The following is a 119,284-nucleotide window of genomic DNA, read 5'->3' as shown; positions in this document are numbered from 1 at the left end:
GATGAGATCTCCACCCATCTACTGAGAATGTGGATTTGGTACACCCTGACAACCGATTGACATGAGACTGTCACTCCATCACATACAAGCACAGTCAAATTTAAACCAAGACCCAATTACTTTAAATGCATTTTAGGGTTTTATTTCTTCCTTTAAAAAACCTTAGAGAGAAGCAAAACTGGGAGCCAGTTCTTTCGCAACTTTGAAGGTAAATTAAAAACATTTCAAAGCTACCACCTGGTAGAAAACATGCCACGTACAAGGGTGCTTTCGTGTTTGCTTTTATTTTATTTTTTAAAGGAGTATTTATGTTTTGTTTTCAACCCTTTGTTCTCATCACGGACAACTTTGCTACACAGAAATCACGCACACAAAGTAATGAAACCCCAAAACACAAAATATAATTCCTCACAAAGTCCACACTTTATTTTTTAAAAAAGTGATTATTTTGGGTTCATAAAAGGGTTAAAACTTAATATATATAATATGTGCAACTGTAAACAGAAGTATGGGACAAGGCGTCAAATGCGATTATACAGGCAGAGAACTTTAAAAAAGTTTTAGCTTCAAGACCGGGTTATAGTTTATATAAAAATTAAAAACTGTATAGTCTTTCTTCATCAGCTAAAATCTACAGGATTATCTTAAACTCTTAACCGTCATCCAAAAAAATCTTGACAATCTATTATATTCAGTCACTTTATCATTTTTTTAAAATCTCTCTCAAGCTTTTAAACCTTTGTAGCAATTTTTAAAATTTATTTTTTTTACATCTTTACAGCCTTCCAAATTAATGGAAATGACACACAAAACAAATCCGAAGAGACAAAAAAAAATGTATACTGGCTTTAACTCAAACCTTTATTTTCAAACAATGTCCAGTGGTTTTGTTACTGATAAAAACTCCCCCCCTTCTCTACACAAACGCCATCTTATATACAATTTTAATTACTACTTTTAATATTTGAAATTTCCCTACCCCACCCCCCACTGTTTTTAACCGTCATAGCTTTGAACGGTTAGCAGAAGCAGCTTTTTCACTCAAGAACATGGTTCTCACCTTGCCAACAAGTTCAAAAAAAGATATTCTTACACACAAACCCTGATTTTACATGCCCCACCTTGCCCCTGCTATGAAAGTCTTATTGCCACGTTCTCTCTCTGCCTTGTTTGTTGGATCAGGCGAGAGTATGAGATGTGGCCTCGGTTAATCACTCAATGCCGCTCTTACAGGCATTTGGAGAGAGAGAGAGAGAGTGTTATAGTGTTTTTTGGGGGGTGGGGGAGAGGGGAAATGGTGCAATTGTGCGTTAAAAGGCCTCAACTGTACAAAGCTAAGTCGAGAGAGCCTTATCAGTAAAGACCCTGCAACTCTCACCCCCTCCCCACAATACCAACTTAGCTTCAAGGGTACAGCTGTCTTGCAAAGTCATTTCAACAGCAGGGAGACCCTGTGTGGGGGTTTCTCTCTTTTCCCCCGGGTTTTGTGTGTGTGTGTGTGTGTGTGTATGTGTGTGTGTATATGTGTGTGTGTGTGTGTGTGTCTCCCCTGTATAATGCCCACATTTTGCCTTCTATTAATACAGAATCTCCCTACGCTGGGGGAGGGGGGAGATGGCGCTAGGCAGATGGCTCTCAAGATACTGGTTATAAATTGATTTCTTCTTTAAAAAGGAAAAGGAAAAATAGTCATCTATATACACACAGAGAAAGCATAAAAAACGGGCTCTTTACATGTTCCCCTTCCCACCCTACGTTTTGTCCATAAACACGTTCTCCCCTCTAGTTCCTTCCTGCCCAGTGGGGGGGGGGGAATGGGGTGGCCTGTGAAAACCCACCCAGCAGTCGAGGAAAACCCGGCAGCCAGAGCATTTCTCCCCATGCTAGTTCAAATATATACACAATATATATAAATAGATAAATAATCCCAAACTCTGCAATGTGCCAACATCTCTCTCTCTCTCTCACGCACACAAGCACACACACAAACATAAGAGAGTCTTCAGAGCAGCAAGTTGATCATGGGAAACAATTGGGAACTGGGGGTCTCTAGGGCAATGGGTTTGGCCAACTCTTCCCCCAACCCCAAATATCACAGCTGGGCCTGAGCCATCGGCTCTCTCGTCAAGCATTCCCCCCCCCTTTCCTCGTCGGCAAAATGGGTTGGGCTCTACAGGAGAGATGTGCTGAGATTGGCATCGCTGGACCAGGAGATCTTGGGTTCTCCATCACGTTGGCACATTCAAGCCTTGTGGGGTCCCCTGCCCCCTTCTTGGTTGCTGGGGCGGGAAAGCAGACAGCGCTCGGTTCAGCAATTCAGTCCGGAAGGTTGTCAGGCGACTGGGTACTGTTTTTGGTTTGAGGGTTTTGTGGGGGTTTTTGGTGGGGGGGGGGAAAGAGGAACGACCCCAGATAATAAAAAAGTTTCCCACCGCCTCCTGGAAATGCATTCCCATGTCTGCCAGGGGAGCTGTGGCTCTCCGTACTTAGGGAAGAGGGCTCAAAAAGCAGAAGGGTGGCACAGCGAGGGGCTCACATTAGAAAACAGAAAATAGCAAAGTCTAACACTTCAAATGAGGTAGGTTCAAGTGCCAATGCTCCTCGCGCAGGGAAGATGGGCAGGGTGGGGCAGAGGAAGGGCCTGTTTCCAGCTTCGGCAAGCCGACACCTGCTTTCCGCTGGGAAAAAAAGTACTTTTTTCTCTCTCTCTCTCTCTCTCTCTCTCTCAAAAAAAAAGCACGTTATTTACACACACTTTCTCTCCCCTCCCCCTTTCAAATCCGACATCTAAATGTATACAAAATCCAGAGCTGGGGGGCGGGGGCAGTGGGCTCTGGAAGGTGGATTGTCAAGCTAATGAGTCTCTTTGAAGCCTCTTGTTTACCTTGGTAGATTAGCAAGCAATAGATAGTAGACTTTTTAAAAAAGAAGAAGAAATCTCTCTCGCACACAAAAATTCCTTAAAGAAACACACACACACACACACACACAAGGGGGTGGGGGGGAGGGAATTACAAATTCTTCCCTGGGGATCCAATTGCCATGCTGCAGCCCTGCTTTCCCCCAGCTCTGCTAGAAAGAATGCCCCAGTCTCCTCCCGGTATAGTATTTCTGAAGCCCGTTATTTACAGGTGCACGGGGGCGGAAGGGCGCTCCCCATTTCGGCCTCGAAAGAATTTATTTTTATTTTTTAAAAAAGCAAAAGAAAAACTAAAAGAAAACCCTGAGTTGCCAGTTTGTCAGTTCCTGCCCCAGATGGGGCTGGTTAGTGGCTGCTCCTTTCTGCTGGGGAGAAGCCGGTCGCCTTGTCTGGAAGAGGAGGCCACTGAGCCTGACAGCCGAAAGCAGCCAGCTTGATGATAATACCATAGCCAAGACTGGCAAGCAGTGGCAGATATGCTGACATCACCCCTCTCTTGCCTTGGGCCCCAGCTGCCCCACCAGCATGTTGGTGGCTTCCAAACATGCCTCGTCCCCCCCCCCAGGTGATTTCCCTGCGCTGAAGGAGGGTTAGAAGAGCTGGTACAGCAGCGGCACCTCCTCTCTGTGCAGAGCCTCTTGTGCCGAGCAGTCGGGGTCTCCCCCTTTGCTTTGTCCGAAGAGCCTCCTTGGGGTTTAGTTCATCCATTTCCTGCAGTTCCAGGCTCCACAATGGCACGGGATTTTGTGCTGATCGTCTTCAAAATCAAACTGGTAGTCGTAGGTCAGCTGAGGGAGGAGGACATCGGAAGAGAACCGAGGATTAATCCTTGAGGCACTTTTAACGTAAAATACGTCACTGCCATCCATTGGGTTCATTCCCGCGATGGCCACGTTGGTTGCAACAAGTGACTAGAGTTGAACAAAATCTCTACACTGTTTTATCTTCTCATCAAGATGGCAGCAATAATGGGAGGAAGTGGAGTCTGGACTCGCCTTCCTTTTCATATGACTTCTATGCCTTGGTTAAGGTGGAACTTATTACTATTATTTTAAAATTTTATTTTCCGCCCTTCATCCCAGGGCAGTTCACGGAATAAAATACAAGATAAAAAATCAATAAACCAAAACAGGAAGTGAATAATTAAACCAAAACAACAAAACAATACCCCCCATGCATTTAAAAGGCTGTAGGATATTGATCAGTCCAAGGTCTGGTTGAAGAGGAAAGTTTTTGCCTGGCACCTAAAAATATATAATGAAGGCGCCAGGCAAACCTCCCTGGGGAGAGCATTCCACAAATGGGGAGCCACTACAGAAAAGGCCCGTTCTCATGTTGCCACCCTCCGGACCTCGTGGAGGTGGCAATGAAGGGCCTCAGATGATGAACAGAGAGTCTGGGATGGTTTATATGGAAAGAGGCAGTCCTTGAGGTATTGCTGTCCTTTATAGGTCAAAATCAGCTGAAGCTAATTGGCAGCCAGTGTAATCGGCCCAGGATCAGTGCGATATGCTCAAACCATCTTGTCCCAGTGAGCAATGTGGCCGCTGAATTCTGCACCGGCTGAAGCTTCCAAACGGTCTTCAGAGACAGCCCTATGTGTAACTTAGGAAGCTGGGCTGGCAGGCTGTGGCTCTCCAGCAAATTGTCTTTCCATCATGCTTTTATAACTGGAGACGCCAGGCATTGAACCTTCTCTATGCAAAGCATGGGGCCTATCACTGAGATGTAATCCCTTGCTCAACATTAAAGAACAAGGGGGGCGGATCTGCCCTACCCAATTGCTCAGGCTGCTTCTGTCAACCTAACAGGAACATTTCCAGCCACAAGCACTTTAGGATATCTCTCCATCCCTTCACCCAACCAGAACAGTTGGGGAGATGTACTCTTCCACACAAAAAGCACCGTGTGAACGAGGTATGCAATCCTCATCTTACAGATACGGCACCAACGCAAGGAACTGCCGGTAGAATAGAGGCTTGAATTCATAGTATAACACACTATTCACCGGACTACACTAATTTTCTCAGGTTTGTGCGTGCTCGCTAGCCTACAGCAGCAGGGTTTGGCCTTTTGTAGCTCACAATGCACACACTTGTCGAAGACAGTGAACCAGAGTCAGTCCGATGCTGGCACAGATTACAAAATGCAGGGATGTGCCTACACAATATGTTTCTATGGTGAGACCTACGGACTACTCTTTTAGCCTGAGAGAGGATAAACCAGGCTGGCTCTTGCCTAGTTGGTGCTGCTGTCGCGCAGTGTGCCACGACCACCACGGCAGGGAGATGTAACAGTTACATAAAGGTAAAGGTACCCCTGACCATTAGGTCCAGTCGTGGCCGACTCTGGGGTTGCGGTGCTCATCTTGCGTTACTGGCCAAGGGAGCCGGCGTACAGCTTCCAGGTCATGTGGCCAGCATGACTAAGCCGCTTCTGGCAAACCAGAGCAGCGCACAGAAACGCCGTTTACCTTCCCGCTGGAGCGGTACCTATTTATCTACTTGCACTTTGACGTGCTTTCAAACTGCTAGGTTGGCAGGAGCAGGGACCGAGCAACGGGAGCTCACCCCGTTGCGGGGATTCGAACCGCCGACCTTCCGATTGGCAAGTCCTAGGCTCTGTGGTTTAACTCACAGCGCCACCCGTGTCAGGCATGTAAAACGTAAAAGGAAGGCCATGCGGCACACACAGGCATTGAAGGACAGGCTATCCAAACTGCTTGCCGGTTCTTGCCCCCTCTTTTCCAGCTTAAGTAAGGTGTGCTAGTGTGCAAGGGCAATGCTTTCTATGCATTAACCCAGAAGGAGTTTAGGCAAGTTTCCCTGGTCTCCAAGGCTTGGTCTGAGGGCACATGGTGACATTAAGCAGTTTTGGGTCACTGCTTAGCTGAGAGATCCCTGGGCACGCCATGGCAAGTCCCATGATGGAAGCATCTCATAGCGAATGGACTCGAAGAACGCTCCAAGGACAAAAGCATGGGCGCAGCGTCGGGTTTCCCCACAGGTATTTTCTTCGCCTACACTGGGCCTTGCTCCACCACCACCCCTTCCCCCAACCCACCACAATTCAATTCTCACCTCCTCTCCCTTAGGTATCCGGCGGCTCGAGATGATTATGATCTTGTCCTCCTTGTCAAAAGTCACCACCTCAGCCACACAGTTGGGTGCGCAGGAGTGATTGATGTACCTGAGTGGGGGCAGCAGAAGAGGGGGAGATAGGCATCATGCACCTGGACCCTTAACCCCACAGCACCACAGAATTAGGCCCTTTAGGAACCCAACTTTTCATCTGGAATTTGGGGGAGCTGAACCGGCCAGGACGACGACAGCACAATTCTATTCTTAATCTTCGAGAGAACTAAGTATTCATTAGTGAAAGGAGGGCTGGGAAGATGTAGCCCTGGCTGAAAAATACCCTACAGTAGAGGTTCTCAACCTTTTTGAGTCCACGGCTCCCTTGATCAACTACATTCTTTCTGCAGCACCCCTGTGGGGCTCAGAAGCCCAGTTGTGTCAAGCCCTCCTCTTAACCCTTTTTCAAACACCCTCCCTTGTGGAGTGTTCCCTCAGCTTCCTCTCCTAGGGATTCCTCTGGTCAGCGGCCACCGCCGCCCCTAGTCTCTGAGCTGCTTCCCCGTCCCAAAGAGAGGTGCCTCCTCACACTGCCCCACAAGCCAACCAGGCAGAGGGCCTTCTCGGTAGTGGCACCCGCCCTGCAGAACGCCCTCCCACCAGATGTCAAAGAGAGAAAGAACTACCAAACTTTTAGAAGACATCTGAAGGCAGCCCTGTTTAGGGAAGCTTTTAATTTTTAATAGGTTATTGTATTTTAGTGTTTTGTTGAAAGCTGCCCAGAGTGGCTGGGGAAACCCAGCCAGATGGGCGAGGTATAAATAATAAATAATAGTAATAATAACGGCCAGTGACTTGTCTGTCCATTCCCAACAGCAAGGGCTGGTGGGCTGCCTGGCTGGGCTCCTATCCCTGCTTGATTGCTTGCTTACTCTCTGAAGCTGCCTCAGTTCCTGGCAACCCGCACCCCCGGGCCAGCCGCAGAGGCACCATTCGCCTGCAGAGCTTGTAGCTAGGGCTGCTGCAACAAACAGCTGTTGCAAGCCTTTGGGAGGCAGAGATATGAGAGGACATCAGAGGAAGGAGGGGAGGAAAGAGGGACAGAGGCCAGTGCTGCCCGTGGAACCCCTGACCATCATTCAAGGCTCCTCTCCTATACTGTAGCGGTTTGTATCGCCTCTTAGCCTGCCTGCTGTCTCCCATGTTCCCTAGCCAAGTTCCACAGTTTTTCAGCTTTGGGCAAGACATTCTTCTTTCTTCCAAACTAGCTTATCGATCTTCAGGTCCTGACAGATTGAGAACTCAATGATAACAAGCTGGTGGTGTGCTGTTTCTTTAAGATCTGCTGAGGGAATAATGTTCTGCTCAGCCCTGCGGGACTAAAGGATGCTATGGAGAAGGAAGTTGGCCCCAGAGGCCTCCCCAGAAAACTGTCCCACCAGCAGCAGCGTTGGGAAAGAGGCGTTTTGGAGGCTACAGATCTCCAGGATCATAAACCCCTTCCGTTTTCCTGAAATGCCCCTCAAATTGTGCCTGGAGCTATCCCACAGATTCATAGAATTGTAGAAGGGACCACAAGGGTCATCTAGTTCAACCCCCTGTAATGCAGGAATCCTCTTGCCACAACCCTGAGGTTAAGAGTCTCATGCTCTTATCGACTGAGCTGTCCCAGTTAAAAGTGCCTGGAGCTATTCCAGTGGAGCTAGTGTAGTAAATCCTGTGCCACTGAAGTTCATGGGAAAGGGTGGAGGGAAAATAGAAAGGCTAAAAGAAGCTACAATTGAGCTGTCCTTCTACCTTTCCCCCAGCCAGTAGAGTATTGGAATGCTTTGCCCACCCTTCCCTTTGAAATGATCTTGTTTTAAACAAAATCCAGTTGATGGCTGCAACTATTTGGCCCCTCTAAATGTTGCTGAACCACACCTGCCAGCACCCTCTACTGGATGAAGTCAATGGGAATTGGAGGGCCCAGGTTTCCCATCTGGGAAAAAGCCTCTGGTTAGTTGTCAATGAGTGTATTTTGCTTTGACAGCTAATAACTATGCGTGTTTATTCAGAAAACGCTATGAATTGCAGTATGACTTAAATCACTGCCAATTAAAAATCAACCCACCCTGAACATCAAATTCTGTGATGGGCTAACAAGAGCTTTGGCTTTGGATGCAATGAACTGCCATGGCACAGCTTCACTCACCTGGCAGGGCCACCTGTCAGTGTGGCATCAATGACATGCTCATTGTTGATACGGAACATGTAGATCCCTCGGTTCTGGACAAGAGGGGAAATGGAGAGAGAGAGATTGATTATATTGTGTGTTCAGAAACCAGTGCTTCATGCCTTTGCTCTCAGCTGGGTACAAGCTAACGGTTTATTTTAGCTTGCTGTTGTGCTCTGTATTTCAGCATGTCAAGCGTGTATGTGTGCCTCACATGCTAGGCCATGATAGTGCTCCTGTACATTTCAGAGTTGCACCGAAGAGACAAATTTGCCATGTGTTGTTTCACCTCGAACTGTAGCACTGTGATGTAGAAATCTTCAAAACAAAAAACAAAACAAAAAACCCCGATGGAAGAAGTGGCTAAATCAGCAACTTCTCTGCCTTGTGCACCTTCAGAATGATCCTGTAAGGTAAGCTGGTACTAGGGATGCTTGAGGAATTTGATAACTGCAAATTCCAGATACGAACTGGCCCTATCTGCACCTCCAAGGCTAAGGTGAAGAAGGTCTGAACTTCAGTTACCCACTGGTATTCAAAGTTCCTCAACATCACTGTTGTCTCAAAGAATGTACTTTGGGAGAAAATAAGTTAAGAAATAAGAAACTTATTTTGTCCTCATTTTTCAAAGATATATTTTTTTAAGCCAATGAACGTGGAAAGGGGACAGAAGTAAAACTGGTGAGTAAAACACATGCAAAAGCAATGAAGACCTGAAATAAGACTGAGCTGTTTATAATTGCTACCTTCCCCCATTGAACAAATGGAGAAACAATTCTAGAAGAGAACCACCACAAGGCGAGTCCACGGAAGATCTCTCAGACCTCAGTCCAGTATTCCCTAGTAGGTACCGTATTTTTCGCCCTACAGGACGCACTTTTCCCCCTCCAAAAATGAAGGGGAAATCTGGGTGCATCCTATGGGGCGAATGCAGGCTTTCGCTGAAGCTTGGAGAGCGAGAGGGGTCGGAGTGCACCGACCCTTCTCGCTCTCCAGGCTTCAGGAAGACATCCGCAGCCTAGGCAGCCCTGCGGGAGTTCCCGCAGGGCTGTCTAGGCTGCGGATAGCAGCCTGCCGCCCGGCGCGAGGTGCGCCCTGAAGCAGAGCGTCCCTCGCGCCGGGCAGACATCAGCCAGCCCCACAAGCTCGGGGGACAGCAGGGAGGCGCAGCGCCGCCACCCCGCTGTTCCTTGACCTGGTTCGGTTTCCCCGACCTGGTTTTGGGGGGGAAATGAAGGGGAAATTTTTTTCCTTTATTTCCCCCCCCAAAAACTAGGTGCGTCCTATGGGACGAAAAATATGGTAAAAGGTAAAGGACCCCTGGGTGATTAAGTCCAGCGACTATGGGGTTGCAGCGCTCATCTCGCTTTCAGGCCAAGGGAAACTGCGTTTGTCCACAGACAGCTTTCCGGGTCATGTGGCCAGCAACTGGCGCAACAGGACACCGTGACGAAAGCCAGAGCTCACAGAAACGGTGTTTACCTTCCTGCCACAGTGGTACCTATTTATCTACTTGCACTGGTGTGCTTTTGAACTGCTAGGTTGGCAGCAGGGGGGACAAAGCAACGGGAGCTCACCCTGTTGCGGGGATTCGAACCACCAACCTTCCGATCAGCAAGCCCAAGAGGTGGTTTTGACCACAGTGCCACCCATGGCTGCTATTCCCTGGATATACACAATCCATCCACATAAAGCCCTTCCCTAGATGACTAGATGAATTTTTGGGATCATTTCCAACTCTATACAGTGGTACCCCGGGTTAAGAACTTAATTCATTCCAGAGGTCCGTTCTTAACCTGAAACTGTTCTTAACCTGAGGTACCACTTTAGCTAATGGGGCTTCCCGCTGCTGCGCACGATTTCTGTTCTCATCCTGAGGTAAAGTTCTTAACCCGAGGTACTTTTTCTGGGTTAGCACTAGTCTGTAACCTGAAATATCTGTAACCTGAAGCGTCTGTACCCTAGGTACCACTGTACAGGTCTATGATTCCCAATTCCTTGCTACTGTCAAGGAGCACAGCTCTGGAACAAACCAGAAGGGCATTTAGGCCTCAGTCCCTCTTTCAGTCCCCCCAAGGCAAGAACCCCAGCCACTGGCTAGAGGTTGGGACGTTTCCACCCGCATCTCTCTCCACCCAAGGTCTCGCTTCTTCCCCCACCTGCTCCTCGTAGATCTTCTCTCGCCGGTTGGCCACCTCGTTGCGGATGATGGTGCCAATGTACTCAATGACCATCGTGTGCTTCTCTAGATCCTTGGCAGCGTAGAGTCCGAGCCCCTGGATGCGGGAGCGGGCCAGATAGACGTTGTTCTTCCATTCCGTCTTGAGGCGGCGGTACTGGGAGGACTTGGAGTGCACAAACTGCTTGCTGTACGGCGTGTTGGTTTCGCCCGTGAACGTGCTCTGGTAGGCCTTGGACATGCTGGTGCTGTTCAGAGTGTGGGGCCTTCAAAAGGCATGGGGCAGGGAAGGAGAAAAGAGGTCAACGTCAAACCCGCTGCAAAGGAAGCTAGCAGCTGTCCAAATTCTCAAATCCAAGGCCTTTCACATCACCCCATCCGTTTTTAACTGGATGTCAGGAACCCTTTGCTGTCGCTCGAGGCTCAGGTGGCCTCAGTGTTAGAGTTCAGAACTTAACTGGTTAAGTGTTCTGAGGTGTGCGTCACTTTCTGACGTCAGCTTTAGAAGCTAAGGAGGAGCTTGTTTCCTGTACTTTCTGTTCTCTCTGTGTGTTTGAGAGAGAGAGACATATTTGCTATGGCTGCAAGCAGCGATGGACAGTTTTTCTGAGAAATGTACCAATAAAGAGCTGTAAATAGACAGACCTGTCTTTGTATGATTGTCTGAAGAAACTGACAGCTTTACACCGCTGTATGCTACTCTGCTAAGGCGTGACTGGGCGAAGCAGAATTTATTGCGCAGCTAAGAAGGAAGTGTGCTGGACGCTGTAAACGGCTGATTGAGATCGTAAACTAATCAGCGGTCACGCCTAATCGATCAAGCTGGAAGATCGATATCTCACACTCAGTGGCCCGGAGTGCCTTCCATCAGCTTTGGATGGTGGCCCAGCTACGCCCCTATCTGGACAGGGATGGCCTAACTGCTGCTGTCTATGCTCTGGTAACCTCAAGGTTAGATTACTGCAATGCGTTATACGTAGCGCTGTCTCTGAAGACGGTTTGGAAACTTCAGCTGGTGCAGAATTCACCAGAGCAAGACGGTTTGAGTTTAGGGGCCCAATTCAAAGTGCTGGTTTTGACCTATAAAGCCTTAAATGGCTCAGGACCGCAATACCGCAAAGACTGCCTCTTACCATATGAACCTATCCGGACCTTGAGATCATCTTCTGAGGCCCTTCTATGTGTGCCTCCTCCTCAAGAGGTCCAGAGAGTGGCAACACGAGAACAGTCCTTCTCTGCAGTGGCCCCCTGTCTGTGGAATGCTCTCCCCAGGAAAGTTCGCCTGGTGCCTGCATTATACACCTTTAGGTGCCAGGCAAAAATGTTCCTTTTCAACCAGGCCTTTGGTTGATCTGATTGACATCCTATGCCCTTTTAAAATGTGGTTTTATTGTGGGAGGGGTGTTGTTGGGTTGTTTCTTTTATTTTGATTCTGTATTTTGTGGTTTTATATTTTGATTTTATGCCGTGAACCGCCCTAAGACCTCTGGGTATAGGTTGGTATATAAATTCAATAAATAATAAATTTATTTAGCTTTGTGCTGCTGTCTCAAGAGAGGCCTGTGTTGTCCACCCAGCAAGTGATGTCTGGGGTCTGTTACACTCACCGTTTGTAGTGCGTGAGGATTTTGGGCTCCGACCGGGCGCAGCCAGTGGGGTTGATCATGAGTGGAAGCTCCATGAGTGGGTGGCGCCCATAGCGGAACATGTAGTTCTGGCAGCTCTCAACACCAGGCAGCTGGGAAGAAAAGGGACCCATTTCTCACATCCTCATGTTACAGACACACCTTCACCACCCGGAACATGGTGCTGACATAGCCCATTCCACCCCGTCCCGAAAGAAAAACCAAACCCAAACACATTTAAGGGGAAACAAAATTTTTAAAAATTCCCTCCAGTAGCACCTTAGAGACCAACTAAGTTTGTTATTGGTATGAGCTTTCATGTGCATGCACACTTCTTCAGATACACTGAAACAGAAGTCACCAGATCCTTCTTATATATAGTGTGAGGGTGGGGAGGGGTATTACTCAGAAGGGTGGTGGGAATAGTTGGCCTCTAAGGCAGTGTTTCCCAACCGGTGTTCCGCGGCACACTAGTGTGCCGCGGGACGTCGGCTAGTGTGCCGTGGGAGGGAGGCGGGCGAGTCGGGCGGCGAGAGGCGGGGCGGCGGCGGCGAGCACACGCGGGGCGGGGAGCGAGCTCCCTCCCACATCCCATCGCCCCGTGCTCCGCGCTGGTGTCCGCAAGCCTTGCGCACCCGGGGGATCTCCCCCCGGGAGCGCAAGGCTTGCGGGCAGCAGCCTGCAGCGCGGAGCACGGGGCGCCCTCCAGAGGACGCCCCGTGCTCCGCGCTGGTGTCCGCAAGCCTTGCGCACCCGGGGGATCTCCCCCCGGGAGCGCAAGGCTTGCGGGCAGCAGCCTGCAGCGCGGAGCACGGGGCGCCCTCCAGAGGACGCCCCGTGCTCCGCGCTGGTGTCGGCCAGCCTTGCGCACCCGGGGGATCTCCCCCCGGGAGCGCAAGGCTTGCGGGCAGCAGCCTGCAGCGCGGAGCACGGGGCGCCCTCCAGAGGACGCCCCGTGCTCCGCGCTGGTGTCCGCAAGCCTTGCGCACCCGGGGGATCTCCCCCCGGGAGCGCAAGGCTTGCGGGCAGCAGCCTGCAGCGCGGAGCACGGGGCGCCCTCCAGAGGACGCCCCGTGCTCCGCGCTGGTGTCGGCCAGCCTTGCGCACCCGGGGGATCTCCCCCCGGGAGCGCAAGGCTTGCGGGCGGCAGCTGGCAGCGCGGAGCACGGGGCACCCTTCGGAGGACGCCCCGTGCTCCGCGCTGGTGTTGGCCAGCCTTGCGCACCCGGGGGATCTCCCCCCAGGAGCGCAAGGCTTGCGGGCGGCAGCTGGCAGCGCGGAGCACGGGGCGCCCTTCGGAGGACGCCCCGTGCTCCGCGCTCGTGTTGGCAAGCCTTGCGCACCCGGGGGGCGCATGGGGCAGCCTGAAACAGAGGGTTCCCCATGCTGCGGACTGTAGCTTGCCGCCGGATGCGCGGGGCGCCCTGAAGCAGAGCGCCCCTCGCGCCAGGCAGACATGGGCCAGCCCCACAAGCTCGGGGGACAGCGGGGAGGCGCAGCACCGCCATCCCACTGTTCCCCGACCTGGTTTTTTGGGGGGGAAATAAAGGAAAAAAAAATTTCCTTTATTTCCCCCCTCAAAAAAGTAGGTGCGTCCTATGGGACGGAGCGTCCTATGGGACGAAAAATACGGTACTTACTATTTCATAATAAAGTAATTATAAAATACTTTCTTTGTGTTTATTTGATTCCTATTAAAGAGAGTTACTTTATATATAGTCAATATAGGCACAGAGTTAATTTTTTAAACATTTTCTAATGGTGGTGTGCCTCGAGATTTTTTTCATGAAACAAGTGTGCCTTTGCCCAAAAAAGGTTGGGAAACACTGCTCTAAGGTGCTACTGGAAGGGATTTTTTTTGTTTTGTTTCGACTATGGCAGACCAACATGGCTACCTACCTGTAACTAGAACTAGACCCAAGTTTGGGAAACACTGCTGTACAGCAAGGTCGGCACATATAATACCAGAGCTGATCACAGCTTTAGGCTCAAGAGGTGCTGACCAGCAGTTCTGTGGACAGATGGCTTCAACCTCCCCCACCCCCCTGGAACCCAACTCATGGGAAGCCCCTTCCCCACCCATTACTACCGCCGCCACCACCAAAACACCAGGGTTCCGGTTCCTCGTGTTGGATACATACAGACTCCGCGATTCGCAGCACAGCGTGCACCGTCAAGCCAAAGAGCTCTTCTCCCTTGAGATATTCGGGGAAGAGCCGCAGCATGTCCGCTTCCTTGCGCATCAAGGCCACCGGTTCGATGATTCGGTTCCATACCGCTGTAACCAAAGAAGAGCAAAGAAGGATAATTTTAAAAACCTGCCCGAGAAGATGGGCAACCTATCTGGTTTGCGGGCAACCCGGGCTGCAAACTTATCAAAATGTCTTGCCTTGCTGCAGTCATCTAACCCTGCGACTTCCAAGTGACTTCAAGAAACTATGCAAAATGCAGAATACATGGCAACATCTGGTAACTGTTCCTTGTTTGCCGGCAGCCTAAGAGATAGTGCAGGAAAGTATGCACCCCGGAAATGATCTCTTTCAGCTTCTGCCTTCTGGAAGAAGGTACAGGGTTATAAAGACTAGGACTAGCCGCCTGAGAAAGTTTTTATCCAAATGCGATTTTGGTTTTAAACGTAGTGTAAGGTAGTCTGTGCGAGTATATTGTATTTAATTATGGGGTATCAGAGTTTTTAGGGGGTTAACCAGGCTGGGATAGCAGGCTTGTTGGTTTTTGAATGTCTGATGTAGATTTTTTCAATTTCGTTGTTCTGGACGGGACAATGACAAAGATTATCGTAAGTTCCTGGGCACTTGGCTAACAGTGGGCCTGCCGCAAGGTTTCTCTGTATTTTCCTCCACTGGCTCTACACCACTTTACGCTGCCCTGGTCCGTCCTCTTAATACTGAAAATGTAAGATCTTCTGTTGTAACGTAAGATAGGTCAGACAAAAAGCCAATCTGGTCCAACATCCCGCTCTCACAGCAGTCAACCCGATGGCCGTTGAGAAAGCCTACAAGCAGGAACAGAGTACAACAGCTCCACCTTCCATTCCTAGAAACTCATATGCCCATGGGAAGCTTCCTTATACTGAGCTCCATCTAGCTCAGCACTGTCTACCCTGAATTGCAGTGGCTCTCCGTGGTTTCAGGCAGGATCCGTTCCCCAGTTCTTCCTGGAGGTCCCAGTGAAGGAAGCCTGGACCTTTAAGCTTGTGCTCTGATACATGGCTCCAGTGAATATGAAAAATGAATCATCTTTTAATATGCCATTTTTAAAAAGTGGGCATGCTCGTTTATGTAACGTATTTCACTAATAATAATAATAATAATAATAATAATAATAATAATAATAATAATAGGACTGGCTGGGCATTGATCAGTGTGCATCGGAAGAAGGGTGGTTGGAGACTGATGGAAGAAGGAATCATTGATCTGGGGGAGAACCTCTCTGGCTCCACTGGCTCCCAGGACCAGAAGAGGACTGAAGAGGGAGGAGCAGATACAGGTTACACACAGGCATAGTCTCTGCCTGCTTGTGCACATCTCAGGTGGGGAAGATACATATGCTGAGGTTCGGGGCGGGGTCTCTCTGTTGCGGCAGCTGCCTCATTGGGTGCACACTTAGAATACCTGAGAGACATGTCTTTTCCTAACTTGGTGCTTTTGACAATAAAGATCTAATGCCTAACAGCGCCGTGACAATAAGTTACAGTGCTGCAGGACAGTGGCGTTTGGAGTGAGGAGGGGCAATTCCCACCTCGCTACATTTCAGGCTGTGTGAGTCTATAGCTGCGTAACACCGCCCTCTCTGGCCAATGGATCTACCTGTAAAATGTTGGTATTATAAAAGTCTGTTGTGTTTTAGGTTTGACTGCCTGATTTTGCAGTTTGGGTGAAAAATATCTAAGACGCAGCCTGTGCGTCACGTGCTATGCATTTTTGAGACACAGGATGCAGATTGGGGGGGGAGAAAAGGCTTATTTCTAAACATACTTTTTCACCTTGAATTTAACAAGAGAGAGGGCATTTGGACCTCGCTGGATCCTGCGTGTCCTCAAAAATTAAAATTTGGAGATGGCAGGTTTTGCAGACGGGGTATGCTGCTCTGCTTCCTTTTGCCCACTATCCTACCTGTAGTTATTTACACAATGAACTGCTCTCTAATTTCTAAACCCCAAAGCTTGACAAAGCAGGAAAGATGCATTGCGAGGAGGCTGACGGACGCAAAGCCAACACTGTTTGTGCAACGCATTTCTGGGCAGAGGAATGGCATCCCCGGCGCGCCAGAAGCTCACTTCAGCCCGGCATCCAGAATTCTAGCTATCTTTCCGGAGAAACGGACCTGGCGGTTGCTCTCGACAGCGAGAGGACTGAGCGGACCCCTACCCTGCGGCGAGGAGTCCGTGAAGACCAAGTCCTCCAAGCCCTGCTCCATGACTTGCACCACAAACTCCGGCCGGCCGTTGTTCTCGCAGATGGTGCAGCGGTAGCAGCAGCGCTGGTTGTTGGTGCGCAGGCTCCAGTAGATGCGGGTGGCCTCGTAGCCCACGGGGTAGAGCGCCGTGACGCTGTGGAAGTCGGCCATCTGGTGGGGCAGCAGCTGCCCGATGGCGTGGAAGACGAGACCCCCCACCCGGAACATGTGGAGACGCTCGCCTCGCTGGATGATGCTGGCGATCTGCTTGACCTCGTCGCGCTCGATGTAGACGCGCCGGAAGACGGTGAAGGTGCTCAGCTCCTGGTCGCAGGGGCCCTTGAGCTTGTGCATGGGGCAGAGCATGGTCTTGTCCTTGAAGAACATGCACTTGGCCCGGATGGCGCAGGCGAAGTGGTAGACGTTGGGGCAGCGGATGCGGTTGCAGCTGTTGGTGGCACCCGTCTTCTGGCAGAGGGTGCACTTGGTGAGCAGGCCCCGGTGCAGCGCCACCTCCACGTTGATGAGCGCCCCGCCCTGGGTCTCGTACACCTCTGTGGACCACAGGGCGCAGTTGAGGTGCACCCAAAGGTCCAGGTCCAGGTTGAGCAGGCGCGCCGGCCCGTCGGTGGCGCCATCGCCCTCCTCGTGGCAGAAGCAGCACTTCCGCAAGTCCCGCGGCACTTTGTCGGGGCGCAGGGTGGCAGCCAGGCGCTCGACAAAGTCCGCAATTTCCCGGTCCCCGTCCCGCTTGGCGCCGCCCTTCTGGATGGTGATGAGGAAGCGCAGCCGTTTCCAGCGCACCCCCTTCCACTTCTTCAGGCGCGGCTTGTTCTCCTCGCCGTCTTCCAGGGGCCGCGAGCGGGGCTTGGCTTTGGGCGGAGACTGGGGGGCTTCCTCCTTGGGGGAGGAGGGCGGGGGCGGGGGCGGCGGAGGGGACGGAGCGGGCAAGGGCGGCGCTTCGGGCTCGGGGACCGGCTCTGGGACCCTGGGGGGGCTGGGCGGGGAGGGCGCAAACGGGGAGAGGGGCGGAGAGGGTTCCTCGGGAAGGGTCAGCAGCTGCCGCACATCCAAGTTGGCAACGTTGTTGATGTAGCAGTGCTGGGTGGCCTTTTCCGGGGTGGGACTCTCCTGGAAGAGAGAAAGGAAAAGGCATTTTGAGAGGCGGTGGTCTCAGGCTGCAAACCAGTAGGCCTGTGTCGTGCCAAATGCAAGGTGGTTCTTTTAAAATGAGATTCAGAAGTACAGTTGTACCTTGGAAGTCAAACTGACTTCCAAAGTGTTCGAAAACCAAAGCGCGGCTTCCGATTGGCTGCAGGAAGCTCCCGCAGCCAATTGGAAGCCCCATCGGACGTTCAGCTTCCAAAAGAACGTTCGAAAACCAGAACACTCACTTCTGGGTTTCGATCGTTTGGGAGCCAAAGCATTTGAGAACTAGGCTGTTTGAAAACCAAGGTACGATTGTTATACAAAACACAAGTGAGTTAGATGATTAAAGATTTTATTCTAAGCTGCAAGCAATATATACATACATACCAAGCAAGCACTTCAATCTGCCACTTGGAAGCCCTCAAAAAGTGGCAAAGTGACTACCCCAGGTAGCCTCAGTTTGCACAGCCCCACGGCCGATCAGTCTGTGCACGAGCTTCTCTCTAAAACTCTGCCCACAACCATCCGATTTATAGATAGCTAGCCTGTGTGGCTTCCCCGACTGGCTAAAAAGGTAAAGGTACGCCTGACCATTAGGTCCAGTCGCAGACGACTCTGAGGTTGTGCGCTCATCTTGCTTTATTGGCCGAGGGAGCCGGCGTACAGCTTCCGGGTCATGTGGCCAGCATGACTAAGCCACTTCTGGCGAACCAGCAGCGCACGGAAACGCCATTTACCTTCCCGCTGGAGCGGTACCTATTTATCTACTTGCACTTTGACGTGCTTCTGAACTGCTAGGTGGGCAGGAGCAGGGACCGAACAACGGGAGCTCACCCCGTCGCGGGGATTTGAACCGCGACCTTCCGATCGGCAAGCCCTAGGCTCTGTGGTTTAGACCACAGTGCCACCCGCGTCCCAATGCCTCACTTTCTCAAAACAATGCCCAATATCAAAGAAGGTACCCTGCACTTCCTCCCAACTGATTAGGACATTCATGCCATCAAAGAACTTAACAAGAGGCAGGGAAGGAACAGAGGAAGGAAAAGCAACCGTGTCAGATCACTAACTCCTCAAAATACAATTTATCTTCCGGACAGATTGCCCATACAAGCTTGGCACTAGAGACACGGCCACAGCTGCACGCTTTGCAGATGCCATACAGGTGATGCTCCTCCATTATTACACCTGTGCCACTTTGCCAACAGCTCATCAACAGTGCATCCGTTGCTTCCTTCTTTTCTACAGAGCTGGGGGAGTGGATCAGCCACAGGGAAAAGCAAATGCAGCTCAGCGAGGGAGGGGTGTACACTCACACAGGGAATAGTGTTACAACTTTAAATCAGGCGCATCACTGAAATTATGGATTGCTAGAGCAAATTGGATGTTTTGAAAGGCAAGCTGAGGTGGATCAACATTGTCCTCATTCCACAGGTAATTGTTACAGCCCTTAAGTCCTGGTGTTTGAGATGGGGGAAAATATGTGCGTACAGTGGTACCTCGGGTTACATACGCTTCAGGTTACAGACTCCGCTAACCCAGAAATAGTACCTTGGGTTAAGAACTTTGCTTCAGGATGAGAACAGAAATTGTACGGCGGCGTGGCAGGCCCCATTAGCTAGAGTGGTGCTTCAGGTTAAGAACGGAACAAATTAAGTACGTAACCAGAGGTACCACTGTGGTACCTCGGGTTAAGAACTTAATTCATTCTGGAGGTCTGTTCTTAACTTGAAACTGTTCTTAACCTGAGATACCACTTTAGCTAATGGGGCTCCCACTGCCGCTGCTGCGCGTTTTCCGTTCTCATCCTGAAGCAAAGTTCTTAACCAGCCAGTGTGGTGTAGTGGTTAAGAGCGGTAGTCTCGTAATCTGGGGAACCGGGTTCGCGTCTCCGCTCCTCCACATGCAGCTGCTGGGTGACCTTGGGCCAGTCACACTTCTTTGAAGTCTCTCAGCCCCACTCACCCCACAGAGTGTTTGTTGTGGGGGAGGAAGGGAAAGGAGATTGTTAGCCGCTTTGAGACTCCTGAAGGGGAGTGAAAGGCGGGATATCAAATCCAAACTCTTCTTCTTCTTAACCCGAGGTACTATTTCTGGGTTAGCGGAGTCTGTAACCTGAAGCATCTGTAACCCGAGGTACCACTGTAGTCCTCTTCTCCTGCCCCACCCCCAATTTCTTTCTCTTCCACTTTCCAAGACACCTATGGGGTACTGGGGCAGGTAGGAATCTAGGGCCCAGTTACTACACCTTCCCAAAGCTAAAGGAAGATTAAAAAGAGAGAGAGGTGGTATTGGAAAAAATGCAGAATGAGACAGAATTTAAAAGGAGGGAGGGGGAGATGAAGAGAAATGACACTGGAAGGGGTGTTGTGCCAAGACCTCCAGCTAATCCCCCTGATTTCTGTTCTGGTTTCTGTTTTCATATTGTGGTTTTATGCTATGAACCGCCCTGAGACCTGCAGGTATAGGGCAGTATACAAATTTAATTCATCATCATCATCCACTGGTCAAACCTGCCAAGTGCATAGGGAGAAAAGCATTCTGGGAAAGCTCCCACCCCCGACCCTTTCCCACCTGTTTGAGCAGCGTCAAGATGTCCAGCTCGTTCTTGAGACTGTAGCCAGGCAGCATTGCATCAAACTGCTTCAGCCATTCTGGCCCTCCTTCGGGGCCCTTGGGAGCTGCTGGCTTCTCTTTGCCTAAGGGGAAAGGGGGGGGGGACACCTTTTAAACAGGTACTTACAGCCAGGGGCACAGAAACCTCGAGTGCACATATGCGTCCATCATCTCCTGAAGTTCGGCTACTTACCCTGCGCGTCAGCATCGACTTTTCTGGGCTCGCTGGCAGCAGCCCGCATGGGGCTGTCCGGAAACAGCACTTCGTAAGAACCGGGGATCTTCACGCTCAACAGCTCTGCCACTGCCACCATGACACCGTTCAGGTTCTGGGGGAACATGGGAAGAGTCAGGAAGGAGCGGCCGAGCTGCCCAAAACCTTTGCAGGGTAAGCTCACCTACTCACAAGTTGCATTTTGCACAACCACCACTGCACACCATTGCTTCAGCATCCCAGACAGTGGACTGAGAAAGATTCAGCCGAGCCTTCCCTTAAACTTCAATCCCAAACTCAATCCCCGGTAAGGACTGTCAGCATCTGCAGTCTGGGAGCCACTGCCAGCCCTCCAGCTGTTTTTGGACTACAACTCCCACCATCCCCAGCTACCGGGACCAGTAGTCAGGGATGATGGGAGTTGTAGTCCAAAGACAGCTGGAGGGCCAAGTTTTGCAAACACTGGTGTAGACAATGCTGAGCAAGACAGACCAATGGTTTGTCACAATGCAGTTTATCACATTCCTATGTTTTGCTTCTGGATGTAAGTCTCACGCTGCTAGTGTATCATTCAATCTCTCCTCAGTGACTCGCAGCTGAAAACCTGAATTGTGTATCAGCATATTGTCTGAGGGGGAAGGGGATGCAAGAAGGAAAGTTGCAGATCTCTTGCATGCGATCTGGTGGGGACTGCTGGCGCAAACACATGTGCTGCAGTCTCCACGTAACATGTGCAAATTCAATGCCAGTGTTGAAAATTGGGGAGAAATTTACTGCTCGGCTCTGACTGTTGGGAAACCAAGCAACACGGTTTATCCCAGCTCTGCCTTTGCGTCCAAACAACTTATACAGTGGCTCTCCAGAAATTTATTTTTTATTTAGCAAGATTTGCTGCTTAATTAAAAGAACCTCCAAGCCATTCACATTAAATATTCGTTTTTAAAGTAGCAGCACAAGACATTCAGCACATAACCCACCCCCCCCAAAAAAAATTATCAATGTATCGATAAAAACCAGCAGTACACCTAATAAAATTAAATGTCTGGCTAGGTTTGTCTGCGCACGAAAATTTCAAGACTCCGCCCCCCCATCCAGACATTAGTCCTGCCCTATGCGAAACAAGACGTGGTAAAAGGCACCACCACGTCAGAATATTTATCACCCCTGAAACAATTGTGAAGCCTTGCCCTTGGGTCGGGGGCTTTTCTGTGGTGGCTCCCTACCTTGGCGGCAGCTGCAGAGACAGTGAGCATGACAGAGACCTCGCTGCCCTTGGCTTTCTCCCAGGACGTGCCTGGAGTCCCCTTTCCCGCTTGCTCCAAGGTCCCATAAGGCTTGGCATCTGGGAAAGCTGAGAAGCGGGAGGCAAGGGGGAGACAATGGCAAGAGCGAAACACACACACAAGTATAATTAGCACTTTGTATCACCTTAGAAAAGGAGGCAGGTGGCGCTGTGGGTTAAACTACAGAGCCTAGAACTTGCAGATCAGAAGGTCGGCAGTTCGAATCCCCGCGACAGGGTGAGCTCCCGTTGCTCAGTCCCTGCTCCTGCCAACCTAGCAGTTCAAAGTGCAAGTAGATAAATAGGTACCACTCCAGCAGGAAGGTAAACGGTGTTTCCGTGCACTGCTCTGGTTCGCCAGAAGCGGCTTATCGTCATGCTGGCCACATGACCCGGAAGCTGTACGCCGGCTCCCTCGGCCAATAAAGCGAGATGAGTGCCGCAACCCCAGAGTCAGCCACGACTGGACCTAATGGCCAGGGGTCCCTCTACCTTTACCTTTATCACCTTAGAAAGCACAGGGCTACCCAGCACTCAAATCAGACCCTGTTTGCCTCTTAGAATCAAGATGTCTGTTGCCAACAGTACCCAAGAAGAGCTACGTCTGCCGTTGGAGAGCCTAGAATCATAGAAGGGACCTCAGGCATCAAGCAGGGGTGGGGAATCTCGGGCCCGAGGGCAGAACACATTTTTATGCGCCCCTTCTTCATCCTCTTTTGCCTGGCTACAGGGTGCCCTTGCAGTGGGACAGTGTTCCTTATTTCCCTGCCTGGATTCCGGTCTGTTGTACAAAGTTTCACCAGTTGCTTTGCCCAACTTCTGCATCCGGCCCCCGGAAGGCTGCCCAAGAAGGAATGTGGCTTTCAGGTTCCTTCTCCCTGACCTAAAGTTATGGGCACCTTCTCCCTAGGACAACAGCAGCAGTTTTTTTCAAACATTTATTCAAAAGTTACAATCCAGCTTTGTCCACTGCCGTAATATCACAGAATGATCACTCTAATCCTCCATCCCACATCACTGTCATGTTGCCTTGCCGAATATCCTCAATAGGAGCTCAACTACCGGTCTGGTTTACTAGACATTTTCAATCAATATACCCTCCCCACAGACACCTCTGTGATAATGATGACATTGAAATATCCTGTCCTTCTTCAATAAAAGTGAAGAAAAGGAGGCCAAATCGTGTCAAAGGTGTCTTTTTTGGAGATGCCTTTGATTAGTCGCCACTGGTATGTGAGAAAGCAAACCTCCAGATTATTATTAACCCAAGCCTCTATTGGCATATTAGAGGTTTCCTTCCATCGCTGGGCAATAACTTGCTGTGAATAGGAAGGAAATTAATTCTTTAGATTTAAGGGTAGAATTTGGGGTCAAATCTAGTGATGATAAGGCAAGTGCCGAATCTGGGGGGGGGGGAATAGTTTAGTGGTTTCGCAGTGTGGTCCATGCCTTTTGGGATAAAGTTCTTCATCTGACCTCCAAAGACAGCGGCAGAGCTTAGATGCTGCGGCAGCCCATTCCCTCGAGCATCTTCTCTGTCCCCCACAAACCTGGGATGCTGGCCTTTGGGATGATGGGGATGACTGGAGAGAGGGGTCTCTCTTCCACCTCCGGCTTGGCTCCCGACAGCAGGGGAAAGCGTGGCACCTCTTCGCTCAGGACACTCTCGGGGGATGAGGCTGGGACAATGCTGTCAGGGGAGTCACTCTCCTCGTCGCTCTCCATCCTGGAAGGAAATCGGGCAGGACCTCAGAACGGTGCTGCCACCGTTGCCATGGCTTCTGACAGAGGTGGGACTGCGGTAACCCAGCCTGAACCACACCCTAGGTCAGGGGTGGGGTGGGGGACCTGTGGCCCTCCAAATGCCACCAGACTACAGTTCCCATCACCCTTGACCACTGGTCATGCATCTCCAGGGCCACAGGTTCCCCAGCCATCCTCACGATTCCAGGAAGATGAGATGCAAGGGTATAGATCAGGGTTTCCCAAACTTGGGTCCTCAGCTGTTTTGGGACTACAATTCCTATCATCCCTGACCACTGGGTCCTAGGGATGATGTGAGATTATAGATTAAGAATATAGCGGTACATCGAGTTACAAACGCCTCAGGTTACAAACTGCTAACCTGGAAGAGTTACCTCGAGTTGAGAACTTTGCCGCAGGATGAGAACCGAAATTGTGTGCCGGCAGCGCAGCAGCAGCAAGAGGCCCCATTAGCGAAAGCGCGCCTCTAGTTAAGAACAGTTTCAGGTTAAAAACGGACCTCCGGAACAAAGTAAGTTCGTAACTAGAGGTACCACTGTAATGGTGATCTTCCTCCTTCTCCTCCTGCTTCTCCCAGAGCAAACAAGGACCACTGACCAACTATACTTCTTTGGACTACTGTTTCTAAGCCTACAATTTTTGTCTGATTTTTGTTTATTTCAACCCTTTATACTGCTTAACCACAGCTGTCTCTTAACTGGTGTACAAAGGACCCAATGCAAATAAAAACTAAAAGTGAGTTAAAACTATTAAATCGGAGAGTTATTAAAAAGCCTGCTGGAATTTTAAAAACATCTTCAGTAAGTGCTCCAAGTTGAACATGGTGGTCAACAATTCCCAACATCCTGAACTAAGTTAGGTTTATAAGAATTAGGACTTGGAAAGCCGTTATAAGGATATGCCTGGAAATTCAACCAAGGGGAAGCGAGAAAGTCACTTAACAATGTTAATAAGTCTAACTTTAATAAGGTTATGATTTATGTTTGTTTGTGTGTTTTGTTTGTTTATAATTTTGTGGAAATTAAAAAAAAAATTGGGGGGAAAACAACAATTCCCAACATCCATGTTGAGGTAGATGGGAGTTTGTGCCCTCCAGGCAGGTGACGCAACGCAGGTGAAGTAGATTATCAGTCTTCCATACTTCCCGACAAAACTTCACCCAAGCTATATCTCAGAGAGGAAAAGCTTCTCCTCTCCCAAATGCGACAGTTAATGCTATAGCTTCCATTTGGGGGAATAATAATAATAATAATAATAATAATAATAATAATAATAATAATACAGTGGTGCCTCACAAGACGAAAAGAATCCGTTCCGCGAGTCTCTTCGTCTAGCGGATTTTTTGTCTTGCGAAGCAAGCCCATTGATGGCTTAGCGGATTAGCGCTATTAGCGGCTTAGCGGATAAGCGGCTTAGAAAAAGGGGGGGGAAGGAAAAAAACCCCGCAGGAACTCGCAAGACATTTTCGTCTTGCGAAGCAAGCCCATAGGAAATTCTTTTTGCGAAGCACCTCCAAAACGGAAAACTCTTTCGTCTAGCGAGTTTTCCGTCTTGCGAGGCATTCGTCTTGCGGGACACCACTGTAATAAATTTTATTTATATCCCGCCCTCCCCAGCCGAAGCCGGGCTCCGGGCGGCTAACAACAATAAAACAGTAAAAAAGTACAGCACAAACAACACTCTAAAATCATTCATTATAAAATTAATTAAATTCAAGCCACTGGCCACCATTGGGCCAGAGCTCCGCGAAGATTGCCGAGGGAGGGAGTCAGGCTGTGCCCTGGCCAAAGGCCTGGCGGAACAGCTCTGTCTTGCAGGCCCTGCGGAAAGATGTTAGGCTGGCCTCATCGGCTCTGGAACCATTCCAGTCCGGCTTCCCCATGAAGCAGAGGTTCAGGATGCCCCGTGGTCAAGTTGGTTCCATCCTCCAGCGCCATCCTTACCTGACATCCTCGGTCTGGTTGTGTGGCGGTGTGGGCAGAGCTGCGAGGAGATCTAAGCTTTTCACTTCCACAGGGGGAGCGTCTGCAAACGTGAGGCAGAAAACTCAAGGTTTAACATGTCAGGATGCTATAGGGAGGGGGGTGGAATTCTAATCATGGCTTCGCTGGATCAATTCCAGCTTGTTGCAGCCTCGTGCTGTGGGCAAGAGGCTCGGAGGGTTGGAGCCTATCACAGGCCAAGCTTAACGCTTGCCTTTCTTAGGCTGCTTAACATCAGACCGGCCAAGCAGAGGACTGGCTGGTTCTGGGAGATAATCTGTCTCTTGCTACGAGGAGGAGCAATCCCAGACCCCTTAATGGAGGCAGCCACATGTCCATGCCTGAACATGGACCCACATGGATGCAAGTAAGCATCGACTGGCTGCAAATATCCCCATTTTGGACAAGGTCCTCAAGTGGGGGGGTGTCCAATTCCAGATACGACTGAGTTGGATGAATTTTATCTTGATCCAAATTCAAATCCATTTCAAGCCCAAGCTTGGCAGCTGGAACAGCTTTGGTGGCTGCCTGCCACACGCTCTTTCCACTACCCTTTTAGAGTTCATTCATTCAGCCTTGTTTTTTAGAAAAATAAGTAATTTTTTAAACTAAGTAATAAGAATAAATAAGAATAAAAATATGCACCCCCGCTTCTTGAGACCATTCCATTGTAATGATCCAGCCTCCCAAAATTTCAACACCTCTTGATCCTTTCCCGTTTTAACAGTACAGATTCTACAAACACCTTCCATATCTCCTCAAAATAATATCTCCTGAATATTTCCCGCCTTCCCTTAATAACACATGTTATCATTAAAAGCTATATCCTATATTCATTCAGCCTCTATTGGCATAAATTAGACAATAAAATCATAAAGGAGAAAAATATATATAAAACATGGGTAATCCAGACATACTAAACACCTAAAAAGTATAAAAGTCTCAGCAGCCACCATTAAGTAAAACTAAGTAGTTTTAAATGTGACTTTAACAACAACAACAACATTCCTTTAGAGTCAACATCCCTTTAGAGTCTCTGCGCCAATGAATGCAGCTCTCTTAGTAGCCCACAAGGCAGCAGCCATCAATACAGTCGTATCTTGGTTTTCTAACAACTTAGTTCTCAAATGTTTTGGAAGTGAGTGTTCCCATTTGCAAACGTTCTTTGGAACCCGGACATCCAACGGGTTCTTCCGATTGGCTGCAGGAGCTCCCTGCAGCCAATCAGAAGCTGCGCTTTGGTTTCCGAACGTTTTCGGAAGTCGAAGGGACTTCCGGAACGCATTCTGTTTCGACTTCTGAGGTACGAATGTATCATGAATTCAACCCAAACCATTTCGGCCTCACCGGTTCCTTTTAACTTCCACTGGGAAGCTCAGAGCAGCCCACCTGGGCCTCCCCTCCATCCAAAATCAGAACAGGGGCCTACATGCATATTCACTTCGAGGATGCTTAAGAGAGCCAGAGACTCTCGGAACATTCCGGAACCCGGCAGCACCTCTTCTCCTCAGCTGTGGGGCTAACTTACCCTTTTGCCCTTCGTGCTCGTGGGGCAGCACCGGCTCCTTGGGCTGCTCTGTCAGCTCCTCGGAAGATAGGACCCCGTTCACCAGCTTTTGCTGCACCGAGGGGGGCGGTGTGGGAGGCAGTGAAGAAGGTGGGGTTGGCGGGTTGCTCAGATTGTTCTAGAAAGAGATCAATGGAGTCTGTATCCAGCAGAGCCCCCACCCCGCCCCCAAACCTGAGGCGCTTTAGGTCACCTCGCCAAAACCCATATTTCCATAAACAGCTTCTTTTTTTGAGGGAGAAGCCACCCGGATTATTCTTATTCTTATTAACTGAATTTATATACCGCCCTATACATGGGGGCCTCAGAGCGGTTCACAGAATAAAATCAAGATATAACACCACAAAATGCCTAATAAAAATAAAAACAACAACCCAATAGCGCCACCCCCCACAAAAAAACACCACATTTTAAAAGGGCATAGGATATAAATCAGATCAACCAAAGGCCTGGTTAAAAAGGAAAGTTTTTGCCTGGAGACTAACAACTTTTTGTCACGGGACAGTGTGAATTATACAAACCATTAAATATATCTAAAAGGTTTATAGGCTGCCTGTAAACACAGCTTCCAGAGTTGTTCAACAACTTGGCTTATATGGACAAAGAGTGCTCTCCCCGGGAAGGCCTGCCTGGCCCCTACTTTGATGCGGAGACATTTTTAATTCCCCAGACCTTTTAAACCGCAGCCAACCTAGTTTTACGTAGTGCGGTTTTATTAGCTTGCCTTCCTCGGCTCTGTAATCATTGCCATTAAGTTGTTTTATTATTTCTGGTTGTTCTTGTCTCTTCTGTCAGTCACCCTGGAAATTCTCATGCACTGAACAGGGGGTGGGGTACAACCAGCTAGATGGGTCGCTGGGAGTGACCGTGACCACATAACACCGGTCCTGAAAGACCTACATTGGCTCCCGGTACGTTTCCAAGCACAATTCAAAGTGTTGGTGCTGACCTTGAAAGCCCTAAACGGCCTTGGTCCAGTATACCTGAAGGAGCATCTCCACCCCATCGCTCAGCCTGGACACTGAGGTCCAGCTCCAAGGGCCTTCTGGCGGTTCCCTCACTGCGAGAAGCCAAGTTACAGGGAACTAGACAGAGGGCCAAGGAAATAAACAACTATCTGACTTTTAGAAGACATCTGAAGGAAGCCCTGTTTAGGGAAGTTTTTAATGTTTTTTAAAAAATTATTATTAATATTCTGTTGGGAGCCGCCCAGAGTGGCTGGGGAAACCTAGCCAGATGGGTGGGGTATAAATAATAAATTATTATTTTATTTTAATTTTAATTAATTTTATTTTTATTTATTTATTTACTTCTACTACTACAGTTATACCTCAGGTTGAATATGCTTCAGGTTGAGCGTTTTCAGGTTACGCTCCGTGGCGACCCAGAAGTAACGGAGAGCATTACTTCTGGGTTTTGCCGCTCGTGCATACGCTCAAATTGACATCACGCACATGCGCGGAAGCACGAATCGCGACCCGCGTAGACGCGGGTCGCGTTCACTTCAGGATGTGAACAAGGCTCCGGAACGGATCCCGTTCGCATCCAGAGGTACCACTCCACTACTACTACTACTACTGCTTTTCTCCTGGAAAAGAGGTACCGGTATTCACCATGACATTGCTACAGTAAACACCACACTTTTAACTGGTACTTTTCTTCCAGCTCTCGCGTTGCCTTCGGGGAAGGGAAGCCCTGGTGCAAGGCGGCCCGACATGACACCCAGGGAGGCTTCCCACCCAGGGCGAGGCAGCCCTACCTCCTGCCAAGCGTGCGGGAACAAGATCAGGGCCTGGCGGTCCTTACCTTGGTGAGCAGCTGGGAGTAATAGTCCGGAATGCTGTCCAAGGCAGCGTTACCAAAGGAGCCCTTCAGCTGGCTCTTGCCATTGACCGGGCTGCTCCCAAAGGGGGGGAAGAGGTTGAAGTTGGCTGTGATGACGGGCTCCATCAGAGGCAGCAAGGAGAGCTCCTGAGAGGCGGCAGAAGAGACAGAACTGGGTCAAGGCAGTCAGCAGTTTCACACACTGGCACATCCCTGTGTGAGGAGAAGTCTTCTCCTACAGACCCTGGCCCAGGGGGATCCAGAGAGGTCTGGCTGCGCCGGGCATGCCAGTAGACATACACAAACCCCTTCCCTCGCAGAGTTCTCTCCCCCCTCTTTCTATTTTATTTTGACAAAGCAATAATCATAAATAAATAAGAATTAAAATGTGCACCCCACCATCGAGATCATTCCATTGTAACTATCCAACCTCCCAAAATTGGTTTTCGAACATTTCGGAAGTCAAACAGACCTCTGGAACGGATTAAGTTCGGCGCTTTTGTTTTTGCTATTTAATTTGCATTTTTGTTTTTGAGGCTTTTTTGATTAATTTGTTTTTGCGACTGTGTGGAACCCATTTCAGCTACTGATTGATTGTGTGACTGCGGAAATGGATAAAAGCCCCCCCGTCCAAACAATGACTATCATCAGTGCAGGTAAGAGAAAAAAATAATTTTAATTTTTAATCATCTACAATACTGTTTTCTTTATAGTATGGTACATTGATTATTGCTTTCATTTTATGGCTCAGTGGTGTCGTTAGACAGAAAAATTCATGTTAAATTGCTGTTTTAGGGGTTGTTTTTAAAAGTCTGGAGTGGATTAATTCATTTTGCATTACTTTCTATGGGAAAGCACGCCTTGGTTTTGGAACGCTTTGGTTTTGGAACAGACTTCCGGAACGGATTAAGTTTGAGAACCAAGGTACCACTGTATCTATGAATAAATACCAATAAATCAGTTATTTTATTTTACTTTTTAAAAGGCTACCCAGCCCTCCCACAGCAACTGCATAGCGCAGAGTACCTGCTTGAGCTGTTTCATCAGGGCCTCGTTGGATTTCACTCCGTCCTCTTTGCGCAGCTTCTTGCGAGAGTTGGCGACTCGCTCCCCGGCTTTCTGGGACCGCTTGGGCTTTGGCGGCGGGGGCTTCTTGGCTGCCAGCGCGTCCTGCAGGGAACACCCCAAAAAGGGAGAGGAGGGGAGAAAAAGAGACAAGAGGAAAAGTGAATTTCTGCATTGCTGCCTGGGATCATATGCCTACCCTGCCTGGAGTTATCCAAGATCCCCTTCCTAATCCTCCCAGTAGAGATCCACCTCCAAATCTGAGCTGATCCACTCTATACACACAGTGAGGGGGAGAAATTATGGACCGTACCAGACTGCTGGCAATGTAGGCCCTGAAAGACCTACATTGGCTCCCAGTACGTTTCCAAGCACAATTCAAAGTGTTGGTGCTGACCTTTAAAGCCCTAAACAGCCTCAGCCCACTATACCTGAAGGAGCATCTCCACCCCCATTGTTCAGCCCGGACACTGAGGTCCAGCTCCAAGGGCCTTCTGGCGGTTCCCTCACTGCGAGAAGCAAAGCTACAGGGAACTAGACAGAGGGCCTTTTCGGTAGTGGTGCCCGCCCTGTGGAACACCCTCCCATCAGATGTCAAGGAAATAAACAACTATCTGACTTTTAGAAGACATCTGAAGGCAGCCCTGTTTAGGGAAGTTTTTAATGTTTGATCGTTTTTTTAAAAATTATTATTAATATTCTGTTGGGAGCTGCCCAGAGTGGCTGGGGAAACCTAGCCAGATGGGTGGGGTATAAATAATAAATTTGTTGTTGTAGTAGTAGTTGTTGTTAATATTATTATTAGATTTACCGTATTTTTCGCTCTATAACACGCACCCGACCATAACACGCACATAGTTTTTAGAGGAGGAAAACAAGAAAAAAAATATTCTAAACGAAACAGTGGATGTATGAATTTTGTGGATCATGCTGTGGCCACAGACATGTGATCTGACGGTGAGTTTGAGGTAGCCCTATGCAAAAATCCTGAGGATCCATGTGGATCCATGCTTTGTAACCACGTTTTTGCACCACTACGGCCCCAGGCAACAGTGGGTGCATGATTTTTTTTGGTGCAAGATGTAGCCATGGACATGCTATGTGATCTGATGGTGAATTTGGGGTGACCCAGTGCAAAAATCCTGAGGATCCATGTGGATCCGTGCTTTGTAACCACGTTTTAAGTGGGGAGGGAATGAAAAGCACTCAAGGGACAAGGAACACGCGGGGGGGGGGGGTGGAGAAGGATGCTGTTATAATGCAGAAGAGGGGTATAAGAGGAGCAGCAAGCAGGCTCTGCTTCTCTCACTCCTCTCCGGCTCACTGAAAAACTTTGCTGCTATTTAGCCAGCTGAGTGGGGAGGAGAGAGGGACAGAGAGCCTGCTTGCTTTAAAGGAGCCAACCGGACAGGAACTGCTTACACTCTCCTCTCCCGCTTTGCTCCTTTAAAGCAAGCAGGCTCTCTGTCCCTCTCTCCTCCCCACTCAGCGGCTCTTCTCCCGCTTTGCTGTTTCAAAGCGAGCCGCGGAGGAGGGAAGGAAGGGGAACCATGGATCCTCTGCTCACGACTGCAGCAGATCCCCCCACCATCCGTAGACATTCGCTCCATAACACGCACAGACATTTCCCCTTACTTTCTAGGAGGAAAAAAGTGAGTGTTATGGTGCAAAAAATACGGTATTTCCGAATGCTCCCCCTCCTAAGTGAAATCCAACCCAACGCCCCCTCTGACGTCCCTGCCCGCCGTTTCTCCTCCTTCCCTGCACTCTTACCTCTCGCACGTCTGGCACCGGCTGCAACCGGCCCTCCGCCCCGGCGATCTTGCCATCCACGTGCCCGTTGACATCGCCTGAGCGCTGCGTCGCAAGAGTGACGTTCTTGGCCCGCAGCAGCTTCTGCAGCAAGAGGTGCCCGGCTTCGGTGCGGATGAGGCTGTTGGTGGTTGCTGGAACGGCGGCGGCAGGGGCCAAGACAGGGTCCCCCTTCGCCTCCCGCTTGACGGGCTGGGTTCCACTCATCAGGGCGCACTGGGAGGCTTCCTCCTTGGGCTCCTGTTTGATGCAAACAAGGGGAAGGTCTCCTGGCGGCGGGGGCACCCTTCCCGCCAAGGGAGAAGCAGCTTCTACCACCTGCCCGTTGGCCGTGCCAGTCTCTGTGGCCTCTTTGGTGGTGGGGCATTCGGAGTCTCGGAGGCTGCACGTCCCGGGAGTCACTTCTCCCGCGCTCGGGGGTGTTGGGGTGGAGAGCAGCAGGGAGCTGGGAGTAGCAGGCTGGTGCCTCTGGGTGGGAGTCGGCTGCTGCTCAGGGCTTTTAGCTAAGAGCAAAGGAGATGGTCTCTTTGGCTCTGGAGGGCTCGGATGCTGCTGTGGCTGCTGTGGCTGCAGTGGCGTCTGCTGCCCAGATGCCATGCCGGCAACGCTCAAGGGGACAGAGGGAGCCTGAGGGGTGGGGAGCCTCACCATCCCCTGCTGCTGGGGACAGACAGCGGATTGCTGGCTCACCGGGACCCTCTGCTGCTGCTGCTGCTCTACCACCGAGGCACCGAAACCCTGGTCCGGACGAATCTGGAAGACGGCCAGGGGCGGCTGCCTCTGCTGACCCGCAGCGCCCGGCAGGGAGAGGTGCTGAGCAGCTTGCTGGCCTTGCTCGGGGGCCGCCTGCCCCGGGTAGGGACTGGCTTGCCGCAGCGCCTGGTTCTGCTGCTGCTGCTGCTGCTGCTGCTGCAGCAGGTTCTGCTGGTGCCTCTGCATTAGCAGGGCCTGCAGCTGCTGCTGCTGCTGCGGAGTCAGGTTCCGCAGCTGAGGGTTTTTGGAGATGACGCCCTGCAGCTGGGCACGGATTTGGCCCATTACAGGGCTGGACAGGATGCTTTGGCCTTGCGGGGAGGACTGCTGCAGCATCATGCTTTGTTGTTGTTGTTGTTGTTGCTGCTGCTGCTGCTGCATCATCAGCCCTGGTGTTTTCGAGGGCCCGGCTGGGCTCTGAAGGCGTTGTTGCTGTTGTTGTTGTTGTTGCTGCTGCTGGAGGTGGTGCTGTCCCGGCAAACCTTTGGAAGGCTGCTCCAGGTTCTGTCCCATCATCCTTTGCACTTGGCCTTGCTGCTCCATCTGCTGGTTGAGCAAGTGGGGGCCCTGAGTTGCATCTCGATGGTGCTGCTGCTGCTGCTGCTGCTGCTGCGACAGCTCTTGCTGCAGAATGCCGTCTATAGGCAGGTGAGAATGCAATGGCTGCTGGAGGAGGTTGTTCTGTTGTTGTTGTTGTTGTTGTTGCTGCTGCTGCTGCTGCTGCTGCTGCTGCAGGTGGCTGCTTTGCTGCTGCTGCTGCTGCAAGTGGCTGTTTTGCTGCTGCTGCTGCATCCGTAGCTGCAGGGAGCCCAGCATGTTCTGCTGCTGGGGGCCCAAGAGCAAGTGCTGGGCTTGGCCCAGCTCAGCTGACTGCTTCTGCTGCTCCCCATGCTGCTGGAGCATCAGCTGAGACGGCTGCTCCAGAAGAGGAGTCCCGTGGCCGCTCAGCCCCTGCTGCTGCTGCTGCTGCTGCTGCTCTTGAGTGTTCATCTGCAGCTGCCCTCCCATCTCTGGGCCCACCATGTGGGGTCTTAGCTGCTGTTGCAATGCACCGTCCGCCCCTTCGGGAGGCAGCATGGCCGTGCCGCCTTCTGGCCCTCCTTGCTGCTCCTTGACAGCCAACCCCTGCTGCTGCTGCTGCTGCTGCTGCTGCTGGGCTGGCTGCATTCCCTGAGTCGAGGAGTGCAGCTGCTGGTTCAGAGACCCGTGCTGCGCAAAGTGCTGGAGAGGTTCGGCGCCCACGCCCAGCCCCTGGTTCAGGGCGCCCTGCTGGGAAGCCGGTCCCTGGCCCAGGAGGGGCTGGTGCTGTTGCTGGCTCAGCAACGTCCTCTGCTGCTGCCCAAGGAGCCCTGGCTGCTGCTGCTGCTGCTGCTGCTGCGGTGACAAAAGCAGCCGATGCCCCATCATGCCCTGCGCCTGCTGCACCAGCTGCTGAGGCACTCGGTGCTGCTGCCCCTGCTGCTGCTGCTGTGGGGCCAACAACATTTGTCTCTGGGAAGCCGGGTGCCCCATCACGCCCTGATGCTGCAGCATTGAGTGTCCCAGCATGGCTTGCTGCTGCTGCTGTTGCTGCGGAGAGAGCTGCTGGACCAGGACTCCCGCCTGGTTTCCCAGCAGTCCTTGCTGCTTGGGGAGCAGATTCTGGCTCGGCTGGGGCGTGGGTGGCGGAGGTGGGGGCTGGCTCATCAAGCCCACCTGACCCATCGTGCTTTGCTGCTGCTGCACCGAGATCTGCCCCATAAGGCTTTGCTGCTGCTGCATCGCCATTTGTCCCATGTGGCTTTGCTGCTGCTGCTGCATGGACACTTGCCCTATGAGGTTCTGCTGCTGCAGCTTCTGCGCCAGCTGCAGCCGCTGCTGCTGCATCTGCCGCTCCTGCAACAGGCGGTTGCTGGAGAAGAAGCTGTTGGGGGCCGAAGCGCCCGATGGCTGCTGCTGCTGCTGCTGCTGCTGCTGCTGCTGCCCTCCCATAAAGGGCAAGCCCTGCTGCACAGCCATGGCGGCGGCCTGAGGGAGGCGCAAGCCAGCCTGGCCTGCTAGGCCCTGCGGCCCGGGCTGGAGGCCGTGCGCGGAGAGGAGCTGGCCAGGGAGCTTGGCCATCAGGCGGGGGCTTTGCGAGGGGCTGAGGGCCAAGACGGCGGAGCTTTGCTGCTGGTGCTGCTGCTGCTTGTTGCGGTACTCAGCCATGAGGTTGGTGTGTTCCTTCTGCTGCTTCCGAACCTGTCAGAGAGAAAGAGGTAGCAGAGGCAAGGTAAGCGCAGCAAACAACAAGGAGGGGTGCACCTGTTTTCTCCTACCATTAGGAAACCCACTTAAGGACTCTATACGGGCTCCAGAACACCCTATATGGGAAAGGAGGGCATTTTTTTATTATAACAATACAGTGGTACCTCAGGGTACATATGCTTCGGGTTATATATGTACGCTTCAGGTTACAGACGCCGCTAACCCAGAAATAGTATCTCGGGTTAAGAACTTTGCTTCAGGATGAGAACAGAAATTGTGCTCCGGTGGCGCGGAAGCAGCAGGAGGCCCCATTAGCTAAAGTGGTGCTTCAGGTTAAGAACAGCTACCCGAGGTGCCACTGTACCGCCCGAAACCGGTTTGAAGTCCAGATTATGGTATCAGTTTCATAATTTCTGACTTGACAATATATCACAAATCATAGTGTGTGTGTTTGTGTGCGCGCGCCATGCAAAAATCACAATGCAGGAGAAAATGTGAAGCCCGTCAATGTCTCCATCCTTTTATCAGACACTGATATACAGTGGACCCTCCAGATATGAAAATTCATTCCGGGGGTACATACGTACCACGAAAAGTCCGCATATAGAGGCACCGCTTTTGCGCACGTGGCAAAACCCGAAAGTATACACTTCTGGGTTTGCCGTGCTCGCAACCTGAAAGTTACGTTACCCAAAGGTAACGTAACCTGAGGCTCCACTGTACTGAGATCTTTAGCTGGTGATATATTGTGATGCTGAAAACCAGCCCAGCCCTATAGTTCAGGCAGCAAAAGCATGTTTTATAAGAATTGGAAACTCACAGGAACGTGGGAATCTGCTTTCCCCCGCCTGAATTAGACCACTGGGTCCATCTGGCCAAATATTCTCTACACTGACTGGAAGGGAGGGGCTCCCCATTCAGGCAGGAGTCTCACACAGTCCCACATGGAGATGTTGGGGGTAGAGTCTGGAACCTTCCTGCAGGGGGAGCAGATGTTCTTCCATGGACCTACAGCTCTTCCCCAAGGGTTTTTTGTTTTTTTTAATGGAATATGGACAGCTGAGGATACTTGGACCCGACATTTCTGCCGAAGCATAAAATGCACAGAAGCTTGCACAGAGCAGATAGACTCCTCCAATCTCTCCCACCCACCCCTTGCCCAGGTGAATATTCCATCCCTACCAGGTGTCATGGACTGCTGGTAAAAGGTGAAAGACCCTGGGACAGTTAAGGCGACTATGGGGTGTGGCGCTCATCTCTCTTTCAGGCCAAGGGAGCTGGCATTTGCCCACAGACAGCTTTCCAGGTCATGTGGCCAGCGTGACTAAACCACTTCTGGCACAACAGGACACTGTGACGGAAGCCAGAGCGCACGGAAATGCTGTTTACCTTCCCGCCACAGGGGTACCTATTTGTCTACTTGCACTGGTGTGCTTTCGAACTGCTAGGCTGGCAGGAGCTGGGACAGAGCAACTGGAGCTTACCCCGTTGCGGGGATTCGAACAGCCAACCTTCCGATCGGCAAGCCCAAGAGGCTCAGTGGTTTAGACCACTGTGCCACCCGCGTCCTGATTTGCTGATGCTACCCTTGGCCACCCACATTTCTTCCTTAGCACCTCCCCGGCTCTAGCACCCTGTGCTCATGCAAGACCTGACTCTCTCCCTCCTAGCATCTCATCACTCAGGAAGAGGCAGGAAACCACTGCGGGGTGGGGTTCGTTTTGCCTCTATCGCGAGTCCTCCGGTCCTCCACAGACCCCTTTTTAGTTTTCTCGGTCGTGCTGAGAGCAGTGGCCTTTGGACTTAAAACGGACGCAAGCTAATCTGGGTGCTTTACCTGATCCAACTGCTTCTGAATCTTGCTCTGCTGCTCCGTCACCAGCTTGAGCTTCTCGGCATCAGCCTCGGGGAACTCCCGGCCGGCCTTTTTCGCCGTCCGCTGCTTGGCGCACAGGGCCTTGCGGGACTTGCGGTGCACCCCTATCTGCTCCTCCAGCACTTTCAGCTGCATCTGGAGGAGTTGCTGCGTATGGAGGAGCCAGTCTTCGTACTGGCGCTGATCAGCTTCATCTGGGGGGGAGTGGGGGGCGGATGAGAAACACTGGGTTTTGGAAGCTGGAGACATGCAAGACAGGTCAGGCCATATACTTTGGCAGACATAGGGGAAAAGTTGAAACGCCTTGCATCTGGCACTTAATGAATTCTGTACTAGCCCACGAAGGCTATGCAAGGCCCTCCAGTCCTCAGACTCTGAGATTCTGCAGAACTTGCATCCCACGGATAAATTGTTATTATTTTTTTACTAAATCTGTATGCCGTCCTATACTCTCAGGTCTCAGGGTGGTTTGCAAGATAAAAGCACAATAGAAAAGCACAAAATACATAATCAAAACAAAAAAACCTCAATAACCTCCACTGACATCCCCAATTTTGTGCTGGAGCCACAAAAGGCACATCTTCATTCCTGCAACCTTTCACCCAATCACAGAACCAGCCTCGCCAGCGATTCTTCACCATGCATGACTACAACAAGCCATGCGCCCCTGGAATGCAATCTATCCTGCCTGCAACATGGGAGCTTGCATCTGCTGCAGCTCAGAGCCTCTCCGTTGCAACGGAACCACAGTGGAACCTCGGTTCTCGAACGTCTCCGCGGACGAACGTTTCAGAACCCAAACGCCGAAAACCCGGAAGTAACTGCTTCGTTTTTTGAACAATTTTCGGAAGCCGAACATGCCACGTGGCTTCCATTTTGAGTTTCCCTATTGTACTGACGATTCTGCTTTCAGTTTTCGGACGTTTCAGAAGTCGAACGGTCTTCCGGAACTCATTACGTTCGAAAACCGAGGTTCCACTGTACTTTCTTGCACGTTCAACAACACACACAACTTATCTGTTCTTTGTTATTATCCAAAGCTGCCAGGTGATTAAAAAGCACTAACAAAGAGAACAGAGTTCACCCTCTGCTGTCAGCAAAACGCTACCAGTTTAGGAATTGTGATTGGAAGCAGGAGGAAGTCTTAATCCAGATCTAAGCAATCTGGAATAGATGGCTTATGAGGCTATGTATGCAAAAAGCCCAGGTGGGCAGGAGCATTACCCAAGGAAAAGCAACACCACAGCCCTTTCAGGACTGGTTTCTGCCAACTACTCACTGATGACACCTTGTGCAAAAGTGGGTGGGTTTGGTCGAGCTTGTGCTGGGTCATTGCTCCGTTCCTGCAAGGGATTTGAAAGAATCAGAATATCTGCAGTGGTACCTGCCACAGTTCCCTCCCTGATCCCACAACCAAAAGAGCCAGCACTCCCCAAACCCATCCATTAAAAAAGTGTGGGGAAACTGAAGTGGGCCTGCCAAATCCCTGCTTACCTGTCCTCCAGAGCCAGGCAGGACGTGGTTCTGCATTTCAGATGAAGACGATGCTCCGGACAACCTCTGAGCCAGCAAGGAGACTTGTTGCCTGGGGGAAGAAGGGGAACAGAATGAAGGGAGCCAGTGTTGGCCTGAGAAGCAGACTCCAGAAAACCTTAAATCCAGAGTCCGGAGCAAGGCCCTCTGAGCTAAACGAAAGAAAAAGCGAACTACACATTATCCAGGCTCCTGGGCCTCCTGCCCTGGGTACCTACCGATTCATGTTCGGAGCCACTCCAATGGTGCCCTGCGCCATGACTTTTTTGATACCCTTCAGAGCCACCATCTTGGCCTTGGCGATGGGGTCCATGATGTCCTCGGTAGCAAATTTATCCAGATCTGTGGGAGGGGAGGAGATCAAGAAGTGATCAGGCCAGACATGGCCGCTTCACAACCGAGCCTCATTCGTTTGCTGCGTGAGATCTGCCAGCACACAGCTGGCCCCTTGGAAACCATAATCTCCTAGAATGTGGGGCCGAGGCACAACCAGGAGGAAGGCTACCAGCGAGCCAACGTGTTCATGGCTGCGCAGTTCCTTTTTAAGTCAGTGTTTCCCAAACTTAGGCCTCCAGATTTTTTTTGGGGGGGGGCTACAACTCCCATCATCCCTAGCTAGCAACACCAGTGTTCAGGGATGATGGGAACTGTAGTCCGAATACAGCAGGAGAACCAAGCCTGGGAAACACTGCTTTAAGTCAACAGCTGGTACATCTGTGGGAGATGCAAACTGCTCAGCCTCCATCTCCCGGAGTCCTTTTTTCCATTTTACGTATTTTTATTTTGTACTTTTCAAGTTTATACATTTCACTAATTTTACAATCATTTTGACATTTCAAAACTTGACTTCCTTCTCCCTCTTTCTGCGGTTCCTTAAATTTGTTTTTCATATGTTCTGCATATCCAAATTAACTTAATTTACTCATTTATTCATCTTTTTAAAATATATACACTTATGAAACTGCAGCTTATTATAATAATCCTCCCAATGTTTTTATCTGTTTATAATTTATCTGTAAATATTCAATAAACCAAATTCCATTCTTTTATTTTTAAAATATGTTCTCTTGATTTCTTATTCTTCCGGTAAGTTTCACCATTTCTTCATATTCCATAAGTTTTTGTACCCATTCTTCCTTTGCTGGGACCTCTGCTTCTTTCCATTTTGGGGCGGGTAACATTCTTGCCGCTGTAGCAGCATGCATGAATAAGTTTCTATAAATTTTAGGTAGTTCTGTCCCTGTAATTCCCAAAAGAAAAGCTTCTGGGTTGTTGGGTGTTTTTTTTTTTTTTTTACAAAGGTTATTTTAAACATCCTTTTTATTTCATTATATATCTAGAGCAGGCATAGGCAAACTCGACCATCCAGACGTTTTGGGACTACAGTGGTACCTCGGGTTCCAGACGCTTCAGGTTACAGACTCCGCTAACCCAGAAATAGTACCTTGGGTTAAGAACTATGCTTAAGGATGAGAACAGAATTCGTGCAAAGGCAGTGCGGCGGCAGCAGCGGGAGGCCCCATTAGTTAATGTGGTACCTCAGGTTAAGAACAGTTTCAGGTTAAGAACAGACCTCCAGAACGAATTAAGTTCTTAACCTGAGGTACCACTGTACAACTCCCATCATCCCTGACCACTGGTCCTGTTAGCTAGGGATGACGGGAGTTGTAGTCCCAAAACATCTGGAGGGCCGAGTTTGCCTAGGCCTGATCTAGAGTCCTCCCTTCCAGGCAGACCCGGCCAATCAATGAAGTGCCAGATCCTAAACCTTTGTTTTAAGCTCCACTCATTCCCATCCATAAAAACTCACACCGCCCTGGTAAAAACAAGAGGCTGGTGAACAAAAGCCGTCTCGTAACTCCTACCTGTATCTGGGAAGAAACTGTTAGCCAATTGCTGCTGCTGCTGCTGTTGTTGCATCACAACTTGCTGCGGCTTGAGCCCCATCATCTGTTGCTGTTGCTGCTGGACCCCCGGCATGGGCTTCTGGGCCAAGACCTGCTGCTGTTGGTTCTGCTGGCCATGCGCTGCCTGGATGCTATGTTGGGCGGCAAGCATATGAGCCTGGTTCTGAGCCACCCCCATATGCGGGGCCAGGACTTGACTTTGCTGGGGACCAGCCAGTCGCTGCTGCTGCTGCTGCTGCTGCTGCTGCTGCATCAGCTGCTGGCTGGCCACCATCCCTTGCTGCCTGGCCACCATGCCCAACTGCAGCTGCTGCTGGGAGCTCACCAACTGCCCCTCGTGAGACTGGGGAGGGGGAGCCGAGTGAGCCAACATGGTGTGAGCCTGGAGGTGCTGCTGGGAGCCCCCGGGCATCTGGGCTGACATCTGCTGCTTCTTCTGCAGCTCCTTCTTCTCGTGCTCCAGCAGGTCTTCGATCAACAGAGGAAGCTCGCTGGCCACCAGGGAGCTCTCCATCTTGTCGAGGTCATCAGCAGGAGAGTGCTGCTGAGAGTTGGCCAGGCTCAGGGGCCCTCCGTCCAGCTCAAACTTCTCCAGAATGGAGTTGCCGGCGTTGGCCATCTGCACGGGGACCAGCGGCGGCCGGCCGGGGGCACCGTAGAGGACCTTGTCGGAGATGGAAGCGTGGCTGTTGCCGTGGAATGACGTCATGCCCAGCCGGACTCCGCCGGGGCTCATGAGGCCCTGGCCGGGCTTGATGTTGACCGCCAAGGCGGCTGCCATTTTCTCGGCCCCTTCAGACTTGATAGGAAGCTTCTCCGGGGCGCCGGTGTTGAACTGGCAAGGCGACGGCTTCAGGCAGCCTTCCTCTATCTTGGGTTTGATATCGGCCGGCAGGCTGACCAGCTTGCTATCGAGCACGTCGCTGTGGGCCTTGAGTGTTGAAAGGATGGGGGAGGGCGGTGGCACCCCTGAGGCAGAGGGTGGGCAGGGAACGTGGAGCAGGCCGAGCCCTTCTTTCGCCTTGGGCACCTCATCTCTGGGCAACGATGGCGTCCTTGGCTCACCCGGCTTCCCGACGCCGGCCGAGGGCGTTTCCTTGAGGTAGGGTCCGGCCGAGGGCTCCTTCTTGAGCAGATCCTCCCGCTCGGCCTTCTCGTTGGCCGACTCCACCAACCGCAGGTGCTCGTTGAAGATGTCCTTCTTGTCCCCGGTGTCCAGTTCTGGGTCGGTGTAGGCCAACAAGTCAAACTCGTCTCCGTTCAGCAGGTCGTCAAGGTGCGGGTCGTTGGTTTCCAAGTTATCCAGGTTCCCCAGGTCGTCGTCGCCTTTGGCAACGTCCGGGTCCAGGCTCAAGTTGGCCAAGTCGTCGTCATCCTCCAGGTCTTTGTGGGAATCAAAGTCGTCGTCTAAGTCCGGCTCCACTGGCACTTCACAGGGCAGCTGCCTGCCGGCCAGGCCTAGCTGATTCCTGCCAGCAGCTGGGGCAGCGTCAGTGGCAGCTGAGGTAATGGGCACATCTTTAGGGCCGGATGAGGAGAGTGGTCGGGGCGGGATGTGTTGCATCTCCAAGTTTCCAGGGGGCAGGATCAACTGGGACACAGCCTTGGCATGGGGATTGTGGTTGTTGCTCATCTCTGCCCCCTGCTGAGGAGAGGATGATATAGGGACAGACATCTTCTGGGCTTGCAGGCCTTGGCTTCCCAGGACAGGAGCCTGCATGGGCATAACGGGAGATTTCAAAGCCTGGCTGGCACCGTCATTCCCAGGTATGAAGAATCTGGTTCGAGCCTGTGGGTTCTGCTGGACAAAGGTGGGCCCCGTACCGCTCCCAAGCACTCCCTTCTGGATGTTGTGCCTCAGCTCAATGAACTGGGCTCCCAGAGCGCCGGTCGAGGCTTGAATCTGCTCTCCGGGGCCTGGCAGGCGTGGGGCAAGACCTGCTAGGGCTTGCCGGCTCAAGTCTTGGGTGGGGGGCTGGGGGAAGCGCGAAGGGACAGAGAGGCGCATGGACACAGCTTGCTGCTGCTGTTGCTGCTGCTGCCACATCTGCTGCTGTGGAGACGGGGCTTGGAAGACACCGCGGGGATAAAATGGCTGCGCGGCAGCCACTGAAGACCTGGAAGAGGAAGGAACAGAGAGAGAGAGAGAGAGAGAGAGAGAGAGAGAGAGAGAGAGAGAAATGTCAGCTACAGGACACAAGTGGGGACTCTCAGGTAGAGGTGCCTCATAATCACTTCTGACAGAAGGCCACTTTCCATGCTGTTTGAAAACCACAATGGGGACACCCTTCTCAAACAAACCACATTTGCCTACTGAAGTAAGGCCACATGGCCTGCAATTGCACCTCCCGCCTCCAAGACAACAGCCTGTCAGGCACACGGAATCAAATAACTGAACAGTTGGTCACCCCTTGCGATGAGGAATCTTCTTACCCAATGTGGAACTCGAACCCATAACCCTGAGATTAAGATGCTCTACTGACCGAGCTATCGCTTGTAACCTTTAGTGAAGTTCCCTGAGCTGCTGTCAACCACCTACCTGGCCTACTCTGCTCTGGGGAAGTTCTGATCTTTTAGGGTAGCCCTTTGTCATCTTTCCCTTCTTTCACGGCCAACACTGTAAGCTCTCTGGGGCAGGGGCCTGTCACGTTTTGTTCATCAACGGTCCAGAGGAATTCCTCCTGCAGGTAGCCTTTGTTTCCAAGCAAAGCATGGGAATCTAATCTGCCTCGGGTGAATGCAGTACAGTGGTACCTCGGGTTACATACGCTTCAGGTTACAGACTCCGCTAACCCAGAAATAGTACCTTGGGTTAAGAACTTTGCTTCAGGATGAGAACAGAAATCGTGCTCCGGCAGCACAGCGGCAACAGGAGGCCCCATTAGCTAAAGTGGTGCTTCAGGTTAAGAACAGTTTCAGGTTAAGAACGGACCTCCGGAACGAACTAAGTATGTAACCAGAGGTACCACTGTAAAACAGGTCAGAGCAAGGTCTCAATGGGAGGATCGCACATCGACAGAGAACCTGCCCTTGGTTATCCAGCCTCTGGAGTCTGGCCTCCTAAACGGCACCACGCGACTCACCTGCCATTGATATCCATGGTAGAAGGGGTCGCTGATGGAGGGGGGCGGGCAAGTCGCTCGTCCTGCACGTAGGGCCCTTGCCCCATCACTCCACTGGGAAGTTTGCTCCCCGCTGGGGTGCCCCCCAGGCTGCCAAGCATTCCTTTGTCCTGGGAAAAGGGAGAGGGGAAGACAGACCCATGTGGATGTCAGTCGCTTTTTTGACAGTATAGTTTTTTGGGGGGGGTGAAGGTAGAGGGAAGGGGCCTCCCTAAGAAACCCATAATATGCCCCGGCCTCACGCGTTACCTGCACTGTTGGATAAGGAGTCATGCTCCGGTTCATCTGCTCAAAGGCCTGCCCGCCACCCTCTGGGTTCCACGACGCCTGGGCGTTGTTGGCTGCTGCGGCTGCACTTTCCTTCTCTTGCCTCAAGTTGTTCCTCTGGATCTGCTGGCGGATGAGGAACTCGCGGAGTCTCTGCCGCTGATGGGAGGTAACCGGAGAGACAGGGAGCAGGCTGTTAGTCTGAGGGTCTCAAAAGGGGCAGCCGGATTGTACTTCAAGGCAGCCCAAAGTGTAGCGCCACAAAGGAAAAGAAGCACAGGCTAGGCAAGCAAGGATTAATTGGAAGGAGCAGGATCTATAAGCCGAACAGGGTGCAAGTAAATCAAATCGTAATATATAGCCAGTCTGGCCTGCAGTGTGCAGGTGGTTAAAGGGCCAGGGTTCTGTATTCAGTTTTTTTGGTTTATGAAAATATTTATGTAAACAATTTAGTCAATCACACAAGTCAGAAAACATCCACTTCTCAGGAATCCAACATATTCCTAAAAACTGATTATGTATGCAGATCTTTTCTAAAATATGTTCTGCTTTAATATGCAATAGTGCTGCAGGTGTGAGGTATTATTTAAAGGTAAAGGGACCCCTGACAGTTAAGTCCAGTCGCAAATGACTCTGAGGTTGCGGCGCTCATCTCGCTTTATTGGCCAAGGGAGCCGGTGTACAGCTTCCGGGTCATGTGGCCAGCATGACTAAGCCGCTTCTGGCGAAACCAGAGCACCGCACAGAAATGCTGTTTACCTTCCCGCCGGAGCGGTACCTATTTATCTACTTGCACTGGTGTGCTTTCGAACTGCTAGGTTGGCAGGAGCCGGGACCGAGCAACAGGAGCTCACCTCGCCGCAGGGATTCAAACCACTGACCTTCCGATCGGCAAGTCCTAGGCTCAGTGGTTTACACCACAGTGCCACCCGCATCCCTCTGAGGTATTATTTAGGGACCAGGAATTCAGTTTACTGCAAGCTCAACATTGAGAGAGAATGGTATGAAAATGGCAATGCGATGGTACTTAATACCTCTGAACTTAAGATTTCAAAAGCTGGACGTAGTAACTGTTGATACGGTGCCAGAAAAAAAAGAAAAGCCAAAAAAAGCAGGCTGCTTCCACATGTGGTTGCCATGTTACCAAACGCTCATCACATGTTTTGCAAAAAATGATTGTGCAACTTCAAGCAATATCACCCCTTACTAATGTTAATGCATTTCTGGGCCTTCTTAAATGTTACTCCAGATTTACTGTGCAATCAGAACCCTGGCTACTCAAGAGTTCATTCCTACTGACTTCAAGGGAGCTTTACTCCCGTGTTAAGTGGGATTAGGTCTGCACCCTTAGCTCTTAGAAATAAACATTGAGTGGTCATGAATGAGCTAGAATGGTTTTTGCTCATTGCTGGAAATGTAAGGAGAAGCCTTCAAAACCAGAATGGCTGGGGAAAGTGTGGGAGACTCCGATAAAAGAGTGTCAAATCAATGGCGTTTGACGATCCTACAAATGCACTTGAATGTGTTGATGTAATGTGAAGCTCAGCTGTTTTCACGAAGAACTTTGTGTCACTAGGTCAATCATCATCATCATTTAAGATGCAATGAATGAAATATACTGTATACCATAACCAAATTCAGATCATTGCCGTCATCAGGGTTTAGGGGCAGAACCTGGTGAATTTGTGGCTGACAACCCATTGGAGGATTAGCATGGCATAGCATCCAAATTGGAGCTGGGCACTCCCTGGTTTGAACCCTACCCTTAGCTAAAAATTGAGTAAGCTCACTGTAGTTAAGACTGGCCTCTCTCTCAGCCCTAGTTCCTGTAATCTGCAATATGAGGGCAACGCTGGCCTGCATTCAAGGGTTGGCTGCTTTATGAAATGATATCACAAGACATCAAAATGTTCTCAGGATTCAGGCCTTGGCCCAGCTTCTGCTCCAGGATCAGGCCTGCCCCCGTAGAGAAAAGGATGCTACAAGACATGGGCCTGCCTCTCCCATGACCTCCCCATCTCGCTCCCAAACTTCTACTTATTCTATGGGAGGGTTTCACTCGAGCTTAAAGGCCAAGTACCCTATTCCATTGCAGGAAATAACCTATTTGGACATTTGAAGGGCTTACGCCAACTTACCTGTTTAAGTTAAGATGGATGCATTGGTGGTCATTGTGTTCTTAATGTAAGCTGACTGTGTTTTATGTTATTTTCTCTCTCTTTCCCTTTTAACATTACTTTTTTATTTTGATAAAGTAATAATAAATAAATAAATAAATAAATAAATAAATAAATAAATAAATAAATAAATAAATAAATAAATTCACCCCGCCCACGAGACACCATTCCATCGTAACTATCCAGCCTCCCAAAATTTCAACACCTCTTGCGATGGTTTGACCCCTTTCCATTTTAACAGTACAGATTCCACAAATACCTTCCACATCTCCTCAAAATAATTTCTCCCGCATATTCCCCATCTTGCCTTAATAGCACATGTTAATTTACCATTAATAGCTATATCCCGCACCCCTTTATACCATTCTTGCATTTTACATTTCCCTTGCCCCTTCCACTTCCTAGCTATAACTTGTGCAGCTGTAGATAAATTTGTGAGCAAGTTCTTCCTGGCCTGTGAACCTTCCACCCCATTGTAAACTGACAATAATGCTACCCCTGGACTTTCAGTCAGCTTTTTTTTCTGATTTCTGTTATCTCCTTAAACACCCTTTGCAAAAAAAAAATGTGCTTATTTAAATGCCACCCCCACCACATGTATAAGTTGGGGGACTCCAAATTCAGAAAATGGGGGGAGATTGCCCAGAGCTGTTGAGATACCAATCACACGTCCCCCCAACGCACTATCCGTGTATAAGACGCCCACCAATTTTAAACGTAAATTTTAAATAAAAAATCCTTGTCCAGTTTCTTGGCATCCCTTCCAACATAACCCCAAATATTCCTGGTTTAGTTGATTTAATCTTACCGGTATTAAATACCATCTCCAAATTAACTTAATAGTAACTTTCTTCTAAACTTATCCTTTGTTTGTTCCTCTTACATTTTCTATTATAATATAATTTAAAAAACAAAACAAAACCCTGTTTTGTCTCCTCTATCATTCTAAGCACCAGATTCTCCCATTTTCAGTTATGGGGTATCAGAGTTTTTAAGGGGCTAACCAGGCTGGGATAGCTAGGATAGCAGGCTTGTTGGTTTTTGAATGTCTGCTGTAGATTGTTTTCCATTTCGTTGTTCTGTATGGGACAATGACAATAAAGATTATCATATCGTACCTGAAGCCAAGTAGCAGCCCTGCTTACCTGCCGAACTTTCTCCATCTCTGTCTGGGTGGCATTGCTGCCCATCGTCCCCTCCTGGCTGGCTGGCAGTTCCTGCAGCTCCCGGTTGGCAGCTCCGACTGCTCCCTCTTCCCTCTTGTCGCTTGGAGGCACCAGGCCTGTCCGCGGCAGGTAGGCCAAGGAGCCATCTTGTTGAGGCGGCGGCTGCGGCTGGGGCAGAGCTGAGGGCGGGCGCAGCGGAGAGACATTGTAGGAGTCCGCGGTGCCCTTGCCAGGGCCGAGGGGGCTGCCAGCTTGGTGGAACCCCGGTGAGGAGACGTAGCTGGTGCTCTGGGGCTTGCCGGGGGCAAAATGGCTGTTGATGCCGTGGGAAGGGGAGCTCTTGAGTGGTTCGCTGGGCGGGAAGGTGAAGCGCATCTGCTGGGCCTGAGTGCTCGGGAAGACGCTTGCCCCAGGGGAGCGAGCAAATTGGGGCTGTGGGCCAGGCTTAGGGGGGGCTTCGGAGGAGGGCGGCCCTGCCGGGAAGCCCCCGGAGGCAAGGGTATTGTGGGAGCCGGGCATGGGCTTGAAGCCAGCCTCCGGCATCTGGGGGCGAGGGGGTTTGTGCAGGGGTGCGAAGGGGTCCCGCGACTGCGGCCGTGAAGGGGGGCGGGAGTAGGGGTCCGGGGACTGGAAGCGGGGGGTCACCGGGGACTGGCAGAAGGCTTCATTGGAGAGCGGCCGGGGCGTGAGGGGAGACTGGGAGCTGGACTGGGACTGGGGGCTAGCGGGGACGCGGGAGAAAGGGTCGGAGGGCAAGGAACGGGGTGGCAGGGCACAGCAGCTTTCCGGGGGCGGGGGCTGAGGCCTCGGCGTCAGGGGAGGCTGAGCATAGGGGTCCGGGTACGGCGACTGGCGGTAGAGGTCAGCCTGGCTGGGGGGAGACGCGGCCAGAGGGTGGGCGTCGGGAGGCCGGTGCCCCAAGCCCGGGCTCTGCGGCTCGACCTGAGACTGGCGGGGAGTGAGCGGGGCCTTGAAAACATCCGGAGCCTTCATTTCGGCCATGTGGTGAGCACCGGACGGCGAGTCGCCGTAGCTGCAGCCATAGCTGGGAGAGCAGATCCCCGGCCCGGCCTCTTCCTTCTTGATGTCCAACCCTTTCTTCAGCTCCCCAAAAGGCGGAGGCGAGAGCAGCAGGGCGGCCCGCTGAGGGCTCCCGGGCACTGATAGGTTCTCCAAGGACCCGGTGGGGCAGCGGGGCTTGAGGAAGTGGTCTGGTGTGGAGGGCTGGTGCCTCGGGGTCCCCGGAGGGGTGGGCTGGAAGTCCCCGGGCTGCGGGGCCGGGCGAGGGTTCGGTAGGAGCGGAGACTGTCCGGAGGAAGAGGAGGAGGAGGAGGAGGAGGAGGACGAAGCAAAGCCAGCAGGCACTGTCGGGCTCTGGCCCACCGAGGAGGGAGAGGGGAAACCTGAATCCGGCGGGGGGCAGGCCACGCCGTAGGGCTCGTGCAAAGGCACTGGAGCGGGGGGCTGGGCACTGGCGGCAGAAGAGGGGAGCTTGAGGAAGAGCTCGCTGGGCGACTCGACACCGCCGGACCCGCTGGGCAGAGCTGCGGCGTTGCTGACGTAGAGCGGCTGCCCTGGCACAGAGGCGGCGGGAGGAGGAGGGGGCAGCGGAGGAGGCGGCTGGGGGGCCGCGGTGGGCAGCGCCCCCTGCTGGGGCGGGATGCGCAAGTGTAGGGCCGGCCGGTCTGGCCTGCGCAGCACCTCGACTTTGGTCTGCTTGTTGATCTGGCTCTCGGCTTGCTGCGAAAGACAGAGGAAGAGGCGGAGCGTCAAAAGGGCGCCGTCAACACCCGAGCACACAAGACACCCATTTGGTGACACCTTCTCACACACACGGTGAAAAGGGAAGAAACGGGGGGGAAACCCAGGTGATGAGACATATTCTGCTCTCAGGGACAGGAGGGAAAGCATCTGAGATGCACCCAAAGGAACCTCAGAGTTTCTGCCCTCTTTACAGGGGTTCCAGAATAGTATCTGTGCTAGTCTGTTGCAGCAATGCAAAGAATCTTGGGGGGGGGGCCTTAAAGACAAAAAATCTCACGTATGTATTTCTAACTCCTGTCTCTCTGCAATCAAGGCTTCTGAACTGATTAACAAGAAAACCTATCACATAAGAATCCTACACACGTAGGCCACACAAATAATTTAGATTTTTCTTGGCGCAGGAACTAGTTCCACAGACAATTACACGGTGGTTCTGGCACAGCTTCCCCATTGGGTTTTCCTGCTCAGCCCATGCTACCCTATCTACTGATTACACCACTGCCCTTGGCTTACCTTCTGCACCTTGTTGATGCGATGGGCTGCCCGGTTATCTTTGGCCTTTTGCTGCAGAGAAAAACCCAAAATGAGAAAGGATAGCAGGAAAAACACCCCCACCCAAGGTTGGATGAATGCTCCTTTCCTAAATCACATAACTGGCCATCATTTCACTTTGATTTTACACAGAGTGATACCTCGGGTTACGAACTTAATTCGTTCCGGAGGTCCGTTCTTAACCCGAAACTGTTCTTAAACTGAGGCGCGCTTTTGCTAATGGAGCCTCCTGCTGCTGCCATGCGATTTCGGTTCTCATCCTGAGGTAAAGTTCTCAACCCGAGGTACTACTTCTGGGTTAGTGGTGTTTGTAACCTGAAGCGTTTGTAACCAGAGGTACCAATGTATAAGATAAAAATAACTTTAAAAAAGGTAAAGGACCCCTGGACGGTTAAGTCCAGTCAAAGGCGACTATGGGGTTGCGGTGCTCATCTTGCTTTCAGGCCAAGGACTAGGACTTGCAGAGTAATTTGCAGAGTGCGAATTAATTTAATTCTTCTTACAAACAGGAGGCCATCCCCTTGAAATTAAACTGAATCCTGTATTCACGGGCCACTTACCAAGTATGGGGCTTTGTCTGGGGCCGGCACCTTTCTCCAGAGCTTCATGATCTGCTTGCAACGGCTGGACCAATCTGTGGAGGGATGGGGAAAACGGAGAAGAGAGAACAAGGCTTACACGCAGGCCCAAGACCTTCCAAGTCCAGAGATTTTGAACACCGGTTTGATATAAAGCTGAGGGAAAGAAGGCAAAGTGACAGACAGAAGCTTCTAGAAAGGCCAGTGTGGTTTCAAGATCGTTTTGAGACCCACATGCAAATCTGTGCAAATCCATCATCAAGTCCGGACACTGAGGTCCAGCTCCGATGGCCTTCTGGCGGTTCCCTCACTGCGAGACATGAAGCTACAGGGAACCAAGAGGGCCTTCTCAGCAGTGGCGCCCTCCCTGCAGAACGCCCTCCCTTCACATGTCAAGGAAATAAACAACTGTCTGACTTTTAGAAGACATCTGAAGGCAGCCCTATTTAGGGAAGTTTATCGGGAAGTTTTGTTACGTTTTTATATGTGCTGGAAGCTGCCCACAGTGACTGGGGAAACCCAGTCAGATGGGCAGCATATTAAATAATAGCATCATAATCATTACAGTGGTGCCCCGCAAGACGAACGCCTCGCAAGACAGAAAACCCGCTAGACGAAAGGGTTTTCCATTTTGGAGGCACTTCGCAAAACGAATTTCCCTATGGGCTTGCTTCGCAAGACGAAATGTCTTGCGAGTTCCTGCGGGTTCCCCCCCCTTTTTCCCCCTTTTCCTAAGCCCTAAGCCGCTTATCAGCTGATCCGCTGATAAGCCGCTTAACAGCTGATCCGCTAAAAGCTGCTAAACCGCTAATAGCACTAATCCGCTAAGCTGTCAATAGGCTTGCTTCGCAAGACGAAAAAACTGCTATACGAAGAGCCTAACGGAACGGATTAATTTCGTCTTGCGAGGCACCACTGTATTATGCAGAGCCGCAGAACATACCACCGCTCTCGCTGGCTAAGCGTCTTCTTTAGAGCATCACAGACTTCTACTGAGGGAGAGGCAGGAAGACAGGCCACTAGGCAGCTAGACTGGTGACTGGGAGTGGCTGCCAAGATGCTGACCTTTAAAGCCCTGAACGGCCCTATCATTCAAGCCTGGACACTGAAGTCCAGCTCCGAGGGCCTTCTGGCGGTTCCCTCACTGCGAGAAGCGAAGTTACAGTGGTACCTCGGGTTAAGTACTTAATTCGTTCCGGAGATCCGTACTTAACCTGAAACCGTTCTTAACCTGAAGCACCACTTTAGCTAATGGGGGCCTCCTCCTGCTGCCGCGCCGCTGGAGCACAATTTCTGTTCTCATCCTGAATCAAAGTTCTTAACCTGAAGCAATATTTCTGGGTTAGCGGAATCTGTAACCTGAAGTGTATGTATCCTGAAGTGTATGTAACCCGAGGTACCACTGTACAAGGAACCAGGCAGTGGGCCTTCTCAGGAGTGGTGCCCACCCTGTGGAACGCCCTCCCATCAGATGTCAATGAAATAAACAACTATTTGACTTTTAGCAGACATCTGAAGGCAGCCCTGTTTAGGGAAGTTTTTAATATTTGATATTCTAGCGCTTTATGTTGTTGTTGTTGTTGTTGTTGTTGTTGTTGTTGTTGTTGTTGTTGTTGTTGTTGTTGTAATATTTGATATTCTAGCGCTTTATATTATTGTTGTTGTTGTTGTTGTTGTTGTTATTATTATTATTATTATTATTAATGTTCTGTTGGGAGCCACCTAGAGTGGCTGGGAAAACCCAGTCAGATGGGCGGGTTATAAATACAGTGGTACCTCAGGTTAAGAACTTAATTCGTTCCGGAGGTCTGTTCTTAACCTGAAACTGTTCTTAACCTGAAGCACCACTTTAGCTAATAGGGCCTCCTGCTGCCACTGCGCTGCCACTGCACGATTTCTGAAGCAAAGTTCTTAACCCAAGGTAATATTTCTGAGTTAGTGGAGTCTGTAACCTGAAGCGTGTGTAACCTGAAGCGTATGTAACCTGAGGTACCACTGTAATAAGTTGTTGTTGTTATGCCACAGGAGAGAAAGTGGGCAGGATAATAATAATATAATAATTTATTATTTATTTGTACTCTGCCCATCTGGCTGGGTTTCCCCACCCACTCTGGTCGGCTTCCAACAAAAGATTGAAAATACATTATAACATCAGTCATTAAAAACTTCTCTAAACAGGGAGGAGAGAGGGGGGGGGGGAGAGAAAGAGCCACCCACCTGGGTAGTCTTGCTTGAGGTTGGGGAAGTTCATGTTGGCATAGAGGACGGGCGAGATGGTGGAGAGCTCTCCCAGCTCTTCATCTTTCTCCCAGCGCTGCAAGCTCCGCTGGTTGTACGACAGCCCGTCGCTCTCCCCCTCCGTGGTGGGCGTGGTGGGGGTGGACGCCGCAGAGCTGCTGGCCCAAGGGCTCTCTGGCTCACACTGCTCTGGGCTAAAGAAGCCACTCCTCTCCCTACATGGGCGAGGGGGGAGGAAGGAGAGAAACACAAGGCATGTTGGATAAAAGATTTAGGGATACCGGAATAAGTAAAGGTTAAAGGGTAAAGGGACCCCTGACCATTGGGTCCAGTCATGAACGACTCTGGGGTTGCGGTGCTCATCTTGCTTTATTGGCCGAAGGAGCCGGCGTACAGCTTCCGGGTCATGTGGCCAGCATGACTAAGCTGCTTCTGGCGAACCAGAGCAGCACACGAAAACGCCGTTTACCTTCCCGCCAGAGCGGTACCTATTTATCTACTTGCACTTTCAGGTGCTTTCAAACTGCTAGGTTGGCAGGAGCAGGGACCGAGCAACGGGAGCTCACCCCGGCGCAGGGATTCGAACTGGCGACCTTCTGATTGGCAAACCCTAGGCTCTGTGGTTTAACCCACAACGCCACCCGCGTCCCTTTGAATGGAATAGGAGCAGTGCCTAAACCCAAGGGGTGGGGGGAATCCTTCCATGTGCGGTTGGAGCCCAACTTCCACCACCACCCCAGCCATCACAAACAAGATCAAGAATGAGTTGGAGCCCAGCAACATCCAGAGGGCTCCACCGCTGGTGGTCTAAGAGAGAAGACGCCAGTGCGGGTGACCTACCTGCTATCAAGAAATGGGGACTGGCAAACCCCTGAGTAGGTCTCCATCGGCACAGCGGGTTGAAGGGGCCCAAGGGAGACCCCAGCGCCACCTAGAAACAAGAAGAGATGGATCACAGAGCTGCTTCTCCTCCCCACTGTTAGGGTGCGAGCTGCAAACTCTCGCCGGTTTCCTTTCTTCGTCTCAGCAGAAGCGACTCAGAAAGTCTCCCTGCATCTTCGCAGCAGCAGAGTCCGGTAAATTCCCAAGACAAGAATAACACCCTCACCTTCCCAATTCTCCTCTAAAGTCTTTTATTATTTACAAGTTGCATATAGCGCAATGGGTCTACGTATAAAATAAGAAGCAGAGCGATATACAGATCTCTGCTCCCTTCAGGCATCCGACCAGAGAGACAGGCTCACGGACCATCACTGACTGCCTCTCACACTACTGCATCTCTCCTCCTCCAGACCAGCCCTGATAAGGACACCTGTGGCCGGCCAGAATTCTGGTTGCTAAGCAGATGTTGCCAAGTGTGCCTCAAGGATGCGTTTCAAGGCCGTGCTTCAAGGCTTATTTCAAGCTTATTTTGGCAGCGCACCAAAACACCCACAACCCCAAAGACACACTGCTTTCTGTCCAGCAGCAGTTTCACGCAGGGGGTGTTGCCAGTCCCGCCGGGGATCAAACCTGGAACCGTCGGTACAAAAGGCACACAATCTACCACCGAGCCGCAGCCCTTTCACAAAAAATGAAAGCTTCCAAACACACAAAGTGAAGGTGCTTTGGCTTGAAGCGGCTAGAGCTGAAGTCACTTGCTATTATTGAAAAGGTCTGAGTATAACGGCTGCCTAAGTCCAAAAGTGAAACTAAAACACCAATAGTTTTGGACATCACAATGTAAGGTAAACAGGTAAAGGACCCCTGGACAGTTAAGTCCAGTCAAAGGCGACTATGGGGTTACGGCGCTCATCTGGCTTTTTAGGCTGAGAGAGCCAGCGTTTGTCCGCAGACAGCTTTCCAGATCATGTGGCCAGCATGACTAAATCGCTTCTGGTGCAACGGAACACTGTGACGGAGACCAGAGAGCACAGAAACGCCGTTTACCTTCCCGCCACAGGGGTACCTATTTATCTCCTTGCACTGGCGTGCTTTTGAACTGCTAGGTTGGCAGGAGCTGGGACAGAGCAACGGGAGCTCACTCCATCGCGGGGATTCGAACTGCTAACTTTCTGATTGGCAAGCCCCAAAGGCTCAGTGGTTTAGACCACAGCGCCACCCGTCACAATATACAGAGCAGATAGAAAGAAAGCTGAGCTGGTTTTTATGTTGCATCGCCACTTCTGTGATATTTCTTTTAGATTTGTATGCGGATTTGCATACTAAGCAACATAAAAGTAAAGGTAAAGGTAAAGGGACCCCTGACCATTAGGTCCAGTCATGACCGACTCTGGGGTTGTGGCGCTCATCTCGCTTTATTGGCCGAAGGAGCCGGCGTACAGCTTCCGGGTCATGTGGCCAGCATGACTAAGCTGCTTCTGGCGAACCAGAGCAGCACACGGAAACGCCGTTTACCTTCCCACCAGAGCGGTACCTATTTATCTACTTGCACTTTGACGTGCTTTCGAACTGCTAGGTTGGCAGGAGCAGGAACTGAGCAACGGGAGCTCACCCCGTTGCGGGGATTCAAACCGCCGACCTTCTGATCGGCAAGTCCTTGGCTCTGTGGTTTAACCCACAGCGCCACCCGCGTCCCGGAACATAAAAGTAACATTAAGCAAAACATCTGAAGGGGGCAGGAGAGATAGAGAGGAAAATGTGACTCATGGCCCACCAACCTGGGCGTGGAAGCTCACCTTGCAGGAAAGGCCTCTGGCCCAGCTGCGAGCGGCTCGGGTCCCGAAGGCCTCCGGCCTCAGCTTCCGCCCCAATGCAGTTGAGCTGCTGCTGCTGCTGTTGCTGCTCTCGCTCTGCAGACCCCAGGACGTCTTTGAAGAGTTGCTGGACGTCCTTGCTCTCCATTTTGGGCAGCTCTGTTGGGAAAAGGGGGCGGGAAAGCCACAGTGGAACGACAGGCGGCAAAAGCCCATCCAAGAGAGCAACCACCTCAGCTGGGTGGCAAAACCCGTCGGTCTCCAGTAAGGGCAGGCTGAATTGCAAGCAGGGGTGGTTAAAATAGAGAGAGAGGTGCGCCGGTTATAGAGCAGCGACCGCGCTTACTTTTCGTAGCCACTAGCATCTACCCCCCATTCTAGAGCGGAGAGGAAGCGGGGGCTTCCCGGCCTCTCCCTTGCTCTCCACGGAGGGGTAGATCCTTGGCAGGGAGATGGGGGGCAGAAGGGTCTATTCAAAGGGCCCGCCTGACCTTCAGTGGGGATTTTGTCAAGGTCGGAGCTGAGCACCCCCTCCCCCGGGGGTGTGGCTGGGTTCTCGGCACCTGTAGGGTCTGGAGAGGTCTTGGGCACCATCTGCTCTTCTGTGCCTGCAGGAGCAAAAACAAGAAGACCGCCGCCAAGCCCATCAGCGCAGGGACAGGGAAGGTGACTGTGCTCCCAAAAACGCGTCGGGAAGGATCATCTCCTCCGCTGGAAGCAGGGAGATAAACCTGCCTCGCTACACTTGCAGAAATATGGGAAGAAACCCAGGTAACTTTGCTCCCACCTCGCTTGCAGCTTGGCATCATTACCGTGGCAGCTGACATAGGCCAAGGAAACAAGGCACTCCCTTCTGACGTTGCAAGTAAAAAAACCAGAAGCCTTTCTGTTAGGAATTATAGGTACCGACATTCCAAAGGAACAGAAAAGACTATGTATGTGACAACAGCAGCACGGATGCTACTAGCCCAGAGATGGAAAGAAGGAAAAGTCCCTACCAGATAGGAAAGGCAAACTAAGCTGTTAGACTATGGTGAAATGGCAAAACTGACCGGGAAACTCAGAGACCAAGAAGGCAAGAAATTCAAAAAAGAATGGGAAAAGTTTATAATTTATTTAGGAGATCACTGTAAGCAGTTGAAAACGTTAGCAGGGTTTTAATCTCACTTGTAACAAACACTATGGACAATATGGATAGGTACAAAACATAGACAATGAAATAATATGCAGTTGGGAATGTTGACAATAGAACCCACGGGGTGGGGAGTCTCGAGATTCAGAGAAATCTCATTTTATGGATGTGTATTTGGTGTTTTAATTAATTTGTATTGGTAGAATCAAATAAAAATTATTTCAAAAAGGGAGGGACCATTAGCAATGGCAAGAATCAGGTGCTCTGATACGGGGCTCTCTCGACTGATCTCTGCTCCTTTTTGCATCAGCGGAAAATTCCTCCCAATGAGGTTGGGCTGCTGGCAACATGATATGGCCGGTGCTTCCCTAAGTGACTCCTTTTGCTGTGTGTTGCCCTCCCGACGGAATCAAAAGAAGAAGGGAGGAGAACACCAGAGCACACTACATAATTCCAATTATTATAAAATTACGTCAACATTGGAAATACGTGCAAATTTATTTTACTGGATATCGTGGATTTGGGGATGCAGTTCATTAGTATGTTTTAAAACTTGCATCACATTTCCGGTTTTCATTTTAAGGTTTATTTTAGCAGCATTTTAAAGCAGTACTTACTTCCCAGGGCATTAACAGCAATTCCCCAACCCGGTTTTGGACAAGGCAAATGGCTTTGGTGGGGGAGTCCTGGAGTGTGCCGTTAGGAGTAAGAGGTCCAATAGAATCTGGGGTACACCATACTGAGACAGGTGGACCAACATGTTTGACCCAACACAGGGCAACTCGAGATTCTCAAAAGTGCAAAGAAGTTGTCACTTCAGAACAAGGACAAGTCCCTCCCTGGCACCTTCTACGGTCAGTTTGCCACTATGGCAATCATAGGGTTTTGAACATGCCAATTAAAATATGAGCTCGTTTACACACAGCCACAAAATTTATTCACCTCATATACACAAGACCTAAAAACCCAAAGCATTATCAGGGTTCGGGGAGACAAGACTTAACCCCGCTCTGGTTGACTTTTGAGATTTTAGCAAAGCAAATTACAACTAAAGGTAAAAAAGGTAAAGGACCCCTGGATGGTTAAGTCCAGTCAAAGGCAACTATGGGGTTGCGGCGCTCATCTTGCTTTCAGGCCAAGGGAGCCGGCGTTTGTCCACAGACAGCTTTCCGGGTCATGTGGCCAGCATGACTAAACCGCTTCTGGTGCAACGAGACACCGTGATGGAAGGCAGAACACATGGAAATGCCGTTTACCTTCCCGTCGCAGTGGTACCCTATTTATCTACTTGCACTGGCCTGCTTTCAAACTGCTAGGTTGGCAGGAGCTAGGGCAGAGCAACAGGAGATCACTCCGCCATGTGGATTAGATCTGCCAACCTTCTGACTGGCAAGTCCAAGAGGCTCAGTGGTTTAGATCACAGCACCACCCGCATCCCCACCTTTGACATAGTCACCTTTGAGTGGACTTAACCGTCCAGGGGTCCTTTACTGTTACCTAAACCACAATTGCATTACCCTGTGCAGATTAACATAGGACTAAATGTGCTAAAACAGTGTTTCCCAACCTTGGGTCTCTAGCTGCTGTTGGACTACAATTCCCATCATCCCTGACCATTGGTCTTGCTAGCAAGGGATGATGGGAGTTGTAGTCCAAAAACAGCTGGAGACCCAAGGTTGGGAAACACTGTGCTAAAAGGAGCTGCTTCGTGTTCTTCCTAGCAACCTAGCACTGCCCCCTCATAAGGCAGAAGCATTACCCCCCCCCCCCAGCTTTTACGCTCTTCTGAAGAACTCGTACTCACCGGTATTTTCAGTCTTGGCATCAGCAGTTTTCAAGTTGTTTTCCGGGGCTACTGCCTCCCTGCCGTCAACACATTCATCCCCTGGAAGAAGAGGGTTTTTTGTCGAACCAAGGTCTAGGACTCACGGCCAAGCTGACCCCAAAGATGTGGTGGGCAGCTGGAAGCGAGCATCTTCTGCTTACTGCCAACCGACCAATGGATTCGCTGAACGCTTTAATCTGACGCCGGGGCAAACGACTAAGGCGTATGTGGCTAGACACCCATCAATCTGGGATCAAGCCTTGTCTGTTGTTTGGTTATCGTGAAGTGCCCCAGGAAAGTTTTGACTGCTCTCCAACTGGTGAGGGGCAAAGGTAAGGTCCTGCACTTAGGCAGGAAGAACAAGATGCACAAATATAGGATGGAGGATACCTGGTTTACTAACAGTACCTGTGAAAAGGATCTAGGGGTCTTGGTGGACCTCAAGCTTTCTATAGCCAACAGTGCGATACAGCAAAAATAAAAAAAGCTAACTCTATTCTAATAAATCTACCGCAATCAACTAGAGATCCGCTTTTTGAGGGTAAAGCCTGGGTATGGAATCCAGTTCCTCACCTCTTAGGTTACACAAAGCTGTGTAACTTGGCTGAGCTGAAGCTCAGGTAGCACAATGTTGGCTTTTTTTAAATTCCTCCTGCTTCTTTTGAATCTCAGGAGTGTCTGGTAAGTTATTTCAGCTTATGTCTCCAAATGTTCTGTCCTTGCACTTGGAGACCATTACGTTTCAAGTCACTGACAAGTCAAATAAGCACAGCTCATACCTTTGGGCTGAACCGAAGGGTCTTTCCCGTCCACCGGCCCTTTCTGAAGCATGCTGCAATCCACCTTGGGCCTGGGAGCCCCCTGGCCAACGGGAGGGTGGGCAGTTCCATCCCCACCCACACCGCCAGCTGCCAGGAGTGCCTTTCTGCTCAAGTCTAGGAGGGCCTTTCCAAAAAAGGCTTCCTGTCAAAAGAGGTGGGAGAAGGAACAGAAAGAACAGAATGAGATGGGATTTTCTGAGTAAAAAAAAACTGGGCCTCCCTGGAAAGCTAACCTCCAACCCGTCTGGCCCAAAATGAACAAAAGCACACACCCAAATGCTATTTGCTCATACAGTGGTACCCATTCCGGGACTTCCGGGTTCGGCGTGGTACGCAACCCGAAATCGCACAACCCGAAGCGTCTGTAACCCGAGGTATGACGGTATTGTGGTTGCAGATTTTATTTTTGTTCTGTGAACCACCCTGAGGCCTCCTGGTATAGGACCTCCAGAAGGAATTAAGTTCGTAACTAGAGGTACCACTGTATATGAATTCAATCAATCAATATTCTACATTTTGGGTTAGGGATCTGTACCTCACTGCAGCCTGTACCTCACTTATACAGTGGTGCCTCGCAAGACGAAAAGAATCCGTTCCGCGAGTCTCTTCGTCTTGCGAAGCAAGCCCATTAGCGGCTTAGCGCTATTAGCGGCTTAGGAGCTTAGCGGATCAGCTGATAAGCGGCTTAGTGGATCAGCTGATAAGCGGCTTAGCGGATCAGCTGATAAGCGGCTTAGCGGATCAGCTGTTAAGCGGCTTAGCGGATCAGCTGATAAGCGGCTTAGAAAAAGGGGGGGAGGGGAAAAAACCCGCAGGAATTTGCAAGACATTTTTGTCTTGCGAAGCAAGCCCATAGGAAATTCGTTTTGCGAAGCACCTCCAAAACGGAAAACCCTTTCGTCTAGCGGGTTTTCCGTCTTGCGAGGCGTTCGTCTTGCGGGGCACCACTGTATAATTATTATTTAGCAACTCTAATAAGAGTAAGAGCTGTCTGGCAGTGGAACGGTCTACCTTGGGAGGCTGTGGACTTTCCTTGGAAGTTTTTAAGCAGAGGTTGGCTGGCCATCTGTCCTGGATGCTTTAGCCGAGATTCCTGCATTGCAGGGGGCTGGACTAGATGACCCAGGAGGTCCCATCCAACTCTGAAGGTTCAATTATTCTACTCTGCTTTTGCGAACCTTCAGTCTGCAGCCAAACATCTCACCGCACAACTGTCCAGAACTTCCTCCCCTTCCCAGTTTGGACAGCAGAGCTTCCGAATGAAACCGGGAAGCAAAACAGCACCCGGCCGCACTTAAGAGAGAAGCGTTTTCTCCTCCAGTCCACGAAGGTAACCAATCAACCTGCATGTCCCCCTTACCTGAAGGTAGGCAGGGAACATGTCCTCCAGCTTGCTCTTCTTCCTGCCTCGCCGTTTCTTCTTCTCGTCACCCTCAACCACCCCCTGCTCAGCGATGCCCTCCGCGGGGACTTCAGCAGGCGGGTTGGGTTGAGCCCCTGGCGTGGAGGCAAGTTTGAGCAGATATGAGCGTCTTTTTAATTTCAGATAAGCAAGGGTGGGAGCAGGGAGCGAACCAGCGGGATCTCAGGCTACTTTTACGGCTGCGGTGGGGAACCTGCAGCCCCCTCCAGACTGGGCTAGACCACCCCCCCCATCGGATTTGAAACTGACAGCCTGCTGCCCGTAGAAAGAAAATTATATGAAAATGATGTGCTGTTGGTATTTGACGCCTAGTAAAGCAGCAAAAATGTGCAGAACCAGTTCAAATGTGTGTTGGAAATGTAAAAAGAAGGTGCTTTCTATCATATGTGGTGGCATAGGCGCCGACTCCATGGGGCCTGAGGGGGCCCGAGCCCCCTCAAAAATTCGTTTGGGGGGGCTCTGCCCCCCCAATAATTTAAGAAAAACAAAGCCACTCCCGATCTAGAGAGGGGGTGGGGTTGCGGGCTCTCAACCCATCAACAATCTCGCGGGGCTGGCGTCAGCCCTGCGAGAAGCGGGGATTCCCCCTAGCTCATTAATATTCACCACCCACGGCGGCAGCCAATTGGCTGCCGCAAAGGGCGGGCCCTCACAGGTTCACTTAAAGTCGGGGCAGCCCAGGGCTCGCCCCTTTCGTTCCCCCAGCAGCAGCGGTTTGGAGGTCTTGGGCCCCCCCAATATTTTTTATAAGTCGGCGCCCCTGTGTGGTGGTCATGTAGGGTGGTAAAAACATTCTGGGAAATAATATACAATTGAAAAAAAAAAAAGGTTTAAGATAACTTTTGTCAAAAAACCAGAGGCTTTTTTGTTAGGAAGTATAGGTGTGGAACTACCATAAGAAAAGAAAAGACTGTCAAATAAAAATGTATTTGATGAACATGATGTATAAATCTTTGTTTCTCTTTTCTTTTTTCAAATTTTTTCTTGTTTTTATGTCGTGATGGGGTTTTTTGTACTTAACTTTGTTATACCTACCTTCATTGTATGTTTTTATTTTAATAAAGATTTATTTAAAAAAGGAAATGAAAAGACTGTTTATGTATGCAATGACAGCAGCAAGGATGCTTTTAGCCCAGAGATGGAAAGAAGAAAAAGTACTGACCACAGAAGAATGGCAGACCAAACTGATGGAATATGCTGAAATGGCAAGTCTGACGGGAAAGATCAGAAACCAGGAAAACCAAGTATTTGTCAAAGACTGGAATAACTTTTTAACATATCCGAGAGGCCACTGTAAGCAGTTGAAATCATTGGCAGGAATATGACTGCACTTGTAAAGAAACATGAACTCTGGATATGATGGATATACAATAGACAGACTACAGTAAAAGATGTGGGAATAAAATTTAGAAACAGAACCCATGGAGGGAGGGAGGTCTGAAGGTTCAAGAAAACCTTTTCCTGGTTTTTGTTGTTGTTTTGTATGTACAATCTTTATGTAAAACTAATTAAAAAATGATTTTTAAAAAAAAATAGACCACAACCCCCATCATCCCTGACTGCTGCTGGATGGGGCTCATCAGAGATGGAATCCAGCAACATCTAGAACAGTGTTTCCCAACCTTTTTTGGGCAAAGGCACACTTGTTTCATGAAAAAAATCTCGAGGCACACCACCATTAGAAAATGTTTAAAAAATTAACTCTGTGCCTATATTGACTATATATACAGTGGTGCCCCGCAAGACGAATGCCTCGCAAGACTGAAAACCCGCAAGACGAAAGGGTTTTCCGTTTTTTGAGGCACTTCGCAAGATGAATTTCCCTATGGGCTTGCTTCGCAAGAAGAAAGTCTATAGGGAAATCTCCAGGGACCTCTTTTAAATGCTGGCGGTGGGGAGCAAAGCCTTCCCGCCCCCCCTCCGGCCTTCAGAAGAGGTCCAGGAAGGCCGGCGGGGGCCAAAAGGCTTTGCTCCCCACCGCCAGCATTTTAAAAGCAGTCCGGGATAGCAGGGAAGCGCTTCCCGCTATCCTGGACGGCTTTTGAAGGCAGGCGGGGGGAGCAAAGACTTTTGTTCCCCCGCCCGCCTTCAGAAGAGGTCCAGGACCTCTTCTGAAGGCGGGCGGGGGGTGAAAGTCTTTGCTCCCCCCTGCCTGCCTTCCCGGGAGAGCGGAGAAACGCAGCGTGTTTCTCCGCTGTCCCGGACAGCTTTTGAAGGCAGGCAGAGGGGAGCAAAGACTTTCGCCCCCCGCCCGCATTCAGAAGAGGTCCAGGACCTCTTCTGAAGGCGGGCGGGGGGCAAAAGTCCTTGCTCCCCCCCTGCCTGCCTTCCCGGGAGAGCGGAGAAAAGCAGCGTGTTTCTCCGCTGTCCTGGATGGCTTTTGAAGGCAGGCGGGGGGGGAGCAAAGACTTTCGCCCCCCGCCCGCCTTCAGAAGAGGTCCAGGACCTCTTCTGAAGGCTGGCGGGGGGCAAAAGTCTTTGCTCCCCCTGCCTGCCTTCCCGGGAGAGCGTAGAAACGCAGCACGTTTCTCCTCTGTCCCGGACGGCTTTTGAAGGGGGGGAGCAAAGACTTTCCGCTCTCCCGGGAAGGCAGGCACGGGGGAGCAAAGACCTTTGCCCCCCGCCCGCCTTCAGAAGAGGCCCTGGACCTCTTCTGAAGGCGGGCGGGGGGCGAAAGTCTTTGCTCCCCTCTGCCTGCCTTCAAAAGCTGTCCGGGACAGCGGAGAAACACGCTGCGTTTCTCCGCTCTCCCGGGAAGGCATGCAGGGGGGAGCAAAGAGGTCCTGGACCTCTTCTGAAGGCGGGCGGGGGGCAAAAGTCTAATTCTAATTTCAATGAGTGTGCACCAGAATCCCCATCCCTCTTTTAGGTTCAGAACATAGAAGAGGAGGAGGAGGAGAAGAAGGACGCAGAACTTGGTTAGAGAATGCGGCTTCAGAGAAGGACAATGAGCTGCATGGGGCTTTGGGGGCTAATATTCCCCTTGCACCCAAGGCTGCCAAAACACTGTCTTCCCAAGCATTTTATGTTTGTCCTAGCCTCTTGCTAAAAAGCTATATGTTTGAAAACTTGGTGCAGCTAATTAAATAGATGCAAAAAGCATGGCATTTCAATAGCAAAATTTTGGATGTGGGATTCTCAGCCTGAGAAATACATGGAAATGCAAGAGTTTTGTTTTCAAAGACATATCCCACTGTTAAGATACTAAGGATAGGAAACAACATCCCGTACCAACCCAAGCAACGAATAAAGGTAAAGGTAAAGAGACCCCTTAGGTCCATTTACCTAACATTAGGTCCAGACATGACCGACTCTGGGGTTGCGGCGCTCATCTCGCTTTATTGGCTGAGGGAGCCGGCATACAGCTTCTGGGTCATGTGGCCAGCATGACTAAGCCGCTTCTGGCGAACCAGAGCAGCGCACAGAAACGCCCTTTACCTTTCCGCCAGAGCGGTACCTATTGATCTACTTGCACTTTGACGTGCTTTCGAACTGCTAGGTTGGCAGGAACAGGGACCGAGCAATGGGAGCTCACCCAATCGCGGGGATTCGAACTGCCGATCTTCTGATCAGCAAGCTTTGAGGTTTAACCCACAGCGCCACAATGAATACAGGGGAACAACATATACAAGCAATGCCCTTACCCTCCTCTGGATGCCCCTCAGGTCCTGTTGACTCACGAGAGGCTTCTGCCAAGGCGGCCGAGCCCTTTTTCAAGCGGGTGTGGGATTTCCGCTGCCGAACCATGAACCCTCCGATACCTGTCCCAGGGCAGAGGAGAGATGAGTCAACAAGACGAGAAGGGATCATTTCTCCTCCGAGGGCCTGGCCCAGGCACACAACACTCACCTGGGCGATATGGCTTCCGCTTCCGCTTCTTAACCTCCTCAGAGTCTTCCAGAAGACCCTTCGTCAAATCGGCCTCGGCTGCGGCTTCCCTCTCCGGGGTAGCAGGGGCTTCCAATTTGATCTCGCACTCCATGTGTTCGACGCTGACTGCAGGCGGACAAGGAATGAGAATATGGGCGAATGCAATATTCCTTAGCAAAAGGAACCTCAGTATAATTTTCCCCATGGAATATGATTCCGCACGAGCACCAGTCCTCCTTTCTGTTGCATCACGCATGCGCCTTTGTGTGCTGTGCACAGGCACCTAACTGAACTCTCACATACATTTGCACATGTACACACACACACACACACAGACAGACAACTTGCCAACACCAGGAACAGTTTGTGGAAAGTTACCAGATAGTGTCCCTCCCTTGTATTCCTCCCCAAATAGTTCCCAGGTCCGTAAAAGCAACACTTCTGGGCTATCAGTTTCTTGTAATACGGGACTTCGGACAACTTGATCTTCAAAGGCACCCCAAATCTGCTTCTACCCCACAATTAACAACCATCACCTAGACTTCTGCATCATATACGCTCCATCACAACAACAACTTTCCCACACTAGTCAATGTCTAGAACAGGACACCTGTGCTGTCTCCCAGATTACGACCAAGCTATAAACATATTCATTCTCAAGAGATTACGTAATACAGATTACAAGCAGTCGTTGATCTAGCATGTTGGGGTTTGTTTTTACCAAGTTTGGAAGAGGAGGAACTGTGGCTCAGTAATAAGACCCAGATTCCACCTCCCCAAAACCACCAGTTTGGAGAGCGCCCATTCTTCATTGCGCGAGGAAGTACCTTAGAGCCCAAGCCCCAAGAGAACTGCATTCTAACTTGTATCACCAGCCAGGGTTGGCAGTACTGACTATATTGTCATCCAAATCAGTACTGAAGTACTGCATGACTAAGCCGCTTCTGGCGAACCAGAGCAGCGCAAGGAAACACCATTTACCTTCCTGACGGAGCGGTACCTATTTATCTACTTGCACTTTGACGTGCTTTTGAACTGCTAGGTTGGCAGGAGCTGGGACTGAGGAACGGGAGCTCACCACGTTGCAGGGATTCGAACCGCTGACCTTCTGATCAGCAAGTCCTAGGCTCTGTAGTTTAACCCACAGCCCCACCCGCATCCCTCGCAGTATAGGTATACTGGAGCTTTAATATTAACAATATTTGTTTTTGTTGTTTGCTTGCCGCTCATCTGACTGGGTGTCAGGGACTGTGCTGAGGAGGGCTGCACTGAGGGAGAATGGTGGGAGTCACCCCCTCCTCTTAATCCTAATCTTGCATCTTCCCAGGAGCAGGAGGACGGTGTAGATTTGGAACAGTGGTTTGCAGAGGGGCATAGTTCAGAAGGCAGAAGCTGGGAAATACTGGATGGGGAACAGCTACCAGAAGAAACACTGGGGGGGAGAGAGAGAGAGTTAACAGATTCACTGTCTCTGGAAAGCATTCATCCACTCTCCCCAAGGTCAAGGAGAGCTGAGAAAGTGGCAGAACAGAAAGCACAGAGGGTACAAACTCAGGTTACAAGACGTAGGAGTGACGTAGATTAATAGGGACGGAGAGGGGAGTGACCTTAATTGGGAGCACTGCCATGGTAGAGAGTTGCATTCTGTTGTCTCTTGCTGGGGTTATCAAAGATTCTAACTGGTAAGAAGACTCATTTTCCTTTGTTCTGCTTATCTACTGCCAAGGGGAAGGAAGCCAATTCCCTGAAGCCTCACACTGCGTTGCCCCAGCCATTCTGGGCAGACTAAAGTACCAAACAATTAAGAACTTCCCTCCACAATACTTTACCCCACACTCCCTTGAAGGTGGTGGGGATGGAACAAACCTTCAGCTTTCAGGATCTCGTCTCCCTCCACGTCGCCCTCCTTTTTCTCTTCGGGGCCCAAGGGGTCAACCCCATCCAGCACACCTTCGCCATTGAGCGCACCCAGTGGCCGTGGCGTTGTTGGCGTTGTTGGGGTCTTGCGCGGCCGGCGCTTGTGCAGTGGCGACAAGGACAAGTTCCGCAACACCGCCATGCCCGTCTCTGTCAGCCAGACGCCTTCAAAGCGAAAATACTGGGGCTCTGTGGGGGAGAGGGTGAAACTTGGCAGGCAGGGCCAAACCAGCATGGTGCCACCGTGCATCTTTGTAGAGAACCAGCCTGAGCATTAATTTCTTCCCCTCCTTTCATCCACTACATACACCCCCTTTTTCTTTTTTGACCCCCCCCCACAGTTGACAGCAGTAATTCAGAAGGACCCGATCCTACATTTATTCCAGGCTCAGAAATACGATTAGCACAGTATCTGGGTGCAGTGCCTGAGATTATAGAGCACGAATGAGAAAGAAACTTACCCGGCTCCTTGATCTTCACTGGAATAATTTCTGGAGGGGGGACCGGAACTTTAAATAGAGATAGAGAGAGAGACCCCAAAAAAGGGATGTTAGAAAGGGTATGTATTCAGTATTTTGTGTCTGTGTGTACTTCCAACAACATTTAGGATGCATAATTCTTTCTTTATAAGAGTATCTACTTAAAGTAGATGGATAAACGAGAAAATTAAGTTAATTTGGATATGCAGAAAATGTTGGAAATTTATTTAAGGAACTGCAGAAAGAGGGGGAAGGAAGTCGAGCTTTGAAATGCTGAAATGATTGTAAAATTATTGAAATGTATAAAATTGAAAATAATAATAATAGGATAACCCCCCCCAAAAAAGTGCATCATTTATTCACTCAACTTTTTACCCTTAATCTGCTCCTTCAACTGCATTCCTCATGCGCCTGAAACACAGCCATATCTTTTCTACACCCAACCCCAAGCAATCTCAGTGGTATTACATTGCGCCATAATATCCACAAACCTCTCTACCACATCCAGCTGACTGCCATCCTCAGCCCCTTTGCCCCACGTATCTTCCACTGTTTCACACCCACCCACCCCAAAATATATTGCTGCAGTCCTCATGCAGCAATGGCTTATCTACTTTCCAGCAGCTACCATTAACTGACAATGAGAATCTCTTGCACACCAATATTTGGAGGGCAAGTCTATAGGTTATACAAGGGGTAGTCAAATTTCCTTACTGTCCACCAGTGCTCGATGGAAGGAAGATCCAGCTTGTGCCGTAGAACCCCCCCTACCGCCCACCTAGAATCCTGAAACACCCACTAATGGGCGGTAGAGACCAGGTTGACAACCCCGGGTTACACTATTCCACATCCAATTCTTGGCTTCCTCAACTGCTGTCTAGGGCAGCTCTCTTTTCCATGACGCTGGGAAACTGCTAAACTAGGAAGCAGCCTATCCAAACACAGAGATGGTTCTATGTTCCCTTTGTATATATCTATGTTTCATGGTCCTCCTCTTCGAGCTTCTCCATTCTATTCCCTCAACCCACACTCTGTCGTCCATTTTATTCCTTCTCGACATTCCTTGCCATTCAGTGATTATGGGGATGTTTTGGGTCTTTATGCACCATTAAGTGTTTTCCCCATAAAGATTTCCTGAACACCTGCAAATCAAGTATTCCGACACATCCCTCTTCTGTGTGGGTGGTGTGGTTCAGGATATAGAACCACAGGAATACTCAACCTGTATTATTATTATTATTATGCATAGTGATGCAGAAAGGAAGTAGACCTAAGCTGCCCTCTCAAATTTTGAACATCATGAAATTCTCCCCTGAGCCAGCTCAGGATTTGAGGGTCCCGTTGGCACAGTGTCCTTGGTGGGTTAGTGGGCCCCTTGATGGCTTTAGTCATCTGAGAGCTGTAAGGGTGGACAGCAGAAGTGGCTGCACACTAATGAGCACTAGGTGGCAGCAGCTAGGAGCGGCAGCTTCCCACAATGCCTTGCAGCAACACTATGCTGGAGGAATTGTGGGAAGTAGGGCTGGGTGATACCTGGTTTCCATCATCGTGATATATCACCAACTAAACATTGCGATGTACTGATATATCACAATGTTTAGGGTGGTACTATGTAGGTAAAAGACCCCTGGACAGTTAAGTCCAGTCAAAGGCGACTATGGGGTTGCGGTGCTCATTTCACTTTCAGGCCGAGGGAGCTGGCGTTTGTCCACAGACAGCTTTCCGGGTAATGTGGCCAGAATGACTAAACTGCTTCTGGTGCAACGGAACACCGTGACAGAAGCCAGAGCGCATGGAAACGCCATTTACCTTCCCGCCAGAGGGTACCTATTTATCTACTTGCACTTTGATATGCTTTCAAACTGCTAGGTTGGCAGGAGCAGGGACAGAGCAACGGGAGCTCACCCCGTCGCGGGGATTCGAACCGCCGACCTTCTGATCGGCAAGCCCAAGAGGCTCAGTGGTTTAGACCACAGCGCTGGAAGGCTTCATGCTTTCCCCCCACATGGTGACTTTTGCATGGAGCACACAGCGCATGATTCGTGTTCTGTTGCCAGGTCAAGAATTATCACGATATGGACGAAGCTGGTTTTGGACGATATATTGCCCAGCCCTAACACACATCGGGATTCACAATATGTTGCCAGGTCAAAAGCTATGAAAACCGGTTTGGGGCAATAGACTGATATATCGCCCAGCCCCAGTGGGAAGCATAAAAAGATCACTGTCTGAAACCCTGGCACTCATAACTGCGAGGAAATAACACCAGGGCATGCTTCTGCAATGAACCTTGCCGTTGCACTGGGGACTTGGCAGCTGCTGATGCATCTTTCTGAAATGAATTTGGTGTGCAGGTCTCACACCTGTCCAGAACTCACCAACGGGCTTGACCACATAGGGCTGGCAGGAGGTACAGTCAAATCCTTCGTCTGCTGCCTGTTCCACTTCTTCCTCCGTGAACAGGTTGTCACACACGGCATGCATCCACCTAGGAAGCACACAAAAGGTTTTCGACGCACATATGGAGAGAGTTTGCAGATTAAGTATGGGGAAGGGAATTCTCCGACATCTCAAAACCTTGCCCTCCCTCTCCCCCTGCAAGATGGAAATGTACAGTGGTGCCCCGCAAGACGAACGCCTCGCAAGACAGAAAACCCGCTAGACGAAAGGGTTTTCCGTTTTGGAGGCGCTTCGCAAAACGAATTTCCCTATGGGCTTGTTTCGCAAGACGAAATGTCTTGCGGGTTCCTGCGGGTTTCCCCCCCTTTTCCTAAGCCGCTAAGCCGCTTATCAGCTGATCCGCTAAAAGCCGCTAAACCGCTAACAGCGCTAATCCGCTGAGCTGTCAATGGGCTTGCTTCGCAAGACGAAAAAACAGCTATATGAAGAGCCTCGCGGAACGGATTAATTTCGTCTTGCGAGGCACCACTGTACAGGGGGAGAGTCAGCCACTTACAGGCAGGATTCCAACGTTGCCTGCATCTGTTGACGTGAAGATTACAACGGCCAATAGTGAAATACCGGGTGGGTTGAGGAAAACTGGGGCTTACCTCTCACAGTGCTGGCACTGGATCAAGAGGTCGTCCTCCACATACTTCACATGGCAGATGGGGCAGGTGACAAGGCTGGCGCAGGGAGAACAGTGGGTGTAGTTGTTCTGCCACTCGCAGTGGAAGCCAGGAGAGACTGCTCCACACTGCACGCAGCATACGCACCTGTCAAAGAGGGGTGGGGGCAAGGAATCAACACCAATTCTGCCATCCAATCTATCCCCCCGCCCCGAACCAAAAACAACGCAGATGCCCTAGGAACGGCAGGCCAGAATTACTCAACTTGAATGTGACCTATAATCACATACAGCGGTACCTCGGGTTAACTACTTAATTCATTCCAGAGGCCCATTCTTAACCTGAAACTGTTCTTAACCTGAAGCACCACTTTAGCTAATGGGACCTCCTGCTGCTGCCGCCGCGCCGCCAGAGCATGATTTCTGTTCTCATCCTGAAGCAAAGTTCTTAACCTGAGGAACTACTGCTGCCCCTTGAAAGCAGTCTTATGTCGTCTCTCTCACCATTTACACTTCCAGCCGCCCTTGGGCACGGTGTTGAGAGGCGGGTCCAGGCAATACGTGTGGTAGCTGATGTCACAATCATCGCAGAGCAGCAGGCGGGACGGGTCCGACGCTTTGCCACAAACCTCGCACACAATGCATTCCACGCAGCGCCAGCCCTTTAGCAGCATCACCTTGGTAATCTTTTTAAAAAAGCGGGAAGAAGGAACAAAGATGTTTAAAAAAAGGGGGGAGCCCTGAGTGCTTACGGAGATGCGAGGAGAGCTGTGGTTGTGTGCACAACCCTTCTTCGTCAAGCCTGATTCCTCTATGGCTCTTTAGAACAGCTGCCTCCCCTACGTGAGTGTCACTCTCAGGCCTGCTACCTGGGCAAGGTTGCTGAGAATAGGGTAAAGGTAAAGGACCGCTGGACGGTTAAGTCCAGTCAAAGGCGACTATGGGGTTGAGGCGCTCATCTCGCTTTCAGGCCCAGGGAGCCGCCGTTTGTCCGCAGACAGCTTTCCAGGTCATGTGGCCAGCATAACTAAACTGCTTCTGGTGCACGGAGAACTGTGACAGAGCAAGAGCACACGGAAACGCCGTTTACCTTCCCACTGCAGTGGTACCTATCTATCTACTTGCACTGGTGTGCTTTTGAACTGCTAGGTTGGCAGGAGCTGGGACAGAGCAACGGGAGCTCACCCCGTCACAGGGATTCAAACCGTTGACCTTCTGATTGGCAAGCCCAAGAGGCTCAGTGGTTTAGACCACAGCACCATCCACATCCCTTTTTTCGTTGTTGCTGAGAATAGGACAAAATTCCTTCCTGTGTAAATTAACCTATAAGAGCTTGCCGTTTCCTTGTCAGGAACCAAACTTTGCAGATTCCACACACTTCAGATCCCAGGAAAGAAAACAGGGTGTTCATAGATCAGGACAGTTGCAGGTTCAGCTTCCTATTTCCTTCCTACACCCATTCCTGCATGACTGTTGTCCCTATGCACACATATTCAATGAGGCCCCCCCCAACCACTTGAAAGGAAAGAAACAAAAGCCAACCCTCTTAGATGGCTCCGCCCCACCAAATTCCACTAACATCTAAATTAGGAGTGTCACACTCTATTAGATTAGATTATCAGATTATCAGGCAACACGGGACATATTTAGCTCAAGAATTGAGCACGGTGAGAAGCCATGTGTCCTTTAAGAGAGGAATCATTATTTTAAAAATAATAATGGGGAGGGGGGGTGCTCCCTCACACAGAGCAAGCCTTACCTTGCTGTTGACGCAGTAAGGATGGTAACATTGAGAGCACTGGGAGCACGCCAGGAGGTGGCCCTCCGCACCACGGCCAAAGCTACCACACACCACACACATATCCTGTCAAGGAGGGAGAGGCAGGTTAAAAGAGGCCTTGCAACGCCACAGAGAAACAACCTCCATTTTTTAATATAAATATTCCAACCGTTCTACAGATGCAAGGTAACATGCAACCACAATTCGCCCCCCTCCCAAAAAGAAGTAATCTAGAGCTGCTAACCGATACTTTATAAACACTCTTAGCTTTCCTTTTCTTTTAAAGTGACTGAATAATTTTAATGAATTTGCAAGCTGCCAGCCGGGGCAAAAGGAATAAAGCTTATTGTTCGCAGCAATGAAACAAGGAATGGGGAGGCCAGCTATGCGCCAAAAGGAATCTTGGCAAAAGGTGTAACACACCTGAGCCACAGGACTTCAGCAATAAGCAAGTTCAAGGCCTATCCATACTAGGTGAAATCTAGGTTTCAAAGATGTACCCCGTTGTTGACTTCAGCTGGGTGCTACTAGCTACAGCAGGGCTGGGCAACCCCCAGATCTCGCTTGACTCCAAACAAATATTTGGGGTGATGGGTGTTGTAGTTCAACAACACCCACTTTGCCCCATCCTTGAGCTACAGCTGTCTGTGGGGCTTCTTATTAGAAGGAGCCAGAGTTTCAGCTAGAAAGGCAAACTGTTATCCTCTTGGGGCGGCTAGGAACCAGTCAACTGACGCACCTGGCTGTGGGACAGCCCAAAGTCTACGCTCTTTGCAAGCCCCGAGTAGCTGCTCCAGGAGAAACTCACCGCTCACATCCATTGAAATTGGTGCAATCAGAAAACCGTCAGGCGTTTGCCGCCCTCGTGTCTGTACCCACCTGCATCAGCACAAACTTGTCCGTGTTGGAGAAGAGCACCACCGTGTTCTGCATCGTGTCGTCGTCGTCGTCGTCATCCTCCTTGCTCGGGGAGCTGTCGATATCAGCGAGCTTGGAAGGGAAGGGAGCAAAGGGACGAGGTGAAACTGCTGTCTTTCGCTGCTCCCGACACACAAGAGGGGGAAATGCAGACGCACAAAGCTACAGTCTCCTCAGCCTACCAGCTACACCCTTGAGTCGCTGCCCGTGCTGCAAGGGAGAAGGCCTACAGTCCCCTTGCCAGATTCTGTGTATATCCCCCAGCCCTCCCGTTTATATGCCCCACCACCCACAAATATCCCCACTGGCTAATAATTCCTGGTAGGTCGACCATGCTCCAAAAGGGACAGAATTCCTACCCTTTTAAGAGCACAGAGGAAGGCAGAGATTCCACAGGTGCAGCTTCTCAGCGTCGCGGCAAGAGGGAAAACTACATCTGCTGAACAATGCCCCGCTTTGAAGCACTTAAAGGGAGAGAAGCCCCATCACTGATAGAATATGGCAAGCCTACGTCGTGAGGGAATGATTCGACAATCCATTCAAATGAAAGGGAGGGGAGGGGAAGGTCGGACCCACTGCCTCCAAGCACTATGGATAAGGATACGGCCCCAGCCAAGGTGCACTAACTGGGAGCTGAAGGAAAGGGGGTGCTCTCGTCTTGAGACCAGAACCACGCATCTATCCAAACTGGGGGGAGGGGGCTATCTGCTGCCTGAAACGCCGCCTTTGGGGAGGCCAATAGGACTGGGCGATATCTGGTTTCCAGCATTGCAATATATCACCAGCTAAACAATTGTGATATATCACTGTATCACAATATCTGAAATAAGGATGGAACTATGCAGAGGCGAACAGCAGGGCCTGGTTTACGACACTGCAATATATCACCAGCTAAACATTGTGATATACTGATATATCACAATGTCTGAAATAAGGATGGAGCTATGGCTGGTTTTGTGGTTTTTCCCACATCGTGATTTTTAATAGCACACAAACGCACACGCGAAATTCACGATACACTGCCAGGTCAAAAATTATGAAACCACTATCACAATATGGACTTCAAACCAGTTTTGAACACTATTATCACCCAGCCCTAACACACATCGTGATTCGTGATATATCGCCAGGTCTAAAATGATGAAAACGATGTCTTGATATGGACTTCAAACTGGATTTGGATGATGATATCGATATATCGCCCAGCCCTAGAGACTGACCTCCCTACGTACCGCCGCTATGGCTTCTCTTGCCCTGGGGAGGAGGGCAAACCACTCGAGCCCCTCCCCTCCCCTCCCGCTCCCCCAGCGTTCTCCTGCCTGCTAAAGCTGCCCCTACCGCCAATGTCTCGATGGAAGAAGTAGTGGATTTCAACCGTGATCGGCCCCGCCCTCGGCCTGTGTGGGACCCTCCCCGAGGCCGTCTCCTCCCAGGAAAACTGCTGCTGCGACCCTACGACCAGAAGGAAACAGAGTGAGAGAGAGGGTCAAAAATAAAATGACAGAGAGAGGGGGGAACATAGATGCACACACCGGGGAACATTCAAACAACATGGCTGCCCATTTGTTCTGGTACTCCCCACCTCTGACAGGGACGGGGGAGCTATTCAGAGGTGAAGGAAGGAAGGAGACAACGGGCCTTCGGGTTACCTGCTTGACGCGGGAACGGGCTGGGGAGCTCCGCCGCCGCCCCTTCTCACACTCCCCTTTCATGTCAAAAGACAAGGAGTCGTCCATCTCGCCCGGCGGCAAGGAGGCCCCGTCGTCCCTCTGGAGGCTGACGTCTGTGGAGGTCAGGCCGGCCATCTCCAGGGACATGGAGCCGCCGCCTTCGTGGTACGGCGAAGCGAACTGGAGCTCCGAGCCCGGGAAGCTGCTGGCGTCGCCTTGGCTCAGGTTCGAGATCTCGTTCACAATATCTGACTTCACCAAGTGGTGGGGCCTCAAGGGCGCCGGCGCCGGCCCGGCCTCCTCCTCCCCGCTCGCCCCTCCCTCCTGCGGGTGGCCAGCCCCGTAGGCCTCCATCGGGGTGCCCCCCAGCAACTCCGCCTCCACAGGTGAAGGGGAGCGCTTGGGTTCACGGGCGAAGCCAAGGCTCTCCTCGGGGGGCTCAGGCCCCAACGCAGCAGGCCCGTCCTCGTCCGGAGCCTCTGCCTCGCTCAGCGGAGGGGATAATCTCTCCTCCAGCTCCATCTTGGGCGCTGGAGCTGTCCCTCCGGCCTCCTCGTCCTCTTCTTCCTCCTCCTCCTCTTCGTCCTCTTGGCTAGGCTGTACTCGGCCGTCAGCGGGGCTGTCCGGCTCCAGGCCCTCGACCCCCGTGTCCATGGGCTCCTCGTGGGCTTCTCCTTCCTCGGCGGCTTGGGGGGAAGCAGCTTTGAGCGAGCCAGGCCGAGGGCTCGCTGGAGAGGCCTGCCCTTCCGGGGCTGGGGGTGCCGCCTCAGTATGGCTCTCTGTGGGTTCTGGCTCTGCGGGCGGCAACTCAAAAGCAGGATGCTCTTTGGCACCGAGCGGGGGCTCCTCGGGGTGGGCGGGTGAGGCTGGATCTGGAAGGGGAGAGTGAGGGAGCAGGAGGGGAGACATGTAAGCCTTTGGCAGGAAAGAGCCATTCCCAGACATAGGAAAAGGGAAGCAGCATTCCTCAGTCTAAGCAGAGACCAACAAGATCAGAATTGTGCACCAGTCCTTTAGCCTTAGAAATTAATGAATGAGATTAATTGGAAGTCAGTTTTAAATTTCTTTTCTATAAATTTTATAATTGTGTTCAATACCAGGAGTACATATGATAATTATATTAATCTTCTTATATCTTATAGTGTGGTGGTTTGTTTGATTTTTCTGTTATTTGTTTGTATGTTTGTTTACAGTACTTGTATGTACGTCTGTTTTTCATAAATGTATTTATTTTAAATTAATAAAGATATATTTAAAAAAGAAAGAAAGGCAAAAGGCTATTGGGAAATGATTTATACTGTCGTACCTTGGTTTTTCAAAAGCTTAGTTCTTGAACGTTTTGGCTCCCGAATGTCGCAAACTTGGAAGTGACTGTTCTGGTTTGCGAACTATTTTTTGAAGCCAAACGTCCAAGGGGGCGTTCGATTGGCTGCAGGAGCTTCCTGCAGCCAATCAGAAGCCGTGCTTTGGTTCCCGAACATTTTGGAAGTCAAACGGACCAAGAAACCTGAGGCCTTTCTGGTAGGTATTAACTGGACGGATAAAATATAAGTAACATGGCAGCTTTATAAGGGAATAAAGGAACACCATGGAAGGATGGATGGGAAACCAACAGATATGTGAGATTTGTTCTGATTGTATTTTAAAAGAAAGTGAATTATTTTTTAAAAAAGAATTATGCACCAGTTCCAACACATATGGCCCAATGCTGTCCAACTGGACTGTGGGGTGCAGCAATATCTACACTGCTGACTTCGACAACACCATGTTGAGGTACAACAAGACCGTGTGCGCATACAGACAAGACTTGATACATAACCTGCTAGGGTTGCCATACGTCTGGAATTTCCCGGACAAATCCGGAATACCGCAGTCGGCAACACTGTCCAGGCGGAAATAGGACAAGAGTCCAGGAAAATCCACATCAGCAGTGCCATTTTTTTAACCAATTTTCACTCAAAAATGGCTTCTATTTTCCTTTGTGTTTTCACCCAAAAAGCAAAGCTTAGGGCAAAACCAAAAGAAGTTCAACGACTCTTTTTCCATCCCCCACCCACACCCCCAAAAAACAAAAACCTCAACAACTTTGCCAAAAAGAATAGTTCAACAACTTTTGTGTCCGGATTTTCACTGTTTGAAATACGGCAACACTATTTTAACTCACCTGGTGGCACTGGGGGAGGGGGTGGCGGAGAGGGGGCCTTCTCAGGCTCTAATGGCGTCTCTACTTCCATCTGCTCCTGCCCTGCAGGGGCTTCCGGATCAACATCGGACAGCTCTAACGGCTTGTCTGCTTCTGGAAGGGACACAAGAGGACAGCTTGTTCAAACACTCCTTGCAAACAAGCTCAAATCCGCTCCATGACGTACCCTCACACACACCCCTCAGTTCCACTGTGGAAACTAAGAACACTTGCAATAACCAAGAACAGATTTGTGTGCAGAATGACAGCTAGCTCGGTTCTGGTGCTCAAACCAAGTCCTGGGCTCAGAATTCTCTCATTCCTTCATTTCCACCAGGTTCTGACTGCTGGATGGCTGAAGGTGCGTCTCCACCTCCATCATCCAGTCTGGACGCTGAGATCCAGCTCTGAAGGCCTCTTGGTGGTTCGCTTATTGCGAGATGTGAGGTTACAGGGAACCAGGCAGAGGGCCTTCTCGGTAGTGGCGTCCGCCCTGTGGAACGCCCTCCCATTAGATGTCAAGGAAATAAGCAACTATGTGACTTTTTTAGAAGACATCTGAAGGCAGCCCTGTTTAGGGAAGTTTTTACTGTTTGATGTTTTATCGTGTTTTTATTATTATTTTTGTTGGGAGCCACCCAGAGTGGCTGGGGCAACCCTTTCAGATGGGTGGCATATAAATATTTTGTTGTTGATATTTATGATTATGCTTATGATTATATCTATTAGGGTCCCAATAGAAAGAAATTGTATCCCACAAGCCTGATTCCAACTCTATTTTAAGTTGCCACAAGGCTCTCTGTTGTTTTAGGGTGCTTGCAAACAGCTGTAAAATGCAACAGACATTCATGATAAAAGTGTGGACAAGATAGCTCACAAGTTGAGCTACAAGTTATGGAAGGTATGCACAGATATTTCTTCCCTAAGACAGTATCCGCTGTTGATCATTTGGCAAAACCAAAAACCCACAATCTTCTAACAAAACGCAATGATGTGTGTGTGTGTGTGTGTGTGTGTGTGTGTGTGTGTGTGTAAGCAAAGGTCAACTCACCAGTCGGTTTCTCATCACAACCCAAAGGCACCTGCTCTTCTTGGTGCAAACTGACCGGGCTGCTGCAGCTGCTTTCCGCTTGCTCCTTGCTGGCTGCACAAGCTTCCTCCAGTGGTTTGGGGGACACTGGCTTATCTGTTGTGATGAGGCTGCTGCTGCTGCTGCTGCTGCTGCTGCTGGCTGGGGCAGTTTGCCTGGTTCGTTGAAAAGAAAAAGGCCAGTTGAGACCAGAAGTTGCTATCCTTAGAATCTAAGAAGTGTTCAATAATCTCTACAACAACCCTGAGAGGTAGGCAATTGTGAAAATTGCAGGGGTGGGAGGCAGTGGCTTCCCCAAGGCCCCCTGATGAGTTTTGGGGCAGAGGCAATGTGCGAGCCTGAGACTTCCCATTTGCCACTGAGTCCCACTACAGTCAGAGGGACTCGGGTGGTGCTGTGGGTTCAACCACAGAGCCTAGGACTTGCCGATCAGATGGTCGGTGGTTCAAATCACCGCGACGGGGTGAGCTCCCGTTGCTCGGTCCCTGCTCCTGCCAACCTAGCAGTTCGAAAGCACGTCAAAGTGCAAGTAGATAAATAGGTACCGCTCCGGCGGGAAGGTAAACGGCGTTTCCGTGTGCTGCTCTGGTTCGCCAGAAGCGGCTTAGTCATGCTGTACGCCGGCTCCGTCGGCCAGTAAAGCGAGATGAGCGCCGCAACCCCAGAGTTGGCCACAACTGGACCTAAGGGCCAGGGGTCCCTTTACCTTTACCTAGCTACTACAGTCATGCTTAACATCAGCGATTTCAGGGGATACCCCAGCCTACACTGTGAGCTGGGACACCCATTATTATTTCCCCAACCTAAGCTACTCACTCCTGGCTGTGCTGTACGGCCTCTGTGCTACTTGCACTCTTGTGACGTTGCTCTTGACATCCTTCACAGAGAGAGTAGTTCTCGTACCACTGGCTGCTGGGATCCAGGGCAGAAGGGCGGAAGCCACAGTCAGAACAAACACGGCAGCTCTGGAGGAAGAGGAAGAGAGATGAGCACTCAGGAGAGGGGAAAGGCAGCCGAGGGTCTTTCCGACACTGCCAAAATCTTACCTGCTTGCCCCAAGACTGCAGACACTAAACTGGAAAAGCTGGAAAGAGCGGGGGTGAGACGCAGGGCTGGGTGGTTTGAAATAACCAGAGTTTACCGCTACAGTAACTGTGGTTAGTTGAAACTACAATCTGTGATGCCAGATGGTTTGATCCTAGCTCGTTTCAATCAATCATGGTTAATGTTAACCACGGTTTGTCCTTTTCAGACGCAACTGAATAACTGTGGTTATTTAAAAAGCAGGAATGGGGTGCTACCAGTCTCCTCATAGCCTTACCAGAGCATGATATGGGTTTAAAGCAGATAAATCAGGGGTGGTTAAGCTGTGCACCTCCAGATGTTGCTGGAATACAATGCTCATCATCCCTGACCAGACTGCCTAAGTCTGATAGGAGCTGGAATCCTAAACATCTGCGGGGCCACAGGTTAGCCGTCTCTGGGGCAATGAGTAACCTGAAGTTATTATCAACCAGCTTCCAAACTTTGCCTGCAACCTTAAACATTGAACACATTGGGACTTGTATCTGAGCAAATCTACATAGGGTTGTACTGTTAGCAATTGTTTTTGTTTTGTTTGTATGTGTTGAATGCTAACAATTCATAGAAACTAAGAGGCCCTGGACTTGGTCACAGCGGTATAAAAAATATTAGGTTGGTTCAGAGAAAATCACCAAGGTTTTGTTTAGTTCTCTGAAGGCTAATGTTGAATTGTGGCTGCCATAACTAGAGAGGAACACAGAAGAAGAAATAATGGGGAAAGAAATGCCCAAGGCTGGCATTCGACTTATTCCAGAATACAGTGGTACCTCGGGTTAAGTACTTAATTTGTTCCGGAGGTCCGTTCTTAACCTGAAACTGTTCTTAACCTGAAGCACCACTTTAGCTAATGGGGCCTCCTGCTGCTGCCGCGCCGCCAGAACACAATTTCTGTTCTCATCCTGAGGTAGTTCTTAACCTGAAGCACTATTTCTGGGTTAGCGGAGTCTGTAACCTGAAGCGTATGTAACCTGAGGTACCGCTGTATCTCTATGTGAAAGCAAGTGGTGGAGGATTCCTTGCGGGCAGGCAGGGCTATGGGCATTCTGTTCCAAGCGTCGCATCAGTACAGAATCTAGTGCCATGAAAACATGCAATCATATTTTAAAAGGAAAAAGTCAAGTCCATAGGTAACACATGGCAATGTCTCAGAAACAGAGGGGAGTCCGAATAGCATTTCAACTGGCCTTCCTCTCACCCCATGTCCGTTGGAAACAGAGTACAGTGGTACCCCTGGTTGCGAACGGGATCTGTTCCAGAGGCCCGTTCGCAGCATGAAAAGTCCGTAATCTGAAGTGCCATATTTGCGCAGGTGCGCAGCATGATTTGGGGCTTGTGCACATGTGCGAAGCGCAATTTACCGCTACTTTGCATGCGCAAGCAACAAAACCCGGAAATAACCCTTTCCAGTACTTCCGGGTCGCCGCAGGACACAACCTGAAAAAACGAAACATGAAGCAAACGTAACATGAGATACGACTGTAAAGCAAATACAGTGGTACCTCAGGTTAAGAACTTTATTTGTTCTTGAGGTCTTTTCTTAACCTGAAACTGTTCTTAACCTGAAGAACCACTTTAGCTAATGGGGCCTCCTGCTGCCGCTGCGCCGCCGGAGCACAATTTCTGTTCTCATCCTGAAGCAAGGTTCTTAACCTGAGGTACTATTTTTGGGTTATCGGAGTCTGTAACCTGAAGCGTATGTAACCCGAGGTACCACTGTATATGCCCATTCCCTTAATACTGAAGGGATTGCAGAACTCACTCTCTTTTTGCAAAGGGCAACTTGGGTTACCTCAACACTGAGTTTTAGGTTTTTCAGCTCAGACTCGTGCGCAGGGACTTACTTTGCACTTCCAGGAGTCAGTGGGAAGGCTCTCGATGGCTGGCTTCAAGCAATAGGTGTGGTAGCATTTCTCGCAAGCTTCACACACGAGCATCCTGCTGTCCTCCCCAGACAGCCTGCAAAGGAGAGACGCCACAGGCGACCAGTGAATCGAGGCATCGCTGGCAACAGGCCTTTCTGGGGTGTTCAACGGGGGTCCCCCCTCCCATCCCCGCCTCCGAGGGGCTTTTTCACACTCACCTACAGGTTTGGCAAACTTTGCATTCGTGACATTGCCAGCCCGAGCGCTTGCGTGGCGTCACCGTGATCTCCAAGCAGGCGCCGTGGTAGTGCAGGCCACAGCTAGTGCAGAAGAGTAGGTCGCGCAACTCCCCAGGGGCGTCACAAACCATGCAGCGAGAGTCCTCTGCAAGGAGGGAAGAAGGGTACTCTGGGACGAAATCCACCAAACCATCCCCACATTGGCCCAGAGTCCAGCAGCAGCAAACACAAACAACACTGTTTTTCTCAAATTTAGGTCCCAGTTGTTGGACTACAACTCCCATCATCCCTGACCTGTTAGATAATAATAATAATAATAATAATAATAATAATAATAATAATAATAATTTTTATTTATACCCCGCCCTCCCCAGCCAAGGCCGGGCTCAGGGCGGCTAACAAGCAAAAATAAAAACAAGTTGAATGAATACAACTTAAAAACAAGATTAAAATACAACATTAAAATACTGAAACAATAAAATATTAAAATTCAGCCTCATCACAGGAGGAGAAAAGAAAAGAAAAAAGAAAGAGGGGGAGGGAATCAAATTGGCTCCAAGCCAAAGGCCAGGTGGAACAACTCTGTCTTACAGGCCCTGCGGAAAGAAATCAGATCCTGCAGGGCCCTGGTCTCATGAGGCAGAGCGTTCCACCAGGCCGGAGCCAGTGTTGAGAAGGCCCTGCCTCTGGTTGAGGCTAATCTGACTTCCTTAGGGCCCGGGACCTCTAGGGTGTTGCTATTTATGGACCTTGAGGCTCTCCGTGGGGCATACCGGGAGAGGGGCTCCCGTAGGTATGAGGATCCTAGACCGTGAAGGGCCTTGAAGGTCAAAACCAGCACCTTAAATCTGACCCTGTACTCCACTGAGAGCTAGTGCAGCTGGAAAAACACTGGGTGAATATGCTCCCATGGCAGAGACCCCGTGAGGAGCCTCGCTGCAGCTAGGGATGATGGGAGTTGTAGTCCAACGAGAGCTGGAGAGAAAGCTAAGTTTGAGAAACACACACACACACACACACACACACAGGGGCCTCCCTTTTCTTGACCCTGCAAATCCAGAAATAACAGCTCTGAACCCCAGGCTCCAGGTCCCAGCTGCTCTACCTACTGAAGATCACTTCTGTTTAAGTGCGGTCAAGAGTTAGGGGAATATGCACCTATGTGGTGGGAGTGTATTTGTGTAAAGGAATATTGGCAAAAGATTATAAAGGTTATTTCTAATGTATTTCAGGTTGAGATAGAAGTCAATAGAGAAATGCTTATCTCAGGAATACTGGGGAACGGTTAAATAGAAAGAAAAGAGCAAGATTGGTATGAAATGATGATCTTAGCTGGTATGCTCCTTATTGCATCAGGATGCAAAGAAAAGGATAAATGGACAATGAAAAAACGGAATGACTATGTTTTTGAATATATACAATCTGATATATTTGAACAGGTAATGATGGAAGATACATGGGAAAACAAATGTCAATTTTTTTTTGAATAAATGGACAAGTTATAGGAATTAGATAGCACAGGGGGAAGCCAACCCAAGGGTCCAAATTAGAATGAATAATCTGTGTACATGATTAAAGATTTGAAGAGAGAACAATTTTGGGGGGGAGGGGTTACAGGGGAGGGAGGAAGGGGAAAAACTGACTGGAAGTCATTGGAAGCTTAAGAAGAACATGATACAATGTAACAAACACTAATTTTTAAAAAAAAATTCTATGGGTAATTTTGTTAAATGTTACTTTTCTCTAATTTCAATAAAGCATTTTAAAAAGCAAAAACAAAAAAACGCTTCTGTTTAAGTACCATGCTGCTCACAGAATCACCGGGATAGAAAAGGCTCCCATTCCAGAAAGCCACATCGCCAACACTTACCCATCTGTACCGCCTGGTCCAGGTGCTCAGGACAGAGCAGCTTCAAGCTCTTCATAGACTGGAAGCAGCCACTAGTCGCCGCGCAGGGGAAGTGATAGTGGCGCTGGCACCCCTCTGCATGGCACGGAATGGTAGCACCCCGTCTCTTACAGTGTTCACATTTCTGGAAGGAAGTAGTCGCAGGTTCAAAAAGAAGTTTATTTTTCATAAATACCGTAACAAGGCCTGGTTAACTACAATAACATCCCCTCCCCCTTTTTGTAAGAAATATAATAGTTAAATAATTTTTTATTTATACCACACCCTTCCCGGTTCAGAAAACCAGGCTCAGGGGGCCTAACAACAAATTTAAAACACTTAATTGATGCAACAAAAAACAGCATAAAATACAGTATAAAACGTGAATAACAATAAATTCAGAATTCAAAAATCAATTTAGGGGGGAAATCCATCCAATGAACATTAGAGGATCACCAGGGCTAGCTGGCTAAATTAGTCCTATTTGGGCCAGCAGGGAGACCAGGGGAGAATTAGCTGTGGGATCCAGAGCGGGTAATCTTCATTAAAAGGGGAGGAAAGGAGGGGAATAAAAGATCAGGCTAAATTCAAATTGAAAGCCAGGCCATATCTTCTTCTTCTTCTTCTTCTTCTTCTTCTTCTTCTTCTTCTTCTTTTGGTGTTGTTGTTTTGTTTTCTACATGGGTACTAATTCTTGTTTCTTCTTCTCTGCGTCTCATCTCACTCTACGCACTTATACGTTTGTACTTTTTTATTTTCCGATAAAGGATATAAAATAAACACAGGAACAGCCACCTTTAAGATCGAGGTAAAGGTAAAGGGTAAAGGGACCCCTGACCATTAGGTCCAGTCGTGACCGACTCTGGGGTTGCGGCGCTCATCTCGCTTTATTGGCCAAGGGAGCCAGCATACAGCTTCCGGGTCATGTGGCCAGCATGACTAAGCCGCTTCTGGCAAACCAGAGTAGCGCACGGAAACGCTGTTTACCTTCCCGCCGGAGTGGTACCTCTTTATCTACTTGAACTTTGATGTGCTTTCGAACTGCCAGGTTGGCAGGAGCAGGGAACGAGCAACGGGAGCTCACCCCGTCATGGGGATTCGAACCGCCAACCTTCTGATCGGCAAGTCCTAGGCTCTGTGGTTTAACCCACAGCGCCACCCGTGTCCCTTAAGATCGAGAGACCTGCTTAATTCACTCTGGCAAATTGCCTGTGGGACCTGGGCGCTTCTGAGCACCCACCCGACCTTCACCTGCGCTGCACAGCAGTTTCCAAACCTGGAATTCACTTTTGTGCAGGGCTGGTACCCAGTCGCATCAACTCATTTAAACACAAACTTCTTGTCCAGCTGTCAGATCTCTAGCCTGGTCCAAGGCAAACCTAAAGAGGCTGTAGACCAGGGCTGGACAGGAATTGGACAGGGATCTAATGGCAGATCTCTGGTTGATTTCCAGTAGGCCGGCAAGGATTTTCAACTCGTTTAATGACAAAATACCACCCACATTAAATTATACTGATGAAATGGAGAAAGGTGGGAATACTCAGGAGAACTGAAAGCTTCCTTCAGTTCTGCTACTATAGCCAAATCCCTAGGCTCATCCTCTTTAATTCTAAGTACATGCCTTTTGTACCAGGCTCGGGTCTGGTGGGTCTTGGGGGGTTCTAGTAAAAAAACAAACAAAGTGGATCCCGCGAGGCTGAAGTCTGCCAGCCCCGGTGTATACACACAGCCTAATTATCCTGAAAGCATTCCTGAGCTCTTTATTGTTCCCAGAGCTTCCCTTCCGGGTCCTCAGTCGCTGCAAAAAAAAAAAAAGGGACCGGCAAGGGCTTTGGGGAATAACACTTAAAAACAAAAAAATCTCAATCTTCTGCTAATGAAACAAAAGCCACAAACTGGGAGAAAATTGGATTCGCCAACCTAGTGTGAATGCAATGCAACACAGCCGGGTTTCAGGAGTGTTTTCCGGGAGGAAAAAAGGAGGAAGGTTTGGCATGTTTGTGCTCCGTTGGTCAGAGGGTGAAAAGGGGTGAGAGGCTTTGTGCAATTCTCTGGTCCTCACGCGAAAGTATACTTGAGGGTTGAGGAGTGTCCACTTGGTAGCTACATGTTGAATGAAACTTTGCGTTTTAATCACTGGATTCCAGTACAGTGGTACCTCGGGTTAAGAACTTAATTCATTCCGGAGGTCCGTTCTTAACCTGAAACTGTTCTTAACCTGAAGCACCACTTTAGTTAATGGGGCCTCCCACTGCTGCCACGCCGCCGGAGCACGATTTCTGTTCTCATCCTGAAACAAAGTTCTTAACCTCGGGTTACTAGTACTAGTGCTGGGTTAGCGGAGTCTGTAACCTGAAGTGTATGTAACCCGAGGTATCATTGTATTCACTCTCAAGTTGCAACCATTCTAGCAAATATGGCTATTACAGTTTAACTTCTCTTATGCTAGGGTTGTCATATTTCAAAAACTAAAAACCCTGACAAAAAAGATGTTGAGCTTTTTCTGCAAAAATCTCTCTTTTTTTAATGTAGTTTTGGAGCTATTTTTAAGGAAATTCACCAAAATCGACACTCCCAACATGGGCTGCCATACATCTGGATTTTTCCGTACACCTCAGCCATTTCTGCCCGGACGCTGTTTAGGACAACCGAATCCTGGCTACGTCCAAGAAATTCCAGGCATGTGGCAGCCGTTGCTATGTCCAAGAAATTCCAGGCATGTGGCAGCCGTTTCTTATGACCAGGGTGCTATTCTGCTCCTTCAACAGGATTTGCGGCAGCAGGAATTAGGGCACGAAGAATTTGTCTCTGGTCCTTTCCCCAGACAAAGGGAGGGGAAACCCCACAGGTTACTAATTCCCAACATATTTAAGGACTGCATCAGGATGTAACTTGAGGGTGAGGAAATGTATTTCAAAAAAATCATAGAATTGCAGAGTTGGAAGGGACCCTGAGGATCATCCAGTCCAACCCCCTGCAATGTAGGATTATAAGGTAGGTAAAGGATCCCTGGACGGTTAAGTCCAGTTAAAGGCGAATATGGGGTTGCGGCATTCATCTCACTTTCAGGCCGAGGGAGCCATTGTTTGTCCACAGACAGCTTTCTGGGTCATGTGGCCAGCATGACTAAACCACTTCTGGTGCAACAGGACACTATGATGGAAGCCAGAGCACACAGAAACACAATTTATCTTCCCACCACAGGGGTACCTATTTATCTACTTGCGCTGGCCTGCTTTTGAACTGCTAGGTTGGCAGGACAACGGGAGCTCACCCCATCACAGGGATTCAAACCGCTGACCTTCTGATTGGCAAGCCCAAGAGGCTCAGCGGTTTAGATAGCACCATCCGCATCCCTTCAGAGGATTATAGTATCTCTTAAGGGTGTATTCTGTGCTCCGTGAGGAAAGCAGTTCCTAGAGCTTTGCCTAGGACGTTGCTCTGGGAGGACTGTCCTAGCGCACCCCATATATTCCTGGCCCACCCCACACAAGAGCTAGCCCTCCCAATACAGCTGAGCCCCGACAAACCTGTGCAATCCCTGAGATGACAGCTTTGTTCACGAGGCTCAACCATGACCCTTCCGAACGCAAGTCTCCGGCCGACCACACCACGCACCAGTGATGAGCCCAGAAGTGACCTGCATAAACAGGAAGAGGAAAACAGTCAACAGGGCAGCAAAGCAAATCTCATCAAAGGCACACACTCAGGAGCCTGGGGAATTAGGAATAATAATAACAACACCGTATTGGCTTGAATATAAGCCTCATTCCCCCCCCAAAAAAAAATTCTGACCATGAAAAGTTAAAGTGCAGCTTAAATTTGCGACCTTACAAAAATTGGCTTTTACGATATCGCTGCTGAAACAGAACAGGTATGAGTGCCTGTGGAATTTTTAAGTGAGTGGTTTATATTCGGGTATTGTCTTTTTTTCTCCCCGCCCCCTTGAATTTGAAAGGTGCGGCTTATATTCAGGTGCGGATTATATTCGGGCCAATACTGTAATAGTAGTAGTAGTAGTAGTAATAGTATAGTAGTAGTAATAGTATTTATTTGTTTGTTTGTTTCCCGCCCGTCTGGCTGGGTTTCCCCAGACACTCTGAGTGGCTCCCAACAGAATATCAAAAACTCAACAGAACATCAATCCTTAAAAACACCCCTAAACAGGGCTGCATTCAGATGTCTTCTAAAAGTCAGATAGTTGCTTATTTCCTTGACATCTAATGGGAGGGCATTCCATAGGGCGGGTGCCACCACTGGGAAGGCCCTCTGCCTGTGTTCCCTGTAACCTCACTTCTCGCAGTGAGGGAATTGCCAGAAGGCCCTCAGAGCTGGACCTCAGTGTCTGGGCTGAAAGATGGTGGTGGAGGCGCTTCTTCAGGTATACTGAGCTGAGGCCATTTAGGGCTTTCAAGGTCAGCACCAACACTTTGAATTGTGCCCAGAAATGTACTGGGAGCCAATGTAGGAGTTTCAGGACCGGTGCTATATGGTCTCGGCAGCTATATCTAACATCTAAGCATGTGAGCTTAGCTCCAGGAGTTAATCTGCTCTTTAAGTCCAAGTGTATGCTCTCAAGTCACTACTAGGTCCCGGGTTTTGTGTATCTGTGTGCATGTGTGCATCTCAGGTTGGCAAGGCTGTCCTACTGCAATAGCTTTAATAAATGCATGGCATCTCAGGTTGGCAAGGTACCCGATTTGTGTTTCTGCATGTGCATGCATTTGTGTGCAAGCATTCATGAACAGCTGGTTAGCAAGGCTGTCCTATTGCAACAGTTTTAATAAACACGCAGTCCCTCCCAGGTGCTGGACCCATTTTATTTCCTTGGTGCTGTGGTGCGTTCCCTCACCTGGGTAATGAACACGGTGCTGCAGAAGTAAATTCTTACCACACCAGTACAAAAAGAAAAACAAAAGATTCGAGTCTGCAAACCCTAACCCTCCCGATTTACTCTAACCTAAGCCCTCCTGATAAAAAAGAAAGAGGGATGTACAGTGGTGCCCCGCAAGACGAACATCTCGCAAGACGGAAAACCTGCTAGACGAAAGGGTTTTCCGTTTTGGAGGCGCTTCGCAAAACGAATTTCCCTATGGGCTTGCTTCGCAAGACGAAAATGTCTTGCGAGTTCCTGCGGGTTTTTTTCTCCTCCCCTACCCTTTTTCTAAGCAGCTAAGCCGCTTATCAGCTGATCCGCTAAGCTGATAAGCCACTAAAAGCCGCTAAAAGCCGCTAAACCGCTAATAGCACTAATCCGCTAAGCTGTCAATGGGCTTGCTTTGCAAGACGAAAAAACCGCTATACGAAGAGACTCACGGAACAGATTAATTTCGTCTTGCGAGGCACCACTGTATTGCTAAATCAGAAGCCAACCAGCTTTTAAGATATCCGTGAATTTTGGAACAACATTTACAGTGAATTTAAAAATGTATTCAAATTTACATTTCTAAAAAAACCAGAAATTTTTCTATTAGGAATACTACCAATGGAAATAAAAAATATATATAAGACCATTGTTTATGTACGCAGTTACAGCAGCCAGAATAATAGTGGCAAGAAATTGGAAAAACGAAACCTTACCAACGATCACAGAGTGGCAAATTCTTATGATAGAATACCTGCAACTAGCAAAATTGACTGGGAAACTTAGAGGAATGTCAAGCCAAAAGATATTTAGTGAATAGAAAATATATAAAGAATACCATAAAATGTACTGTATGAACAATAAGATACTTGCAGAAATAGAGTGATACCGATAACCAAGAATTATTCAAAATGTAATAGTGGATTATATATCTATATACAAAATAAAATAATATGAATCTATGCAAGGAATACGGATAACATAAGTAGTATAATGAGAATTATTGGAAGTTACATATTTTAATTTGTTATTTAAGCGTAATATATTGTATTTGATTATGTTTTTCTTTTTTTACTTTATTGTTTTTATTCATTTGTATCGTCTTTTGTATTATATGTAATGTATATTTGTCTATGTGAAAATTAATAAAGATTTTCTTTATGTAAAAAAAAGATTTCTAGGCTGCACAGAGACATCAAGAAAGGGAGCTCTGTCAAGGGCATAATGGCGCTGGGGTAAGGTGGAGGGGAGCCAGGCTAGGCCCCTCTCAGCCCAGGTTCCTCAGCACCTCCTGGGCTCACCTGTTGGCTCAAACACCTCTCGCACTGCCACACCATCCGCAAAGCCAATCAGGGTCAGGTCGTCGCCTCCAGCCTCCGCCGAGCCAGGCTGCTTCCCTTCCTGCGGCTCCGAAAGCTCGTCCGCCCAGCCAGGCGCCGGATCGAAGCGCAACAGCTCTCGCTGCCCGTGAAGGCTCCACTTGCTGCAGTTGCAGAACGCACAGCGCTTGGGTGGGGAGCTGGGAGGGTGGGAAGAAGGAGGAGATGAGAATGTGCTCACCGTTGCAAGGAAAATCTGCCCCCTTCCAACCCGCAAGGGTGCTGCCACCCAAAATATCCCAAGGGGCCACTTTGATCTGGAAGCATGCAGGATCCAGGCCTTCTGTCCTCCAGTCCCATTTGGGCATCCATGATGGACTCTCTGTACCATAGCTGTCAACTTACAGATTTGCAAATAAGGGACCAGCAGCCTCGAAAATAAGGGATCGGCAGCCAAAATAAGGGATTTTCCCAGCACAGGTATGTTCGATTTCTGAGCCCCTCCGAACCAAAGGCAGAAAGCCCAGCCAACAGCCAAACGAAGCCTCAAGCAGTGGTTCCCACAGCGCAGCAACCCGGCAAAGGGGATGCAGCAAGGAAAATCACCGTCACCTCTCTGCTGGGAAGCGCTGAGCAAAGGCAAGTGCCCAGGCAACACGGCCGATTTGATCGGCACAAGGCATGCAAGCTCCACCCCCCAGTCGTTCTTAGACTCCTTATTGGGTGAGCAAGGCAGCCAAGCAACACAGTTGGAGCCTCCCTCCTCCCTGGCCAGCAGGGAGGGAAGGAGAGGAGCTGCTTCCAGGGAAATTTAAGGGACATCATCAATAAGGGACAGCAGTGGGACACGGCGCTGGGATAAAGGACTTTCCCGCCAAATAAGGGACGGTTGACAGCTATGCTCTGTGCCCATCCGATGCCAAGCAAAGGCTCCGGATTCCCCTTCAAATTCTTCCCCAGATTCTCCTACTAAGGTTTGTTAACCATGAACCCTTGAGAGCTTCCCCATTCAGAAGAAAAGAGCTCCAAGTGAAGGAAGGGGGGGGGGAACACCGCCGAAGGTCTCCCACCTGCAGGTCGGGGGTGGCCCTACTTTCGTTTCCACTTCTTCCAATGCCTCTTTTGCAGGGCCTTCTTCTGGTGGCTTCAAGGGATCCGCTTCCACGCTGCCCTGCTCCTCCAAGGACACAATTCCATCTGCTGCTGAAAGAGGGTATTTTGTAAAAAGCCGGGCAACCGGGTAAGAAGTGCATCGCTCGTGTCACTTTCCCTGCCCAAACTGAGGACTTCACAGAGGAGTGATACGAGAGATGAAGGCCCGAGGGGGGAAATGATTTGTGGGGGGGAGGAAATCTCCCCTCCCTCCACATTTTTCTGGGTCCCGCCCCACCCCACCTTAGACCTTCACGTGTCTAGGGGGGAATATATGCATTATCAAGCACAATTGCTGACAGGAATAGATGCTACGCTTGATCTTAGCCAAAAGGCTGAGAAGCGATGGAACATGCCTTTTTTCACTGCCAGTACCATACAGATATACGAGCTAAGTTCATCTTGCCTACACTAACATAAATTTCCAGGTCACACAGAACAACTTAATGCCTCCCTGCTACTTTAAGATGAAAACCCAGATGTTACATACTCAGTTACTAGATTTTGTGCTGCTATTATGGATATTCGTCGAAGGATGGTAGGCCCAAAATGCAAGACCCGTGCTCCTTCATGCTCCCTCCTTTAAAGTCGCTTTTAACCGTTTGTCCTTGTTTCTACCTTTTAAAGTTATGTATGATACAATGGGATGCGGGTGGTGCTGTGGGTTAAACCACAGAGCCTAGGACTTGCCGATCAGAAGGATGGCAGTTCGAATCCCCGCGACGGGGTGAGCTCCCGTTGCTCAGTCCCTGCTCCTGCCAACCTAGCAGTTTGAAAGCACGTCAAAGTGCAAGTAGATAAATAGGTACTGCTCTGGCGGGAAGGTAAACGGCATTTCCGTGCGCTGCTCTGGTTTGCCAGAAGCGGCTTAGTCATGCTGGCCACATGAACCGGAAGCTGTACGCCGGCTCCCTCGGCCAATAAAGTGAGATGAGCACCGCAACCCCAGAGTCGGCCACGACTGGACCTAATGGTCAAGAGGTCTCTTTACCTTTAGATATAACCACCTTTCAGCTACTAGTTTTTATCCCTTGCCTGTTTTAAGTCTTACGTGTTCAGTTTACCTGTATGTTTTATTTTACGCTGGTCTGTGACTAAAATAAAAGTTTGACACCAATACTGATACCGCTGACAGAAATGAGACCCAACTCAGGACCAGTTTACCATAATATGTTCACCTGACAGCTTCAACCTGCAGAGCTGGCACTTTTGCAAAATGCCATGTAATGTTTCTTCCATACTTGCACAAAGTCAATATTTCATATTTCCTCACTCTGGAATTCCCTGATTGAGATTAGGCAGGCACATTGACTCTACTGTTTTTAAGGCTCCTGCTGATTTTTTATTTGCTTTACCAAGCCTACACAGATACAGATGGATGACGTGTACTTTAAAACGCAACACTATTTCATAACGCGTATATTTATATTTCTGTTGATGCTGGTTTTATTTCTATTTGGGAGAGAGCAGAATGTAGGTGGTCTTCCGCTCTGACGCTCATCCGTCATTTTAACGTCAATCTCTCAGGTTAACAAGATTTGCAAGTTGCTAAACAAACGAAAACATTGGTTTGCCACACACACAAAAAGACGGCTGCATGTTGAGTTCCCCCATGCATAGCATCTACTCCAATGGGTTCTGATGTGGTTACAAGGGGTGATCCATGGCCTCCCTAGAGTGCAGTCAATGATGGCCGACAGAGGCGGGATTATTGCACACTGCCATGATGTCAAGGCGCACAGCCAGCAAAACTGCACATCGGAGAGGGAACTCAGCACACTGCTCCTGTGTTCAACGGCAGCCCAGTATTCTCTGTCACCCACAGTTCCTCCCTAGACTGCGAAGGCAAGAAAAACTCCCACTCCGTTGTGTTTAATTCTGGAAGGCTGTATTCTTTTTCTTCTTTTTTGGTGTTACATTCCCTTAAAAATATGAAAATGGCTAATCCTTGGTTTCTGACAAAAACTCTTTTATTATTTGAGTTGGCCTTTTCTCTTGTAAAAAGGTAAAGGACCCCTGGATGGTTAAGTCCAGTCAAAGGTGACTATGGGGTTGCGGCACTCATCTCGCTTTCAGGTTGAGGGAGGCGGCGTTTGCCCACAGACAGCTTTCCGGGTCATGTGGCCAGCGTGACTAAACCGCTTCTGGTGCAATGGAACACCGCGACGGAAACCACAGCGCACGGAAACGCAGTTTACCTTTCCGCCACAGCGGTACCTAATTATCTACTTGCACTGGTGTGCTTTCAAACTGCTAGGTTGGCAGGAGCTGGGGCAGAGCAATGGGGGCTCACCCTGTTGCAGGGATTTGAACCACTGACCTTCCGATCGGCAAGCCCAAGAGGCTCAGTGATTTAGACCACAGCACCACCCAGGGGTCCTTAATCTTTACCTTTTCTCATTCATTTAAACAATTTATCTATCAAGAAATAAAAAGACAGAAAAGATAAAAATTGGATGAAAACTATAAAACCAGGCTTTGGTGAAAATGCTTGCTGGAATAAAGACTTTTTTAAAAAATTAAGTAATTTTTATTAAAGATTTTCATGGTTTACAAATACACTTCCATTGTGTCTTTTGTTCAGGTTGTGTTTTATACAGATCAGTTACATTTGTTGTGAGACATTGGTACCTCTGTTTCCAAATGTAATCCGTTCTGGAAGACCATTCAAGTTCGAAAACGGAAAACTCAAAACGGAAGCCGCGCGGCATGTTTGACTTCCGAAGTGTTTGAAAACCGAAGCATTTATTTCCAGGTTTACGGCACTCGAAAACCAAAATATTGGTCAACGGAGACGTTCAAGAACTGAGGTACCACTGTGTAAGGTTAGGGGGAAAGACAGGAAGGAGAGGGATTTGTGATAAAACACATTCTTTTACTTAGTGTATGTGGGGGGTGTTCTGTCAGCGTCACTTGGGTAGGTTGGAAGGCCGTGTTCTTGAAAGCAGAGGAGAGCTCTGGAGATCTCTCCTCTCTCGCAACCACAGAATCTGAACCTCTTGTGGAGGCAAACTACTCATCAACAGACGCCAAACTGGGGGACCTACCTGGTGTGTCAGAGTCTTTGTCCTCACCAGGTGGCTTCTGATCATCCATCCTGTATCCAAGAGACCTAGGCAAGAAGGAAAACAGTTCAGGAAACTTCCTTCTCCCCAGCTCTGTTTTCTTCTTAGCCTCTCACTAGGGTTTCAGCAGTGCCACATAAGCCATGTTGTGGTCAAGCCCCATTATTTACTGTTACTATCAGTTTATTAACCACCTTCCAAACCACCATCTCAAAGCGATGTACAGCCGTACCTTGGATCTCGAACACCGCAAACTCGGAAGTGTTCCAGTTTGCGAACTTTTTCGGAAGCCCAACATCCGACGCAGCTTCCGCTTGAGTGCAGGAAGCTCCTGCAGCCAATCAGAAGCCGCGCCTTGATTTTTGAACATTTTCGGAAGTCAAACGAACTTCCAGAACGGATTCTGTTCAAGAACCAAGGTACGACTGTACACATAAGATTATTAAAAACTGTTAAACATGGGGAAACAACAAATGCATTTAAGACGACACTGAAAGCCCAACAAATGCAAGAAAGGAAAACTTCACATGTTGACACACACCAGGTTCTGCACTCAAGACACAGAATCTGCATTTACATGCACTTGTTTTGTAAAATCTACTCCTCTTTCTGAATCAATGGCTCTTGGAGGCAAGCACTGGGGCTCTGGGAGGGATGGAGGCAGGCAGAAGAGGCTGTGCAAGAGCCACGAGAGGAAGAGGACAGTGACCTACTAGAAGCCCAGATCAATAGCATCCTAAGAATTTCTGCTTACACACTGCTAAACTTCCCTATGCATCAAAGAGGGCCAACATTAGGAATAAAATGGGAAAAACAACTTTCTCCAGATTGTAATAAATGCAATTATCCTCCCTTCCCCCCAATTAAGCTCAGGTAACGTAAAAACAAGCAAACCTGCTTCTCTCTACCCCGCCCCCAAACTCCCATTTCCAAGAACTCTCTCATTTTTCCAACAAATGGGAATAGGTAAAATGGCTTCTGCCTAACCAAAGAGCATCGGGGTCCGGAGCTGTAGGAAATCCTCAGACTATTCTAAGTTACACTGGGGAAATTGTGGCACAGTGAACTCTTTCCCCCCCGTAATTGGGGCAGTGGGGCTTGCTGTAAAACACAAAAGGCAGTGGGTACAAATCACATATATCAAAGGATATTCCATCCCTTTGGAACCTCTAACAATATTGTTAGAGCACCTCTCTCTCTCCCCCCTGCCCCTGCCCCAGCCCAATTTGAATATATTTGATTAATTTAACAGCAGCTTTATTTCAAATACACTGGAAAAATAAAACGCCTGCACCCCAATATCACAGGATGGTGTTTTAAGATTTGGGACACCCTAACGATGGTTAACATCTCCAGTTAACCGAAAATGATGTCAGGCTCTAAATACTTCGACAATTTGCTTCCCAATTTCTTAACACACTTCGACTCTTTGAAGCCTCTGCGAAAAGGCGTCTAAAATTAAACTGTAATAAGCATTATCCTAGCAAAAACACCCAGCTCTATGGCGCACAGGGTATTTTATCTCTTTACTGTCAAATGTTAACAGGAATTTAACAACTTTGTAATTCCAGTGTTTAGCTTTCTTCCAGCCCAAGCAGAAAAGAAAATAAATTTTAAGGTCTAGTGATGAGAGGCCTGGCCTTGTTGACATGGAAATGCTTCCCTCCCCCGCTCATTAATTCAAAAGCTATGACCATAAAACGAGATCTCACAAGCCCCTTGTACAAAGGTGCAATTGCTCCATGTTGCACAACCAGCACAGAAGATACAGAAACCTCGAGCGATGTAAATACATGTCTAGATCACCACCTGTGCAAGTGGGTTTTGAAGGCTATGGGGTTTTAAGGGAGCAGAGATTTTGCATCTCTTTTCAATGCTGTGACCGTCACTCCAAGATTTCGCTACAACGGCATGGAATAAATCCAAAACAAAGCCAAGATTCAATTTCCCAAACCAGAGAGTTGCCCCTTTCACAGCAACAGTACTAAAAGTAACTGCAAAACCACCCACCCCCGTTTTTAAAAACAAACCAACAAACCAGAGTTCTCGCCCCACGGAAACACAGGAAGCAAAAGCGAAGAGCAGTCTGTGCAAATGCTGGCAATATTAAAGGTCACAGGGAGCACTTTAAAGGGGGGTGGGGAATCTGATCGCACATCAATACAGTGACACAGAAACGCTCCATTAATTCAGGTTTTTCAGTACCTAGTCTCTTCCGATGAACAGCGACAGACAGAACCTCTGGATTTACCAAATCCAAACTCTGTAAGCAACAAGAATCTTATCCAATCAAAATATATTTGCAGGGGTGTGTGAGAAGGGGGCTATGGTGGGCACACTTGCATCTCTTTGGTTGCCAATGGCCTTCAGATATCATTCTGCAATTCCATATAGAAATGGCCTTCTAAATTATTGCAACCATGTGACATTTGAGGCCTCCCATGAGGCCTCCCCACCTGATTCCTTGGAAAAACCCTTAACGGGTTTCACCGCTGTCCTTGACGGGCCCAGCCCAAAGTTATTTTGGGGCAACCAAGAAAACCCAGCGTTTCTTACAGTGTAAAGGATTCTCCAAAGCGTCACACACACTCCCCCAATATGTAGTAAAAATAGCCCCACTGAATTCATGCAGAATCCAAATTCGTTACTCCCCTCAAAATTAAGTACCACACACACCCCAGATCACACGGAGCCTTACTGAATACAGTGGTACCTCAGGTTACATACGCTTTAGGTTACAAACGCTTCAGGTTACAGACTCCGCTAACCCAGAAATATTACCTCGGGTTAAGAACTTTGCTTCAGGATGAGAACAGAAATCGTGCAGCGGTGGCGCGGCGGCAGCAGGAGGCCCCATTAGCTAAAGTGGTGCTTCAGGTTAAGAACGGGCCTTCAGAACAAATTAAGTACTTAACCCGAGGTACCACTGTACTTTACTCACTCCATAAGTGGAGTAAGTCATCACAGAATTATCTGGGACAGGACTCCCCTGGACTTCTGGTGGTTCCCTCATGGCAAGAAGCGAGGTTGCAGGGAACCAGGCCTAGGGCCTTCTCAGTAGTGGCACCCAACCATGCAACCCCATCAGATGTCAAGGAAATAAACATATGTCTTTTAAGAGACATGTAAAGGCAGCCCTGTATAGGGAAGTTTTTAATGTTTGATGTTTTGTTGTGTTCTTAATATTCTGTTGGGAGCAGCCCAGGGTGGCTGGGTTAACCCAGTCAGATGGGTGGCATAGAAATATCATCATCATCATCATCATGATGTAAAGCAGGAAGAGGTCCACTGGCATTTACACAGACTGACCTCACTCAAAACATTCAGAGGGACAGAAAGCAGCTGTGGCAACAGCAAACATCCACTAAGATGTCTGAGAAAAGGCCTCTCTATAATCTGCCATGTTCAAATAGAAAGTAGGGACGCTTGAAAGTAGCCACAAGACAACAAGCTCCCAGGACAGCCAGGGGCTGCACCCAGAACCACCCACCAAAAAAGGAGGCCACGCAACAAATCCAAAAGTGGCATTTTGGGCCAGAAGTTAAGCAAAGGTGATTAGAGGAAGGGGCAGGCCTCAGGTTCAGGACTCTGGGTGCTCCTCCTCAACGAAGCCTCTCGTTCATCTTCTTTGGGGGTGGCCTATCACCGAGTTAAGACAAGACACCCAAAGGCAGGGGATGACTGGGAATATAGGAGTTCCTGCTTAAAGTCATTCTGGAGGGAAGACTTTCTCCAAATCTTTACTTTTCAGTCCAGGAACGAGGGAGACTCCAAAACCTTCATTTGCTTCCAGCTAGGCCACCCCACTTCCTGCGGAGAAGAGGAGGCCAGACTGTGTCTCCTCTTTCTCCTGACCAAATTGCACCACGTCCAACTGACAGCGCTCCTCACTTTCCGGCCTCCCCTTCAGAAGATGTCTGCTCCCTGGTGGCTTGAACCTGTTGCCATAGCGTCTGCGGAACCTCTGTCTCCTGCAAATGGAAGCCCCCTTCCCTGGAGAGAAGTCTTTTAACCCTTTAACAAGGCATCCATCTTTTCCCCCACCCCACCTCAAGCTCAAGAGCTGCCCTCCACCAATCTAGAATATGTTGCCTTCCCTGTCAAGGTGGGTTTCTCAGGTGGGAATTCGCACAAGATATTCTCGCTTGCCTTGTAAGGCTTCCGAGCCCTAGCCAACTAGCAAGTGGGTGTGCAGGTGGACGCATTATCCTAGACTTCCCCAATTTGGAGCCAACCCCAAAGATGTTGCACTAAAACTCCTCATCGCTGAGGCTGGAGAAAGTTGGAATCTGTGGCATCGTGCAGCTGGGCATATCAGTGGCGTATCAGGAGGCAAACTCACCTGCCCCTCCTGGTATGCCCAGCAGGCAGAAGGACAGGTGCCCAGAACTGCCCCACGCACCAGTCAACCTCTGAGACCCAAAGAGGGAACCAGGTTAGGGAATGCTACATTCTTTTATAACCAAAGGATATCCCCCTTGTGTACAGGAGCCAAGCCATTGGACTTCAGCTGGTGGTTATGACCCACAATCTGAGGGTCACGCCAATAACGCCTTTTGCTTTTTCAAATTCAAGAGAAAATGCGGGGGTGGGGGGTGGAATGAGACCTAAAGATAGACACATGGGGCAAAACACTGGCACATGGTTAAACATACAGTGGTACCTCAGGTTACATATGCTTCAGGTTACAGACTCCGCTAACCCAGAAATAGTACCTTGGGTTAATAACTTTGCTTCAGGATGAGAACAGAAATCGTGCTCTGGCGGTGCGGCAGCAGCAGGAGGCCCTATTAGCTAAAGTGGTGCTTCAGGTTAAGAACGGACCTCCAGAACGAATTAAGTATGTAACCCGAGGTACCACTGTATTGTGAATATTGGCGCTTGGTGTTAATGGTGGATCCCAGGTCGGAAAGGAATGAAGATCACTGCCTTTATTGACTCATTCACATTCTCTTTGGTGTTTAACGGTATAACAGAAAAGGGAGATCCTAAATTTCAGCGAACCAGGCTTGTCATGTGTCCTCTTTTCCCAGGACACATCCTCTTTTTCAGGGGTAAAATTTCTGTCTGGGTGGGTTTTTTTTTTAATTTGACAAAATGCATCTGGCTATACTTCCTGGATGAGACATAGACATAACTGATGGTTTAAGACTTGCTTTCCTCTTCTCTTCTCTTGCCCCCCACCCTCAGCAATATATCACAGCTTCTACAGCCTACATATAGTAGGGGGATTTAAAATGAGAGTCATCTCAACATCCTCTTTTTTTCGCTCTTCAAAATATGGCATCCCTGCTGCTAAGACATCTCATTGCTTTGCCTGAAGAACGAAAGACTATTGCTCACTTCTACCCAGAAACTCCTCCGCTAGCAATGTCCGTCCTTCAATCGGATGGCAGAAAACCGGATTCTCTTTGGGATCACAACCCGTTCAAGCAGAGGAAGTTAACGGGAACCAGGACCGGGTTCTGTTCCGGAACCAAAGGTTCCATAAAACATCAAAAAGTCTTCTTGAATTCAAGTTTTCTTCACTCTCTCAAGGTTGAGCTACACACAGCACAACCCCATACAGGTTGATTTGGAAGCAACTCCCACTGTGTCCAGGGAGCTTCCTCCCAGGTAATGTGTGAGGACTTCAGCCTCAATGTAATACGTATACTTTTGATTCCTTTACGGTAGTACCTTGGATCTCAAACGCCTGGACTCCCAAACAAATCGGCTCCCGAACGATCAAAACACAGAAGCGAAGTTTCCGGTTTTTGAATGGTTTTCAGAAACTGAAAATCCGGCGCGACTTCCGCAGCTTCTGATTGGCTGCAGGATGCGCCTGCAGCCAATCAGTAGACACACTTTGGTTTTTGAATGGTTTCAGGAGTTGAGTGGACTCCCAGAATGCATTATGTTCAAGAACCAAGGTACGACTGTATTTAAAAATCAGTGCAGTGTCTCTCTATAGCTCAGAAAGGGAGGACTTGTGTGGTTTTCTAGATGCTGCATTCCACCTCTCATCAGGCAAGCATGGCTGAGATGATGGGATTTGTAGTCCAACAATACCTGGAATGCAACAGACTCCTCATCCTTGCTATATCTATATATCCTTACTATATTCTTTGGGGCAGAATATAAGATACCAAATTCAGCCTATAAAATTCAAAGCTCTACCTACCTCAATCGCCATCTTGTCTACTAACATCTCCAAGAACAGCAGAGCACATCCAAAAGACTTAGAGAGCGCTTACACCACAAGGGTGCAGGGAGCGATTACCCGACAACAGTAGTGGGGGGCTGTTATTGGGTTGTTGTTTTTATTTTGATTATATATTGTGGTTTTTATGTTGATCTTTTCTGTGAACCGCCCTGAAACCTCTGGGTATAGGCTGGTATATTAATTAAATAATAATAATAATAATAATAATAATAATAATAATAATAATAATAGACTGAATCAAAGCATCTCTTAGAACCACCAGAAAACAATGAGCACATTAGCACTACACATTTAAAGTGCTATGATACCATTTTAAATGTTCATAATATAATTTCAGGTCTGGCAGGGCGAAGCCTCCTCTATCTTTCACATCAGTCAATAACTTGAATTTTATTATCGGCTTCTTTCCCTGCCAGATATACCTTGAAATTACTCTTTGCCACTCTTTAAATATTGCTCCCCCTTTGATTATCGGAATTGTCTGAAACAAAAACAACATCTTCGGTAACACACTCATCTTTATCATTGCAATTCTTCCCCCAAAGAATTCTAGGAGCTGTAGTTTGTTAAAGGTGTTCAGAGTTGTTAGGAGTCCCCCTATTCTCCTCCTAGAGCTACAATTCCCAGGATGGTTTGACCATCAATCCCCTCTTCCCAAGGAACTATGGGAACTAACTCTTTTTGATGGGGTCTGCCAACAACTCTCAGCACCCTTAACAAACTACAGCTCCCAGAATTCTTTGGGGGAAGCAGCGACTGTTTATAAGGTGATACCACAGCACTTTAAATAGATGGTGTGAATGTGGCTTGTGAGCACAGTCTGAGTTCCAAAGGCAATTGTTGGCGCAGAATTTAGCAACGAAATTTCTAGCAGGGTGTTTTGCTAACAAACAGAGGAGGGATCATGACTCAATGATAGAGGACTTGCATTGCCCAGAGTCAATCCTTGGGCATCCCTTGCTGAAAAGATAGAGAGAGCATTCACTGCGAAGGACCACGTGCCTGAGATCTTGAAGTGCTGCTGTCAGTCAGAGTATGCACTGCTGGGTTAGATGGGGAAATGGTCAGATCGGGTGTAAGGCAACCTTGGTGGAGGGGGCTTATATAGGATGATGCTTTTCAAAATTACTTAAGCCTTGTTCCCAAAATCCAGGTTCAGATCTTCCATTAAAGAAAGCAGACAGTGACATTTTCCAAAGGGGGAAGCTTAACTCTTCCCCATGTGGGAATGACACGGAGGAAAACTTCCCCAAAGCCCAGGGAAGAGAAGAAGGATGCACAAAGCCTGTCCCTCCTGGGAACCTCAACCCCAAAGATCCAGCCTTCCCCTTGCCAAGTTTAGTGGAAGGGGAAAAAAGAGAAAAAATGCCTGTTTTGCCCCCCCCCCCCGCCTGGACCTGCCTCACTTCTTAGACTGTAAACTGCAATTCAGCAGCTGTCTTTTGCACAAAACCTCCAGGTCTGTTTGACCCATTGCCTAAAATAGCTTCTAGGAAGGCCACCACACAGTTAAAGAAGCCTTTAGCTGATTGAAATAGATGCTTCTTAATAAAACACACCTTCGTATCCTTGAATAAATATAAACTCGTCCTGGGGGGGAAAAATAATTTTTCCATCATTTTATGGATGACGCAAACATGTTGACGTACCACATCACAAACCATCTTTGAAAGAGGAAGCGTTCCCTCCTTACATTTTGGTGAAGTCCTTGCATTAAAAATAATTAAACCATTTCTAATAATCTGATGGGTGATTAATTAGGGGTAACTTTTTGACTGATCCGAAGCTCTTAAATAAATTAATCTAACTGACCAACAGCTTCAACCCTGCTAGTAACAAGTAAACTAATCTTGGCTGCGAGTGCTGGAAGACCTGTTCCCCGCCTTGCAGGCCTTTCCCCACCTGGCCTGGGAAGCCGGGGCCCGGACTGACTCCAGCTACAAAATCTGAGGTTGCGGAACAGACTCTTAGGCTGGGGTGTTGTTGCTGCTGTAATTGATACTAATCTTTGTATCTTTATTTTAGATCTTATTATGATTTATGTGGAAACTGTTTAATTTGGCTATGTACTTTTCATGTTTTATTTATTGATTTTTAATAATTTTGTTACGTTTGTAATTAGGTGATTTTTATTCTCATGCCGCAAGCCACCTTGAGCAATGGTTTGAACATACATTTAAACATTTGAGCATACAAATAAAACTATCTATATATGCCTTGGTTCTTTCTGCAGTGCCAACTTTTGCCAACACAGTAGCAAATGCACTCAGGCTGCAACTGTAAACTGGAAGCAAGGCCCATTGAATTCAATGAGAAATACCTGCAAGCAGAAGCACACAGGATTGTATTATCAAGGCGCTGATCAAAGAGTTTCAGCAATCTTCTGTGACAACATAACTACGTATGTTGTGGACCGACTACACGAAAACCATTTATGCAACATGTGAAGCGGCCTTTATAGATCACAACTTGCTTTAAGGATTAAAACAGGGTTTGTTCAAGCACGCAGTTTGCCAATTTGCAATGTTTAACACCTTATCTGTTTCATACCGTAGATGTTGGGTTGACCTTAACACATGACCAGTGTTAGAAACTCAGATATATAAGCTAGGTGCCAAATGGCTCCTTAAACAAGGGTTACAGTCGCTAAAACGGGATGCCTTACCTAGTTGCCATTTTGGGGCCAGACGGTTCAAAAGTCGTATTTTTCAATAGGACTTTTTGGTTCCTGAAATTCATTCCGATTGTGCAGATACAATATAATGAATAGAATTCTACAGAATGTACTGCTAGTGTGTGAAAACAGTCAAGATCCAAGGATCCCCAGACATGCACCTCCAGATGGTAGAGGCGTTCGATGGCATCCTGGCACCTGGGCATCCTCTTGGTCACATGTGGCCGATAGTAAAGGTAAAGGGACCCCTGACCATTAGGTCCAGTCGCGGATGACTCTGGGGTTGCGGTGCTCATCTCACTTTATTGGCCAAGGGAGCCAGCGTACAGCTTCTGGGTCATGTGGCCAGCATGACTAAGCCGCTTCTGGCAAACCAGAGCAGCACACAGAAACGCCGTTCACCTTCCCGCTGGAGTGGTACCTATTTATCTACTTGCACTTTGACATGCTTTCGAACTGCTAGGTTGGCAGGAGCAGGGACCGAGCAATGGGAGCTCACCCCGTCGCGGGGATTCGAACCGCCGACCTTCTGATTGGCAAGTCCTAGGCTCTGTGGTTTAACCCACCGTGCCACCGATAGCCAGGGGCAAAAGACGCCTGGCAAATTTTGAACGCTGCATGTGACTGAAAATGTATCTTTTAATGGACTTATGTATGTCCCTTTCAGCAGCACAAGAGTATTAAGTATTTTAATATAGCCTCACAATAGGACAGGAGTTTTTATTGACTTTGAAGAAAAATGGGGATATTGGGTATGGCACAGTGATGGTTGTCAGAGCCACCATGTCAAAGGGCACCTAGGATTCATATCTATGACTGGAGGATAATAAAAATTACAGTGCAAAAAAGCAAGTCACGTCTTTCAGGCCTACGAGGAAAAGAAGAAACCTCTGCCTCAGCCACATACGCCTTTGTGTCAGGAACGGGCAAACAGTAAGATTGATGACATGCAATAGCCACAGAATGACATGCAATAGATCGCCAACCATTTCCAACTCCCAGTTTTTTAACTATTGCAAAAAAAAAAAATGACCACACAAACACACCTATATTAGACACACCTATATTTACATGGAAGGACTGTTGAGCTCTGTTCAGTTCTGGTACAGTGGTACCTCGGGTTAAGTACTTAATTCGTTCCAGAGGTCCGTTCTTAACCTCAAACTGTTCTTAACCTGAAGCATCACTTTAGCTAATGGGGCCTCCAGCTGCCGCTGCGCCGCCCGAACACAATTTCTGTTCTCATCCTGAAGCAAAGTTCTTAACCCGAGGTACTATTTCTGGGTTAGCGGAGTCTATAACCTGAAGCGTCTGCAACCTGAAGCATATGTAATCCGAGGTACCACTGTACTCAGAAATCTCTATGCTGAGAGTTCCCTGCACCGCAAGTCTATACACAAACTACAGTCCACAAGACTCAACCATGCATTTGCTTTACATTACACCAGGGGTTTTCAACCAGTGTGCTGTAACCCTGGGGTGCCTTGAATGATGGTCAGGGGTGACACAGGCAACACTGGCCTCTGCCCCTCTTTCCCCCCTCCCTCCTCTGATGCCCTCTTGTATCTCTGCCTCCCAAAGGCCTACACAGCTGTTTTTTGCAGCAGCAGCCCTGGCTACAAGCTCCTTGGGTGAATGGTGCCTCTGGAGCTGGCCAGGAGAGAGGAGAGGAGGCTGAGGGAACACTCCACATGGGAGGGTGTTCAAAAATGGGTGAGGGGCTGCTGGCTCCGCGAGCAAGGGGTGACTGGGACTCCTGAGCCCCACAGGGGTACCACAGAAAGAATGTAGTTGGTCAAGGGACTCAAAAAGTTTCAAAAACCTCCTGCATTATACTCCAGCTGCTTCTCAAAAGACTCCCCTACAAAAACTGGTCTGGAAATCCAGCCGGGTGGTTTAAAGAAGACCAAAGACTGTGCAACTCCTGATCCTTGATGTTCCATATTAGGGCATCAAATCCAGAGTTAAATCACAAGCAAACATTGTTGTTTTTTAAAGTGCTCACACACAATGCCAACTCCCACACAAAACTTGCCCAAGATTTGTCTCCAAAGGCTTTTCTCTGGACAGCTAACCTCTTGAGGTGAGTGGTAATCAGAGAAAAGGCCTCTACAGTGGTGGCACCCCACTTAAGGAACTCTCTTTTGTTCGAGCATCACTTGAGGTGCCAAGCCTTATGCTTCTGCCTCCACGCAAATACATTTTAAAAAATTTAAATTGCTTTATTGGCCGCTTGCGACCAAGCAAAGATGCCTGGGCACCAGGAAGGTCTCCCTCACCCGGAGGTGGCGTGCCTGGGGGAGTCCTTGGATCTTGACCGTTTTCACACACTAGCAGCACACCCTGTAGAATTCTGTCCATTATATTTCATCTGCACAATCAGAAAATTTCAGGAACCAAAAAGTCATTACAGTGGTGCCTCGCAAGATGAAAATAATTCATTCCATGAGTCTATTTGTCTAGCGGTTTTTTCATCTTGCGAAGCACGGCCATTAGCGGCTTAGCGCTATTAGCGGCTTAGCGGCTATTAGCGGCTTAGAAAAAGGGGAGGGAGGGAAAAAACTCGCAAGAACTCGCAAGACGTTTTCGTCTTGCGAAGCAAGCCCATAGGGAAATTCGTCTTGCGAAGCACCTCGAAAAATGGAAAACCCTTTCGTCTAGCGAGTTTCTCGTCTTGCGAGGCATTCGTCTTGCGGGGCACCACTGTATTGAAAAATACGACGTTTGAGCCATCGGGGTCAAAAAATGGCAACTCAGTATTCCATTCTGGCAACTGTAACCCTTGTTTAAGAAGCCAATTGGAGCCTGGCTTATTTATTTATTTGTGGCATTTTACAAATAAAGTTAGACACCAACACGTCTATGCTCCATACTTCAGCTAGTATAAACCTCACAGCTCCCCCCCTCGCCCCCATCACTACAGAAAACTAGAAACTGTGACACCGTGGTGACAAGATCTTCAACACAAAACTGAAATCCCCTGCCTTCACATCTCCTCATAGGAAAGGGAGAGATGAGAAGCCACAACTATTAGCTGGTTTTAGCACTGACATAGCCCATTGGTGGGGAGCCTGTGGCCTTCCAGTAATTGTTGAACTGTAACTCGCATCATCCCCAACCCCTGGCCATGTAACCTGGGACTTTGACTGGAGGGGCCAAAACTTCCCCTCAAATCCATTTAGCCACACTGAAAAAATAAGTGCTAAAACAGAATTTAGAATCTCCTCAAATCTCAAGCCAAATCCATTTGTTCTCTCTAGCCCTTTCTATGGTACACTTTTGCCGACCAAAAAAAAGGCAAAACAAACCACTGGACAAAGCACTGGGTGTCGATTCAAATTTCCTCTTTAGCCTTGCCAAGCAGCTCTTGTCCCTTGTCAAACCTACCTCTGCCTCATCTGTGAAAAAATTAAACAAATAAAATGAAAAGGGCAATCCATTCCATAGGCTCACGGAAATAAATTAAGATGAAGAAGCAAACCACCCTCGCTCACCGCCAAAACTTACAAAATGGGGAAAGCAAAATAAATTAAAAACCCATTAAAGGGGGGGGGAGGATATACGGTTGGTGTAATCTGTGCAAAATTCTATAATGGGGCAACAGGTGTTTGCAGTGGCCAAGTTTGAAAGACCCAGCAGATGAGGCCTGGAACAAAAGACAAAACCCTCATGGTGGGATCTATGAATTAGGGATCCCAGGGCTTGAACCAGAAAGTAAGACCTGGCATAGCAAGCCACCTAGATCTGCAAACGCTTAGCCTTCGGAGCTCTCAACAGGCACAGGTGGGAATGGAGAGTAACACAAGGCCCTGCTGCTGCCAGGCAATCTGAAACATCTGGATTGGCCCAGTAAAGTCAAGATACTAGGAGCCTCCTCATCAGTTCTTGGCTGGTTAACAGAACAGTGACCATCTACCAACAAGATCTTTAGGCTTCAGCTCAAACCTTCTACCTCAACAGCTGACCTTGGGGACCCTAGATTTTAGTGTACACGCATACATACAGCTTTAACAGGTCTGGATTGAGGCAAGGCCTGTAGTCACAAAAATAAGGTGGGAGTTCCTGGTTTTCTTGAGAAATTCAAAAATATTTCTGTTTTAGGGCAAGGAGTCTTACTGGACACTTTGGTTACGGCTGTTTTTGATCCTCAATGAAAGCTGGTGGCTGACAGTGAGGCAATAGGGGCAAATCCATCTCTTATCTCTTCTTGCAATTATCATTACAACTCAGCAGTTACACAAGGAAATCAAATGATATAAAGAGCTTCTTAAGCAATAAGAGTTTTAAAGCGTGTGAGGAATTCATTTCGGAAGTCCCAAGTGCGAATGATGCAAACACAGAACTCCTTCCCCTTGCAAGAAGTTCTGGTTCTATTATCACCATTTGAGGCAACCTCACACAATAAGAAAGTCCTGTAATTATTTGGGTAGCCAAATATCAGTGACAAGTGCAAATCTCCCACAGCTGCAAAAACACACCCTTTGCAGAGTTTGCTACAACAAGATATGTGCAGCAAGATCAAAGATCCAGCAATCCCGGGTAGGAGCACTGTCTTCGCTGAAAATAAATATATTTATGTAACTAAATAATGTAAGTAACAGGATTTTAAACCACCATCTGGATCGTGCAGCACACTGCAGGTGAGCTTTGCCCTTTGATGTGGAATGTCTTATTAAACCAGAGCGGGGGAGAGGGATCCCTCCAGATGTTGCTGGACTCCCCAAACCCATCGGAGCCAGACAGCAAGGCCCATGGTCAGGAGTGGAAACAGGAGCCATAGTCTCAGCAGCCTCTGAAGGGCCTGAGGATGCCCACCTGTGCATGAAAGGGGCCACACATGTATCACTGCCCTCCGCAAAGCCAGTTGCCGTTCAGCTGCTCTCTGTCTCTCCCCACTGTCAAGAAAATGAGAAGTTCTGCTCTTCTTCGGAGAGGCAACTGGTTTAGAGTGTGTGCAACAGGTGTGGCCCACAAAGTCCCCTCTCTGACAGCCAGAGGGTGAAGGAAGGTGTCTGTATTTCACTGAGGGACAAAACTCACCGGCCAGACTCTGCCACCCTCCCCAGGCCCCCTTATAACAGAACAGGAAATTCTGATCACCTCTGCAATTGCTCCTCAACAGCAGCCAACTGCATATATGGATCTCAGCATCTTAAAAAAGGAGTTGTTTTGCGATGCCATTGCCAGCACCACCCCTGCCCACCCCACCCCCAATCCCAGCTTTGTCTCCAAGCATGCTATCACCTAGACCTAGAAGAACACTGGCAGGGAGAGAGAGAATATGCCAACACAATTCTCCTCTTCAACATCCCCCCCCCCAATCTCTCAGCAAATCCCTCTGGACTCCTCCATAATCCCATGAAGGCTGCGTTCTGGGCAAAGTAGGCCTTGCCACTTTGTATGTTTCTAGGAGGGAGAATGCCGTACCCTAACCTAATTCAAAAGAAAGAAGCCCCCTACATTTTAAAATGGGGGTGTTGGTGTAAGGAACATTTGCAATCAGACTGGGGCCTTAGAGAGCCCTCCATTTTCGAGAAACCTCACAATGCAACAGTCCTGTTGAGAGAAATACCTATTTGTAATGTGACTTGTCTCTCCTTGCAATCTACCAAATTAAAGCTGCCTTTTAATCCCAAGTGAAACTGAATGTAAGTGGGGGGGGGGGAGATGGGGGACGCTTGGGAAGGAAAGCTGGCAAAGGGAGGGGGATAATAACGACAAAGCTCTAATGAGTTGTTAACAAACACTTCCCCCCCTCCATACCCCTTTAGCACAATACAAGAATTGAAGTCAGATTTGGTCCCAAACAAATACAGTTCCCTGTGGATTCCATCATTGTGCAAAACATACCAATAGATACTTGTGTTTCTTAGGGCAAGGGAAAGAAACGAATACGTCCTCCTTTGACCCAAAATTAAGGCAGCTCTGTTCTTCCCAACAGGAAGGATGTGAAAACCATTTCCCCCTTCCCAATCGCTAATTTATAAAGGCGAAAGAAACGCAGAGGCCTAGGCTCTTGGGTGGGGGGGAATATATTCAGTAGGCTTGCTACCAGCGGCCCTCCACCACCTTCCCTTCCCCAACTGCTTTTACACAACAGAATTTCTCATGCACCAGAATGCCACATAAAATTCCGACATAAATGCACCCTCAGTACATTTGACATTCAAAAAAGGCCAGGAGATTAGAGCTCGTCTTTTGCTTGCCTTTTTCTAGATCTAGGAAAATGGGGAGTCCTCACCTACCTCTCTTCTACAAGGCGATCCAGAAATCCTCACCCGGCAAAATCCATCGGCAAGATATAGCAGAAATCATTATCCAAAAAATCACGAAGGGAGGAAAAGGAAGGGTTTGCATTTGTTCCCTTCCTTTAAAAAAACAAAACAAAAAAAAACTATATATAGATATATATTTCTGCTGGACTTTTATTTACAGCCACCCGGAGAGCGAAGGGGGGATAAAACAAGCAAAACAAAACAAAACAAAAAGGTTTGGGAAGGATGCTAGTTCCAATATCCGAGGCTCTCTCCACTCAGGAAAAAAGAGACCGCCCAGCCCCCTTCGGAGAGTAGGGGACGGGTGAGCTTTGCTTCCTTCCACCACGGCAGTTCAGGGTTCCAAAATCAGCCCAAAGGGAAGAGCGAAGCAGCAAAATCCCTAGGACGACACACAAAGGGAGCTCCGGTTTTGCCTTTGATCTTCAAGCAGCCGCATCCGACGGAGAAGGCCTTTCTGCCGGCGCGTCCCCTCGCTCACTTCTGCCTCCGGGATTCTCTCTTGGGGTCCCCCGTCCCCCCCCCCACCGCCTGCCCGCCCCTTGCACCCTCCCGCTTACCCCCTTGCTCTTAGCAGGAGGCGCCCCGAACAGAACGTTTCCAACACTCACTTCTAGGCCGGATAGAACGTTGAAGGCTCCCGGGGGGTGGGGGGAGGGAGAAAGAGAGCGAATGGAGGAGAGTGGCGGGGGGGGGGCTGAAATAGAACGTTCAGAGTTTCCCTCCCGATGGAACGTTCATACTTTTCCTCGCCTCTCCCCCGCCGCGCAGATTCTCTTTCCCGGCAAGACACACGCAACTAAAACTAACCCGGAGCCTCAGCTCACCATCCTCGTTTCTTATTATTTGCTACACGGAACAGAGCTTAAACACGCCCGGCCGCAGCCTCCCTCGGAAGGGTGGCTTGCAACCAACACACCCTTGTTTCGGCTGGGGAGGGGTCTTCTCGTCTCTCCCCCCCCCCCCACCACCACCTCAACCCTCCCGCTGTTAGCCTCCTCCCTACCTTCTGTTCCAGGCCTCCTCTCTTTCTTTTCCTGTTTCGCTCTCTCCTCTTCCTTTCTTTTCTCTTCCCCCCGCTAAACTTCTCCCCTTCTCCCCCCCGCTTGCACCCTAATCCTCAGCTTCAGAGGAGGAGGGGGCTCCGAAGCAGCATCGCTGGCTGGTCTCTAACACCCCCCCGCTCGGCTTCCGCCCCCCCGCACCCACCCACAACGAAGGGCTTCAAGGAATGGAACAGAAAGTGTTCACCGAGGCAGCCATTTTCAGAGAGGAAAGTAGGTCCTGCTGGGCCAGCTCCGGGTTTGCTTAACCTCCCCCTCCCTCCTCCTCTTTCTGCGCGAGGGGAGGGTGGGATCCCGGAGTCAGGGACTTGTCCCTCTTCCTTCTCTCCGGACGCCTCTTCTCCCCCTCGGAAAAGGCAGAGGGGATCCTGGGCGAGATCCGGTCTGAAGCCCCCCCTTCGCCTTTGCCTCGACACGGCGGGGGGGGGGGACGGAAGAGGGGAGGAAGGGAAAGGGGGAAAAAAAGGAGGGAGCGGGCACTTATTTTGTGTTAGGAACCCGATGGCGGAAGGGCACGCAGCAATGGCTTTTGGGGAAGTGAGAGATGCGCCCGTACGGAGCCTCAGCGCACGCTCGGCTGCGGATCACTTCGCCGGCTTTAACCCTCCCGTGCCCGGGCCGGGTGGCTGCGAAAAGCACGTGGGACGGGTTCAGAGGACTCTTCCTTCCCCACCCTCCGCGAGGGTGCAAGGGATCGCGGGACAGGTGCAATCCTTGCAAGGGGAGAGGAAGCCGCGATCCCGCTCGTTGCACGCCATGGGGGTGACCGGGAAGCAAATAATAAAAACAAATACCTTAAAATAAAATAATAAAAAAGGCAGCACAGCACTTTTCTCAGCGGGGCGCGCGAGCGGTGGAGGGTTCTTGTGGGTCTCTGAAGGGGGCGCTCGCTCCCGCGCCCGGGCACATGCCTCCAGGACTCGCGCTGTAACCTTTGCTCAAGTGAGGTCCCGCTGCGCCCCCCAGCGGCACCGAGCTCCCCGATCTCTCTTTTCCCCCACCCCGCGCCCGGATCCCCGAAACACGATTCCAGCGGACCTGTTGGGAATCTTGCAAAATGACCCACCAGAATCGGTTAATACACACCTTCTCAGCTTTGACCCCCGGTTGCCCCGCAAGGTCTTCCCTGGGCTGTGAAGCTGATTCGAAGTGTCAGGTTGACCTGGAACATCTCGCGTCCCGCGTTCCCTGTTCCGGGAGGAAAGCAATTTTTATTTTCTTCCCCGACCTCCCTAACCCGTGCAGCGCTTTGCATTCCTTCCTGCCCGTTTTTCTCCCTGCACGGTCGCACAGATGCGACAAACTGGCGCAGCTGGTTATATAATCCCTTGGATTCGTATTTGGAAAGTGTTCCCTATCTAAATATATATGTACTGTATATAGTTTCCATTTCGGGTTTTTCGTCGCTGCCGCTGTTAAAAGCAGGTGAGTTTCTCTGGGCTTACTCTCCCGGTGTGAAGTAGCAGGCTAGCGCAGGCGGCATGCTTTCGATGTTAACTGGATCTCCCCTAACATAGGAGCCAATAAAATATTTGAGGGGGACAGCCCCCCCCCAAGTTGATGGGCATTGTCATTCAAATGGCAAGCGTCATGTGATCGATTATTTAACGAGATGGAGCTTACCTGGGCCCCCCAATATTTTATTCAAGCCCCCCAAAATGTACTGAGCTTCCTTTCACTTGCTATCCTGAACCATTTGAGCATTTGTCTGCGTTTTATGTCAATGTCACGAGATATCTGTGTGCCATTCTGGCTCAGTGGATTCCCCAAAACTCCCACCTTTGTGTTGTTAGTGATGTTAGAGGACCTCAGCATCTGGGCAGATCCTGCCTCTGGTTTTGCTCCGGACTTCATCGTTTCCAGGTCAACCTTAGGGTCGTCCCAGATAGTTTGGGGCCCAACACATCGCTTAAAGGAAACACGTTGGATTTGTCTCTCTGCAAAGGGCAGGATTCTGGTGATCTTGTATGGCTGGTGGCATGGCTAGTAAGCCATTGTCATTGCCTACTAACTGCCTGATTTAAGGGGTTTGTGGACTCATGGCTCCCCCCCCCCCCCCAGGACACATAGCCAGTCCATATGGTTCATCCCTGGAAACTTTTGGATCTGCTTTGTTCCCATAATGCAAGGATAAGGAACCTCAGGCCAAATGCAACCCTCCAGGCCTTTTTCGTCTGGCCTCTGGGACACTCCTCAGGCCACATACCCTCTCCCCAGACCACATCTCTCACTGGCCTAAGTGTTTTTGCCTGGTTTGACTACATCCTTGTTTCCTTAAATGGAAGAAACAGTGTAGAAACAACTTGCCCACCTTAAAATTCACATTTGTGGTTGCACCTTGCATATGGTTCAGCTCCCCTGCCATAATGCTTTGGGGGAATTAGATAGCAGCCTGTTATTGATCCCCTGAGAGGAGGGTGGAATACTTGTTTTGACTAGGCCTATAGACACTGCTGCCTGCACAGAAAGACAGATTGAAGGAGACAGACAGATTCAGCTGAGGGAAGATCCAAAGTAGACGTGTGCAACTAAAACTTCCATCAGCCCCGGCAAGCATAGTAAATGACCAGGAGTGATGGGAGTTGTAGCTCAGCAACTTCCGGAGAGGCAAAGGTTCTCCACACCTGAGCTAAAGGGAAAGATGCTGAAAGTAACAATTATTTTTAGTTCAGTAGTTTGTGTTTTAATGGTTGGATTGCAGTTGTTGTTGTGTTTGTTATTATTTTTGTAAGCTGCTTTGGGTTTTCTTCTTAGCCAACAATCTGTTTTGGGCAACTCCTTTGTGGAGGGGAAAGACGGATATACCTTTTTAAAAAAACCACTAAACATTTCTCTCTTTTTTTTTTTTTTTTTGACAAAGTTACAAACTTGGTGGATCAGGGGATGCTGTGAATGCAGTGTATCTTGAGTTTAGTAAAGCTGTTGACAAAGTCCCCCATGATATTGTTGCAGAGAAGTTGGGAAATGTGGACAGGATGAGGTACTTCTAAGGTGGATTTGTAGCTGGTTGACTGACTGAACCCAAAGAGTACTCATTAATGGTTCCTTGTCATCCTGAGAAAAAGTGACAAGTGGCGTGCCACAGGGTTCTGTCTAGGGCTCCGATCTGGTGGAACGCTCTGCCACAAGAGACTAGGGCCCTGCGGGACTTGACATCTTTCCACAGGGCCTGCAAGACAGAGCTGTTCCACCAAGCCTTTGTCCAGGGCACAGCCTGACTTCCTCCTTTGGCAATCTTCACAGAACTCTAGCCCCAATGGTTGCCATCAATTCGATTTGAATTAATTTTATAATGAAATTATTTTAGAATGTTGTATTATTTTATTGTTGTTAACCGCCCTGAGCCCGGCTTCGGCTGGGGAGGGCAGGATATAAATAAAAATTTATTATCATTATTATTATTCCACGATAGAAGGAAGGGAGGACACACCATAAATGTCCTAAATAAATCGTACGTCAGTAAAGAAACATTCCAGATAGACTATCCTCACGGAACTTCACTCACTTACAGGCCAGAGGTGGAGAATATACCCCTGTACATTTAAAGAAGAGGAAGTGCTCTGGCAGTACATATATGAGGCCCATAAAGCCATATAACATACAGGCGTGGAAACTACAACAACACTAAGAGTTCAAGGCAGTTTCATTTTGTCCCTGTGCCAATCCAAGCCTCAGATAAAAATGTAGGGCTTGATTGAAACGCGATGGCAGGGAGGTGCAAGTACATGGAAGCACATGCATGGTCATTCAAGACTTTACAGCAGCTGAATTTGATGATGAATTGTGTACAGAGCACATGGTTGTAATCCCTTTGGTGGAGGAGCTCCCAGTGGCTTCGTCTAGAAACCTGGCAGGGACTTGATCTGATGTGGGTTTGTCAGCCCATAGGGATGAGCAGCCAGGGCAAGCAGGTGTCGTCTGCCGTTTGAATGAAGTGCAGGTAGGTCAGGAAGGCAAAAGGGTACCCACCGTGCTTGGATTTGTATGTGCAGAGATGAGCTCTGTAGAGCTAGTCAGCAGACGGACAGCGGGATTAACAAATGGGATGAGTTTTCTCTTTTGGTCCTGTGCTCTTGGAGGGAAGGGATTAGCGAAGGCTGCATCTGCCATTCCTGCAGAGCTGCAGCCGAAAAGTTGTGACGTGGATGATTCTACATACAAATAGTACTGAGTGTTCCTGGCTCGCGCTTGAACAGTATTGGTTGGGGTAGAGCTGTTAGAACCAGCTGCGGACTTTATTCTGTGATGGGAAGGGGAATCTCCCCCATATTAATAAGAAGCTTTTAATTTTGAATATTTTTAAGAATTTTTGTTTTTATGGATTTAGGACAAATATTGTACTTGGCTGTCATGATAAAAAAAAATTGGTTTGGACATGCTCACCGCAAAAGAAACACTAAAAAAACCCACAGAGAGGGATATTTAAATTTTCAATTATTTAAATTTTAGAACTGGGAAAGGACATAAACATAAACATTCAGAATGTCACATAGTGACTACCATTCTACCTCTCCCCTCCGAAAGAGATATTTTTAAAGAAATATTCTCTTTTTTTTTTTCCTGCTTTTCTTTTTCTGTCTTTTTTTCTATGTTCTTACTGTATTTAGATCAATGTTTTCACTTTGCACAAAAAAACTGATATTAAGCTTTGTTTTTCTCTTTATAAATCCTAATGAAATTATTTTTAAGAAGAAAAAATAATAATAACCACCAACACTGGATATCCTATCCATTATAGCAGGCATAGGCAAACTCGGCCCTCCAGATGTTTTGGGACTACAACTCCCATCATCCCTAGCTAACAGGACCAGTGGTCAGGGGTGATGGGAATTGTAGTCTCGAAACATCTGGAGGGTTGTGTTTGCCTATGCCTGCATTAGAGGGACCATGTGCGAAGGAGATCAGAGCACTAAAAGCACTAGAGGCATGTCTCTGAGCTGAACCGTGTCCCTATCTAAAAGGATGCCTGATGTGGGTCAGATTTGGGGCCCAAATATCTCGGTGGTTTAGATGCCCAGGTTTGTTCTGAGACCCTAGCGCAGGGGTAGGCAACCTAAGGCCTGTGGGCCAGATGTGGCCCAATTACCTTCTCAATCCGGCCCAGGGACGGTCTGGGAATCGGCGTGTTTTTACATGAGTAGAATGTGTCTTTTTATTTAAAATGCATCTCTGGGTTATTTGTGGGGCATAGGAATTCATTCATTTATTTTTTTCAAAATATAGTCTGGCCCACCACATGGTCTGAGGGACGGTGGACCGGCCCACGGCTAAAAAAGGTTGCTGACCCCTGTCCTAGCAGATGGAGACGAAGGGTTTATAGGAAGTGGGAAGGGAAAGTAGACAGTTCAAGGCTCTTGCTATCGGGAAAGAGGCAAGACGGATCTTGACCAATCACTTAAAGAGTCAAAGGGCATCAAAGCATCTCATAAAATTAGAGAACTAGTCTCGCCCAATAAATGAGCAACTGTAACTATTAATAAATAATGTCCCAACCCAAAATCAATTACCGGTCACTGGGCCCAGAGAATTGCTTGGCTAATTGGGTCAATGATGTGAAGTAAGGCAGTGGTTTCTCAGACCTCTTCTTCCCACGGACTTCTTGAAAATTGCTGAGGGTCTTTGTGGACCACTTAATGATTTCTCTGCCTCTGGTAGTGATTGTAACGTGCTATGCTAGCTGCTGCACAATCTTTAATTGCGTTTTGATGGCTTCTTTCATTTCTTATATATTTTATTAAGTGCCAGGCAATATATCAGAAACAATCAATCAAAAGGCAATCAAAAATCAATGAGAGTATTTAATGCAATGGATGTGCCATCTGCCGTGTTCAGTCGCAAATCCAAAGACCTGCTGAATGAAGCTTGAGGCCACAGTTTGGGAACCCCTGAGGTAGGTTATGATGTCTGATAATGGCTGCTGTTTGGGTAGCAGCCTCTGCCTTGTCTTCTCGGCTGGTCGGAGCTCACTTTACTTTCTGCTGCCTACTCTTAATTGGTTTGTTCCCTTCTCTCCTTTTCCTTCTTTGCCAGACCATTTCCTCTCCAGTTTTTCACTGCCTCTTCTCTTCTCCTCTTCCAAGCACCGCACCAAAATTTCTCTCCCTAATTGACTCTCACTCTTCTTTAACCCCATTTAACACCTGTCCCAACTGCAGAGATCGCAATCCTAGATGCTAGGATAAGGTCTTACCATGACATTACCATGTTCTTCCTTCATTTTGCCAGTGATGAAAGACATACTGCATGACCATGTCTCCTCAGAATCCGATGGGGCTTACTCCTAGGTAAGTGTGTACAGTGGTACCTCGGTTTAAGAACAGTCCGGTTTAAGAATGATCCAGTATAAGAACGATTCGGTTTACAAACTCCACAAAACCGGAAATAGTGTCCTGGTTTGAGAACTTTACCTTGGTCTAAGAACGGAAGCCAAACAGTGGAAGGGCACCGGCGGACGGAGGCCTCATTAGGGAAAGCGCGCCTCAGTTTAAGAATGGTTTTGGTTTAAGAACGGACTCCCGGAACGAATTAAGTTCATAAACCAGGGTACCACTGTACAAGAGTGCAGTTTTAAAGTAGCTGTGTAGGGTAAGTCTATACAGGGTGAGTTGTTGTTGTTGTTGTGTTGTTGTTGTTGTTGTTGTTGTTGTTGTTATTGTTGTTGTTATTACCACTGTATTTTTCTGTGTATAAGATGACCCAATGTATAAGGCGACCCCTATACATTTTTTTGGGGGGGGGGAGATTACTACCACTGATCACCCTCTTGCCACAGCTGCTGATCGCCCACTCGCTGCCGCCGATCACCCGCCTGCCCCCCCCCGCTACATTCACTATCCATATATAATACAACCCCAAAATTTTGCTTGATTTTTTTTTTTTTAGCAAAAAACATCATCTTATACACAGGAAAATACGGTGTTGTTATTATTAACATTTATATGCTGCTTCCCCACCCCACCCCATGGCAGTTGCTCAAAGTGGTTTACAAATATAAAACCAAGAACAAAAGCGACAGGGGTCCATCTATCAAAACACAAATTAGCAAACTAAACACAGCAGCAAAATACAACAGGAAAACCCCCACAAACTACGTATCTGCAAGAGCTTAAGATTTATCTAGTAAACAAAACCCCACAGTATATGCAAACAGTGGCTCTCCCACAAACCCATCCCCACCACCACTTTCACTTTTTAGTGGGCTTATATGTGCCAGAGTTCTAGGTCCAATTCCATGGTCTGACCTGCCTATCTTGCATTGCCTTGGGCACAATTCTTAGCCACCCGATACGGTGGTTCTCTGTTTGCCCTTGGAACAAGGATGATAAAAGGATGATGTCCTTCTGTCTTTGCAGTCTGATTAAAATGCATGTGTATTGGGGAAGAAGTCACACAGAGATCCAGGGGACTCACTAGGTCAGGCAAGCTGGAGGTTTGTTGTTGTTGTTTAGTCGTGTCCAACTCTTCGTAACCCCATGGACCAGAGTGCGCCAGGCACTCCTGTCTTCCACTGCTTCCCACAGCTTGGTCAAACTCATGCTGGTTGCTTTGAGAATGCTGTCCAACCGTCTTGTCCTCTGTCGTCCCCTTCTCCTTGTGCCCTCCATCTTTCCCAACATCAGGGTCTTTTCCAGGGAGTCTTCTCTTCTCACGAGGTGGGCAAAGTATTGGAGCCTCAGCTTCAGGATCTGTCCTTCCAGTGAGCACTCAGGGCTGATTTCCTTAAGAATGGAGAGGTTTGATCTTCTTGCAGTCCATGGGACTCTCAAGAGTCTCCTCCAGCACCATAATTCATAAGCATCAATTCTTCGGCGATCAGCCTTCTTTATGGTCCAGCTCTCACTTCCATACATCACTACTGGGGAAAAGCGGGAGGTACCGTATATTAAAACATTCAAGGCCGAATTCCTAAGCTCAGCTCTCGCAGGAAAGATATGCAAAACCATTAAACTACAGAATTCAACCACTAGAGGGCATCCCTTTATTTTCAGACTGCTTTGACTGGACTTGCCTGGATTTCCGTAATTTAAAAGTAAGATGTGCTTCCCTAGGTGAGATTCACATGTTCTTAATTGCCTGCCCAACATGAGGCAGGCAGAGAGCATGCATGACCTGTTATAAGATTCTGCCTGGAAATGGCCAGATTTCTTAACTTTTGTCAATACACCATTTGGGGGCACGAAGCATTTCACAAATTATCTCAGGAATTCTCACATAGGTAGGGCTGAGGCTGAAAGAAATGTTCACTCAAAGTCATCAAGGGAGTGCATGGCTAAGATTACATGAACCAGAGATCCGACAGCTCACACACGAAGCTCACTGCAACTCCCCTCAGTAAAGTATCACTTTTCAGAATGGGGACAACAGTATGAATTTGAAACAGTCTGTTGGGTTCTTTAGATGTCACTGCCATTTTATCTTTCAAGTTCACAAATCATAGTCATGTATTTGTGGAAAAGAACATTCCACACAAGTGGGGTCTTGTTGTGTTTTTTTCAGAGAAGGGGGGAGCTTTTATTTAAGTTGGTATACTTGGAAGTAAACACATGCACAGGGTCCCAATTCTTTGCTCAGGTCCACCATTGGAGGTTTCGCAATAGGAACCTGTCTTTTGCAGAGCAGGATTCAAAGTTCGGATTCCGACGAGGGCCCATTGTATCTTGTGAGGCTGCACAACCTTTGCAGCCTCAGTTCCATATCTGTGAAATGGGTTCAATGGGGATCTGCCAGGATGTGATGAGCATTGCAAAATATTGTTTGTGAAGGTGTCAAAACTTTCCCTATAAGGCTAGGAATACAAGCCAGTAGTTTAAAAAAAACCCTAAGTTTACTATTGACATGTTTTGTATTGGACAAGTATTTATTAGTACCCAATGTTTTCCTAAGGAGCATTATATACTACTGTGGGGCTCTGATCCAAATTTTGGCCTAATCACTACAGCAATACCTTCACGAACATCCGCCTCATCTAGCGTCCATTCCGGCAAATGTCTGCGGGAAACCCAGAAGTACTGGAACAGGTTACTTCTGGGTTTGTTGCTTCACGCATAAGCGCAAACCGCTCCGTGTGTGTGTGCATACGCAGCGCTTTGCCCTGCGTCCTTTTCGGCTAGCAGCCGGGGCTCTGTACCTGAAACATTACAACCAATTCAGGACTTCCTTCAAATCGGCTTCCCAAGAATTGCTGGGAGCAGCTGAAGTTGTGTGTCAGCAGAACAGCAGGGCATAATCGCAAAAAGCAAATGTTGGTGTTAGATTGAATCCCACAAGGTGCAAAGGAGTAGGCTTTTACTTTGGCCCGTACCCATGTGCATATTCTCAAAAAGATCTAGGGACAATTCGGAACTCATTATTCTCCCCCTGTTTGTACCTTCTAAGAGACGGTCCTTTTCACAAGGCATTCTTGCTGCTGAGATATCAAACTATACTGGTAGAACAGCATCTGCTTACCTCTGGCGCCTGTAGGGTAAAAATGCTGTCACTAGTTATTTTATTGTTCTTTATATTCCGAAGCCTAATAGAAGTATTTGCAATGCTGCGTACTGCCTACCCAACACGAATTTGTTACAGTCAGGCTTGCGGTTGTTCAAACGTTGCAGAAACATTTGCTAAGTTTATTTTAGAGTGAGATGTTAAGATGTTACTATACCTGATTTTTAAATTGATTATAGTCCAGCTCTTATAAAACCAGGAGAAAAAAATGTGTATTGTTTTGTGGATGCTAGTGGTTTAAACACACACACACACAGAGAGAGAGAGAGAGAGAGAGAGAGAGAGAGAGAGAGAGAGAGACTGAGACTGCTGATAACATGGTTTTTGTCTTCTTTTATTTATAGTATAATTGTTGTAATGACATACTGGTTTAAACAATAAATACTGGAGAGAAACATACTAAGTAGAGAGTTCCAATGTGTGGGTCATGAGATGCATAGCATTAATGGCCGGAACTTTAACCAGCAGAAGACCATCTTTTTCTTCATCTTTTTACAATCTACAGTCACTGGAGACTTAAATTCAGAGGGCCTTTTCAGGGCAGCTTTTCATCCAATAGCAGAAAGGCCTACGATTCTGTTGCCCCCTCCCCCCCTTTTTAAAATAAAAAACAACAACAAGAGGCCACGGGAAACCGAAATTCGGAGCTGAGGAAACACACACACATGCAAAACACTAAATGGATCCCCTACTTTACATTTCCGAAAAGTAGTTTTACACCGTGGGTGGAACTCAACACCCCACAATGGCGAATGTCTCATCAGCACAAACACTAACCTTGCCAGATGGAATTATCCAGGGGGGGGGCCCATTTTTTGTGGGGGGGCCCCTCTCCTGAACCGCCCCCCCAGTCAATATTGGAAGATGCCAGGGGAGGGGAAAGTCCTGTTGCACAAGCTCACGCCCTCGTACAAGGCTTGTGCTAATGCTGCTCCTTAGGTGAACCCTATCCTATATTTTAAAGTGTGCATGATATAAGAGAGATTGCTTGTGCGTATGCTCAGGGAGGGGAGGGAAAACAACACAAAAGCTCTAGCTGAAGCTTTTACAAATGGTCTGAGGAGAGGCGGGATTAGCTGCCCTGCGATTTAACTGACGAATAACAATTTGTGCTTTTTTTTTTTAACTGATGGTTTCCAGCAACCGTCTGAATGCTTATATACAAGACCAGGCAAGTTTACCTTCTCTCTCCCTCCCTCCCTCCCACCCACCCACCTGCATCCTGATTTTATTTTCACTTATTTACAAAGCACTTTTACATAGAGGAACGGCAGATCAAACTGGGGGGGCCAGGCAGGCGATGAAGTTAAGCAGTGGGCAGCGTGGAGATCACCTTTGGAACATGGGTTTTCCGTGTTAGGTGGACGGGTCCTTT

General features: G+C 49.1%; 1 protein-coding gene across 14 annotated transcripts; it reads right to left on the bottom strand.

Moving 5' to 3' along the window:
- Nucleotides 1–265: 265 nt before the first annotated feature.
- Nucleotides 266–109,833, bottom strand: KMT2D (lysine methyltransferase 2D). 14 transcript variants are annotated; one of them, XM_081849454.1, is made up of 55 exons: nucleotides 109,507–109,833; nucleotides 92,185–92,249; nucleotides 89,056–89,188; nucleotides 87,968–88,185; nucleotides 85,333–85,442; nucleotides 81,785–81,947; nucleotides 79,894–80,059; nucleotides 79,655–79,769; nucleotides 77,547–77,695; nucleotides 76,692–76,885; nucleotides 75,623–75,754; nucleotides 73,438–74,330; nucleotides 73,127–73,240; nucleotides 71,750–71,860; nucleotides 70,850–70,954; nucleotides 69,595–69,776; nucleotides 69,074–69,238; nucleotides 68,402–68,511; nucleotides 66,006–66,053; nucleotides 65,494–65,733; nucleotides 63,607–63,753; nucleotides 63,402–63,518; nucleotides 59,695–59,831; nucleotides 58,293–58,476; nucleotides 57,493–57,573; nucleotides 55,048–55,164; nucleotides 54,539–54,715; nucleotides 52,701–52,791; nucleotides 51,840–52,075; nucleotides 49,605–49,678; nucleotides 49,006–49,056; nucleotides 46,708–48,468; nucleotides 43,368–43,544; nucleotides 43,080–43,228; nucleotides 39,955–42,113; nucleotides 38,308–38,431; nucleotides 38,051–38,141; nucleotides 37,836–37,899; nucleotides 36,518–36,750; nucleotides 31,663–34,674; nucleotides 29,851–29,994; nucleotides 28,807–28,971; nucleotides 26,962–27,118; nucleotides 25,395–25,476; nucleotides 23,238–23,413; nucleotides 21,629–21,756; nucleotides 20,385–20,520; nucleotides 20,150–20,274; nucleotides 16,402–17,560; nucleotides 14,155–14,291; nucleotides 11,996–12,126; nucleotides 10,369–10,654; nucleotides 8,189–8,262; nucleotides 6,001–6,109; nucleotides 266–3,708 (listed from the first exon to the last, which is right to left on the bottom strand). In XM_081849454.1, exons 2-55 carry the CDS (start codon nucleotides 92,231–92,233, stop codon nucleotides 3,616–3,618), a joined length of 15,681 nt encoding a protein of 5,226 aa, XP_081705580.1. In that variant the 5' UTR covers nucleotides 92,234–92,249; nucleotides 109,507–109,833; the 3' UTR covers nucleotides 266–3,615. The 14 variants fall into 14 exon arrangements, with proteins under 14 accessions (XP_081705580.1, XP_081705572.1, XP_081705578.1 ...); XM_081849446.1 differs by having other exon boundaries at nucleotides 89,056–89,185; XM_081849452.1 differs by lacking the exon at nucleotides 109,507–109,833 and adding an exon at nucleotides 108,566–108,927.
- Between the last annotated feature and the right edge of the window lie 9,451 nt (nucleotides 109,834–119,284).

Source organism: Podarcis erhardii (assembly GCF_964252035.2).
Source record: "Podarcis erhardii genome assembly, chromosome: 2".
Taxonomy (NCBI): Eukaryota; Metazoa; Chordata; class Lepidosauria; order Squamata; family Lacertidae; genus Podarcis; species Podarcis erhardii.
The sequence above is the reverse complement of the archived record's forward strand: the minus strand, read 5'-3'. Positions and strand labels throughout refer to the sequence as shown.

What these genes read in the sequence shown, in the direction of transcription:
- KMT2D (XM_081849454.1), bottom strand. Translation starts at nt 92,233, where the DNA reads ATGGATGATCAGAAGCCACCTGGTGAGGACAAAGACTCTGACACACCA. An exon ending in CAGTTTCTTCCCAGATACAG is followed by an intron (nt 38,432 to 39,954) that starts GTAGGAGTTACG and finishes CCCCTCCCACAG; the next exon opens with ATCTGGATAAATTTGCTACC. An exon ending in CACGGACTCCTCGCCGCAGG is followed by an intron (nt 14,292 to 16,401) that starts GTAGGGGTCCGC and finishes CTTTGGTTACAG; the next exon opens with CGGTATGGAACCGAATCATC.